Here is a 129999-nt window from a genome sequence, read left to right as displayed (position 1 = left end):
GGGGAAGGGAGGGGAGGAAAGGGAACGGTGGGCGCCAGAAAGTGGGCAAGAGACGGGGTATAAAAAGCTGTTGGTAACGAGGGAAAAAGGACGCCGGGGGTCAGGGCCTAAACATAGATCGAGTACTAATGGAGAGGTAGAGCCTTAGGTGGCGACGCAGGTGAGGGACGGAAAGGCCGTGTTGGGTCAGGTCTCTCTTTTCCAATCCCAAAGACAACTTTTCGCTGACTGAGCGCGTGGGTACAAGCCCAAATTGATAAGTTTAGAGCAAAGCAGAGTCGGAAGAAGAGCGAAGAGGTTGAGATGAGGAATATGCGTGCATGCGTGCGGCAGGATGCGCTATGCTACCTACGCATGCATTCAGTGGCATGGATTTGTTTGGGTAGGTTCTGAATTGAATTTTTTTTTCCCTCCTCTCTGTTGTCATCTGTTTCTGCACTGGCTGCTGAGGCTTATGCCGGGGTCAAGTGGTGAAGGAGCTTCTGCAGTCACATTGACGTTGATTGAATGAAGCCCGCAATTCACGCTGGCAAGTTTGAAAGTCAAGCACTTTGCTTTGTCGACCTTGAAAAAGCGCTGAGCACAAAGTGATGGATAGCCAGGCGTGTACTTGGTGCTAGGGGAGTGCGGGCATGGAGGCTGGCGCAAGGCGGGTCGGGGCGGGGTGTTGGCTAGATGGAACACACTCGTGACAGCCCGTTGACAGAATGCAGCCAGAGGTCTAGGATAATGCGACGAAAAGCTGTTGCAAACCGAATGTTGAGGGACATAAGACAGCAAAAGGAAAGTGAATAGGTGCAAGGGGGAATAGAAGGCCAGTGATGTAGTTCACGTGAAAGAAATGTACTTACTGTAAGGTAGTCTGTAATGCAGTCGACACGGGCAGTGATGACGATGATGCGCAGTTGGGGCTCGTGGAGCTGGTGACCTCGAGATCTAGCTACGGCTGCTAGCACTGACCGATCGTGAGATGCGTCAGATTTTCGACTAATAAGGAACAAAGTGACAAGGGCCTCTGATGTTTGTTGGAGAAGGGAAAGACGTAATCAGATTGACTTGACACGAGGCAGGGTGGTTGCTTGTGTTCATGTGAGTGCAATCCGGTGCGGTGCAGTACTGTGCTTTTGGCGGCGTATGTGGTGGTGCAGCGGCTAGGTACTGTGGCAGGGCCAGGCAAGAAGCAAGTCAACTTGAAATGCGGCGAACAATGGTATCGGGCAGTGTAGACCCGATGAGGCTCTTGTTTCTGGATTTTCGAGTTTGACGAAGGTTTGCAGAAAGCGTCGACGAACGGATGAGTGCACTGCAGCAACAGAAGGCAACGGCGGGAGCGAAGAGTTACCAGTAGATTGAGAAGCGGCTCGAGCGGACAGACGTAACGCGGATGCGGCTTGCGATGTGGCCTAGAACGGAAATTGTCAAGCCAATATGAAGTCTGAAAGCCCCCAAAGCATGCCAAGGGCGATAATTGAGAATAATGGAATATGATGGCAGAGGAGGAATGCTTGACGTCCTGTGAAATGAGCTGAGCTGGGCTGGACTGAGCTTTGCTGCGATGGTGCTGAGCTCTGCTGGGCTGAGGAGCTGTTCTGAATGGGGCTTGGGCGCGAGGACCTAGTCTAATGTTGCGGAACCTGACTGGAAGAGCTTGGGTGGATCCAACCTAGGCGAACGACGGGTAGGAACCTAAGATGGCACCCAAAAATCAGTGTCTCGGATGGTATCTGTCCTCGACTTAGGCACTTGTAGGTACTGCTGCAGCTTGAGGTGGTGCTTGAAAGAGTAACTCGCTGGGACTTGCGGGGCGTTTTCTGCTTAATCGATACAGAGTGACGGCATGGGCATGGGCATGGGTAAGGGTAGAGGCAAAAGTCAACAAGAACCTCTAGAGTTAAAGATTAAGGTCAATCGTTAGCCTAAGACGGTTGTTTGTGTTGAGCAAGACGTGCAATGAAGTAGTGGTTTGGGAAAGAGGGGGAACGCTGTTGGTGTGGTGAGGGGTCTACCGACAAAGCTTGAGCAGAGAGCGACAGCAACATGGATAGGTTCTACCATTCGTCTCATTGCCAGGCAGACATGGATGTCTCTTGATACACTGCAGTTTCCAGACACGAGAAGCGAAAGATGCAAGCTATTCAGGACATGGGGCCTTGAGTCGTGAGGAATACGGATGTTATGTGGTATTGCATGTAGGTACCTTAGGTTGGGAGCGAAATGGCGGGGATAGGGAGTATCACCAGTTGGAATCCGTAACTGCAGGTTTATTTTAACTGAGTACCTAGTAGGTAGGGTAGGTCTAGGCCTGGTGAGTTTTCAATATGGGAAGCTACTAATAGTATTAGCTTTTTGGGGAAAGTAGTCGCCAGCGAATGGCTCCAGCAGCACAAAGGATTGGGCAAAGTACAGGTACAGTTGTGCTGAATTAAGATAGCCATCCTGGATTACGAATTTGATGTTATTTGGGAACCAATACCACCTGCTACCTAGGCGTCGAGCCGGTTTCAATTGGCATGAAGAAAAAACATGAACGTCTTGTGAGCAACTTGACGCCCATTCAAGGAAGACCCGCAGTGTTGGGCTTGCTCATGTGCCCATCTTGAGACTGGTCTGGAGGCATAATTGGGAGCAAGGCCAGGTACCCAGGCGCTAAAGTCCGGCAGGCGAGAGTCTCCCTTGTCTTGCATCAATGAACCTGGCGGGGCTCTAGCTCACTGAGCACCACACTGTGCCTGTACCTAAGGTACCTAAGGTAGAGTTGGGTAAGGTCGATGAGGTGCCGCAGGGTAAGGTACCTACGCAGTAATCTGTACCAATCAGACAGGGATTCAATGGCGCTGATGTAAAGGTGTACAAGCAGAACACCTCCACGTTGGGGCCATGATATTCAGTGAATGTCGTTGTATTTTTATTATATGTTTTTCACTCCTTTCTATTCTGACAGCCAGATGCAGCTGATGTTCGATACATCTGCCATATACCTTGACATTGGAGCAAGGTACAGACAGGTACGCATTGTACTGAACAACATGTTCGGTTTTCTTTTCATGCCAAAGGGGATATGTGCATTCCTCACGAAGAACAGGACAAGCTGAAATCATTGTGAGAATGCCACGAACCATAATATTATATTGTTAGCAGTCATATTGGACGTAGTATACCTCAAGAAAGAAGAAAAATAACCTCAGTCTAAATTGAAGTACCTACGTATGTCGATTCTTACCCTAGCTATTGGCATCACAACGTAGCGAAGGTTAGCAGGTCCTCTGGTGGGCTCAGCAATGTAATAAAGCATTGATCATTAGCTGGCACCTGACGTCCTGAACATACATGGAGGGGTGTTGCCTTCACGATGCAGTGATCGATACGGAGTATACTATAAGCTAATACATACATAGGGAGTGATAGGATTAGAAATGGTCGATGAACCCCGTGTGAAACCGAGAAGTCAAATTCGAATTGACATACATACAATAGGTAGGCATTCGAATGTCCTTGGATATGATATCCACCAAGCTCAAGTAGAACCTATATCCCAGCGAGCATTTTAGTTCACATGATTTCCAAAGTGGTCTGGCCCAACTGAAGTTCAATTCGCCAACAACCCGCATATGTCATGTTACCTCGCCTCACTCTACGCAGTTACAGCAAATTACCTCTTCTGTCCCGCCTCATCTCAAACTTCCTTGACTCGAGATCTTTTATCCATACACGACGAAGCTAACAAGACAGCCCAGCAAGCGTGTTGATATATCTGCTCACCAAGGCATGTATTGTTGTTGAGCCAGTAGCGCAAGTACAACTACATTCCCATGTTCCGTACCTGGCAACAATTATCCAGGGGTTATCATCGCTAGATCTTTAGATGCCCCAAATGTTACCAGTGTTCAATCTATCGATCAAAAAGCAACGTTAGCGACAAGGGGGTTGTCGGACAGAGCAGACAGACAGCTAACAGCCCCTGCAACTCCCCTGGCATTGGCCCGAATCCACCGGGTTTTCCTTCATGGTTGGTTCCCACCTGATGTACTGTAGAAAGTCGAGATGACGATGGACGCTTTCTTACACTGAGCACATGCGCCTGCGGGGCCGTGGCACGGTGAGGCTGGGTGGATCCCTGACGTCTAAAACTTTGGAACATCGATAGATATCCAATGAAGCAGTGGTTAAAGGTTGCTGTTGTTGTGCCCTAATGGTTCGTCCACAGGAGCCACCCTAATCCTGATGGATATTGGGCTTTCGAAGGAGCTGAGGCCTGACTTGGATACCTTGGGGGCATACCCTCGAATGGACGCACAGCATGAATATCAGCTTGCCTTTGGAGCTGTTCATCCTAATGCAACCGCAACAGACAATTCCCGTCTCTCATGAGCCATGAAGTCGTCAGCGCCAGTGGTTGGATGGTAGGATGGCTGGGCGGCGATTGGTGGTGTCGAGGCTTGATTTTAATGGTGGTCAATGTGGATACAGGGTTACTTAAGTGTCAACGCCAACGGTGATCTGCCTCAGGCCAATCAATGGCCCAGACGTCATGCTGAGGACGTCATTCTGAACAGACCAACCGTACGGATACAGTGCCGAAGTGCTTTATGCCCGTGGATTCAGTTTAAATATACAACAACCAAGCCATGCGGTGTCGAAACGGAATATAGATCTTGCACAGACGGACGGACGGGTGGATATACCGTTTTGGAATGACAGGCGAGGTCACGCCAAAAGCCGATGCGGCCACGGCACATGGAAGAAGGCTAGCACCTCACTCACCACGAGACCGTGATCTTGATGACGCTCATCAAATAGCCTCCAAAGGACTCGAACACTAACAAACGCCCTAGTCATCCATCAAAGCCCCTGGGCACGTCTCCACTTAGAGCATGCTGACCACTGAATCGATGGCGGCTCTGGGCCACTCAGAGGCTCGTGGCAGTCGCGGAACCTGGCGAGGGCATGCGAGCACCGTAGGAGGGGAGAGGGGAGTTTCCCAGGTGGTGGGCAATCATGCTAGGTGGGTGGAGGACTGCGGAATGCAGACGGTCATGAGACCCCTCATATACAACGCTAAGGCCATGGCCAAGTTTAGGTTTGTGAAAAGTGCAAGGTGCATCTGATCAACATGAAGGGAAGAAAAGGGGTCCCTGATCACTTTGGCCAATCATCAAAGTCATCAGAGCAAAGTTGAGGTCCTCACAAGCTGTTTTGACGACCTGGAATCAGCCATTTGGAGTCTGAAACTAATGAAGCGTCGTTACTTAGAATAGCTGCTCTTCCGAGCCACCAAATGGAGGTCAATAAACACGCTTGCGGCTCAATTGATATACTGGAACTCGGCAAATATTCTTAGAGGCCCGCCACGATTCACCTTGTCAAGGAAGGACTCCCATGTAACATCATAGGGGAATAAAACACATCGCCAAATTGGGCTGACCGCGGTGACGCCGGGAAACGAATCAATGACATGGATGAGGGGTTTATAAGCTCCAATTTCTTAATATATGCGGTTTCGCAGTCCGAAGAGACGGCAACGCCACTAAACATGTCAGCATGACTTTGGAGGCGCCTTTTGGTTCCAAACATTGGGTCCGTCTCGGAGTCGCGATATCTCCAATTCTATGTCACCTGACATGTGGATGAGTGGAGCTAAAGATTGGATAGGACGACTAGGATGGTTCCGTCCATTTCAACGTCGTAGATCGAGGCCGATTGGCAAAATCAACGATTAGACGGCTACGGACCGTGACGGCAAAGTACAAAGTTCAGTACTGAAACCAAGCCAGCTAGTGAATTGACAGCTAGAACTGAGATATGTCTTTCGCTGACTATGGCCAGCAGTGTCTCAAATTCCCATGAAGGTTGACGGTAAAAAATATAGGTATTCCAGACGACGGCAGCTAGGGGCTATCTTTACATACGTTGATTTTTCTAACTGCACAAAACACGCCCAACTCTGGGCATCGTCGTTGGATGCTCGGGAGCCATGGCAGCTGTCAGGCTGATATCGAACGTTTGTACGGAGTATGTACACGGCTTGTATGGGGTGTTGATATATCAGCCCAATTTTCAGCCTCACTGGTAGCGCTCATATTCGAACTCTTCCCTTTTTTCCCCCTGAATGTTTTGCTTGACTTGTCTAGCTTGTCAGTAGGACTGGCATTATCGAGTCTCTTACAACTTAATAACTGAAGTTTAAACCCTCTCCCCCCCCCCTTTAGCAGACTCGTCGATAATGATCTGGTATTAGCTGCGTGGTTCACGAGCTTGTTGATGTTAGTCGACATATTTCAGCACCTTATAGTACTCCGTACGTGCTCAGTTACTTGAGCCAGTTGTTATACCGAGTTCCCCAAACGCCCCCTCGCACAACTCAACAAGGGTTCACCGGCCGCTTTGGCGATCCATGGCACAAACCAAGTAGAGATCCGTGACACCCTACCCTCATGTAAACCTTGCAAGTAAGATGGCAATTGCCTACATATTTATTCACCTGAGCTGCTTTTCCGCCTTACTGGCAGTCGCCGTCTCGTCTGTGTGGTTCGTGTTGCACCTGTGCGTCGAAGTTATAGCACCATTACATGCCCAATCTCCATTGTTGTCCAAAGAACCCGCTTGATGTCGGTTGTATACTCGATGTATTTCTGGTTCTCGTCGGCCTTCCTGCCAATGTATAGCAGTAGACATATGGCCAAAATGATATTGTTTCACACAAAGCATACTCGGCATGGGACAAAACATGCTGGCTAAAAGCCGAGAAGTTATCAAAGCTTGAAAACAAACTTCGAGACTATAGTTCTGTTCCTCAGGGCTGGGACGTACTTTTCCACATTGACCTTGAGGCAATGGTATATGAACAGCATGATGAGGCTGGGTTACACGGTCACAACAATAGCAAATTGAGGACTATAATCTAACTTCCATCGGGGGATATCACCAACCTAGCTTTCCCCTTGCAGGAAGTGAAACACCTTGGAAGCTTGAACTGAGGAACGGAGATCTTACCCATCGTCTAGCCAGTGAGCATATCAACGTACTAGAAGATGGCACGCTGTACAAACTCTTTAGGGACTCTGTTGGTCTATGACAGTATCTGAAGAGACCAACACCTCCTCCAGTGCTCCTGGAGGAACGACTTCATGTTGTCCTGTTCAAAGCATTGTTGAGTCCTTGTCGGAGTGACATATCCTTTTCCTAAAGCCAGCATGGTTTCTAGCGTCAAAATACTACCTACAAAGCAGCCCCAATACTGGATTACAGATATATCGCGCCATATACGAACTCTTTCGTAACCCTACTGGATCATTAGCGCCAGTCTCACTCACTTATTGCTATATCGCCACCACGGCAAGTTGTAGAGCATGGCTCGAGTTGGCAAGCGTTATTTTATTTCACTGCCAGAGGCCCCCCTCGTCTGGCAATGCAAGGGTTGATATTGTGTGCAGTATGGTCCTAGTATGTTCTTATGCAGGTAGTGATGCTGCTTGTCATATATGACTGCAACCCGGGGCTTTACCCAGCTTCCCCGGTTCCAAAGTTTTTCTTGTACAGAGTATGTACCTATGATCTGACAAATATAACAGAGTAATCTCTCTTACATTCCCATATCTGCCAGGGCTTCTTTCTTCTATACTAGACAAATCATGTGGATATGATGACTCTGGTTGGAGATAAAAGTGCATATCCGCTGCTGTAATACATGCTCTATTGATTGACTGTCAGTCATGGAGGAATGCTAATCACATGGCCGTCCGTAAGCATATGTACCCCCCAAGAACCAAAACTCAGCCAGCCAAAGGACACACTCATCTCATCAGTCCTACGGTAACAGCTCACGGCCCCCCTAACCCCTGTGCACACGCTTCCCTATCCAGCGACGTGCATCTTCTTGATCCAAACCCTGGCCATTCTCCAGGTACAAGGCATCGGGAGGCCACAGCGTTGTATTTGCACGACCGTGATCCTTGAGATTTTATCCTTATTTGACTTGAATGTGTACGTATGTAACATAGCATGAGCATGTGCCCTAACCTAGACTGCTCTGAGGTGAGTCCTGCCAACGCAACATGTTTGGACGAAGTACATATCAAGCCTGGGATATCGAAGCACGCCCAAGTTAACACAGCATTTCTGTCATGTTCAGCTGGCGTACGAGGACCTCTATTAGCTTTTGGCTATCCAGGAGTGTGTGAAATATTAACACAATGCAATAGAGTCAGAACTTTTTCTTAAATTGGTTCATTTGGCTCCAAACCCATGGCAGTAAGGGTATTAGGACAAACTTTGGCTGGTACAAGCTGGCATCCTGTCGATGTGCTTAGGCTGTGAGGCAAAATTCCGACGAGAACAGGTCCGATCTGACAATAAAGTCCCGAAACTTGTCATGTCACATTGGTGAAATTGAGGCTACCCTATATGCTAAGATCTATGTATCCGTCTCTTATGATGATAAGCTCGTCTCACGTTATGTATCACTAGCTACATAGTATTCTACAGCAACAACCCATCACCACGATGAAGCAAAGAACTCATTGTGCCGATCGATGCTACATAGCTTTCTCAGAGCCTCACTTTGAGCCGGGATATGAAAGCATTATGAAGTTAAGGCCTCTTTCGTCGACTTGAGAGCTGGCAAACCGAGATGCATGTTGAAAGAAGCAAGCAAACACGCCCATCATTTACATGACTTGTCAAAACCAAGTGCCTGATCATGAAACACATCATGATCAGCATGTTAACCCCTGGGGCACCACACTGATAGTAGCGTGGTAATGTTACTTGCTGAGAAGACATCTCTTAAACAAACATGTGAACTCATCCGGGCGGCAAGATTTACAAGCCTAGTCTTCATCGTTGACTTTGTCAGCAACCATATCCTTGGCAGTGTTGATAACCTTCTCGGGGGGTCGCTCGACATGCTCAGCAGGAGTTCCAATGCCACTAGGGATAGGGGACAGTTGTGCGCTCACAACTCCGCTGCTAGGAACGGGAATTTTGATGTCTTGAGGTGACCCAGGGACGATCTGGGGATCCAGGCCAGGAATATGTATACGCTTGGCCTCATTTTGATATGCTGCTGGGATGATCTCGATGATCTCGTCGCGTGGAAAATTGATGACTGGGATGTCAGTGGTAGAGCAGTGCATTAAATAAGCGTAGAGAACTCGAAGCACAGATTCGTGGGCAATGATGAGAAGGTCGTGCTGTTCTCGCTCGAGTTCGAGAATGATGGGCTCCAGGCGGACAGCCAGATCATGGTATGACTATTGATAATTAGCATCGAGAAGATGACCGACTTCACCAATCCGTAATTGAAGCATACCTCTGCACGCGGATACCGGTGGTGGTAAGGGTCTAATTCGTGCTTTTCGACCTCATCGGGGTAGATCTGGCGAATCATACGCTCTGACATCTTCTCGCACACGCCTGGGTTGATTTGACTTAGTTGTGTTCGCTGACGGACCTTGTAGCCTTTCTCCTTCAGGACGTCAGAAGTTTGCACCGTACGCATACGAGTCGATGTCCAAACGGTGAGTGGCGGCAGAGGCACATCTGGACCCCCTTCCTCAATGGTTGTCAGGCGTTCCTGCTCTCGATGCTTCAAAAGAGCCTCGGACATTTTTTGGGCATAATCTCTCCCCTCTTGGGACAGAGGGGCATCGGCCTTATAAGAGTCTTCTTCTGCTGTGGTACCAGCCCGGGCAAAGAAGGTCTTCCGTGACTTGATATGCAGGTTGGTGAGGTAGAAGACGATTCGGTGGGCAAGATAATTGAAGCTGACGTTGTTGTAGAAGAACTTCTCCCCGGCGTTGATCATCTTGATGTAGTTCAGCTCCTTCTCATTCATGGTTTCAAATACGGGAATCTTCATCTCAATTCTCTGAAGGTATAGCTTAGCGGCTTCATCAGGTTCCATACCAGCGAACTGCAGTCAACATTCACCATTAGTTGTAGTTGGTTCAGTGAGATGGTATGTACTCACGTCTGGGGACGAGATCTTGACATTTCTCGCATTCTCACGAAGGATGCGTTCATCATCGACAAATGACTCGATGAAAAGAGTCTGCTGCGTCAGCGATTTCCGAGACCCGACAAGATGGGTGGTGACTTACTTGAACATCGTGCTTCGCAAATTCCTTGGCCAGCGAACGCCGTCCATTGGCAGTAGGGTTCACTGCATCGTAAATGGCGACTTGCCCATTGTCGTGATTCAGCCAGGAGTAAATGTCCTCACGGCATTTCTTCAGGATTTTCTGGCGCAGAATGACAGAGGCAGGCGACGCGTTGGGGAAGAAATAGTCATCGGGAATAGATCCATCAGGACCAACAGTTGCTCGACGGTAGTCGCCGAGGTGAAAGATACGAGACTTCACTCCAAGCCATCCTAAATAACGTGCCATGGAAACACATATGTGTCTGAAAGGCTGTTAACTCAGACCAGTCACAGAATCATAAAACCTACGTTTTCCCACGTGCAGGCGGTCCAACCATGACAATTGCAATGCGGCCAGAGTGAAACAATCGGCCAGACATGGTACTGTAGAGCTGAGCCGGGGCCAAGTCTTGACCATGAGGAATGTCATGAATGGCATCAATAAATGTAGAGCTCTTGCGACGGTACCGAGGGGCATTGGCCGCAATCTCGGCGGTTCTGTCAACATCAGCTTCATCGCTATGACAACTAAGATCAAAATATATCTGTATTTAGAGAAGGTTCGAAGAAAGACGGGGGTCGACATAAAGCTACGCTCCAAATCACAAGGTTCCGTGATTCTAGGAATGAAGATGGTACCGACTCAAAGTTGAAAGATAAGGAAATTATCTAGATACAGGGAGGGACGAGTGAAGGCAAGAGATGAGCAAGGATAGCAACGTACAGAAGAGTATCCATCTTGTCTCTCGTCGGCGATGCGTATGCAAGATGCTTGTATGGCAAAGATTTTTGAGAGGAAGGCCGTATTCGAGAAACTGAAGACTCCGAGGCTCAGCCAAAACTACGGTTGGCGGTAACTTGGGAGTATAGAGACTCTTCAGGCTATCGTTGGGTTCAGATAAACACAGTCCTACTGGCGGTAGAGCGAGAAAAAGAGGACTACCGCGCCCTATTTCTGGCGAAGCCCTCAACAGCCTCGATCGTTGAGTGCGATGGATCTTCAACAAGGGTGAGTGAGCCTCAAGAAACAGTTAGTGGCAGAAGCCGGTCTTTGCCGGCGGGGTCAATATTTCAAAGCGAACAGGCCGGTCGTCTGATATGCTACTATGATGGAGCCTTGGGCTGATCAAAAGGAAGTTTCGTATTTGGACTGAACAAGAGAGAGACAACTTAAGTGAACATTGGGAACGAGGAGCTGAGAGTAGTAATTGGTTGGTGTTGAAGAATAGTAGGTACAGTTATGCCACAGGAGGGGAGTTGGAGATCAGGTGCAGGTACTCTTCAAGGTATCTATACCCACAAGGAGGGGACATCATATCTCAGATATGCGTTGAAAGTTAGTGCAGGCGAACCCTAAATCCATGAGATAAAGCCGCCGGGAAGTATACAGTACCTTGCTCTACCAGAACACAGCCGCTTCCGGCGCAGCCTACCGGATTTACAGTAAACAGCTGGGACGGATTTGTACTTTCCACCCCCATCCCCAGCTGTAGGGTATCCTCGTGCCTCGGGCTGTACGAGCCACAATCTCTCGGGATGGACAGTTGGAAAGCGCCAGCGCCACAGCCGACTCGGCATCATAGGTGGCTCGTGCTCCCCACCCAAGAGCTGTCCAAGCCAGATGAAAATTATTCTCCATCTCCATCCAACTGCGCTCGTCATCACGATCCTGGCGTTCAGAGAGAGGCCTCGGCATTCAATCGCTTTCGAGGGTATTTTGATAAATCCTTCTATTTCACTAATTTCGCATCACCGAATTTCGTTCCGGCTGGTTGATCGTCCACCGTCGCTGTCCACTATCTCTTTGTTCGCACCTCTTCCGACCTCTTCCCGTCCTCGCTTCGGCGCACCTCAGTCACGATGGCCTCCGCAGCCGCATTGGATCCCGTTAAGACGGCACTGCTTTCCAATCCCATCGCTAGCGTTTTAGGAGATGCCCTCAACTCATTCAATGAGCGAAGGGCCAAATTAGGCCTCTCCAACCCAGGAACTATCGAGAGTCTGGCCAAGGAGGTTCAGCGCGATGTATTCCTCAACAATTATATGTTCACCGGAATGCGTGCCGATCTCACCAAGATCTTCAGCATGGCCCCTCTCTTCCAGGTTTCCCACCAATTCGCCATGGGAGAGCGCATTAACCCCTACACATTTGCTGCGATGTACGGAACAGGCAAGGTAGCTACCATGAGCCATGATGTTTTCGTATAGCAGGTTGCTGATCCATCGACAGGTCTTCTGCCAAGGCAATATGGATAACGAGGGTTCTCTCTCCGGTCGATTCAACTGGAGATGGTCCGACAAATTTGTTTCCAAGTCTCAGCTCTCCATTTCTCCTGGTGGTCAGGATATGGCGCAGTTCGAGCACGAGTATACTGGCAACGATTTCAGCGCATCCCTGAAGATGCTGAACCCTTCTTACCTTGAGGGTGGTGTGACTGGCATCTATATTGGAAGCTACCTCCAGTCTGTTACTCCTAAGCTTGCCCTGGGTCTTGAAACTCTCTGGCAGCGACCTGCTCTCGCCCAAGGCCCCGAGTGCGCTGTCTCCTATGCTGCCCGGTACAAGTCCGCAGACTGGATCGCTACCGCTCAGCTCCAAGCTGCTATGGGCACCCTCAGCACCTCTTACTGGCGACGACTCTCGGACAAGGTTCAGGCCGGTGTTGATTTGAGCCTCGGTCTCGTTCCCTCTGCCGGCGGCCTCATGGGCGGTGGCCTTCAGAAGGAGGGCGTCACCACCATTGGTGCCAAGTATGATTTCCGCATGTCTACGTTCCGAGCTCAGGTGGACTCCAAGGGCAAGCTTAGCTGCGTTCTGGAAAAGCGTGTCGCACCGCCCGTGATGATGACATTTGCTGCTGATATTGATCACTTCACGGTTTGTGCCCTCATCCCCATCTATTCGACGATGTACTGACAACTACTCCAGCATCAAGCTAAGATTGGGTTGGGTGTCTCCATTGAGGCAGCCCCTGAGGAGCTCCAAGAACAACAGGAGTCTCTTGGCTCCCAGCCTCCCCCTAACATTCCCTTTTAAGCCCCGAGCTTAAACTCCTCGAAAATCCGCGACGACGCGGCACTCCCCGCTCAAATGAGTGATATATCTTAATGATCGCTCAACTGTGAGCAGGCCAGGACGAAGTTTCGACCTCACCTCAAACCCTTCTCACCACACTCGATGTCTTATTAGTCGTCCGTTTCGTCTCTGGTGATATCATGACTTCTGAACCCGAGGGAGACCTCGTGCTTATGTGGCCTGGCCAGCATTAGGTCCCGGTCCAACTCCTATGTGCTTGGAAGTTAGGTATCTGTGTATATTATTGTCGTGGACTTGCATCGTCCTGGTCATGTGTATGAATTTCCTGTAACGCACATTACGGAGGGACGAAAAGTCGATCATCGCACTGTTATTGTTTTTAAATAGTTTTGAACGAACTCTTCATCTCGGCGCTCATGGCGGCTGCGGTTGTTTTAGTTCGACGTGTTGATGGGTCTGGATGAGCTGGTGAATATCAGGGCAAGCTACGAAGAGATGGCCTCCCTGCTCATGTATATGTGTACAAGGAAATAGACAAACTTGAAGCTACGTCTTTCGTCTTCTCATGGGGGTGTAAGCGAGAAATGGTCGCGAATTGGTTTGACTCATTTTCGCACAATGTCCTTCCGCACCGATGGTAGACGTTATCACGGAATATTTTGTCACATGAAAGCACTTTAAGGCTTTCTCGCCTCTGGCGTGCGGTATTGTCCTCAATTCTTCTGTCTCATTATCTCATACTCGCGTGTATCATGTTCAAAGTACCCCCGAAGCTTCGAAAGTTAGCCTTGTGACAAAAAATGCCACAACCGCCCAAAAACGCCTTGCTAATTACCAAAGTTCTGTTCACTTTTTCATTTGAGAGACCAATACGGGGGGGAAAAAGAGGTCCTCATAGGGTACCAATATCACAAGACCATCTCTGCGTAGCCTGCTGTCCAACGTCATACTAATAACAAAGTCGCTGTGTTACCCCATCCCTCTTCATCTGTTTAAACCCGTGCCAGTTCCTCCTTGTAAATCAAGACTCCCATAGCTATGCATGTCTAAACATCAGAACGGCCGTAAGTATGTGAAGTATAATCTAATTGCATTCTTTCTCTCGTAACGTGGTTATCGGAACGACGTAGCAGGATGACTGTTACATCACTGTGCATTCTCGTTCAGGTTGGTCGCCGCTCTTTTGCTTAACTTTGTCTTTGGACTTGACCCTCTTATGTCCATGTTTATGGCCATGGTGACGATGGTGGTGCTGTTCGGGTTCTGGTTCGGCCAGTTGCTCTGTCCCATCCACGGCATCCTTTGATTCCTTCGACTCTTTAGATATCTCTGCCGTCAAGACACCGGTGGAGTTGGCAGAAGACATGCCAATGCCATTGGGTTCATCTTTGGGCTCCGCCAAGGGCTCTTTGCTAGGCCGCATGAGACCGCCCAGTCGGCTCATCGAGAAACTAATGCGATTTTCTCCATTTTGGCTACTGGGCCGACTTCTGTTAACCAATGTGAATCTAGATGCTGCGCGTGACAACCTCGATGCTGTCGATTCTTCGTTAGGCGTAACAGCTGGAGAGTGGGAGTTGGGGGTATGTATGGTCGAATCCGTCCAAACAGCGCTGGGGCGCCGCGAGTCCCCAGCTAGAGATCCTGGGTTTCGGTCGATATCTTCGCTTCTTCTGGGCCTTTCGCCGTCCATAGATAGGCGAATACTTGGTGGTTTACTAGACAAAAGTTGTGAGTTCTCCAAGGTTGGTGTACTATCAAAATAGCCTCCCTCCAGACTACCCAATCGGTTGCTTTGTGAAGGAGTAGGAGGCAACTCAATGCTGATTTTCGAATCGTTGTAGGAAGGCGGTTCTGTCTCTGTCTCGTCCACAGATGGAGGCGAGACTTCGACCATCGGCATGATCTGATAGAACAGAAGATAAGGCATTTCCTCCTTCAATGCTGACCTGATATCTTCCACATAACTGACTCGATTTTCGATCTGGAGGTCATCGAATTTTACCCATTGTGCTTCCTCGTAATCCGGTGGTGGGTCGAAATTATGCCGTCTATTGTCTTTCAATAACTTAGGGGCCACTCGGGCGAACGAAACATAATGGCCACTTTGTAGTGAGTCGCCCCGGTGGCAGATGACGGACTGTAGGACGAGCTTATAGTCCGTGTTAAGAACGTTCATATCTTCCTCGGCCTTGGGTTCATCGGCTAGCATGAAATGGGGTAGTCTCAGACTATCGGGAATGTCGATAAAGGTATTGTGACGTTTCGGCTGCCCGGACTCAGTCATAGCGTAACGTTTGAGACAGATGCCAACAACAGGTCTTTGCTCAAAGTTCAATGCGACCTCCGTATTATTCCTGGGCTCACTGCTTGAAAGCGCATGCCAAGCTGAACTCGATATTAATATCCATATTGGACTCAATGAGGTGGCATAAACTTACGAATTAGACGGAAAAACTGCCAGGCAGGAATAGTAACTGCCTTCACAACTGTCGAGCCTTTCCTCATAGCCTTTTGAAGCATTGTGACATTGTCTGGGGTAGAGGGGCGACCGTCTTCATCCAATACTACGCGCTGGATGACGCTGGTAGACCTCGTTCGCATGCTTGGCTTGTTCTTCACTATTTCCACAGTCGTGACCTCTCCCTCTCCTTCATCATCAGGAGCATTTCCGTCCTTGACATTGGGATCTGCCAGCAGAAGAGAAACTCCCTTCTCCGAAGTTGGCGTTATCTCCAACGGTGTATTTACCAAGGGGGACGTTGGTGTTGATGCTTCGCCGCGTTCTTCAGTGATGATGCGAATTGTATCCCTATGCTTAAGTGTTGGTGTCTCACTTCGACTCTTCTCTTCTACCCCGAGCTTCTTCCCGTCTTCGCTATCTCGCTTAACGTCTACCTGGGCGTTGAAGTATTCCTCGAGGCAGTCTTCTAATTTCAGACCCTTCTCCTCAGGATCTGGAGGCACAGCCAGATTCAGAAGACGCTCATAAACAACCTTGTGGTCATCCTTGTCCTTCTTGCCTTGGTGGAAGAGATCGACTTGCAGTGAAAGTAGAGGGAGCTGTAAGGTTTCTGTTATGAAAGCAAAAGCCTCCGAGGTGTCTTGCTGCTCAAGCATCCGTGCATCCGACCATCCACAGTCAGCCAGAGCGTCCTGTATCAGCTTGGTCTGTTCAAATGTCAGTTTGAGCATCACTGAGATTGCATCTAAGCAACTCACCATATCCGTATGCACTAATTTCCCCGTCCTCAACATGTTAACCCACATCCGCAAAAGATTGACAAGTTTGTTGCGATTGTCTTCCTCTGGGAAATCATTTTTGAGCATACACTCGAAAGCATCGATTTTAGCAAACATTGAGAACAGAAGTGCATCGAGATAGCAAGTCACGTTGCCACGGTTTTCGGCACCCACCATATCCACGCTGGGATCGTATGGGGTTATGATGCCCGCTGCAGCCTTTTGCTCCATATCGATGAACTCGACTGTCTTCTTGGGGTCGTGGTCTGCAAACTTGGTTGCCATGATGTCGGTAACATGGTCGGCGGTGACATTGGTTATGTTGAGCTCGTCTAGGCGGCGTAAAATGTCCTCGATCTAATAGAAGGCAAAGTTAATGACACGATCCTTCATGCCGTGATTCGAATCGTACTTGTGCGGTATCCTTCTCTTTCTCTGCTTCTGCTTTCGCTCCTTGTTTTGCGCTGTCGTTTTTGAACAAGGCCATGAAAGCCCCAGCGGAGAGTGGTCGAGGCTGGACAGCTGCTCGTCAGAATATTCCATCTTGGACTATAACAAGCTCGCTGCTGGATGCAGTTCCATAGATCGCTCAACAAAGAATTCCAATTCAGGCAATAACGTACCTTGTTTTTGTTGCTAGTGCTGTCAACAACCGTTGGGACAACTGGCGTTGGTGTGGCCGACTTAGATCGCCGGCCATTCTTTTCGCGCTTGCTGAGAAACTTTCTTGGGAACTCCTTCATGGTGTTTGAATAGCAAGGAAGAGACGAGTATATCGATCGAAAGTAGGAGAGGGACTCGTCAGATTCAACGAGGGAGAAACAAGCCACAACTCTTCATTATCGGGGGCGCATCCGTTGTTTGGAAAGGGTCGGGAAGTGGCTCGAGTGCGACGCGCGCGAGGGGTGAGATGGAACTGTTTGGTTCACGGCTTTCAAGTGTTCGACGAGCGAGGAAATCGATGGAGGAATCAAACACGAAGCAAGTTTCTCAAGCTTTAAGAAGAGAGAGGAATTTTCAGATAGTAGGAGCAAAAGAAAAAGCGAGGAAGCTGAAAGGCATCCTTCAGTTGGAGGGACCTGTGTACTTGAAAAAAAAGGCCGAGACTGAGGGATCAGCAAGGCAAGTCGGGCGTCGGAGCGCAAGTCTCAATGGCCGAACAGCCCACGGGAGCGCTTGTTGAGGGGCTAGAGGGGGGTGACCTGGAGGTTATCGTACTAAAATAGAAGGATAGGCACCTAGGTTGATAGTGGCGGGGGTGGGACAGCCTCTGAGGTAAGGTTTAAGGTAACAACAGTTGCAGGACCCCTGTGCCCTGTCAATCCTGTCACTCCCGTCGGTAAGGTACTCACTCAGTAGTAACGACGTTTACTTTTTCTTCTTTGTCTTCCTTCCATGCCTTTTGTCTATGGAACAAAAAAGTGGGCAAAGGAGTTTGCAGCTATGTATTATTCAACTGCCTCGAACAAACTACCTATGCCTACAGGTACACGTCAACATCACACTTCATTGGCTAGTGTGACCGGTTCAACGGCGCTGATATCCTTTCTTTTATTCCATTCCAGGCCGGTAATCCATGGAGCCGATCCTAGCCAATTTCCGCGCAACAACAAGGACAAAATCGGCGGCCTTGCAGGGCGAGCTAAACCAACGAGGAAGTTGGACAAATGTTATGAAAAAGTCAAGTGATCTGTGAATTACTGAAGCCTGGTCAACTCAGCTCTAACATACACACGCGTTATCATGTGTGATGGAAGACTCGTCTTTGCATCAGCTCCCCTTCTCCTCATGGACCCTATTTTGGCCACGGCATCATTGTACATGTGGTAATAGCTCTGAAAAGGAGGCACTCTGTATTATTTAGTGGCTTTGCACTGCTCTCATCACGATCATCATCATCTTACTGCACTTCGTCACACCATCAGGGCTCTTCTGTAATCCGCCTGGCTCTTAGACTTGAGGCTGCTCACATCAGGGCTATAGGCACAACAGAACTGGTGACACGAGAAAAAGCGGACTATGCAGGCGTGTGAGTATGTCAGGCATAGCTAGTAAATAGGTAGACGCACTCGATCGATCGAAATGGGATCTGTAATTCGTACCTGAATACGTACGCAATTACCTAGGTTTGTGCCAAATAACCGTAAGTCCTTCTAAAACCGAAGGCTCTTCAGTCTGGTGTTGCATATTAATAGCCGCAACAAGACGAGTTCTGGCTTGGGGAGCCTGATCTAGGCATTGCCTGTGAATCTGTTGGATCATGACGTGTAGACCCTCAAAGATTGTTAGACCGCTCCTCTGGACAGCTACTACAGTAGTTAGATCGACCGCTGTGTCGGATGTCAACTACCCCATGTTTGTCCGACAACGTATGGTTGTTGATGTCTTCGGGCCGGCCGTTGAAAACCTGGTCCGTTGGGAAAGCCACTGGCTACCCTACCTCCTACATACCTGTATCTGAACTCGGTCGCCAGATTGGTCTTGCTCTAAAGAAGGATGGAGATAGACCGGGTCGACGGGCCCACGGACATCCCGCGTCCAGCTTTTCGGGTCCGCTCCATATTTTGAGGCATCTTGAGTCTTGTATGAAACATTGAAGTGCGTCGGACTGTTGCATAGTCCGAGACCGATAAACGTTGGTGGAAAAGGGAAAAAGACTCGGGCAAAGCGATATCGTCCATTTTCTCAAGAACAAGACTATTGGTGGCTTCGTAATTATGCTCTCTTGAACTACTGGGACGCAACCTGTTTTTTTAGATCTGAGTAATGGAGGGGCGATCGGAGTGCTTCGGAAGTGGTGAGATGCTTTTACTAAGTCATCAGACAATGAAAGCTAGCTCAAAGAGAGAAGGCTGAATTGTCAAATTTGCATAGTGTCCAGAGTAAGATACTTTAGATGGAAATGTCTTTTTATTCTTTTTCTTTAAAACACACTTGTGCGGGGAAATGGGAATTGATAGAGAAGATGTTGACAATGAAATCCATAAAATTGCAACTCTGGCCACAGATCTTTACTCAAGTAGTGACATGACGCTTTCGGTCAAGACAAGGGGAATCAAAAGGAATAAGTTTCGGTCCAGTAATGAGAGTTATCACAAGTCTTAAGCATGATTTTACTTACCTTACCCAGGTATTCTTCAAACGATATACCTACTATACCTAGGCACCATGTAAGAGCACAGCCACAATTTCAGATAGATGCAGCACGTGGCGCAGTCGGGCGCTAGCCGCTTAGATGGAAATTTCCAAATCCACGCGACAACCACACATCTTTTCGACGACGAGGAATTTCACCCACGAGCCCAGGATGACCACGGTACGAGAAGGAGCTCGCATGGCGAGCTCATTGGGACGGAGGCATCTGCCTTTGAGGACAGGTTCCGTTTGTGTGCAGCGCTTTGCCTCGACCGAGACAAAGAAGTCCTCCGCTCTCGCAGATCTCGACAATGCTTCGTCTTTTGCGACAGGTTCTCCTGACGCAGCGGCTATCCAGGCCTTCAATTCTAGAGAAAAAGCTGCAGAGACGGGGAAAAAACTTCCCGGCAATAGGTCCGTAGCCCAATTGCTCCCTTTCGACTAAGTTCGAGCTGATTGACTTGTGATAGATACCAATACCATCCTCCCAAGTACTACCGTGGTCCTCTACACCCCGTTCAGGTGCCCAAGTCCTCCGATCCGACAGCTCGAGACTTCGTCCCCGGTCCTTTCAGCTTTCCTCGATTAAAGCACACATACGAAAGCACGATTGCGCCAGATCTGATCGCTATGACATATCAGCATACCCCGCCAGGTTCAGAAGTTCCTGTTTCCAACAAGGGTAACTTGAGAGAATGGGACGAGTCTTCGCCTTACCACAAGAACCGACCTCGCCGAGGACCTCGAGGTGGCGGCTCTTCAAGGCTAGGCTTAGTCGAGCGCCCAATTGAATGGCACAACGTACCTGATATCGAGGCTATCACTATCAACTCATTCGCTCCCATGGGCGCCCAGAACAAGGAGTACTTGCACGTGTGCCGTGCTGTTATCCAAGCCATCTCTGGTGCCTTCCCTGAGGTCACACGAGTCAAGCATGGTGTCGTTCAGTGGGGTGTCAGAAAGGGTGACAAGACTGGCTGCAAAGTGACGCTTAAAGGTGCTCAAGCTTACGACTTTCTTGATAAGCTCATTACTCTGGTCCTGCCTAAGATCAAGGACTGGCCTGGTATTGATGCTACTACTGGCGATAGTGCAGGCAACCTGGCGTTCGGTATGAAGCCTGACTGGATGGCATACTTTCCTGAAATCGAGTTCAACTACGACGTGAGTCTGCTTATGCACTAATCAACACATGGCGAGCTAATTATGAGTAGATGTACCCTGCACGACTGATGCCTGGATGCGATATATTCATCAAGACGACTGGTACATCAGATAGGCAAGGTCGTCTTCTTTTGGAGGCACTCGGCCTTCCCTTCTATGGCAAAGCTAGGCACTAAATTACGATAGAAGGTGTCGTCGTAAGGCGTTGGAAACAAATGTCAACTCTAAGTAGCTGATATGTAGCATAGATTATGTACCAAGACGAATGTATCATAAATGAATATTTAAAATCCAGGGCGTATTGCCTATACCATTCTGTTTTAGTACCCTGGGTTCTCCATCTCTCTTGACCACAAGCTCTTTACTTCAGTCCAACGCCCCAACTCCGTCCCAATGCAGCCGTTCGTTATGAGTTGATGTTTGATCCCAAAAAAGTTTCTCAAGCCTTGCCGATTTTCTCGCGTAATCCGTTGACCACCTCGTCGACAGCCTCCATGCTTGTGGCATCGACCTTGTCAGTCTTGTGACCCCTCTTGGTCATTTCATCGGCAAAGAGGTCCATCGCTGGTTGATAGTTGCGCACCGCTGAGCTCAGCGCATATACGGCCTTGCGACGAACGTCGTTATGCTCATCCTCCTGGGTCGCTAGGTTTACAAGGAGTGGAAGCCCCCCCATAGCGAGCAGACGCTCCTGGGTGCGCTCGTTGTTCTGTACAGCGGTGCCCACACACCAGGCCGCCATCTTGCGCATCTCTCGCTCGTCATGCTTGAGCTGGTCGAGTAGTGGGGTCCACAGGCTGAGATTTGCGATATTGTTTGCATTGTCGAGACCCTCAATAAGCTGCTCAAAGTTGTCAAAGGCGATGAGTTTATCGTCAAGAGAGACCTGCTCAGCATCGTCCGATGTGATAATGTCCATAGAGGCCTTCATCAGGTCGGCGTCAGAAGGACCGCCCATGAGCGATGCCATGAGTTCTGGTGTGAGCTGTGTGGTGGGAGCTGGGGCATCAGGGTCATTTCTGGTAGCGTCTGATTGCTCGATACTCCATTTAAGGAGTTCGTTGAGTCGCTTGTCATCCATGTTTTCTTGTTTTTGAGTACCTTTCTTGATATGTTGTTTGAGCTGAGTGTGTTGAAAGAGTAAGAACAAAAAACGTTAATCTTTTGATATTGGCTTTCAATTTTCAACTTGACCAAGCATATCGATTAGAATTTGCCCAATTCTGGAATCTTCAAGAAGACTCTAGTCCCAAAGAGGTCTAGCTCAAGAGATGTTTACAGAATGCTGATTCTCTGTCAACCGGCCAATTGTTTTCTCGTAGTTCGATAAGGATACATTGCAGCCCAATGAGTGCCTTATGATGACCTGTACATGTTTTTGGGTCAAAGAGAATAGTAGTACTAAGCTTCTGCTGGGGATAGACACCGCAATTCAACTGACAGCAGTTCTACGTGGCAGAGAAATATTTCATCATAGCTCCCCTCCAGCTCAGCAAAGCTGCCCCACCTTGCAAGGTTGCCCCTCATCGCTGCTTTTGTGGCCGAGACGGGAGAACGAGCTTAAAGCGAGAGCGAAAAAGCCTAAGAAAGGATTTTGTACGATACCACGCCAAACAGCATGATTTACCAGAAGGCATTGTGGCTGGTTGAGACGACGCGCGTGTATTGCGTTGCATGACACTTGCAGAAGCCTGGCCGCAAGGCTACCATAACACTGAAGTCTAAAGTCGCATGTTCGAACTAATGGAGCCTAGTCAGTGGACGCATTTCGCATCTTCGAGAGGCGCCGGAGATCCCGCTGTTCATAGGTAAGTAAGCGAAGGCATTCATTCTCACAGCCTGGTTACTGGCAGACTGCTCCTGCTGGTGGGGTTCCCCGGCTGGGCTGGGCAGGGGCCAGATACAGGGGTCTCATTCAGAGTTTAGGAGATCTATCGACTGTGAAGCCAATATTTGACAGCCTCGTGGTTCAGGGGTGCTCATAGAGCGGTGTTGAAGTTAGGCTGCCAATATGAACGAACTACACTCACGACGGCGAACAAGATATACTCTATAGAGCACAAACTCGTCTCTCAAGACATAGTACACGCTCAGCACCACAACTTGGCTTGGCGAAGAAGTCTCTATAGTGAAGCAGGTGATACAGCTGCGTAATATCGAGGCGGTTCTCGCTCCCAACCACAAGTCCCTACTTGCCCAGTTCAGACCAGTCGGAATGAACGGGCGAGTGCTGTCTCTTCAGTAAACGAAACAGGCCCTAATGCGTATTTGGTATAGTTGGTCAGCGAGAGACTTCTTCATACAAAAGCTCTCTCCGCGTAACTCTGCCCTGAACGAGTATGTACCTGCTCGATTAGCCACTTGTGCTAATTATGGAGTGGAACTCGGGAGCTGGAAGCTGGGTACCGGTTCCAATCTGCGGAGCATCTGGAGATTTGGCATGAGATAACAACCCCTTTTCAGTCACTAAACCCAAGTGCTCGGAAGTGTTGTAATGGTTGTTGGTCGTTCTGAATGATGAGACCCTGCAGTGTAGGAAGCAAATAGACATTCCGCTTACGGATTAACCTCAGCCAGGAATGAAGATTGGACATCATCTTGTGGCTGGGGCTGACCTGAATAGGAGCTATTTGCGTACAGTAGAGTTTCTCGATGATCCAAAGATGCCTAGAGCTGGTATGTTGTTTACAAAGTCATTGATGTTTAGTAGAGTGCCACTCTGAAGAACGAGCCATCAGCTGAAACGCTCACATACTTTGCCAAGAGAAATAAAAGGAAGCCTCAGAGGCTGCAGCATTAGAAAGTTCCCTAGCTGACGTCTTCGCCAGCTCGCGTGGCGGTGGATGAAGTTCTGCTTACGACGTCACCTTGTGCAGAAAGGATAAAGTCAGGACGGTGAAGCGGCCCGTTTTACTGTGTCGGGACCTACTTGCAAATATCTAAGTTATAAGTTTGACAGAAAATCACTACCTGATCCGAAGGAATCCCTAGATTAGTATTCTGGCCTTGAATCACGATACTTGCCTCGTTATCAATTCTCCTAGGAATTGGCGATCACGAACAACTATTGGATTACTTTTGGAGCCCAGGTAAGCTCTCCACCTCAGCCACCGCTATAACCATTGTGCCATTCCACTGCGACCGCTGCTCTGCAACCACTGGGACAAAGTTGCTCTCAGGGCATCCTTCTCTGCACTACGACCACCACGAGCCAATCACTAAAGCGGCGAGCAGCTTGGAAAGACCTGTTTTTCTGGTTGCCCCGCCTCTATTTCCCCCCTAGCAGTCAACAGCAAGTGTGCAGCTCTCGCTCCTGCTCTAGACTGTGCCTCGTCTGCTCAGTTTCCCTACCCAGTTCTGGTAGGCGGTCTCTTCAGGTTGCCCCCCCTTGTCCCCAAAGTGTCCACCTCAGCAATTCGGGGCCCGCCCACAACTTTCTTGTGACAGCGTCGCCCGGCGATACTTGTCTCCTTTCCCCCTCCCCCATTCTCCCGCCTCCGTCTCTTTCCCTCTCCCATTCCATTCCAAACTACTTCTCTTCAACTCTTCTGACCCCCGACCTCCGTCTCCTTCTCCATTCAACGTCTCTTTTCCTGTAAGCTTGCTCTTCCACCTCCTGATTACTACATCTTTCGTCTCTCTTCTTCAATAGCTCTTCGTCTTTTCTTCTTTGATTCTTGGCCGCTAATCCCGTTTCTGGACAGCTTTCTCATACACACACCGTAATCCACAGCCATGGAGGGTACGTCGCATCATACCGCGTCGCTGCATTGTCGGATCCAAACAATCCGTTTTGAGCATCGCGAAGATCATCTCCAGACTCATGCTGATTTGCATTTCGCTTTATAGAAGAAGTTGCTGCTCTCGTTATCGACAATGGGTAAGCTCCCCCGCCTGTCTCACCGACCTCTGGACTATCTCTCCCCGCCTCTCTGCTCCTGGACCAGATCTGCCACCGCATCGTCCGATGCCCGACACCGGCTTCGACATTGATGCTTGGGAGTGTTTGGTCTCTGAATTGGTGCAGAGCGATCTCAGCATGTTCATGATAGCTAACTCGATATCAGTTCGGGTATGTGCAAGGCCGGTTTCGCCGGTGATGATGCTCCCCGAGCTGTTTTCCGTGAGTACCCCACTTTCTAGCCTCTGCGCCCAAAGAATTGATATCGCATGTCCTGGGCGCAGGTTAATCAAAAACCCAATTCTAACGTGATAACCAGCTTCCATTGTCGGTCGCCCCCGTCATCATGGGTAAGTTGTAGCTACAGCGGCAATTCTGCCGCCCCCTTGGTGGCTGGCCACTGACGAGTTCTCAGTATCATGATTGGTATGGGTCAGAAGGACTCGTATGTTGGTGATGAGGCTCAGTCCAAGCGTGGTATCCTCACCCTGCGATACCCCATTGAGCACGGTGTTGTCACCAACTGGGACGACATGGAGAAGATTTGGCACCACACCTTCTACAACGAGCTGCGTGTCGCCCCCGAGGAGCACCCCGTCCTGCTCACCGAGGCTCCCATCAACCCCAAGTCCAACCGTGAGAAGATGACCCAGATTGTCTTCGAGACATTTAACGCCCCAGCTTTCTACGTCTCTATCCAGGCCGTTCTGTCTCTGTACGCCTCCGGTCGTACCACTGGTATCGTTCTGGACTCTGGTGATGGTGTCACTCACGTTGTCCCCATTTACGAGGGTTTCGCCCTTCCCCACGCCATTGCCCGTGTCGACATGGCTGGTCGTGATCTTACCGACTACCTCATGAAGATTCTTGCTGAGCGCGGTTACACTTTCTCCACCACCGCCGAGCGAGAAATCGTCCGTGACATCAAGGAGAAGCTTTGCTACGTCGCCCTCGACTTCGAGCAGGAGATCCAGACTGCCGCCCAGAGCTCCAGCCTGGAGAAGTCCTACGAGCTTCCCGATGGACAGGTCATTACTATTGGTAACGAGCGATTCCGTGCTCCTGAGGCTCTCTTCCAGCCTTCCGTCCTTGGTCTTGAGAGCGGTGGTATCCACGTCACCACCTTCAACTCCATCATGAAGTGTGATGTCGATGTCCGAAAGGATCTCTACGGCAACATTGTCATGGTAAGTTTCGTAAGAATGAGATGTCCGAATTTTTCTAACTTTAATTCAGTCTGGTGGTACCACCATGTACCCTGGTCTCTCCGACCGTATGCAGAAGGAGATCACTGCCCTTGCTCCTTCTTCCATGAAGGTCAAGATCATTGCTCCTCCCGAGCGAAAGTACTCCGTCTGGATCGGTGGTTCCATTCTTGCTTCCCTGTCCACCTTCCAGCAAATGTGGATCTCCAAGCAGGAGTACGACGAGAGCGGTCCCTCAATCGTTCACCGCAAGTGCTTCTAAGGTATGTCAAGCTCCCGGTGATCAGGGAGGCTTCTCGCTAACTTTAATAAGCTACCCGACCGACAAACCAAATCCTCCCACTCGCGCAACGACGACAGGATCATGGAGGTGGCGACAGACGCTAAGCTTTGGGTGGTTGGCAAACGTCAAAGTCGACTCTCATATTTACGAAAAGTTTTTGACATGGTCAGAAGGGTGGGCGTTGCGCTTACGAAGAGATGTGATAGCCCCTTTGTTGTAGTTGCGCGTGTAATGCGTGCCTAGGGGTAGAAGCCGAGGTTGACATACAAATACTTTTTTACTTTCCGCTTAGAATTTTTTGAAATGAAACGAGGTGATGACACGATGTCTGGTCCCTTGCGTACATTAAGTATATCCACATACATGATATCGTAATTGATTCCTCACCATTTCTTCCATAGAGTATTGATCACGGCGCTTTACTTGTGGTGTCTAGGGGTTGAGAAGTCTGGAAATTGTTTGCGTCGTCCATGGTTGGGTCACTTCCCTCTGCTGAAGCAGGAGCTGTGTCTGACTGCGCCCCAACTTGAGCAGCCGTGGCGGTCTTCTCTTCCTCAAGTTTCTTGTACTTCCTACGACTCTTTTTCGAAGCGCTTGCAGCTTTCTTTTGCTTTACCTTGCCGACAATAGCCGATCGACTCTGATCTCCATTGCGAAGCTCATCAACACGTTGCGCGAGTAATTCACGGGCGTGCTTCCGGTTCTGGTCTCTCGAACGGGTTGCCTGAGACTTGACGACGATGCCAGTGGGTATGTGCTTCAGCTGAACTGCGGAATTGGTTTTATTCTAGTGTAACAACTACGTAAGTTGAAAGAACTTCCGAGGATTGAGCAATAGCTGGGGTGCTAGAAAAGGGACATGCGTACAATCTTTTGTCCACCAGGACCGCTGCCTTTTACATAGGACTCTTCGATCTCAGACTCAGGTGGGGGCTTCGGTCGAGGAGGGAGAGCTTTCACCAAGGAGTTAGATGTATTGTGAAAGGTCCGTATTGGAAGTGGTGCGGGAGTGCTGCAGCGGATTGTTCGGAGGAGTTTGAACGGCGTCATCACGATGCCATTTAATGCAGAAATTCAACAAGAAATATCAGAGGCTTTGTGCCAAGGCCGTGAATTAGAGTCGTAATTCAGGTTATGAGATGAAGATTAAGCACTGGGGACAAGGCTGATTTGGGCTTCCTGTGCCACGAGGACGCCACAGTTACAACCACAAGCCACGAGCCAGTCGCATGTCAGCAGATGGTGATCCAGTAAATTAGAGACCCGCACCCCCTGTAAGTTTCAATACATTGAAGCCTTAGCACTTCCCTGTGGTGCCTCCGGTACCCAATTTTCGGGAGCGTCGGTACGATAAAGGCACAAGGAGCCCAGATAAAGGAGGGCCGGCCTTTCCCTGATCCTTATCCTGATCCTCAATTATCCATTGCCTCAACCTTTTCCCCTGAACCTACCACTTCAAGTCATTCATTTCAGCACACGGCAATTCTACGACGACGGCTACCGGTATCTCCGCTTCAACCACATATTTTGACCCTTTATTTCGACACAATGGCCGTTCTTGGATCGTTTCGCAAGTGGTTGAGCCTCAAGCAATACCAGCTGGAGGTCACTTTCAGTGTGTACATGTTCACGCCCTGGGAGAAGTTCTTTTTCAGTATGTTATCCGCAATCCCATACATTTTAGGTTGTCGTCTTTAGAAGACTAATTCACCGCCCTAGGCTCCATCGTTTTTCTGCTCTTCAGCTTGACTTTCATCGCCGCCTGTCTTTACCTCCCGCATCACATCTCTTTCCTCGTCGGTCGCGCCTGGTACTATATCAACGGAGAGCATATTGACGTTGCCGAAGTGGTGCAGGAAGCTGTTAAAGATATGTCTGCGAGCGCGCTATCCGGGACAACTGCAAGCGTCGTAGATGTTACCAAGGAGACTGTCGAGACGGTTGTGAGAGAGCTATAAAACCCAGCACTGGATCGCTCACGCAAAAATTTCTGGAAATGCATACATGCTGGACATTGACACAGAAATGGCCTCGTAGCGAAGAGGCTCTGCATAAATGAGTCGTAAGAGCCGGTCTTCGAACAAAGGTCCGTGAGAGATGGCTCGAGTTTCATCCGGTATACGATATAATGGATATGGATTTACAAAACTTTGGCCAATAGATGGCTGTAATGATAATACACTCTTACTCAGGAATCCCTATGTTATGTTAATCCCACTGCTCAGTTTGTGCAAAGATAAGCCAGTTGCTAGTCTCGAGGCGAAGGAAATTTCTGGTAACGTCGTGATCATAACTTTTGGTTCTATTGATCTGCGGTCACCTGAAGATACGCCTGGCTGAAGGCATACACTCTAAGTGAACTATCCTCTCCTGCAACTGCCAACTCAAATGGCCGCTCGGCCCCGTCTCGTACGATAGGACGCCATGCAAGCTGGTGAACAGCCTTGGGCAAACAGTAACTAGAGGCAAGGTTAGCAGTTGGTTCTTTTGCATCGCTGATTTATGAGCACTTACTCCTCATATGCGGGCTTCTCAGTAACATCAGTACCATCCTCCTTGATCAAGCAAAGGCTGAGTCGGCCAAGTTCTGTGCCAACTGCCAAGACAAATCTATCATCAATAACCTGAGGGACAAAATCGACGGATGTTACAGGGGATGCAGTCGGGATGGAGGCTGTCTGAGAGAACTGAAGTTTTCCATCTTTGTTAGGCTTGGCGGCCCAGATGCGAACTTGCTTGTCACGGCCAGCAGTTGCGAATACTGGCGCCGTAGATGACGCAGGCGCCCATGCTGCGTCAAGTACCATACGTGTGTGACCCTTGGGGTTGATCTGCAGGAGCTTGTACGCAGCCTCATCCTCAGGCGCGCGCTCAAAGACAGCCCATTGGCGATCGCGCCCTACACTCAGGAGGAACTGGTCGTCAGAAGAAAATCGAAGGCGGGTGGCTGTCAGAGAGTGTGCCGTCAGAGGCGGCCTGAGCTCCGTCCAACGATTTGTTTCGAATAGACGAATTACGGCGTGGTTGGTCGAGCTGGCTTTGCATGCACTGGCGACGAGAGTGCCATCGTGGCTAGCTGCGAGACAAGAAATCTCGTAACCATGTCCATACAGCTTCTCGGTTTCCGGCCACAAGGTATGTCTTGAGAGTGTCTCCTCGAAAGGAGGGTGATCGATCTCCAAGTGCGACTTTTTGACTATCGAGGCTGGATCCATGGCTTCACGATCCCGGTCATCAATGGGCTGAATTTCTTGGTCGTCTTCCACGGCATCAATTGCCTTGTTAGATAGTCCCAGGACGGGCATGTTGGCGGCATCGGGCATGTTCTGAACGTCCATACCACCGCCAATGCCTGCAAGACGGTTGAGCATCGAGGCAACAGCTTTGGGTTCGCTAAAGACACGCATGAGTTTCTCATCGGCCCCTGATACGAACTGAGAAGCTCCCACAGAGTCAATACAGTTGAGATCATAGCCGTGAATCTGAGGCCGGGACATTTCATGCCATGTCTCATTTCCTGGTCTGTCCCAGCGTGTATGCAGTCGTGTGGTTTGGTCAGAGCTTGTTGACAAGAGATACTCACCATTCTTGGCCCACGTTATACCTGTAACAGCTCTGGTATGCCCCGAGATAGCAACACATGGCTTCCAAAAGTCTTCCGCGGGGACATATTCCCATCGTCTCCAGCTGCCAGTGCGGCCGAGGCAGGCTACTGATTTACCATCAGGAGACCACAAGCCAGTCCAAAATCCGCCGGTGCTTCCAGTTGCTGTTGTCGCACCTTTCTCCCTGCTAATCTCACCAAGTCTCGCCATGCTGACCCAGATTCCAGAGCTAGAGTCAGCTTCCCAGATGGCGAGCGAGTTGTCGGCTGATGTCGAGAGCAGCTGTAGCTTGTCGTCGTCCTGTCGTTGCCAGCGTGCACTGTATATCCAGTCCTCGTGGCCCAAAAGAAGTGCTTCGAAAGTAACAGAGAAGTCCTTACCGGCGGACTTCAGACGATGTGCTTTGTTGGAGGGCGACTTTCCGGGAAGGTATGCGTCGCTGGAAGGGTCTGAACCACTGGCAGCAGCAGCGGGCAGCTCTCTCCCCTGATGGAATCTCCAGATACGGACGTATTTATCCTGGCTCGCTGAGGCGAGTAACAGATCACTGTCAGGGGCACATGTCTCTTTGGCGAAGCTCAAGCTCCGTATCCAACCCTCATGCCCTGTCAAAGTGGTTTGCACATTGAACTGGGCATTTTCTGACTTAGCCTCAGCTGTGAAAATCTGCACTATATCTCTTGTGCCAGCGGATGCTAGCACCAAAACATCGTCTTCATCTCCAGCGTAGCTGAGTGATAGGCACATGGGGAAGTATTTGGGTGTCGTCTTGACGCTTTGGAGTAGAGTGAGCTGATCATTCTCGAAGTTCCATATCTTTATGGAGGCGTCTGCGCTTCCGGTTGCGATAACCCATTTCTGTGCTCCCCTGATCCTTAAGGCAGCGATACAGTTGATAGCAGCAGTGTGCTCCGTTGAGGTGTGGATGGGCTTGAATTCATCACTGTTGCGAGGCGCTTTCCAGATAATCGCGGTCTTGTCGTCTGAGCCAGAAACGAGAAATGAGTTTTCGTCCTGGTCTCCTTCGGGGAGAAACGTTAAGGCCTTGACAGTGCTCTTATGCCCATTGAGTAGCTTTGTGACTCCCTTGGGAGATTCCAACTTCACATATGTTAGTATCAAAACACCTGGATAATTCGACAGAAAGAAGCGCAAGTCAGGGTATATTGACATTAAAGCAGCAAGGTGACTCAAATACTAACCAAAGGTCGCCACAACGCAATGTTAATATCGGCACCAAAAGCCAAAATCCCACATTGGCTCCAGTCCGCAACAGCGGTCTGTCGGTTGGCCCCCGAGGAGAGGTATTCGATGGAGACGGGTCCTGAGCCCATTTTGTCCCTATCTTGCCTTTGTCCGTCTCTGACGTGAAGCCGTTAGTTTTAGAGGTTGTAAGGATGAGTCTGAAAAGTGTGTGCTTCTTGACTTCTGATTGGCTGTAGAGACGTCTTGCTGAGATTTTTGGGCTGGTTGGCTTATGTCATCCGATTTACACTTGCAAGTGGCTTCAAACACCAACACAATTATAGGAAAAGCAATTAATGTCAACTGCTTCTGCCAAAGGTCACGGGTTTATTGTTACAGAGACACCAGCGAAAACATTCTCAGTCGCTATACAAACCTCTTTGTTTATTCAGTCATCTTCCTCGCGCTGCCAAACACAAAATCTGGCGTTTCCATGGTCAGAGGGTAATAATCAGCCTCTTAGACCACATCTCTTTGATAGCTTAGACACAGTTTCACTACTGCCAACCACTACCTCGGGATCACCTTTTATCCACTACTGCAAAAGCAAAGCCACGATCAGTTGACGGCAGTAGCATCAGGATCACGCTCCCAGATCGTCACTTGACCTCAACTTGCACATCTCTGTCACAATGGCTGAATCGACATCGGCCCCCAAGCTCAATATCGACGTCGAGTTCTCGTGAGTCACTTCTCTGGGATTTTCATCTTGCATGTATTATATGATCTATCAGCTCCCGCTTGCACGGTCTTGACTCAGAATCAGACTCAGACTCGAGTCCACCCCCTTCTGCGCTATCAAATTTTCTCCTGGCGGGAGTGTCCACCTGAACCACGCTTGTGCCTGGATCCTCGCTTCCAGCGAGTCTCTTCTCTGCACTCTCTTCGGTCTCTTTGCTTTTTCTTGGTCATCCTGTTCACTGAGCTAACATTGTGGCACTGCAGTGGCGGCCTGGAGATGCTCTTCTCCAACAAGAGGCAGCATGCTCTGACCATTCCCGCGGCAGACCAGGACGGGAAACCCGTTGACATTGCGTATCTGATCGATCATCTATGTCAGAATGTCATGGATGATTCTCGCAGAGATCTTTTTGTTCTAGACAACCACCTGTACGTATTGGCCACTGATTTCTCTCTACCTCCGGTCATGTCTTCGTATCGCTATTCACACTCCCTTTGACCATGGCCACGGCCGTGTTGGTTTGAACAACACTTCAATTCATCTCCTACCTCATTTGCGTGTCTTTGTTGCTAATAAGGGTGGCAATCAGTCGACCGGGTATCCTGGTTCTGATCAATGATGCAGACTGGGAGCTCGAAGGTGAGGAGGCCTATGAGATCCAGAGCGGTGACAACATCTTGTTTGTCTCAACGCTGCATGGAGGTTAGATTGATGCACTCTCCGTCCGCTTTAGGCCTCAAAACATCACCGCAAGTCGGTCAGAGGAGTACCAGTACGGCTTTTATTGAAGAATTTCTACATGCATGCACATATACATACAAATCTACGCCTTCCTACGTATGCGCACAGAAAACACAACTCCCTTGCATATCGAATTGTTGAGAAATAGGCAAGGACATGGACATGGTATGCATCGAGTGCACGCGCAGCCAAGTCCACAACAGGCCAGTCTCGGGCTGACTTCAGGTTTCGACACAGCGGGACTGATACGCGAATGTTAGTTACTTGCTCCTTTGGGTCTCACTGTCTTACCTTTGTTGTCTCCCGCCTCGTCTTGCCTGTGTATCTTGCCACTCCGATGAAACAACCGTCTTATGTGGACAATGAATGGATCATACTCGTCGCTTGCGCGTGTATCTGCGCCTACACTCCCCGTCTCAGCCAGCCCTGCAACGGCCTCTAGAACCAACGTCTCCAGTCTCTGGTCTAGGCGCATCGATCTTAGTCCCAGCAGAAACTCATCTTGCATCTAAAAGCACATACACACTACAAGGAACGTGCATTGTGTGCACAAGCAGCATCAACGGCTTTGTGGAGGCGAAAAAGGAAAACCCACTTTGAGTTGCATGCCTTGCATCTACAGTCCTCGAGATCAGGAAAGCCTCATTTCTTCGAAACTTGGAGGGAAAATGGAATGGCGGACAATGGCGACGGGCCGTGCCATTGCGACGTTATCTACGGCGGTGAAGGGAAGATCCCACCCAAAGTGCTCTGCCACATGGTTGAGATGCAGAGGTACGAAATGAGGCTTTATGTGCGTATGGACGAGAGTAGATCCATTCCCATGTGCGTTTGCTGGGCTCTTCGGAAGAGGCTGCCCTGGCTGCCCATCCAGGGGAGAGTGAGAGAAGAGAGTAGAGGCGGGGCGGTGAATTTTAGGAGGGGGGCTTGTCGATCAAAGCCAGAAAGAGAGGTATGCAGCCCTAATCTACATCAGTCTGCATTTTGTACGCATACTATACAGAGCGAGCGTTACTGTAAGTGTGAGCTATGGATGAGCCAGCTATTACTCTTTGCGATATTCGAAGTCCTTTGGATTTTGGCAGTCAGTCTGAAGAAACCGAGAAATTTCAGGTCATGACTTGTAACTGGTTCCAATAGCAAACGGCATATACATCACCATCACATGAAATCACATGGCATCTTCACCTTTCATGTCAACCCCTATAATATCGCTTGCATGCTTCCCATATTCATAGTCATTCGTTGCCTCACTTAGGTATGTATGTCCTGTTCCTGATGGACGTTTCCCCCCATCATGAGCAGTGCCTCTCTTCATATGGACAACCGTCAACTGTAAGCGAGACAACATTAGCCAGACCGTACCTGGACACTCATCACTCATCTCCAGCTGAGCCCCTGACAACTCGATCTCGGCACCAGGATCATCATCCTCCATCGAGGCCTTACAGCTCAGCTCATCTTTGTCAATTTCTCTCGGTGACTTGGGCAGCATTACGGATACAACCCCCAAGATTCCTGAGTTGGGGCATCCGTGTCTTGGTTTTACTTGTAATCCCCCGCCTTCTGGATCAGCATTCAGTGACTTAGACAATTAGACTAGAGGGTCCTTTTGAAGAATTCTGCTATCATGTGCCCCTACAATGCTTGGGTGACAGATTTACAGAACAATCGTCTTTGCCATGTACTCTTTTCCTTACTCCTTCGTGGCTGGCATGGGGGTAGTTATGGACAGAACAGTTCAGATCTATTATTCTGTTCAGGGCTGGAAAGGTCCAGAAAGACGTCGTCATCATTTGAGCCTACGATGCTAGATGCCAGCAGACATCCCCATCTCCACGGTGTTGTCTCGTACTGGTTTTTATGTTGGTTTTTCCTGTCAGTCGATATGTCTTTGATCACAGTGAAAGGCTCTCGAAATTTCTTTTAGAGATATGTTGGTTAAATTCGAATTATCTACTATCTTAACGCCAATGTCTCGATTTCGCCCCCCTGTGGCTACTTTCGACCTTTTTTTGCTCCCCTTTCATTATTTCAGATGCTGCCATCTAATTGTGAGTCTAATAACTCGAAAATCAGTGTACCAACCCTCGTAAAATGGTTTAATAACCCAGGGTATATCCATTCATACAACTCCAAAAAGCAATTGAAGCCAGTGCGTACACTCGCGTATCAAAAACCACAAAGCAAAAATGAAGAACTGATGAGGCGAAACAAACAAGAAAAGGACAAGACCTCTCTGGCGGATGAAACCGCCTTTTCCAAGACCGCCGTAAATCATGAACCAAGCCACCCGCTCCCGTACATCCTCTTACAAAGACCGCCAATTAATAAAATGATAAGCCAAGCTGTCCTTAAATGAAGGAAACCGGAGAGGCTTCTGCAGGGCTTGATGTAATTGGTATCAAAATAGCAAAAAGAGAAAAGGGCGAACCCCCTGCAACATTGTGTTCAGACAACCACCCAAAGAAAATCAACCGCTTCGTTATGGCCTCTAAAAGAGTCCGATTTTTCAACTCCTTTTAAAACACCCGCTTCTGCAAATTCTGCTTTTTTTCTCTCGAAAATGAAACCGCTGTTATGCCTCCCGTATGGTAGTACTGTTGTAAATTTTGTGAAATGAGATGCGTGACGCTGCCAAGTCAAATCCAAGTTGTGCGGGCATGATGCGAACGATGACTTCTCAGTACATGCGCCCATGGTAGCCCATCTCGCGCGTGCCACCGGTCTCATATAGCATGCCGTTGTTGTTCGGTGGCTGAAGGTGGTGATGACCGTGCATGTCATAAACTTCATAGCCACCATTGTGAGTCTGGCGAGACATGTGGTTGATAGGAGCAGGCTGACCTCGAGTCACACTGTAGGAAGCGAGGCTGCCCGATACAGGGAGTCCGTGAGGAGTCACTGGTGTTGAGGCAATTTGAGGAAGAGGATATTGGGGCACAGCTGTCATAGTGTTGGCAGGAGGAGACTGGGATGCCTTGGACTTGCGGTCAGCAACCGTGCGGGCTTTTCCTCTTCCCTTGATGCCCTTATTGCTGTTCTTGTAGTGTGTGGCGAAGTATTCGAAAAGCTCGCGATCGGCTTCGGTGACTTCCTCACCCGAGGCAATGATTTTGGCGAACTTCATTGTAAGCTTCTTGAGTGTCTTCTTGTGGAAGTTGTTTTGGTGTGTCTAACAACTAGTTAGAAAATCATGTATTTCATCAGGGATCATCAACACATACCTTCATGTTTCCGAGTTGTGAGAATGTCTTGTTACAATCGTCGAGAATGCAAACAAAGGGCTTGAGGCCTTGGTGAGTCTGTAGGTGGGCACGAAGATTGCCGCGTTGAGCAAAGTGGCGATCACACTTGTCGCAAGCAAAGGGGCGTTCGCCAGTGTGACGACGTCTGTGAGTCTTGAGGTTGCCAAGTTGAGAGAAGGTCAGGTCGCAGCCAGGAAAGTCACAGTTCTAAAGGAGTTAGTTAAAAATCATGGGCCATGGAAGTTCTCACTCACATATGGCTTAATGCCAGTGTGTGTCCTGCGATGAATGTCGAGATGGGTCTTTTGGGTGAAACTCTTCTGGCAGTTGGGGCCATCACAGCGATATCTCTTTCGAGCTGTCTTGTTGTCCACGGGACCTGGAGTTCCTTGACTTTCAAAGCTTGCTTCGGAGACAGGAGACATTCCAGGAGTGAGGGGCTGCTGCACTGTATTGACTTGCAGGTCTGCCTTGCGTTGTATGGCTTTCATCAGCTCATCAACTTCAGTTTCGAAGTTGATCTGGTCACCAGGGTTGAGAGTTTCGTTGGAGGTGATGGTCTTTGAGCACATAGATGGGTTGGTGCCCGAGGATCTGACAGTCGAGGCTTGCGAATCGCTCCGTGCCGGGGAAGGTGCTTGTTCGGCATATGTGTACTTCAGCTCCCGTGAATAAGAGGGAATTCGGCCGTGGTCGTTATCATGTCCCATAGGTCGGCGATCATTGTATTCTATTTTGAAAGGCGTTGAGTGGTGGGGAGGCGTAGGCGGGCCTTGATATCCTCCAAATTGGTAAGGATTGGGAGCCTGGTAGTGAGGTGCCGTGAGACTGTTCACTGGACCTGAACTGTACGGTGGCTGAACCATATAAGGTGCCATGACAGGTCGCTGGAGAGGACCAGTAGTGGTGGCTCGAGAGTCAAAGGGAATCATGTGTGGAGATTCCATCATGGTGTAGTCACCAGGAAGTTGTTGCGACCAGCGCCCCCAGTTGGGAGCGTCTGAAGATTGTGCTGCAAGGGCCATTTGCCAGTTCAGATCAGTCCTGCTCTCAAAGCAAGACTGATAGTTTATGTTGTTTGGACTGATTCAAACGGAGCAAGTCGAGAAAGACTTGGTGTTGGTTGAGATGATCAAGAAGGGCCGGAGCAGAGTGTATGAAGACGACAAGAGGGACCTGAACTATAATAGAAGGATAGATATGATGTAGAAAGAAGCGATTGTATAAAGATATCAGGTCCCAGGTATAGTTCTTTGTGAGACAGACTTGACTAGATGGCAGAGAAATTCAGAGGAAAAGACCCAAGTATATATCCTCTGGCTTCAGAAGATAAGTTGATGTGCGACAAGGGTCAAAATATGTTGGAGCCAATAGAACGGTAAAGGTCGGAGATCCTCTTCAAGGCGGGTCTACCAGTCTAGCACTCTATGTGACCAGGCCCTGGGATTGTAACAGAAGGTAGCCCGGGTCTCGTCATAAGCTGGCCTGCGTCGTAGAGCGAGAACTTCAAACCCCTCCCCACGCGCGGGCATGGGCATGGGCTGGGGGTGGGTGGTCGATCTAGTCAGGGCGCCGCAAAGCCTGAGTGAGGATGGGGTTTCTGGGTCGAAAAGATGATCAAACGGAGGGGTGAGGAACAAGAGCTTGCTTTTGGGAGATGGACAAAACGAATCCATGTCTAGCCCCTCTATCTAGACTGGACCCCAAGCAGTTGTCTCTATCATTTTGATATCTGAACCAGCCAGGTTCAAAGCCACAGTTGAGACATTAGTAGTGAGTAACAGCAAGGGGAAACAGACCCCCGGGAATTTCCATGGGAGAGAGCTGAGTTGATCTCTCTCTTTTCTCAATGCTAAATCGATCTCACTTGGCTCCATCGATTTGGGCGGCCGCCAGGTCGATGAAAGTAGAATAGGGATTGACCCTGAGCGTTTGATGTTCTCCCTTCAGAGTCTTTACTTGAGGATGAGCTCAAGTTGTCCTCCAAGCCTGAAGCCACGATTGATGTTCAACTCAGCCAACTTGAAGCCTGTATAATACAGTCGTCTTCTTCATCTTGAAGACTTGATGTCAAGTTTAAAGACGTCGTGGGTGTGGCATTGGGATGCGGGATCTTGACAAGGGTCTTTTTGCGCTAAAAAGGACGCCGCTCCTGGGGGAGGGCTTGGAGTTTGGACAAGGGGTGGAGGGGTGTTCATGGGCGTGTGTTGAGGAACAACCATGACTGAATTACTCCAAGGGATATCCCTGAACCCCGGGACATAATCTCGAATTTTTCATCCTCTCCATCAAGGCCTCGCCCAGCCGGACGCCGCCGGTGTAGTGTTTGAGCTTCAGCGCGATACCCGGCTGCTGGAGCCGGTTGCTAGCATCGGCAGACATCAGTTACTGTTGCTGATGGATTCTAGGATCTGTTTAGAGCTGTGACTGAGCTTGTGAGATTCTTCAGTCTAACAATTCTGGCGATGTTGACTCTGACGTTCAGCAGCTGCAATGATTTGCTTCCGAGTTGAGCTACGATGCAGTTAAATCTGGTCAACCTCTCGAATACAACGTTCAGGAAACTGCTCAGAGTCTCGAGTTGCATCCACTCCAAGTTCATATTACAGGATCCGCAAGGCGGCTCCGTGTCTTCGAGCTGTGTTCTTCTTTCAGCGGCACAATGTGACGGCGGCTCCCGCTGCCAACAGGGCCTGCTGATTTGAATTGGTAATGCGGGCCCATTAATTCTGTTGCCCATCGTGAAGCGGTAAATTGAGGTTTTACTCGGGACCGTTTTGCAATCTCTCGGCCGTTGAGCTCTGCCCTACGTCCTAGAGACTCCAGTCAGGTGAGGTGTGCAATTTTGTGCTATGCGGAGTTGTTCCGGGCGTGGAAAGAGACATCAACGAGTGCTGCTGCAGCTGTTTATGGTAAGGCTGGCCAACATCGAGTCCCTTGCGTATATCATACATGCCTACGTCGCACTATCACCTGTCGATGATGATGATGATGATGAATTACCATTCGGTAGATTCCATCATCGTCATGAGGCGTCGTCTCCTCTACTCTTTAGAGAGTATCAAGGCGGGACGGCATGTGAAGCGCCTCTTCTGAGCACGTACAGTAGTGGCGCTGGATCAGTTGGCATAGATGGTTCCTGGAGACAAATGCGAACACAACGGTCAAACGTTCGGAGCAGCTTTGGCTCCGCCAGACTAACGTTAGCACTTCAGAGGCGTGATGCTAGGGTAGCCGTTGTAAGACAATTGGGTCGAAACAGGACACAGTTGTTGACTGTTGATATGAGCTTGAGTTGTGGGACCTGGATACTTACAACTACCTAGGTAGTTCGTTACCAGAGATAGTGTTCTCTCTCTCCTTACCCTGATAAGTTGTACATTGACGCTTCTGTTCATTCCTGCTCTTATGGTGAAGGCTACGTGTTTGCCGCTTCTTCCAGGGCATTGCACTACCCTAGATACATTTTGCTATGAATATGAGATGAAAGAAAGTTGTTAACGACCAATGGTAGAGGAAGTTGTCGTTTGTTGTCACTAACGTCTGTTCTCATCACTCGTTCTCTAATAAGCCAGGTCAGGTGCCGGCAATCAAACAGAGGCCCCAAATCCCGGGACAGCCGCTGTTAATCCCTTCATGGGGTTTGATGATCCAGTTCAGCATCACAAATATATGCAAAAAAAAAAAGGCCGGTGCCTATGGTGCAACGCAGGAATACATTGTTTTTCCCCAATCCTCTACTCTGGGGTTATTGGGTCTGTCTTCCGTACTGCGCACTCTACCAACCCACAATAAGAGGTATGCTTTATTTGAAGCGCCCTTCAAGCCAGGAACTGCATGCACGGCAGTTATTCTCCTATTTCATGTCCGGGCAATACCCGGCAGCGGTGCACCCTTTTCCATAAAATACAGGGAACAGCACAGGCCAACTGTAATCTGGATGATTATGTGTCCGTACCTTTCTTTGTTTGTATCTTATTATTCAACGTCTAGCCACGAAATACAAGCGGCATTCAGCACAGGAGATTTCTCACTCAAGGAACAGACAAATTGTGTGAATGCTTCTCTCTAGTTTACCAGGGTGCAATATGCTCGCTTGATTCCTGTGATTTCAGGACCAGTAGCGAATCTAGAGCTAAAAGGCCGTGCGTCCAGGGTTGTTGTGTTGCGTTTGCACACATTCATTGCGTACAAGCCAGGATGATGCTTCTTTCTTTTGTTCAATCACAACTCCGGAAGGTCGTTTCTCACTCACCATGATGCGAGCCAATCGAAAGAACACCTCGAAACATTCAGCATGTTGCCCACCAGTTCACTTGTTAATGTGCTACGTAATGCCTCAGTCGCGGGGGTTTCTCATTATCAATGAGCACGTGCACACGGAAAGATTGTACAGTGCCCTTTCGCATTGACCTTCACCCTAGACAGTTTTGAAATGCCATCGCGTAGCCCAAACTTGGGTTGGCACCGGCCCGTTGTCCATCTCATCTTGTTGGTAAGAAAACACAGTATCACCAACAATCACAGGCTTAGGACAAACCAAGGACCCCACATGTTGTGCTACGGAGTACAGTTCTACTTGATCACGATGATCTGAGTTTCACAGCAGCGATCGTGTAGGTACTCCAACCTTAATTCTCTCCCTCCTGGCCTTGGGTTAGTACTGTGAAGCCCAACGAGAGTCTCAGAGTCACGAAACAGCATCTAACACTAAACTCCAACATGCTGGTAATGCCTGGTCAAAGCGTCTCAGCCTTTCAGCATTATCGAAATCACGAGACACAATCATGACAGTTATGAATGGTCATCCATATTAGCTCATAACGGTGTCCCTTAACGGAACGGTGTTGTTTTCTCGGCCGATGAGAAAACAGGGACATCAAGTCTAAGCGGACACCCCTGTCCTTCTCGCAAGGCCATTGGAGGGGGGTGTATGGCCTGAATCTATTTCGAGATAAAGCCACCCTCTGAGGTCACGGAATAGAATATGATATATCATTTCACCACGACTCCTGAATGGACCATTGATGGACTTGGATCTCGCTGCATCAAAATCTCGATTTTCCGGCCTTGGACTCTGGAAGGGCTGAAGAATCTCGCAAAGCAACAGTAGAAGGGGAAAAAGTAGCGCAGAACTGAGCCATCGGGTTATCATGGCCTCCCCAATATGGACATTAGAATCCTAGTGAACTGCGCTTGAGTGAGGCACGGCACCCAGGTCAATCGTGGGGGTTGTTACATTCACCTTGGTTAGCGATCGTTGCTTTCACAACAAGACAAAAGTTGGTAGCTCCAACATCGTGAGCCATTTCGTTTGCCATGACGGCGGGGCAGCACAACAGGTCATGTGCAGTCGCTATCTCATCGAGTTGGTAGCCTTCCTGTAGGCCAATCCGATCTGGTTTGTGGTTTTTGAAAAGACAATTGATAGTGAGCTGTAATAGGCACAACTCACACACTCGATTCCTCTGTACTTAACGCCTGGTAATACACTATGTAGACCTTAGTTAGCTATTTGGCTGTCGGATTTGTCTTGTTTGATACCTGCCATAAGGGAGTCGAGTGGTGATGATACCCAGTGAGTTACTATTGCCATATCTGGGGAAGCTTGAGAGGAAGAGCCTGTGAAAGTTGAAAGCAACCAGGGTCCAAGCAAGGATGTTGTACGAAGGGATGGTCAGGAGTCAGGAACAGTTACAACACAGCAGGGGCAATAACACTGCGCTACGCAGGCGCCGTCCATCTCTGACTACCGCGAGCCCTTCAACAAGTTCCTAATAGTTAGTCGATTGACATATCACATCGGTACCGTCAATATTGCCTCAGATGCGCTAACTAGACTTATTGCTGCCCAGGCATAAGTTGTAACGCAATTCGAGACCAATGTTCGCTGGCAACTCCCGGCACCCGGTCCTTGCACTAAGGTACCTGTAAATTCTTACCTTCTTATCCTGGCCCTTGAGGTTCTAACATTAGATGTTTGCTCAAAACAAGAGCGCGGCTGTGCGGCGACAAGCCGCACCGCCCTTGTTCATGCTTATTGAGGCTTGCCATTGGGCGCATCATGATCCTAGCCAATGGCTTTGGGGAGCTCCCAGAGCTCTGGGAACATCGGAGATCCTTTCGCTGATTGGCTGTTTCATGTGGACTGAACACGGCAGATCGTCTTAGATCAACGTCTGACGATGATGGTTCTCTCAACTTTCACGATCAAGACTGAGCCGGACCAAAAAGAGAAAGTGCGGTTTTCGAGATTTTCCCTTCTCGCTAAAGGCTGTTCAAGTGCGGAACTGCATTTGAAAGCCCATAAGGCAGACAGCGAGAGGAAGAATGAGGACACGCTGGGTGCCAGACAGGGGTTATCATTGCCAGGGGTCTATGGACTCCAGTTCAGGGCAGTTCTGGGGACCTGGGGCCGGCAATACACGGCGGGGGCCGTCCTCCGCACCAGAGACCGGCCGGTGAACCCACCCCGAACCGACTTTTCTCACTTTCTTACTCTGCAGACGCCGTGTTATCCCCGTTATCGTTACAGTGGATGTCAAAATCTACAAATCATTCGATCTACAGGTTCTAGACGACTCATCGGGTTCTCTTGATGGTATACGGATACTCTTGTTGGCTTCATGGAGTGAATCCTTGTCAGGAAAGGCATGAATTTGACGAAATTTAGCGAAGCCACCGTGGTTTGTTTTTAGAACTGTAGCCATATTATAAACAACGGATGAACTTTTGCTTCATAATTCTCATATGGCCATGCTTCTTGTTTTTTGGTGAAGCATGAGGGCTGTCATCCACTTAATCATGATGGAAATGACCGGTCATGGAGCATGTGAGCATGAAGGAGGGATAAGGAGAAGACCGAAAATACTTCAGCCCTAACAATCCAGGACTGACGAAGCGGGACGATGAATTTCATCTCAGATGACAAGACGGGGCAGCACTGTCCAGAATGCGGGTATCCGTCTTGCTCAAGGACAGGCAGCTCAGCGAGCAGATTGACGAAGTCCTACTTCATCCTCGATACGTTCCCGTCGTTTGCGAAATCATCATCGAAGCCGCCTCGGACTGTGAAGAGGACGGTCTGGCCAATAGAAGCCCTTTGCCCGCAACTCAACGTTTCCTTGCGGGATCACGCCCCATGAAAAGACCCTTGCTGCCAAGATCTAGGGACACCCACACCCGCCATGTTTGCATGAAACTCAATAGCATGCAATAAATACACCTGCAGCTGACTGCGAGAAACAGGTCAAGTCTGCATGTAATTCTTGCAGCGTTGTACCCTTGCTCTTTCCAACGACCGAGCCTCACGCAGCTCTTGAAGTACATATGCACATTCGGGATGTGCATAATGAACAGGATCGTCTCATCGAGCTTCATCAGTTATCAGGTTCCAGCTTTTCGAAAACGCTCATCTCAGCCCAGTTTAGAATCTTCTATTCCCTTTCTTTCTCTTACAATCCTAAGCCCTGTTTTCTCTTCAAGTCATGGTGCGTCTATGCATGCAGGAGTGATGCTAATCCGATACCGTCGAAGCCCCGGCCCTGCGGTCCTCGAGATCTGGCACTAATATTCAGCCATCTCCTCGAATGCAGGAACGTAACACATACAGAGTATGAATAGATACTACTGCAGAAACTTTACCTAGTGGCAAGCTGCTCATGTCAATATGTTCTGCTCAAGGCTCGAAGTCTTTCCACAGGCTGTTGTATACTTTGAATCTGGTGATTGTATTATCAGGCTTGCCAAGTGGAATCGTACGTAGGCAGTCAAAGATCCAGAATAGCCTCAGAAGCGACCAGGCTGAAATGCTGATGTTTACGATTCGACGACTTGTGCTGGCCATGGTGTGGAAGTAAACCAAAGTCTTGACAAGGGACCGACCCACCACATCGGAACGTTTGAGGGTGCAGTCGCAGTCAAACCCATAACTCGTGTGTGACTTGAACAGTAAGTGTCAGGCCAGAAACACGGCGAAGGTCACCAAGGATGACTCCAGTAACTTTTGCGAGCTAACAAAGATAGGAGTGGGTTAATTGGGGATTGTGTTGTACCATAATCCTTGTTCACTGTTTCTGTTTCGTTCTCCCTCTTCTTCCATCTTCTCTTTTGGCGCATAGCTCTTCTAGCTCTGTGTCAACTAAGGTTAGTGTGGATTGTTCAAAAAATGACAGCGCGAAAACTTCTGTAGCTGACTTTCATTTCCGTAATCAAAACCAGTTAACAGATCAGGGCAATGCTCTTCAACGCAGACTTCAAACAGCGCCCAAGATGTTTGCATGAGCATGCACAAACGTCTAAGAACCAGCCCGCAGATGCTCCGTGCTTTATTCCCTGACCTTGATGTTTATTTCTCGGTAAGCACAATACTACATTACGACAAATCCTACGTGAGCATTCAAAAATAAGAAATGAACAACTGATAGCAGAAGCTTGGCCTGAAGTTGATGGGGAGCGTGAGTCCGGGAAGTTTTCGGTTTCGGGACCGTACTGGGAGACCGGAGGATCGGAGCACAGGCGGAAGCTTGATACGGCAGATCGGGGGAGATATTCAAGGCTCAGAATTGGTGCATCGCCGCTTGCGGTTGCTCCCGGAACAGAGGGAGCCGTAGCTACTAAGGTAATTCCTCGCAGGGCTTTATGCGCTTGGTGCGCAGTGCGCTACGATTGTGTTGCTGTTTTGGTCGCTGCGAGACTGTTGTGGTGGTCCTCTCTGTGTACGAGCAGGGTGCGTTGTTTGCCCACAGCGTTGTTCTTAGCTCTCTTTGCTCGCAAGCCTTGACAGCGGGACGGCGGCTCGGCCTTTAGCTGCTACCAGCTGTCGGGGACTGCCGCTGGCTGGCCAGCTGTCTCCACGATAGGGGTATATTTAGTAGGATCTCTCATTGAGTCCAGAGGAGGTCATTGCGCAACACATCCCACCATGGTGCCGGGTCCCGCTAACAGGGCCTCGGGGGGGAAAATTAAACGAGACTGGCTTACACCAAAATCCACCGATCTACCACCAAATCCAGTCTCGTTTTTTATTTCCCCCCTAGCAGGGGTCCCTGGCTAAGCGGCGTCTAGCCATGGCGATCTTCAACATGGCTCTGAGCAACTCAACTTCAGACTCAAACCAATGCTTTTGAGTGCCTCACCGGGATCACCAGCCAAAGTCAGATAGGTAGTGGAGTTTGTCACTGACAGGCTCATTGAGCTGCAGAGAAGATTAAAAGCGCTTCCAGCTGAGATAATGAATCTGAAGGTCAGAATCTGGCACCGGCGAGTAATAGTTGCTGCCCAGTTCCTGTTAACGTTGCTGTTCCTCAAGCTAATAAAAAATCGGGTTTTAGTATGATTATTAGACTGAAGCTACGGATTACCGAGAAGGGCAAATTTGGAAAACGGCGTGCCAAAGAAGCGCGGGGGAAACGGGAGAGTCACACGGACTCAGCCTAAGGGGAGCTCAATTAATTAGGGCACCTGCTAAGGCTGCAGTGGCTGTCCAACATCCTGGACGTTGCAGCTGTTGGTTTGGCACACCAACGTCAGTGCACATTGTCAGTCGAGAAAGCAAAGCAATAAGGCGCATCGGCTACACTAGATGCCGAGTATTATTAAGACAGCAGGCAAATCCCCAGTGACGATCCTGAACCACGCAATTCCCCTCACTTTCGTCATTGTCCAGCTAACAAATATGCAAATTGCCTTACTCTTTCGCCCTGCTGTGACCTTATAACAAGAGTTACGCAATGATCCTGCATCAGCCCCTGCTTGGTTCAGTCCAAGCAGCTGGATTCTTGCGACCTGTCACTTCTGGCGAATCTCAGATCCTCGGTCAGCAATTCCAAGATAGGCACCGCGCCAATGTAACCCCGCGCCAATTGGCCAGGTTGGCGATGGAGCGGGCTCCCAGGTGATCGATTTGAGCTTGGGCCGGGATGACAATCGGGTCGCTCACCCAGCTTCTCAAGGGCCAAGGTCGCAGCGGTACCTTGCAGGACGTACTGTATGTAACAGAAATGCTGGGCATCCCCACCATGACGCTTGCCATGAAAACCTGTTGTAGGGTATGAATACCACAGTCTGTATTATCACAATCAGGTAAGGGAGATGGTTACTCTGTATCCGTACTGAGGGTTGCGATCTTTGTAACGGCGCAGGATCTGGTTTCGAGAGATTCTGCAAGGGAGATTGACGTGGGAGTTTCAGACCAAGGGAGCCGGCTTGATTACCGCTTGGCCCGTAGTCAGTAGTGCATACTACGCGAGAGTGTATTTGATAGTCATAATGAAAGCTCTATAGTCCGCCATGAACCTTATTTGCGACAGCGCAAAGACGTATTGATTGTTGCCCCCTGCTGGCCCATCATATACGCCATAGGCATTGCATTGTGATCTCCATGAACCCCTATCATCGCCTTACCGCAGAGCATGCTCTGACTCCTTATTCCTAGTCTTAAGTCAGGGTATGTACCCAAACCGATACCGCAATCCATGCTGTGACTGGTATCAGCCCTAGTTGATCTATCACTTGTTATCCACAGATGATTTAGACCAACTACCCGCCTCATTTACCAACAATCCCTTACAGCCCTCGAAATGGCTTTAGTCCTTTCAAGACACCTGGACACCGCCTGCTCCTGATACGAGCTGTCCTCACCGTAAAGAGACTCTGGGTAGCGACCCACAGGACTGGGTCCAGAGATTAGCCTTGATGAGATCCTCGGGCAAAGTAAATCAATACCACGTCGTATCTGCCCAAAGAGACGCGTTGTAACGCTGGTTCCTCGAAGAGTATCAGCTTGCGAGCTGGACACCCGCGCGTTGTAACAGTAGCAACGATATCTTCGGGGCCCTGCATTATCTGATCCTGTCTTCACATCTGGCAGATCTTTGTTTCCCTCCCCTGCCCTGGAGCCTGGAGTTTAGGTTGTCATGTTTGATCGCCAAAATTCGCAAGCATCACCCCTAATAAGTATGACGCCGCCGGTGAGGCCGGCTCGATCTGGCACTTAAACCTTTTCTTTTGTAAAAGATGAAGCTCGAAATCGACCCTTTTTTGGCGCTCGCGGGAAGAGCCTTTATTAGGGAAACGGGCGGCTAAAGCTGGGGCCGTTCCCGCGCGTGCTTTTGCTTTTTATCAGGCATGAATCAGAAATGGCCAAAGTAGCGAGAACAACTGACTACGAACCTACCGTTGAATGATGGATATGATGCATAAAATAGTTGCTCGCCTACACGGTGACCAGATAGGACGAGCTGAAATTTGTCGGTCAACGTTTTTAGCACGAATGTATGGATCACTGCCACTTATGCTTGTCACAGAATCTGTATTGAAACGGCACAGCGTGGGATGAATTCAATTGGGCTGTGGCGGGCGCGCACGGTTTTGCGCCTCGCTCATACACATGGCCAACAAGTTGCCTGTGCAGTAGAAACAAAGACAAGGGCAAGGCCTGCTGCAATAGAATGGCTGAAGTGTCGTCTGTAGCTGAAAATGACATCCCAGGGCGTCTCGATAGATTGGATAAGCTGCCTTTTGGTGTTGCGCACCTGTCCTAAGTCCTTGGCAGAAGGAAAATCCCCAAAACACCAACGTCATTTGTGAGTCGGTATTCCGACTGGATGATTTTTCAATAGACCATCTCCCTGAATAGGTTGAACTCTATCCTGCGGCACAGTAAAAGTGTAAGCTATCGATTGGATCATAGGGACAGATGATTCGCATCTATTACTCGGATCGTGATCCGCGGCCTTGGTTCTTGCAATGGGCCTCTTGTCTCAGGAGAGACTCATTCCTAGTGATTAGCACCTCAATATATGGTTCTTCATCATTCGCGGAATAAGATCCCTCATGTATTACTAGCATGAACATGGAGGGATAGACACTGTTATTCTGGTTCGAGCCGCACGATCAAATTGTGTTGCAGATTTAAGACACGGGACTATCGAAGATATGGAATGTATTAGGATAAAAAAGCAAGCAAGATCATGATCGTTCGGCAGATGTCTTTCCAGCCAGACGGATTCTCTGAGTCTGAGCGCGCAACAACTCAAGTCAAAACCCGCGCCTTCTGGGCCGGGACGGGATTTACGTTTTTGGTACTCTCTTTTGGGCGATATTTTGACACACAGACATTGATTGACAACAGGGCATGCATGGGTCTTACACGAATTCAATGGAGGGCCTATGGGATATCTTCCCCTGCTGCCCTGTAAAGGGGACCCATTAAGAGGAGTCTGAAGGCGTCTCAGTAATGAGCACTGAGCCATGAGCTACGGACAACGGTTCGTCCCTTCCGGAGTGTGCACGGCGCACATTGAGAAAGAGACTCAGTGATCCCCACCTGCTGTTTTGTCTCTGCTCCAACATGATCTGAGGTGAGGACGAAAAAACAGGTCGGTGCTTTGCTGTAAGGCAGTTGCCACAAACCAGACTGTCGGGAGAAGAAGCAAGATCGATCGCATCAGAAGCTCAGACTGCCAAGCTACCTAAGTAAGGTAAGGTAAGGTACGACTGCAACAACCAACAGCAGGCACATCGCGGCCCGTGGATTTGGTTGTCACGCACCACAAAGATTAAAATGCGCGAGATATGATGAATTACATCTACCGGACCTCACATTTTCCCTAATGCGCAAAGTATTACGTCTGCATTATCTCTTCATCTCATCAGCCGGCCATCGAGCCCCCCTTTGAGCGGAGAATCAGAGTCAGCCGCAGCGCAACAGAGAGGGCGCCACAGGCCACCTACTGTAGGTGAGAGATGATATATCTGATTTTGTTAAGGGCACAGTTGCAGATGACGACTCCATCTGGTACCTTGCTAAGCCATCTAGGGTATTCCTTAACGAGCTGAGGGGCCGGATTCGTGAACGATCCTGGTCATCTTATGCTCTCGTCGTGCCGCAGCCTCAGTTTGAACTGAACGCGTCTGAATTCAATAGACATTCCTGGAAGCTAGGGTAACCACCCAAGGATCGATGCCATGGATCTCTCCAGCCCCCCGTCACTGTTGCTGCAAGATCTCATCTCTTCCCCTGTTGAGCAGCATACAAAGCAACATCGCAAACAATCAGCGCAACTCCAAGTGCCCCGCAGAGGATCAGTCGACGATCATAGGCCACTGCCCACCACAAAATCGCAAGCAATGCCACAAACAATCATGACGAGATGACGAGTCGACATTTCAATTTACAGCCACTGTAACTGAATCGCCAAAAGAAACCCCTAGCCAAACGCTTGTGATGGTGGTGAGGTGTAGCCACTACACGTGCTCATCACGCAAGCAATCAATCAATCGATCAATCAATCGATCAATTCAACGGCAGTCAACGCCAGACATGTCTTTCGATTGACGCACAGCATATCCCGTCAAACGGAAGAAACCCTAACCTTGCGTTTTTTCCTAACCTACACCACCATACGTACATATACATACAAATGCAAGATTCTGAGTCGAATCGCGATGCAGCGAACTCATAACCCTAGTGCTGGTTAAAGTGCCCCTAAGGATTTCCAGAGACCAATGGCATCAATGCATTCTCTTCTCGTCTCTTTTCTCTTCAGCTCTCCAATCCTGTTAGAGGAAGCCCAACTCCAACTAGGGGAGGGGACCCGGTTCGTCAACCCAACCCCTCCTCGCGACTAAAGCCGCTGGTAGATTACTCAACCCTACCTGCTCCGACCTGCTGAGGTCGATCATTTATCACATTTCAGCGATGAATTCTTTTGGGTTCTTGGGAGGGGGTGTCAATGCCAAATCAAGATCAACCAGGTCAGGGACTTCAACTGACGCCACAGGTGAGTGGAAAAAAGCATCTGGGTTCTAACATACTGAGATCGTGGCTTAATGCGCCTCTTTGCCCTTTCCCGATCCCGACGGTTTCCCCAGCGCCTCGGTATCGATAACACCAGAGCCAATTGTTTCAAGACAACATCGTAAAGTAGTCTCAAGCCTTACTTCGCCATTGTAAACTTCATGATGTTCAGCAGGGCGAATGCTAAAAGCAGGGCGACGAGGCGAAAGTTTAGCCTCACATACAGTGGCGATATTCTTACATGACCCAGTGGTCTGGGATACTGCCAGGAGAAAGATGTCTGAACACAACATCGAGCATGTACGACAGCGACGTGCAGTATGTCTTGCCCTCTGATGAGTACTCACTTTCCACTTCCACGGATCTTGTGCTATCCGGGCGAACCAGAACACAAGGCCGCCGTTTGCCAGAGCCCTAGATCCCTCCAAGATCCATCCCGGGCGGGTGTCGCTATGATTTGTGATATACGACGAGAAAAGCCCAGGCGAAGGCACCTCGAGTCGTTATTCGTGTATGAATCTCCGAAGGGAGTGCCCGAAATCTATCGGTGCCCTCTTGTTTGAGTCCGACGTTCTCCTCCTGTTTCGGGGTTCAGCTTAATCTGCATCGAAATGATGCAAGATAGGAGGTTCCAATAGTCATTTGTTGTGGCTAGAACTCCCCGACGCAAGGGACAGAACGCCATTGGGTCCGAAAATGGCTTTGTGCAGGCTGTATAACTTGCTTTCAGAGACAACAAAGAATGTCGTACAGGAAACGTCGTTGTTTTCCCCTTCTCGAGGTGATCACGCATGTACGATCTTTCCTCGCGGTCATCGTTTTGCGCCAAGGTTATTGCAAACTCGCCTGTGATTACTTTTTTCTTCGGTCCCGAGGGTGCGTGGTCGACATTCGTGGCTAAACGCCAAAAGGATAGGGATGTCATGACTCCTATCGTGACGTTTCATGAGTAAACATTTTCAGCTGGCTGTAATTAACCTGCATGCAAGATTCGATCTTGGAGGCTCTGGTTGGAGCTTGTGGGAGACGTCGTGCGGAGCCAACCAGGGTCTGAACAGGTGTCGAGGTGACATCGCGTTTACCAAGAAGAGGGTCCTCCCCACGAAACTTGAGTTCCAGCCTTCGCCTCTACAACACTTTTGCAGCTGGACAAGCCTTCGCAAAGCTCACGACTCGATATGCCTGTGTCATTATTCACATGGTCCCGGGGCCCGATCTCCAAGCGCCCTGGTCGCGATCACCATCTTGTTGAATCAGAGATCCTAGTCTTGGCACGATGCCTTCAACCAACAAACTGTCCTATGCACTACCTCGGGGGACTGATGGTCGCCAGGTGATGACATTTTGGATCACTTCAAAACGCATAAGCAAATAAGGCCGCGTCAGATCTCGGACAGACCGGGAAATAATAGGGGACAAGAGCAAGCGTTCTGTCAACCCAAGCATTCGGGATCGGGGGGTCAAGCGATCAACCGAGGAGGGCCTGTCGACGAGCACTTCGGCTCGTCCCGTACTGAATTCGCAAGTTCTGCCGTTTATGGAACGGTATCACTTCCTGTTTTAGTCCCAGACTCCGATGACAGTTGTGTTATGGAATTTGGCAGTTATTCTCGGACATGGAGAATTCTCGAGATGCAACTTCACCCTCCTCTTCTAATAAACGAGGACACGATACGACGCAATCCTGAAAATCTTACTATATGGAGTGTCTCGATAATGGAGGACCCCTTGATTCATTACCTGTCACAATCGGCTATGGCATCACGCGGCCAGTATATGTCTGCTTTTATGCCTCTTGGGGTAAGAACTGCGAAACTACCATGCGATCAGAGGCATTTCTTGACCGTTTCAGCGCCTATCGTCGCATTTGCCGAGGGTTATTCGTGACAGGAAACTGACAGAGTCAAGATAAATCGGCAGTAAACTACATGGCCGTTGGTTTACCTTGAACTGCGCAGTGAACTCCGATTTGCGCGTTTTTTACGCACACCGTATTGTCATATTTTGAACAAAAATACTGTCATGATATGGGGCCGCATCAGATCCTGAGACTCATGTACTTACTGTCCGCATGGAAGATCGCAAGAAAGTTCTTGCCATGTGAATCGACTGCCGCCCGATCACTCACATGTCATATCAGAGCTACGCCTGTTCAAACGCAGGCGTCTCACGCCCACAAGAGTCACCCCGGCTGCAGAACATGATAATCACGCTTCTGTGCTTCACCAAAACAATATTGAATGGGCTACTGGAGCGGGCATGGCTTATGAGGATGGCCAGGCATCGAAGAAACGAGTTGGATAATCTCTCATATCACTTTGTCATATCTGCATCTTTAATTTGCGACTGATGACTCGCGGTGGTTGTCAGCTGTCAAGTTCGACGTTGCACTCTCACTTGTGGCCATGTATTCTCAGCAGTGAATGGAAGGACGATGTATCTCATCTGTGCGCCTGTACGAATCGACTGATTTTGCGGTCTCAGGGGCCAGGTTTGAAAGGATGCGCTTCCCCGTGCGAAAGGTTTTCAACAAACCATGGAGAGGGGTTTTGAAATGGAAATTTGTCTTGTTTCTTTGGCCCAAAAAATTTCGTTTCCATGGTTGGCGTGATGTGATGTCTTTGCAGCTGATGGCGGCTGCGGAGAAGCTCGGGAAGGCTCAGGCAATCTGTGGTGTGACTGTGACTGGATATCGGGATTTCGAGGGTTCAATCGACTTTCGGCCAGATCTTGACACTGAATCCATATACGCAAGTTTCAGGGACCGGAACAGAGTCTGTTTGATTGGATGTGATATCCGGGGTATCTGGAATGAGTTCCAGTAGATGTTTGTGATATGCGTGTGGTTTTGATGATTACGGGTGGATGTATCGTATCAGTCCATGAGCTGATGGTCAGGACATGACATAGAGGTAGCTCAGCAGGATGGCAGACAAAGTTACTTGTATGCAGTGGGCTAATTTGTTACCTTTTTTCATGTTATAAACATCTTGTTGCCGTGGCTCATGAGGTATGTATCATCGCACTCAAAGTTCGTCACTTCGCGGTATAGGGTATGCTTGACTCAACTGATGCGCAACACTCGGACATTGTATTGTAACAGTGATGATTGTTGTACATATGATAGGCTAAATGTAAGGTTGTTCGTGGTATTTCTGGTTTTCTGGGCTGACTTATATCGTAGTTGTGATGTTTTGTGAGTATGAATCATGTTCGCCAACAGCGCCAACTCTTGCCTCTGGTTACAAATGGAGGCTTGTACGAACCCAAAGCAAGATGATCGATTGATGAAACAAGTTTACCTCGCGCTGAAGCTGCCAACTATGACAACCCTATTGCTGCAAGTGTTTCACTGCGCCATATCTCGAGCTCACGAGGTAAATTAAAGAGAAAGAACTCAGCCAACATGTGGGAGTATTGTGTCTGAATCACGGCCAGTAATTAGTATAAAAGCTGTTGCTCTCACAGGTGAGGGAACTCAACCTGGAAAGAAAGAAAAAACAAAGCTCGGAGATACTGTCAGGGACAAGCTGAAAATCAACATCTTCAAGTTGCCGACCTCTTATGATAATGTGTATCCTGAAGTGCACCAAGTACGACTGTATATAATGCCAGCGAGCTATAAGTGGCACTGAGCAACTCCAGGAATGTCTTGAGTATAGCCTGGGTATCAAATGCGAGACCACTAATGAGTATTTCACCGAGTATGTCTCAGCCGATCAGTGCGAAGTGTGTGAGATGCGCAGGATCGAGGCCGAGGCGGCAGCTGCGGCAGAGGAGGAGGCAAAGAAGGCAAATGCGACTAAAGCAGCGATAGTAATGTGCGTGGGTTAAATCAACGGGTTTCCGCCATATACTGTGCAATGAAGTGACGAGTATCCTGGACTGTATACCTCTTGAAATGTGCTCTTCACTCCTCATATTTCCTAGATGCCATCTATATCTAAACTGTAACCGTGATAACGTGAACCCCCAACGCCATGCTACCTTAGTAGTCAGATTACACCTCAAGCCCACTGGGGAAGATAGTACTTGACATTTTCATACACCAAGAACGTCACCCATGTTGCGGGCATCACCCTAATAACGCCCGGTACCATACCACGATAGAACCCTCTGAGTCCATCCTCAGTCCATATTCTTACAACAACACCCCTGATACCCCGACCGAATCGCTCGTCGGCTTGGTAGTTCTGGAGTCTACTCCGGAGTACTTGGTACGGATATGTGACAGCACCAGCGACGAATTTGGACAGACTCGACAACCCAACTGTAGCCTCAGTGGTCATATGCTCCCTTTCGATGCCATGCTTCTCTCGACGCCGCGCGTGGTACCACTTCTTTGCGGGCTCGTATACTGCAAACTGCACAGCGCCGTGTGATACACCTATTAGGGAGATACCTAAGCCACGGTAGAAGCCCCGGATGCCCTCAGTCTGCAGTATGGACCGGGCGCCCGCCAACATAGAAGGATATGCACCATGAGAGCCTCGATCAGAGGATACCATGCGTACTTTGAGGACCCATATAGGGTTGGTCAACGTAGTCGTTGCTGCGCCTGCCAAAGCGCTAGCGATGAAGTAATCGCCTCCAGAGGGACGTCCTCCAAGCCGACCCTGCCACGTAGCGAGAGCGCGCTCGAAGCGTGACTTGAAAAAGAAGAAAGAGGCCCAACTAGAGGCATTTCCGACAAGATTAGGCGTGAGACCGCGGTAGAGAGAGGCGACAGGGTGAGGACTGGCTGTCAAGGCACGAAGAATGGACATGGTTGTTGGACGCACAGCATCGGGGGCTGCGCTACGATAGACTAAATTACATTGTCAGACACTGAGATTGTGCGATAGAGGGGTAAAATTCAATCAGCCATACTCTGCATGCGAGTCTTGACGACATCGAGAGGATGAACAGTCAAAGTTGCGACTGTACCAGCACTGAGACCAGCGATGGACTCGATGGTCGCGGGAGAGAGTCCCGCATGGTCTGAATCGGGCATAAAGGAAGATTAGATAATTCTATAAGCCGGATATCATGTTTCACGAGGGTAAAGAGAATAGAAGAGCGCCATGAGGTACCTAGAGTGGTTGTTGAAAAAAGTTCAAGGGCGCTGAAAGAATGATTTCGATATAATATTTCTGCGGATCTCAAAGCTACGGAAGCTCGGCCGAGGCTTCGACGTCACCAGAACAATTATTGCGTCTTCTGCCGCATTAAACCGAAACTCACACAATCAAATATCATGGAACGGGTATTTTTGTGACAAGATTTAATTATGAGTGGTATACCCTTATTCTGGGCGTCATAGCGTTGCAAGATGATACATGGTGATTTTTCACACTCATTCGTACAGTCGACCCCTCCTCCCAAGCATATCTGCGGTCGTCGTCAAATTCTACCACGCCGTGTCCTAACGCCATGAATGCTGGTGGTAGTTGTCCCTTTCTCCCTTGAAAAACATCTCCACATGATAATGTACACTGTTATGTTTTGTATAGTCGTAACACTGCTCCCTGTTTAGGAGAGGGGAGAGAGAAGGCTAGATGAAGTCAATTAGCATTGCGTACGTATGCGGTTCGTAGGGATCAATGCATACCGGATGACTGAAGGTCGGGGCTCGCTTCGGGTGTAGCCTGAGATATATAATTAGTATTGTCGTTTCGATCGCACATCGCTATTCGAGCTTGTTCGTACCGAGATAGAGAATCAGAGGAAGATAGCCACTGTAGCACGAATCAGTTAACGCCCAGCTATAAAACCAAATGTTGATGACATACTAGTGGATGGCGACGCGCGAAACGTCAATGAGCTTGGCAATGCGCTCCTGTGCTAATCGTTAGCGAAGCTGTGATAGATAGATACATCTCCAAGCTATGTCATACCTTGGATTCCTCGGAAAGGGCAAACATCTTGATTGGATTCAAGGAAGTGTAGTTGAGGGACTTGAGAAAGTTACACAACAAAACGATGCGGCTCAACCGGATGTTTCAAGGCTCGAGACTGAGAATCTATAAACCGCAGTCGTTTCTGGCGTTGGCGTTGACGTTGACGTCTTCCCAAAAAATTCGGAGAGGTCCTGCCGGGAGCTGGAAATTCCACCTCCGAGTCGCCGACATGTGGGCGGAAGAACCTCGGTCGACGCCACACTTCCACCTGCACCTTGTGTGGCTTACGCGACAAGGCTACCTTATACATCCCAACCATCAGCCAAAATTTCTAGAAGCTCCATGTAAAGTTGATAACTTAAGGCAGTTGTTCACCTTATCATCACGGTAGCACAATTTCTGGTCAATTCTTCGCCCTCTTACCTTGTCAAGGTATTCGTACTGTTAGAGACCAAGGTCTCTTCAAAATCTGTCATCATGGCGCAAAATAGGCATTGGTACAGCTCTTTCATCTTATGGCAACGCGACAGCAAAGCTAACTATCTTCTCAGGGAACAAGACAAGGAGGCGACGGTCTACATCGGCAACATCGACGAGCGCGCAACATCCGCGATGGTATACGAGATCATGCTTCAGATGGGCCCCATCCACAACATCCACATGCCTCGCGATCGTGTTACCCAGACACATCAGGGCTTCGGCTTCGTCGAGTTTCGCACACCCACAGACGCTGAATATGCCGCCAATGTCATGAACGGCATCAAACTGTATGGAAAGAGCTTGCGCGTCAACAAGGCTAGCGCAGACAAGCAGCGTGCCGCCGAGGTTGGCGCCGAGCTATTCATCGGAAACCTCGATCCCATGGTTGACGAGAAGATCCTCTACGACACCTTCAGTCGCTTCGGTCCACTACTCAGTGCGCCAAAGGTCGCAAGGGAGGAGTCTGGCGCGAGCAAGGGCTTTGGTTTTATCAGTTTTGCCGACTTTGAGAGCAGCGATGCTGCGATCGCGAACCTGCATGGACAGTACATCTTAAGTAAGGAGGTTTCGGTCCAGTATGCTTTCAAGAAGGACGGAAAGGGAGAGCGACACGGTGACGAGGCTGAACGTGAGCTTGCTGCTCAAGCAAAGAAACGGAACATCGTCCCAGAAGCACAGCCTGTGCCCCAGGCGTTTCTACAACCACCGCCTGTTGCAGCTGCGCCTCCAGCAGGTTTCGATCCTTCACTTATGGGAAGAATGCCCCCCGTCGGCGCACCTCCACAGGGTATCCCCGGTGGGTTTGCACCTCCCGGCCGAGGTCCGTCGCCATATAATGCTGGAGTTCCACCCCCCGGAGCTCCTCCAAGAGGCTCCGTTCCTTTACCACCAGCTCCCTCAGGGTTGCCTGCGCGGCCTCCACAATCACAGGCTGGATACACCAACCCAGCCGATTTCCACCCAGGCAGTTTCAGACCACCCTCCGGGTCTCCGGCGCAGGGCTTTCCAGTTGCTCCTCCGCCCGGATTCCCTGCTCCTCAAGGAGCCCCCGGTGCTGCTGGTGCTCCTCCCCCTGGGTTTATGCCCCCTCCAGGCTTCCAACCACCCCCTGGATTCCGTCGGTGATCTACTGTCTTGGCAAAAGTCACAATGCATCTGCTGAATGGAGGTGCTTCTAATAAGCTCAGGACTCAATCGAGTTCAGAATGCCGTTATCACGGCCAAAAGCACGACTTTATGTCGCATCTAATTACCACTTTCTGCCCACAAACAGCTAAGACCAATGACATGTATGGTCAGGTATCGTACAGATCTCCACAACCCCCGAGTCTGATATACAATCATGAAATAATTTCTCTTCTTAAAACCTGCGGGAGAACTCCTTGCCATAAACGCCAGTCCTGTGAGCTCTACTTAACCAGGTTATGCTCTCATTCAGAAACTTCCTGCAAATGCATCTTGGGCTTCCCTCGTCGCCCTCGTCCATTCTTGCGCTGCTTCTTCTTCCTTGCCTTGTACTTCATAAGAGTGAGCAAGCATACCGTCTGCGACGCTCTGCCACAAGACATTGCCACTGCGATGAGCCTGCTTGGCTGCCGCTAGGGCACTTTTCAGGGCTTGATCGCCAACGACGTTCTCGAATAAGCGGCTGCGCATGATAGCAAGTGTGACGGCTGCGCCCAGTAAATTCTTAGTGGATTTGGAACCGGCCATCGCAGACTGTATGTGCTGCTTTTGTTGATTGAGCTGCTGAGGTGGTTCGGTGCTGATAGCTGCCATAACGTTATGCCAAGCAGTCCGTAGGTCGACATTGTGGTGGCTCAGGCACAACGGCCTTAGTTCTTCGATCAGATCAAGTGTAGCTCGATCGTCCCGGTGTGAAGGATGCTGCATAATCCAAAGCCTGTTCAAACCAGCTAGCATGGCTAACTCGCGATGTGCGGCTTTGACACCAGTTCCGCGCTGGTTTAGGTCAAAGTCAGGCTTTTGGAAAGTGTTCATAGCAGCATCCAGTTCTCCTGTGCCTTGGTCAAACACTCCCGATAGGTAGATAGCCAGCAAACGCAGGATGCCCTGTGTAGACGGAGTCATAATATCCTGAAGCTTCACGATGTACTGCTTTACCAGGTCCCATCGACATTGACTAGCTGCGTATAGGCCAAGTAAGATAGTAAGGTAGCAGTGAGCTTCCAGCCGCCACTCACGCTGCGCAATGGCATCTTGTAACGAGATGGACGGCCCATATCTATACCCGGCTGTCACTTTGTCCCCTAGTACATATCAGTAAAATATCTGGGCGATAAGCAATGCAACTCACAAGTATCCAGGACGTGCGCGCCTTCTTTTAAGAAATCGACTGTCTGTCGACTTTGTCGACCTTGGGGACCATTTGTGCTGGGCTTGTGCATATTCACGAGGCCTGTCAAAGTGAGCCTGACGACATGTTAGCGAGTTTGGTAAAATGTGTGAAGGGTGGTGGTAACTCACACAAGGGAATTCAACTCGACTTTGGTCATGAATGACATGACTAGAAAATCTTGTTGAACACCCTCACCGCTTCGAATGATGCCCGCTGTGTCACTACTAATAGTATGACCAGTAGAAGGTTGCTTCTTGACCGGAATGAGAAAGTCGGACTTGGTGTTATGCCAGTCGGTGCAGGCATCCATGCGATCTTGAAGCATTTTCAGCTTATCATGCATCAATTCCATGCCAGAGTGATTGATAGTGCAGACAAGATCCAGAAGTAGCGTCAGGATATCGAGTTGCATGATATGAATAGATGGTTCACACTGATACTTCGCTACTTGAGCAATACAAGCCTGGACTTTTTCAAAGTTGCCATCTTTGGAAGCCTTGAGAAGTGCCAGACCTTCAAGAATGAAGGCAAACACACTCAGGGCATCGTCGCCGCGAGAACTAGCTGTAACTTGAATAGAGCGAATGTTCTCCAGTGCACTGGCGTCAGCTGTTTGACCAAGCTCCATGTAAAATGAAGCCTTCAATAGTCTGAAAGCATAAACCCATTGGATGTGTTTGTAGCTGTGAAACAAGTCAATAGATGCCGGACTCGAGTTGCTACGGAACTTACGTTTCACAGTCAGCGATTTGACGATCAGCCGCATTCAAAGCTGCTTTGTGATTTCGCTGGAACAGGAGCTTCAACCTGATATAATCCATGCAATATTTGAGATCGGCCAGGCCATTCTACCAAAGTCAATCAGCTATGCAGTACGAGGGTAAGTCTACCGTCGCTTACCTTTCCGCAAAGAGAGATGCCTTTTGTGACGGCCGTCTCAGCTTCCATAGGGTTCTCTGTCTCTTCTAATACTACTGTGGCGTATCTCAACCGCATCTTTGCTTCTTGGCGCGGAGACAGTCTATTACTTTGCAAACACGCCTCTAGACACGCCAGGCCTGTCGAGATCAATTTCTGATACTCGTCTATCCGCGTGGCATTCAGTGACATCGCAACATCATGTACAGAACCACGGGCCTTATCGAAGCACTCTTCGGCCACTGCCACCATGAGATGAACAGTGTCAAGGGGCCTACTTTTTGGCGTGCTTGCGGGTGATTTCTTGGTAATACTCGGAGAGCGAGCATTGATCGCTGGTGAGTTGACCACGGATGAGAGAGGGCTCGGTTTTGCCCGGGGAGTGGCGATTTGAGGTTGTGTCTGCGCGTGTTGGTGATGAGATGCCTGCACTTTTGGCTGAGGAGGCGGAAGAGGCTGAGTTTGTGGGCTGCTCAGCATAATGTCCATAGGCTTGACAGTGCCTGATTCGTACTGCGCGTCCCAGTTCGCTGTCTTCCCCGTGTGAGATGTAGGAACGCCTTGTGTCTGATCCATGGTTACTGATGGAAGCGATGGCATTTTTTGGATGTCTTGCAGATTCACATAGACCATCTGCTCCGGTTCTTGCTGCGCAACTGGCTGTTGCTGAGTTGGTTCCGGGACAGGCTGTGCAACTATCTCCGATGCGGGCTCATCTACATCTATTATTATAGCTTCCTGCGCAGGTTGTCGATTTGTCTGTTGCTGGTGTTTGGACGGGTCCTGGCGTGGCTGCTGGTTCTGTTTTACTTGTCGAGCCTGTGGCTGAGCCGGCGAGGCTACCTGCTTTGGTGCAGGTTGCGGTGATGGCTGAGGAGCCGTCACCTGAGGTTGCTGCTGATAGTGCGCGTGCTGCTGTTGCTGCTGGTATTGTTGCTGTGGCGTATGCTGCTGCGAATACTGCTGGTGTTGAGACCGTTGTTGCGGCGTCTGGGGGAGTGAATATCCTTGATTTTGGGGTATCGAAGAAGGTATTTGCTGCGGTGAAGGGACGTGGCTAGACTGCCTTCTCGGTTGAACGTGTTGTTGAGGCGACGCGACGTGCTGCTGGTACATATGCTGCTGTTGCTGTTGCTGTTGCTGTTGCTGTTGCTGTTGATGATGATGCGGTTGCTGATATTGCTGCTGGTACAGCATGTTCTGCCCACCCGGAGATTGCTGCTGCTGCTGCCAAACATTCGCTGGAGGCGTATATTGCGCGGCAGCTGGTTGCATCTGGTGTCCCCCATACGCTTGTCCGGTTGTATCGTATCCCTGGAAAGTCGTTTGCATGCCCCCGAACTGCGCCATCTGCTGCTGCTGAAGGTACGTTTGTTGTTGCTGTTGCTGCTGCTGGCCTTGCTGTTGAGGCATCGAATAGAACTGCTGCTGTTGAGGGTTCGTATACTGCTGGTAACCACCAGGCATATAAGATGAAGGCGGATTCATGCCGGGCACTGGCAGCGGTTGCTGTGAGCCTTGTTGGCTCTGGCCCTGGCCCTGGCCATGGAAAGGCCTGTAGTTCATGGCCTCTCCTTAATCGCTGTATTCCTCTTTCTCGGTATCGATTTCAGCATTCGATCTGTCGTTTCGTCGCGGTGCGCAGACCAACGCGATTGCGCTTCATGGTCCGTCTTGGTCCGTGGGTGCGTTTGCCATTCACGGACGGGGTTCGTATCGACTCGCTTGTCAAACACAACAATCTATAGCGCAATCTATCGAGGATCGTTCGTCCTGCTCGTTATTATCTTGTTTGCTGTGTCTGCGGATTCGATCGTGCTAGGTCTAAACCATAAAACAATGGAAAGGCACGAGTGCGACGGGATCCTATCGTCGAGTCGCAGAGCAATGTGATTGGCCGAGACCGTATGGAAATTGCGGAACTACAAGTCAAACTAACGACTATTCGATGGAACCAACAAAACTTCCTCTGAGAGCTTAATCTTAGTGGAATTATTAGTTATTCTCTTCATTTTCACTTATCGTCAAAGGATATTAATGAAAGAATCATAAGTTAAGTTATTCATCATGTGCTGCGATCGTTGCTCGTGACATGCTATTATCTTACACCTTGTGATAACTTTCCGACATGTCTGCTACTTTTGAACAAACCCCAATGCAATAATAGATCATCCCTACCAAAACAGAAGAAAATCCAAGGCCCATGCGCACTTCTATAACCATACCGCTGTGCGCCAGGGCATGCAAGATCCTCCTCCTTGGGTATTAGAAGACGAAACAACCAAATATCAGAGGAAACTCCAACGAAGTCTGCCCACAGCTAATCCTCCGTTACACATGTAATGATCAACCCATGCAAACCCATTCAGCAAAGACACACCATCGAGCCGTGCGATCTGCGAGTACAAGGCCTCGCCATACGCCCTTCTCTGAACATTTGATTATTGTCTCCCAGGTTCCACCATCACTAGCAGTTTCGCTACCTGAGAGACTTCGGCCTCCAACGTGAATACCCTTACGATCCTCCTTCCTCATAAGACGGAGGATCTTGCCCCCTGGAGTCTGGATCGCCAACTTGGCAGGCTTCTTCCCAGCCACAGTGCCCGTAGCAGAGCTTGGGGTCGAGCCGCTAACACTAGACGCATTCATGCTCAACGCTGAACTGGGGCGGGCGAACGGTATGGGGCTGGTGCCGCCTGGATTAGATGACGGTGTAAGTGCCGATCCACCCAGCGAACTTGGGTGCTGTCTGATGGCAAAGACAAAAGTATTGTTAAGTGCAAGCCTTTGGCACTGCGGCTGAACCACATAGATATCATGCCGCTGTGCGTGAGGAGTGGGATGCCTTGTGACAAACTCATAAGGTGGGTTTTCACCTGTGTGGACGATAGGCAATGCAAAGGCGAGGGGATGTGGAATATCCTTGATGCTGTGCATAAGGCCTCGCTTGCCAGCATAGATCTTCAAGGTACCCTGTCCTTCATCTCCAGGCAGTAGTGCTTTGACAGTGTATCGTTTGATGCCATTGAACCATTCAGCTTGCGCAAGTGCCCTCTTCTTGACAATTTCGCCGCTTTCAAACACATCTCCATCTGAATCTCTCGAATAACCTCGAACTTCGACCTCGGCGGCAATCTCCACGTCACATGGAACACTAAATTTGATATGAACCATTTCCAGATCTTCGATTCGAGTTAATGCAGTATTGTAGTCCACCATCTCGAAACCATTGCGGAAGAAGGGCGCACAAGCGCATGGCAGATTGAGCAGTGTTTCGTGTGCCACAGGTGGTACGATGTGCTGCTGACTGTGATGCTCTGGGATATGTGTCCAGCAAATCTCCAGTGGCCTGGTCAAGAACCACCACGGATCGGCTGTGTTATTGGCATTGGAGTATAAACCTCGCCGAGGATACGAGGGGCTGGCAAGACAGCAGTCAATCATGCGCCACTCATTGTCAACGACAACGGCATTCCACCAATGGTTGGGTCGGGGCATGATGTTGATTTCGGAAACTTCCCCTGGAGACTTGAGGTAGCCTCGAACGATCTCACAGTGGATACCGATAGCAGAACACATCTCCATCACTAGGACAGCATACTCCTCAGCGCACGCTCTTTTCGCCTGGATCACCCGTGTTGTGTCGATTTCACCCTCAAAGTCCTCTTCCCAGCAGATCTTCTCGGAGACCCACGTAAAGATAGCTCGCAGCCGCTGGACCTCGCTCCTGTAGGGTCGGCATACGTATGTAGTGGCAAGTTGGATAGCTGTTATGGCAGGAGGAAGACCGCTGATGAACCGGGAGTTCTTATCGACTTGAGACAAGTTGATCGCTTGGTAGTTTGTGGGTTCCTGGACTGGCTCTCCGTCAGCCCCCTCATCTCCTTCAACGCCCTCATAGAGCTCGTCGACAGGGTTAAGGGCAGGGTGATCCATCATCTGACATCGCTCGCGGCGCTCAGTCAACTCTATTGTACTGAGCGAATTGGAACGATTCACATCACGTCGGACCTGAACCCAATCAACACCGCCACTCAAGCCCATTTCTGTCGCAACGTCTCTGTTGATAGGCGTGCTACCCATACCTGGCATAGGCGAAGCTCCAGCTGGCATTGAACGAGCAAAGGGTGATTTTGGCGAGTCCATGCCAAGACCACCAGCAACAAGACCGCCACGGCTGCTCGCAACACCTGTTTTAGCAGTATCAAATATCTTGCGGAAGATGTTCCTCTTGGGCGGTTTCGGTTGCACTAAGCCTCCCAATTCCAGAGAAGGATCATCGTGGAAGCCGACTTGGGTCTGGGGACGCTGTTGCGCTGGAGAGTCACTTGCATGGCTGCTGTGATAGGTGACTCCTGTGAAAGGAGAGTCCGGTCTATCAATCTCCAAGTCTCGTGCTCCCAAAGCGCTTTGTGCACGTTGACGCTTGCCTGAGCGCGCGAGGCTTCCCGCACTAGTAGTACTGAAAGCGCCGGCTGATGTCCCGCTCCACAAGGTCCTTGAAGTGCTCTGTGTTGAAGAGCTGGTGTTGCTCTGATTGCCCGATGATGAATTGGTCGAGTTGGTTTTTGTTGTTAATGTGCGGGCAACTCCTCTTCCGATCTCATATGCCGACTTGCGAGCTCTCAGCTTTCGTTCAGGCTCAATGGACCGGCCCATGGACGATTTTGGCCGCTCGTATGGCACATTCTTAGGGGGCGGAGGAGGTGGCTGGTCGTCATCAGGCTCGCTAGTCCTTGAATTCTGACGATGCATTTGCTGAAAACGCTTTTCCATGCGATCAACATAACTGCTAAGCTTGTCTTCTCTGCCTCTACTCTGATAAGACACCTCTTGAGACGATTCACCGCTATATGTTTCATACCCCTCATCTTGCGCGATTCCCATCGAGGTTTTAGGCCTGCTCCGCTCCTGGTCCCTTCTAGTTGAACGATGAGACAGCATATCAAAGGATTCCGGAGACCAAGGATCGGCAGGTGGCTCAGGTGAAGGAGCTTGGCCAGGTCTTCCAAGGCCACCGCCTAGTACGTCCAATTGCTCCATGACCCCATCCATGGCCTCTCTCAATGGAGAAGGGGTCATACCTCCGGCGGGTGATGGCGGAACGGGGGAGTTCCTGCCAGGGGTATATGGCATATATGACCTATCATCGAAAGATCCTCGAGAGCCATGTCTAATTGTTGGTTGTGGTGGCTGTGGCGGCCGGTAGGAATTATTTGAATTTTGCCTCGAGGGTGAGAAGGGTTGGAAAGAGGCATTGGATCCATGACGAGAGATATCAATAGATCTCCTATGCAGGTCGTTGGATCCTCCTCTCGTCATTTGCCGGTGAGGAGGTGGTGGTGGGGGAGGCGGTGAGTTACCTCTATCCTGTCCTCCTCGATAAGGGACTATTTGACGATGGAAAGATGGCGCAGGAGATGGACCTCTTGAAGAATAGCCATAGCTTTGGTGCATCGGAGGAGCAGGAGAAGGCCCCCTTGCATCGTAAGCATGAGGAGGAGCTGGCGATGAAGCTCTTGAATGGTGGTAACTTTGCATGGGCGCAGGTGAAGGAGCCCTCGAGTGGTAATTGTGCATGGGAGCTGGAGATGGAGCCCGTGAGCCATAGTGGTGAGAAGGCGCCGGTGAAGGTGCTGGCGAAGGAGCCCGGAAATCGTGCGCTTGAGGTGGTGCAGGTGAAGGTCCTCGTTGGTTATATGACTGAGGAGGTGCAGGCGATGGGCCTCGTTCCGTTTCATGAGTACTAGGAGCGAATGAAGCGCCAGAGTTTTGTCGTTCCTTGGGTTTCGGGGTCTCTTTGAAGATCTCGGGTTGTTTCGCACTGGTGTAGTGAGGAGCCTTGGCGTATGCTTCGAATGGCTTTCGAAACGTCCTGGATTTTGTCGGTGCAGTACTTGGCGGTGCGTTTGGTACAGGAGCCGGAACAGATTTGGTTGTTGGACGGAATTGAGAAGGGAGAAGCTCGACAAAGTTGGAAGGGAATGATCCCACGGTCCGTCGATCTCGGTATAGTCTGCCTACCCACCACGAACCATCACCAGCATTCAAACATTCTATCAGATCTCCCTCGATGAATCCCAGATCTCGTTTCGACTGTTTTCAAGTTAGCTTAATTTGAGACTTTAGAATAATGGTAACAAACCTCTCCTCCCCAGGAGTATACAGCTCTACACCAACATGGGAACCTTGTGGGCAGAGGTGGTGCAGCGGGTGCCATATTGGTGCGAATGATTTCCAGCAGAGACTAAACAAGGCCCAAAGTAGGTATTTTGGACTCGAACAATTCGAGACGGGGCGTAATGAGGATTTATCGGACTCTAGATACAGGCATATCAAACACGATTTTGTCGGACAGGGCTTAACGACCAAAAACACGATATGCGAGGGCCCAAAACGAACAAGTCTCAGGATGGCGGATACGGTTGTGCAAAGGTAATGAATGAGGAATAAGAAATAAATTACCACAGATCGTGGGATATACAACAAGGCAATACAGAGGCCTCGAGAGTAAGGCTCTTGTAAAACTAAAAGAGCGCAAGAAGCGTGTTGAAAAGAAACGACGGTTTGAAGCTACGCCTGTCAAAAAAGCGGTAGGACAGCCGCGGTGCTCGAGCGTCTGGCGTCACAGCTGAGAGAGGTCGAGGTTGCCAGGGCAACCCGAGATCGGCGGGGGTTGGCGGTTCAGTTGTCCCACGGTAGCTTTGGCCATTTGCATGCAAGGGGAGCCTTGGACTCAACTGAGACAACAGAAACAATGTTGGATTGAGAAAATCGACCTGCCTAGGCGAGTCACAAAGAAGTTAGCATGCCAGAGGGAGAAAATCATCAGATAGTCAGAAAACTTTTCTTCGGAATCTTCACTTCTTTCTTGACAAAGGCTGGATCTTGGCTTTGTGGTTTTCTTCTTAAAGTTCTTTTCATGTTACATACATGTTCACTACTAGGGAAGATAAGGCTGATCTGTGATACCCACCTGGTACACACGGAGCTCATGCATATTTCTTCTCGATCGTATTTTCATCTGAACATTATCGTCAGTCGGAAAAATAGGCAATGTGCAGCTGTCGTGTCACTCTTCAGTCAATGGTTCAAGCTGCCCTACATGAGGGTGGCCTCATTTTTCGCAAAGGTAGGCAGTATTTAGATCCAGGTACCAAGGCAAACATTTAGAGGGTGGTCCATTTCTACCCTGCGGTCTAGATGCTAAAGTCAACGACTCAACGTTGCTAGGGGTCGTAAACGTGCATTGGCCATCCTCCAAACTTGGAGCTGGGTGTCAGGCTTTGGGTGCCCGCATTTCCCCATCTAACTTACTAACTGGGGCCCTGTTCTGTCTGGTTGCAGTGTTGCATATCATGAAGATCCTGGGAGCTTATAACAAACAAGACTATGATGAGAGACGGGGATATAGCATGAAGATAGGGAATCCCCCATCAAGCTAACACACTTTTTCGCTCATGTCATGATAATTTGCATTTGACATTTAGATATTGCCCATCTTACGGAATCCCATCACCCCAGATACGGAGCTCTCCATACATATGGAGCAATCAATGGATATAAGAAGAATTCATAAATGGATGCGACAGTTGTTCTAATTGATAATGGATTCTACTCTCGTGACCATGTCTCTCTACCCCATACTTCTTCTGAGACCATTTTCCTCATCCAGAATTCATTGACATCAGCAGTCTCAGTCGTTAAGAGCAACATGCACTAAAATGCCTACTACTCTCGTGTCCAAAGTTCCAGAGTCTCTTGTGCTTGTGCCTGGAGACAGATGAGCCGTTGTGTTGCAACCTCCACAACCGGTACCTTACCTTAGTGCGTTGGAGAGTGTGCAAGAAAACAATAGACATGATAGAAGCAGCCATAAACAAGTGAACATCTGTCATATCCAGTAAAGTGATGAACAGGCCCGCGAATTTATGTCATGTAACAGTTTTCTGTCGTAACAAAGAACCCAGCCATAGAAACAAGCAATCTGGGTGGGCGCTAAGCATTGTGCCAGGGAAGCCCGAAGCCGTACAGGGCATGACAAGCTAAAAGCGACCGGGGGATGGGATAGCTCCCCACCGAGTGTGGCACGGCCTGCAACGTACCTCAGTGAGAAGTCATGAGAGACAGAGCAGCTGGTATGTGACTCTCTGGCAGAGACTCCACGAACCTGCATTTGCTATATAAGCGCGGAAGGAATATTTTGAACCAGAAATTCACCGAGTCCAGTCTTTTAAATCTTTGATTTCAGAAGCTTTCGACAACATTTAATTCTCGATCTATTGCTTACACCAGTGTCGGACCGTCCACTCGATTAGCTGCCCCTCTAAGCTCCCGTCTCAAAGTAAACAAAGGGCCCAGGGGTTCCATCTGGCTATAGCTTTCGACAGGGTCCGCTTCCCAGACAACCATCCGCCAACCTTGACATCCATCCGCATGACTTTTAATAAACGACGACTCCAACTGATCGCACACGCTTTTGTATCTTGTTAATATTATTCGATTCACTCAGCACACGGTCTTTGCGCATTGCTTTAATCCCAGGTCTTAGCATCACCTTTGTTTATTCCGTTGTCTCCTCTGCCCGAGCAGCGTGAATCCAAACAACGTCGAGACAGTGCATGACGTCAACTCACAATGGCGGACGAAGGCGTTGCTGAGCATTATCAGGTCCTCGAAGAACTTGGCCGTAAGTATCAGGAATGGGGTATCTCTCCACATTAGCTGACGGTATCCTAGGTGGCAGTTTTGGCATTGTCTACAAAGGCATTGAGAAAGCAACTGGCGAAACGGTCGCTATCAAACATGTAAGTCCGAGTCCGATCATCTCAGTTGCCTGGTACACGAGCTAACACACAACGTCAACAGATCGACCTTGAATCCAACGACGATGATATCCAAGATATCCAAGCTGAAATCGCTGTTCTGAGCACTTGCGCCAGTTCTTACGTTACTCAGTACAAAGGCTCTTTTTTGCGAGGCCATAAGTTATGGATTGTCATGGAATATCTCGGCGGCGGATCCTGTTTGGACCTGGTATGTCTCTCCATAAAATACTCCGATACGAGGTCTCAACTGCTAACCGGGAATAGCTGAAACCCGCCAACTTCAGCGAAACGCACATTGCCATTGTTTGTCGCGAGCTGCTACTCGGCATCCAATACCTTCACAATGAAGGCAAGATTCACAGAGATATCAAGGCCGCCAATGTTCTCTTATCCGAGACCGGCAAAGTCAAGCTTGCCGACTTTGGAGTTGCAGCCCAATTGACCAACATCAAATCGCAGCGAAACACCTTTGTCGGAACACCTTTCTGGATGGCCCCGGAGGTGATTCAGCAAGATGGCTACAGCTTCAAGGCCGACATTTGGTCGCTAGGTATCACAGCTATGGAGATGGCCAACGGCGAGCCCCCCTTGTGTCACATCCACCCCATGAAGGTCCTCTTTCACATCCCAAAAAACCCGGCTCCTCGTCTTGAGGGCAACTTTAGCAAAGATTTCAAGGACTTCATTGCACAGTGCCTCACCAAGGACTATGACCGTCGGCCATCCGCAAAAGACCTACTACGCCACCGTTTCATCCGTAATGCGGGAAAGGTGGAGGCTCTGCAGGAACTTATTGCCCGTCGACAGATGTGGGACGCCAACCAAAACAGACAGAAGCATCCCATTTACTATCAAGAGACCCTTCAGACCATGACCCCTAAGGACGAGCAGCAGGAATGGGTCTTTGACACAGTAAAGTCTGTCGCACCACCTCCCAAGAGGCCGACGATCAAGCAGCACCGAAAGCCCTCATCTATCTGGAATGCCGAAGAGGCAATGAAGAAGCTGGATGTCAAGGATGGACCTCTTGGAGGAACTTCTCCCGCTCCGGGTACTGTCAGAAAGTCAACGGTCCGACGAGCCCCGTCTGTCGCTCAAGAAACATCAATGCGGCCTGGTTCTCCCCGTGGTTCCATCGCTCCTAAGAGACCTCTCCAACCAGACATGTCGTTTGGCAATTCTGGATCGACTATGCGTCTTTTCAGAAGAGTCCCTTCAGATGGTTCAAACGGGAGTCAAGGGAACCGACCAGTCTCCCCCGACGATGTCTTCTGTGACGAGAACCTTCCCCGTCCTACCACAACCCCCGTTGAACCGTATGGCAAAGAGGCTGTACTGGGGAGACGCTTGTACAACAAAGCTGTGGAGCCATCTCTGGCCGAGCTACACGCTCAAACTTCTGCGATGCAGAAGCGTGAAGCGCTGGCTAAGTTATCTGATGCTTTCGCAGCCTTGGACGCAGTTGATCCTGAGGGGGCCTATCACCTTGTGACGAGCATGGTATCATCAATTTCTCAAGATAACAAGCTCAGCGCTACGATACTCCGACAGCCTGCGCAGAAGATTCCTGGTGACGGCACCCCACAGGGTACTGTGATTGTCAAGAACACCACCCCTGCGTCGAGTCCTACTAAACTTGTCATGGCTTCAAACAATCCTCATTTGCGCAGCCATCGACGCCGTCATGCTGATACTCCCACAATGTACGAGAAGAACTTTGATCCTGAGAAGTTGGCCACTGAGAACAAATACCCTGGCCAAGAGGCCAGATCTGGCATGGAGCATTGCAAACAGTTATCCGACGTGCTCTACTCACGTTGGGTAGACGGTCTTCGAATCCGTTGGCCTGCTGTCTGATTATCAGCCGTGCTTGGCAGAAATGAATGATTTAACATGACGGCACTACGCCTTATATGTTGTACGATTCGTATGCAGTTTCTTTTGCTACTCATTTTGCATTGTTTGCCTTCCGGATGGAAGATAAAAGCGAGTCTTGGAGGAGCTTATTGGCAGTCGTATTTTCATCAGCATTTGACGACCCCGGTCTAGCATGACGCTCACGGTATAACGATATGTTGCGGATGATCTCATTGACCTGGTCTACTAGTTTGGTTTTCCTGTTTTCCTGCGAGGTGCGTGGGGCGTTGTAAGGATTGCATTTAAGATCATGGATGGTACGGAGGCAACTCTTGTTTTAATTTTTCATTGCATTGCAGCTGTTTCGATATTGGCAGGTAGACAATTAGATGCAGGCACAGCCCAGACTTGTTAATTGAGTACAGTAAGCATCTGAGTATAGTGCAGCCAAGAACTGTATCCAATAATCTAAGTGACCATGACGACCTTTCCTCAATGACTGTATCGTGCACACGCCAGCTGAACATTTATCAGGAAGCATCGCTGGGCCCAAGAGCCAACTTGATTCTCCAATTCTTGAACTCGTCAGACAAGATATCGCCGTGACCTGTCTCCTCCACCTTGAATAGCTCGATTGTTGGTGACTGAGGCTCGCGTCTTATTCTCCATACGCCCTCATCGTTTATGCTTTCTGTTAGCCCTTTTGACGAAGCAGATTAGCGATTGGCCCATTCATAACTGTTAGCAATACTTACACTCTAAGAAAGTGGCGGCAAAGTTGACACACATATCAGCGTTCCATTTGGGATTAGGGTCGGCATTGACCATATCGGGAATACGATGCGTTTCCATCTCCCTTGCCTCGACCAGAATGCCGTCCTGCGTGCGAAAACCGACAACAATGCGCGGCACACCAAGAAGGAATGACTGTATCCAGTACTTCATGAGCTTTCGTTTGAAGTTCTCCATACCGCCGGCATTGCGAATCTCGGCTGATGTCTTGAGCTCAACCCAGTTGATGGGACTGCCCTTTTCTTCAGGTTTGGAATCCCAGACTGTGAAATGTGAGTTGAGAAAAGGAGAACTGAGAGAGTTACCCACTGGCATCAACTTCGCCACCGAGACATAGGACAGATTTTCCGATACCAGTCCGGACAACAGAACAGTATTGGGCTTTATTGTTGACGACTTCGTTCTCTCGATTCTCGATGAAGTCGCGGGACGTTTCTGCCCAAGGCGCTGGCAGAGTCGACAACGTTTCAAACTTGTATCCTAGATTACGATGTGAGCAATCGTAACATACATTTGAAACAGAGATACACACCCCAAAATTGCATTACTTCTAATGGTGGTCCTCTTCTTCGTTTGTTGTTTCCCTCGTTGGATCTGGAAGCGATCTTGTAGGCGTTGTTCTCTTCGATGAAGCTTTATAAGTCAATTTCCAATATCAACATCTTTGGGACTTCTTGCACTTACATGCAATCCTGCGTGGTCAAATTGTCAGTGGTTTTGACTCTAAGGACGGGTATATCATCTTGGACCTACTTGATACAAAGTAGCATTCATCTCAAAGCTATACGTCCATAAGCCAACGGATGAAAGACAGCAGACCACTGATAAAGACCTACCCGTCCATCTGGTCAAAAGGCGCTGCCATGATCTATGCCTGTAGATTAGCTACTGAGGTCAAAACATCCATGGGCAAGAAAAGCCGAACCTTTGTCATCATACCTCTCCATGTGACAACGTTAGCATCAATCTTCTTGCCTGTTTCTTGCTCGTGTGCAGCGATAGTCTTGAGGAGACTGTCAAGGTGATCATCTCCGGTATCGTCCAACTTCTGAAATGTATCAAAGCCATTGGAGAGGTCAGCCCCAAGCTGTGGTGTGTAATAGTACTTGAGAGAGGAGTCGTCTAGGTGAAACTCATGGTTGTCGTCGTATGAAAAGCAGGCAAACTCCTGTGAAAGGTTTAGTATAAGCCAGACGGATAGCTATAGAATGGCTCTGGGTATTGGATTGCACCTTTGGTCTTTTGACAGGCTGACTTGCACCAGCAAAGCGGCCTATGGGTTGAACTGAAAACCGCGCCGACATGATTCTCAATAGAGAAGACACCTGTCTCATTCGACGACAATGATATGGCGATGTCCAGGTTCGGCTAGTACATGTAGCGTTTCTGAACAAGATGAGGACTAGAATTCGCGTGAAGGGCAGTATCTACTGACTGTAGCACTTTTGTCTTAATGTATGTTGATGGAAGTCTGAACAAGGTGTGACGCTACTGCTCAGGTGTCCCGATCAAGTTCATGGGGATGGGGGTTTTAGTGGAGGCTTGCAGTGACCTTGTTGTGCCTTGCTTTAGCGCTTACACGAGCTCCAGGCTAGCCAGGTTCAAGAGCCGCAACTTGACCACTAATACAAGTGCTTCATAAATACCAACCTACGAACCTACCAACTTGAATCTGCTTTGAGACATTAAGGCTGCAAACAAGATATAGTAGTTTTCTAGTGTACTAGAATACTAGATCACAGAGTCACTGGTTGCTTCGGTTAAAGGCCTAAGATAGATGCCTGCTTGCTTGTGTTGAGACCAAACGACATGACACCAAGGGTAAGCTGCGTTGTTTGGGATGAGCTAATGTAGAAACTACTATAATGTGAGGAATATGAAAAAACAGGCTCCTTGTTTCCTATAATTGACGTAGAAAAGCCACATAATCGTTCGGACAGCGTCTCGGACTCTCATTGCGTTTGATCTGCCTTCTTGCTTGGCCTGTGGCCCCCATGCCCAGTCCAATATTTGATTCTTCGTCTCGTTTGCTGCCTTAGGACTGGAGAATCACAAGTGAGGAATCACTTTGGGGCGTGTGCAACACGCTCATCAAACTGAATGACATTTACCTGCCTGTCCAGGGGAGGAAATAAAACTCGGGACCTTGGACCTAACTGAAAGAAAGACTTAGGTACCTAACTTAGTATAAATTTAGGATGAGTTTAGGAGGCATTCACGGTTTGGGCTAAGGTACCTACCTACTAGAGGTACCTTGAATCAATTGCCCGAGGGGATTCTAAGCCTTGGAGATGGAAGCTTCACAACCAAAAATTGCAAGAAGGAAGGCACCTTCCACTCTCACTTTACACCTTCATCTACGGTATCTCGCCCCATTTTCTCTATCACAAAAAGCTTCATTTTAACTCTGAGCTCCGAACTCTTTTCGATTTCTGATTCTTGCCTCAACTCAACACCTGCACCTCGTGTGACTACACTCATCCACTGAAGCGCGCCCTGCCTTTCACCTGGGTCCCCTGTCCCTTCTTTCACTATTCTTGCGCCTCACGCCCCCAAGATCCACTAGCTTGCCTCAGGACCCTGATCTCTCACCCTGAACGCACACTATCCTTGGCCTGACCATCACGTGCATTCTAGCGGGAATTGATCGACGACGTTCCCCAAAGCATTCCCCAAGCTGCTTCCGTTTAGCAGCTTTGCTCATAACCGCGGCGCGCAATCATCGACTTATTTCAAGCGTTGACCGCTGAAGCCGGTCGCCGCAGGTCATCGTCGCTGGATAGATCTTATCGCAGCTTCGTTATTGCGCTGCATTATTTGCCACGCCCGTGTGCTGCACTCCTGTGGCCTTTCGGGTTCGGCTCTCTAGCTATCATCCCACGCACGTTATACCAGCGTACCCATGGTGAGAACGCGCAAAGAAGTGAATCAATCCACAACAAACACACCCAGAACCTCATCAGTGCGCAAATCGAAAAGAAAAAGAAAAGGACTATCCCAAGACAGTGAACCTGAACTTGTCCAACCGCCGCCGCCTGCCAGAAAGCGCAGGAAGTTGAACAAGAAGAAAGTGTGGTGGACCATTCGCCGGGTCATTGCTGAAGAAAACCACGAAAGTGGTGAGACTGATCACCGGTGTTTGGTAGAGTGGGCAACTGACTCTGACGGTGAGACTTATGAGAACGAGTGGATTCCGGTTTGTGCCCTGTCAAGTTAATAAGACGAGATCACATACGCTAACATATGCCTTAGTACAAGGATCTCAATCCTGGAGCAATAGAGGATTGGGAGAAAGAGAAAAAGAAGAAAGAACGTGAAAGCACAGAGCTTGAAGCTCAACGTCGTGAGACAAGAAATCGACGAGGACTTCCAGATCTCACACCTCGTCAGGGTAAATCCGAGACGCCTGTGGATTGCAACAAACAACAACAGCCGAAACTTGATGTATCGGCTCATGACATATCTCGATTCGATTCTCACGAGCAAGACGTACAGCCAAACCGCAGTTTCAGAATTAAATCTGAGGAGCCTGTGCCTTCATTCATCTCTGCTTCATCTGTTGACGCCGAATCTGTGAGCTCCTACGAATTCTCGAGGGCACCTACTCAAGGTGTTGTGGTTGTGTTGAGTAAGCCTGACAACTTCGACCCATCTGAGTATCAGAGTGTCACCACTCAAAACAGTTCTCAAAGGATTGCGGATCTTGAGGATGATGATCAGCGAGTCACATTTGCATCGCAACTAAGTCAAGACACCATCCCAGATTCCCAAGATTTATCCGGAAATTGGGACTATCAAGATCGCGAGAGCCAACCTGCTGCTAGACCTGACTTTAATCCAACAAGTCCTGAAACACCCGAAGATCCATCATCATCTTTGGCCGAGGACAGTCCTGGAAGCAATCGCCAAGTTCGAGAGGTTGTATGCCAGAAAGGGGTACACAATCGCGAATCTATCGCCAGTTCCCCGGAGAAGGAGGCCTATCAATCCGACAACGCTCCTGAGGGTCTGAAGACGGAGTATCCTGATTCCGAAAACCCTGAAGACAACCTATCACCCACTGATTTTGGAGGGTTCACTGGCGCGGTTCATCAGGACGACCAGACTGAGGACATTGACAGTCTCAAAGAGATCAACGATTTAGAAGGTGAAAATACTGAGAACCGTACCACTGCCAACAATCAGATATTCGACGAAGATAATCTCGGCTCGACCAGGGGTATTCGAGATACCTTATCGCCGGAAAACGAGAGTTTTGAAACCGCCAATTCTCAAGCTAGCCATTCCTCGAACAACCGAGACTTGCCTGTGAATCAGGACCCATACGGCCAAGATAGCGTCTCGGTTGACCAAGGTTCTGGGGACGGGCAGCGAGTGGTTCACGATCACGTCCTTGATTCTTTAAGCCGCCTTCCATTCGAAGACCAGACTCTACGTAGTCAGCAACCGGGTGTGGAGCAGGGTGCGCCAAGTCATCATCACCCTGCAGGGGATCGAAACGAAAGACGTGAACTGCAAATCGAAAAGGGTGACGCTAACCCCCGGCGCCCTGATAACCCAACTGGTGTGAGTGGCGGAGAAGGTCTCTCACAGTCACAGGCACTATCCTCCCCAAGCAAGCGGATTGATATCATCGTTCCAGATTCACAGGGCGACTCGAGCCTATCCACCGACCTGAACATCATCACGGGCAGGACTTCAACGCTTGTATCAAAGACCCAGGTTAACCCCCTTGCTTCACAGACCGAAATTGTTTCGGATTCCGCTGCGACTGACTCAGAAATCATACCGTCTCGTCAACCAGGCCACTCTCACACTGCAACATCCGAGAGAGGGATCCTTCTTGATAGTGCTTTGCCCAGTGACCAAAGCATCCGGGACGTCCTAGAGGACACAGCTGCATCTCTACGAAGTTCTCCGGGTTTGCAAAGGACACAGAAGCCCCAAATATACTATTCTCAACCCCAAGGGTCGTACGGCTCCTTAGACATATCTGGTTCTCTCTCTTCCGCTGCTGGGACTCTCAACAAGACTGCTCACCCAAGAGCCACAATCGAAACTCAAGCGAGTCAGGAGAGGACTTTTGAAGCGTCGCGGCTTTCTCAACCCCAACCCGAGGAAAACAGTGTTTCCGGACAAAGAATAGGCTCCAACCAGAGATCGCCTTCTCTTTCAACCATTGCACAGACCAGTAGCGACTCTCAAGGGCTTGAAAAGCCTCGATTGACTTCCAAACAAAAAATGGAGCGCCCGGGTTCACAACCACGGGATTCAGCTGTCGATGAGCTAAAGAGCTACATCGATTTCGACCGGGACTCGGCGTTGACACATGTTGGCGACTCTCTCGAAGAGAATCTCGATGGCACACCTTACGAAGCAATCGCCGATGAAGAACCGGTTCCTGATGTCAGCGCAAGTAGCCATGCTGCTGTCCTTCAATCTCAGCCAGTTTACTCTATGGGTCCCTGGAAAGCACAAGCTCTAGGGACCAACTCCGAAACTCCTGTGTCTTCAATAGCGCCGGCAGCCATTATGGCGGACCCTTCCACCTCTGCAGTTGCCAGGATGCGAGAAGAGCTCAGTAGAAGATTTGCAGAATCAGACGTATCCCTGACCCATTCTATCATTAGCCAAGAAGAGGAAGATAGCCTGCTCCCTGCAACGATTTCCCCCACAGTCATCAGTATAGTAAATGAACCAGTTGCGTCAACCCATACCCTGAACTTTCCCAACCATGGTTCAGTGCCCACTGAAGTTGAAAGTTCAGGACCCTCTATTACTATGGGTCAAGTTCCAGTCGACCAAGTTTCTCTCCTGTCAGAATCTTCAGAACAGAACGGCTTTTACGTGCCAAGGACAGTCACTCTCCCAATGCAGGCGAGCAGGCGTTCTTACTATGGAGAGGTAATAGAGGACCACAAAGACGAAATCCAAGCCTTTAGCCGTTGCTTCACTGGCGAGACTCAAGAGGAGCCCAGTGAAGAGCTCACTAAAAAGATCAAGAATCTTTTCGAGAGGCTCTTCGAGATTTGCGACTATCCTGAGGGTGTCATTGGTAGTGTTCTTGAGACGCTCCCCAGCTCTGATCTCGCCCGATACTGTTGTGATGCCAATCCCAAATTCAGTTTCTTATTTGAACTGATGGCCGCACTAGACGGGAAGGAAAAGGAGATCTTGATTGTGGTTGGGACCAAGGAACTGGTGCGACTACTTTTTAAACTTGCTGAAGCGGTAAACGTTGAATGCTCGGCAGAAAGCATTAACAAGCATGCCAAATTTGCTTCATTTGCAAGAATCAGTATTGCTTTGACCAGCGAGGACTTCGATCCTTTTAGCTTCGACGTCATTATCGGCTATGACTATCGTTATCCAAGTTCGTTGATCGCCAGGCAATTGTACGACCATCCTTCTCAGAAGCCGCCGCTAGTACTACGACTCGTGACAACGTATTCGATTGAGCATGTATATAATACTCTGCAGGGCGCAACGTTACTCGAGACCCAGAACGCAATTCTCGCATCTACTGTAAGTGCAAGCCGGTATCTCGAAGAACCAGAACGAGGTTACTGCGAACCCCACGAAGTCGCAGAGATATTTGCGAATTATTTCAATGGAAATTCCGACACATTGAATTGGGAGCCTCAAGGTATCCCAGATGACGTTCTTGATATCTTCGAGAATCCGGGGACACAGACCCACCTGCCTTTTACAGGGGACGCCTTATATGGAAATGACTTGAAGCGGAAGCATGTAAGTATCGACTTGTATCTTGAAGCTCCCATTGCTGATCACCCTCAGATTAACGATGAAGGGGATGGTGATGCTAAACGAATGCGCACTCTCCCACTTCGCGATCTGCCGACTGGCAGCACCAATCCTCCTATGCCCATTGCAGTCCGCCAAATGCTCGAAAGTGCTACCGTCCGAAGCGAGACCAGGGACAGAAAAGCAATGATCTCAGTGCCTTTGGTAACTCTGGAGACAATCCAGGAGCAGGTAAGCACCATGGAAATGAGAGATGTGACAGTATCTAAATTGTTCTAGATCGACGAATACAAGCGACAAACTGCGCAAGCAGGCGAAGTCGAAGTAGAACTCAAAAGCTACATCAGCAGACTCGACAAAGAATTGAAGGATCATCGGAAGACCTTGAGTAAGATTGAGTCTTCTAATCGTGCTGCTCTTCAGGATCGAACCGTGGCTGAAAGGGAGAGGATCCGAATCGAGGGTGTTGCAGCAGCTGCCGCCAAGGTTGCTCAAAAGGAGAAAGAGAAGCAACAACAGCGAATTGATGAACTCGAATCAGTCACTGCGCGCCTCAAGCAAAATCCCGAGACGGCCAAGAGGGAAGAAGCATTGAGCGAGGTGAAAGGGCAGCTGCAGCTCTCAGAAAGCAGGCGAACGAGCGCCTTGAACGACGTGGATTTCATGAAGAGTCGGTACCAGGATGTCGACGCTCAAGCTTTGAAATTGGCAAATGAGAACAAAGCGTTAAAGATCCAAAACGAAGAGTTGGAGCAAAAGGCATCAGAGAACTTGCGTGCCATTCACGCACAGAATGTTGCTATGGAACGTCAAGAACTCTTGGAACAAATTGCCAGCCTCCAAGCACAGCTCCAGCAACGAGACGCTGAGCTATATAATGCCAACCAGAGACTGGCCAGTGTTTCAAATGGCCGAAACACTCGGGGCGGCAGCATGCCTCGCAGTCCTCGTGTCCCAAGTGGAATGAGCCCACGACCCCGGGCAGCATTCTCTGCTAGTCGAGGGACGAGCCCTATCGGCCCTGGTCAACCATTCGTGGGACACGTGGGACAACAGGCAGGAAATGGAAGATGGAATCACTTACAATGAGAACTATAGAAGGCATATGTATGAGAGTATGATGATACCAATCCTTTACATGTTAGGGCTATCATGGATTTTGGCGTATGGGACTGGCAATTGGGAATGCATAGCCTCCACCCTAGTATACAATGAGCATCTATTTGAGAGGTGTAGAATTTTGACCTGTGCTTCTCGTGAATGTCGAAGACAGTAACTGACATGCCAAAATTTTGTTCTAGCAGGGATTTTGTATATCAAGTCTTCTTGGACGTAAAACGTCAAGTAGTGTGACTTCAGTGAAGATGGAAGACAAGTCACTCAAGCGGATGAACAACAAACTTCAGATATACAAAAAAAACTCTCCACATTGGAGGAGATTAGCAAAGAGCAAGCGTCGCCAAGTCGCACTTAAGGCTATAACACAATCGATTTGGGGCTGCCACAACCAAACTCCCCCGTCTACCTCTTGGGTCTGAAATTCTCTTCCGTTTCGGCCAACATCCAGTATACACGGGGCTCAGAACACTGAGACCGGGGGACAATCTACTTTTCCTCAGGGTACAGCTCCTCCTTGAGCAACACACCAAGCTCTTCTCGAAGGGGCTTGAGCTCCTCAAGGTACTGTTCGTACTGGCCCTTGTTCTCAACCTTGGTCTTGATACCTAAAGAACAACAGTTAGCAATGTGGCTAGTTTAGGGAATTCCCTTGCAAGTCGTCAATGGTTTTCAGCAAGCGCAGTCCGTATCGAGTTGGAGTCACTGCGCTGACAGAACTCGAGTAGGGTAGTTGAGACGCTGCAGATCCATCGGTTGAGTGGACGACAACAAGGTGGAATTGATTGACAAAATTTCGTACCTTCGAAGATGCGGACGGCAGTGCCGAAGTCGTTAACCCTTCGGGCGGCTTTAAGGGCGGCAGCGATCACCGAGGGGGCAGGGACGAGATCGTAAGCGAAGGCGTTGTTGAGGTTGCGCTGTGGTTTGGTGATAAGCCAAAGTCATACGACATTTTCGGGAGCCAGCCGGAGAGCAGCGAGCTCTACCCCGTGGGGCAAACATACCTGAAGCTCGAAAACGTCTTGAACACCATCAAACTCCTTCTCGAACCTGCAGAGAGGAATGGCTTAGCAATTGAGTTCCGCAAGAAACCTGTGCGGCTGCATTGGAGAGTATTCGGGCGAAATCGCGTGGGGACAGAGCTCTAGGCGGGCTTTGCGGCATCTTTTTCCCACAGCCGCAAGACAACCACGCAAAGGCCCCAAACCTCCCAGTCGATTTGCCACACCTTTCCACAGCACAGAAAACCGACGTTCCAAGCAACCGGCAGGCCATTGAGTATTAGGTGTGATCCTACCTGGCAGAGAACTCCTCAAAGGTCTCCTCGGCGTGCTCGCTTCGTCGGGGAATCGAGGTGGTGAAGTGGGCAACGGCCGAGCGGGCAACCAGGGGCTGGACAGCAGGTCGAATGGGAGCAGCGCGAACGCTACGGGCGACACGAATGAAGGCGGACATGTTGGAGAGGAGAGGCGTCTGTTGTCAGAGACTGATATGTCTGTTGTCGGAGGCAAATCGTGTATTGGTAGAGGTAGTGGGCTGGCTTTTTCCGGCTCGGGTGATGACTGCAGAGTTGTTTGGGCGAGAGGATGGGCTGAGGATTGATGACTAAGGCGAGGCTAGACCAGATTGCGTAGTTGTGGGCTATAGTGCGAATTGTGCTGCAAGTTCACAGTAAGTGCGACTTTTGATGGAAGTGACAGTGTATGTACTGTACTTCAACGAGCTTACTTCCAGTTAGCTTCCATTCGTCATTGCGGCAGGGACCTGGCACGGTAGTTCAATTGATCGCGGTAGCTGAATAAAGTAGAAACTGACGATAGCTTCATGCTACACGTGTTGAGACTATAGAGCTTGGTATTCTGGAGCTAGAGTCTTCCAAAAACAGCTTGAACTTGACTCAATCCAGTCAACTGTAACGTCCTGCGCTCTGTCGGCAAGGCTGTCCTCGGTGACGGGGAATTGGAATGTGAAGACCGCCAATAGCTGGACTGGCATTGAAATTATTACGGCACCCACCATTTGACTGACAGCTGCGAGGTAGCCACACCTTGACACATTAGCACCGCCACATGGCAGCCACAAGTGACACGAACTTCTGAGTTTGAGATGATGGAAGGTGATGTGAATTGAGCAATCAGTTAAGCGAAACCTTTATCAAGGTTCTCACATAGGCTTTGAGTTTAGCTCAGATGAGCCGTGCTGAGATTCGTTGAAGTATTGATCGATCCAGACATGGGGGAATCTCCGATATTTGCATGGAACCTTGGTTCGAAATTACGATGACGAAGGATTTGCAAGTCAACTAACTACCTCCCGTATCTTTACTCGGGTGCTGGAGTGACCATTGGACATCGCGAAGATCAAGTTGCGCAATCTCTCCAGCCTCGTGCTTTCGGGTACGTAGTTGTTATTTTCCGGTCTCACTATGGGCGAATCAAGCTTGCAAATGCCATCCTGACAACCTGACATTATGTCGTCGTGATACGATGTACGGATATTAATGCCATTGTCTAACGGGCTTTTATCCCGGAGTTTGACGTGGCCAATGATTTTCGATCGGGCTACACCATTCGGTCATCACCGCAGTCTTGGCATCCAGTAAGCCTCGGGACACGATCTCACAGGCACAGGCACAGCAGCAGAGTCAGACAAGTGTAATAAGCAACGTTTGGGCACAAGCCTCAGGGGCCCTCATTAGCATATTGTGTCGTTATGGCATTTCATAAATCACGTGTAACTTCTAAACATCCTCGTTTCATTGGTGCATCCGGAGAACCCGGCATATTCACATGTAATTGCAGTGTGGAGTGAAGCCTCATCTCGGGCATATGTAGGTAGTATGCATGCTTGTTGTGAGGATGAGCGAGCGCGTGCCATGGTTTTTCGAAAGGAATTAGTAGAATACAGTTAACTACTACTACCTAACGTTAGTAGCTAAAAAGCGCACGAGCCTGGCCAATTCTTGGTACCCGGGGCGGGCCTGTTGGTGAAATAAGATATACGCATGGCAATTGGGTGAATTCTCGAGATGCCCCCTACAAAGATGTACTAGTGGCACCTCGATGGAAGGAAAGCGCGGTGCCAGGTGCCACTTTCACTTTTACTGCTACAGTGTCCGCGGCAGCCGGAGATCCAATCTGCCCGGTAAAAGTGCGATTGAGGGAAGGTAGCGGTGCGGATTGAAATTTCCCCTTTTTGATGCGACGTCCTCCTCTGGCTCTCCCTCAATTAAAACTCTACTCTCCTTCTCCCCTTTTATCTCCTTTTTAATTCTACGCATTCCCACAATCGCCGTTTACCTGGCACCTTCTTTAACCATTTCATCTCTCCGGAGAACCTTCTTCTTCTTCTTGTCATTCCTTGTCAGTCTCTACTTGTTCGTCTTACACGTGTCCTCTCCCCCGCGCCATCGGCTCTATCGCGTCTTCGAGAAAAAAAGCCACGCCGAATACGTAACTCGGCTACTCCAAATCCCCTACTTAATAAACGATCCCGCGGTCAACAATTGTGTCGGTTTGAACGTACAATTCGCCCATCATGTCTGCGTCTCCCGCTACTTTCTACGAGCAGCTTCCGCTGCCAACCATCGACAGGCCTTTTGGCGTTCACCTGTGGCCCATCTTTGACAAGGCATTCACTGCTGTTGTCGGCTACTCCGCCAATGACTTCAAGTTTGTGCCTTTCGAGACCCCCATGTCCACTCTGAAGTCGACATCGATCTTTATCGTTATTTACTATGCCATCATCTTCGGTGGCCGTGAATGGATGCGTAACCGTGAACCCTTCAAGCTCAAGGGTCTCTTCCTCATCCACAACCTCTACTTGACCCTGATCAGCGGTACTCTCTTGGCTCTCTTCGTTGAGCAGCTTCTTCCTACCGTTGTCCGTGGTGGCATCTTCCATGCTATCTGCGATGCCGAGGGCGGCTGGACCCAGCCCCTTGTGGTCCTGTACTACGTAAGTTTCCAACGAAATTTTACATGCACTCCCAGCTAACATCTGCGACAGCTCAACTACCTCACCAAGTACCTTGAGCTCCTTGATACCGTCTTCCTTTTCCTCAAGAAGAAGCCTCTGAGTATGTTTTTGCTCCCAGTGCGACGTTGACAAGCTAACATTCAACAGCCTTCCTTCACTGCTATCACCATGGTGCCACCGCCTTCCTCTGCTACACTCAGCTCATCGGTTCCACCTCCGTCTCTTGGGTCCCTATCGTCTTGAACCTGCTCGTTCACGTCGTCATGTACTGGTACTACTTCCAGAGCGCTCGTGGTGTCCGTGTTTGGTGGAAGGAGTGGGTTACCCGTCTCCAGATCATCCAGTTCGTCATTGATCTCGGCTTCATCTACTTCGCCTCCTACACCTACTTCACCTCGACCTACTTCCCCTGGATGCCTAACGCTGGAAAGTGCTCTGGCGAGGAGTTTGCTGCCTTCTCTGGTATCATCACCATCAGCTCTTACCTCGTTCTGTTCATCTCCTTCTACTTCGCCACCTACAAGAAGCAGGGCAAGGCTCCTACCGGCCGACAGAGTCTCCGACGCATGTCCCAGGCTCCTCTCCCCGACCCTCACCTGGTCCAGACTACTCCTGTCAAGAAGTCCAATGGTGCCACCGCCACTGGCTCCAAGACCAACGGCTCAGTTCGATCCCGCAAGGCCTAAATGTCTTGCTAAGACCATATCGAATCGGCAAAAAGGTATTTGGATGAGTACATCAGCCTATGTTGGTATATTCTCACTTTGGTAACGACTGCATAATGCTACGCGAGCATTCGAGCCATTCTCGCGTTGGAGTTCGATCTGGATTGATCTCAGCGACTTCATTACGTATATAAACAATTTGGAGATGCGCTTTTTTGTGAAAAAATGGGCGGCTCGGTTGGTTTTGAAGCTGAGGCCTGCTATGAATAATAGTCTTTATGTGGGTAGCGGTAATGATGGAGAGTGTTGACGATGCTTCTCACGGTTTTGAGTTTACAGGGCGAACACGGGGCATTTGAAAGGACGGGCATGGTTATTGGGACACAAGTCTCGGCCGACGTTGAGCGGCCCCAGGCTACGACGATCTATCTAGAACCCTTGTAATCAATTTCTGAGCTATGTATGATAGAATTATTAATTCTCTCAGTTGTTGAGCCTGAGAGATGAATGAGCCAATTGATGGATCACTCACTTCATTATTGTCCCTCTTGGAGAATCTCAAGCCGAGGTGTGATTTGTTATACATGCTACTGGATGAAGCGGGTAGCGGTATTCGATACGAGTATTAAGTAACAAGTCATTGGTAGCTTGTCATACATTCCATCTGGCAGGGTCAAGAGGCAAGCTGTTAGCTTACACTACTAATAAGGTAACAAATGTACTTCAAAGGTACAGTACGTAGAGTACATAAGACATCGACACATCGAGAACAAATAAGCTTAATGTTTAGTACGTTCCTTTTAGTGTCTTTCTCCCTTTCGACCTTATCGTAACTCAAACCATTGTCCTTGAGATCGTAAGCTTGGAATTGTGTTCTCAGTCTTCACGTCCACAGCATATGCTGGCCCTACAAATGTGTAGCGATCCGTTGCATCTGGCCTCAGGATGACTGGCTCCTTGTATCCCCGGAGAATACAAAGCCTATCTCCTTCAAGAACGTCAAAGTCAACTGCGCCTAAGTATCCCTGACTTGTCTCGAAGAATCTGTAGTTGTAGAGTACTGGCATGATTCCTGACACAGCTTTTCTTCGTCTTTCAAGACTCCAGGAGCTGATTTCTTCAAGTACATTAAGTCTGACTTTCATGGAAGCCAGCTCTGATGGAGAAAAAGCCATGTTGAGAAGATCATGATCCCAATTTGAGCTCCAGGTTTTTGTGACAGTCTGGGACTTGGACATATTGAAATAGGTGATCAGCATGGCCAGATTTAAAGAATTATCGACAAGGTCCTGAGAGACCTTTCTGGTTTTGTCCATGGACAGTAGTCTGATAATAGCCTGGGCAGCCGAGATCCCTGTAACATACTTCGAGTTCCGCGTAGTGAAAGAGTTTGCGAAATACATGAAGGATGCCAAGATCTGTGGATCAGAATCGTGACAGCAGGTCGTGGACAAAGTGATACGTCCCATACCTTTACCCCAACTGAACAGACTTTTTGTTTCTTCAACCACATAAGGGTAGCATGCACGATGAGCGGGAGATGAAGTCGGGTCACCTTCATCGGTGGGGCGAAAATTGCTAGCACTATAACACCAGGGTGATGAAGCTTCCCTCTTCTTTCTGTAGTTGGGAACCCAGCTTGGCAGATCAGAGTGGCTATATTTCCCCGTGCCCGCGAGGGACAAAAACGCAAGAGGACTGTGGACATGCATAGTTTGTTGTGTGCGTGCAGCTTTCAACCAGCCTGCAATGTACTTGGTATAGACTTGCGAGGTCGTGTTCTTGGGGCTATAGTCAGGAGTGATCGGTATCCCAGACACTCCGAGAAGACCATAGATATAATCTCGATCATCGGTGGCCTGTAGATTAGCTGCAAAAGTTGACACAGCCCACCCTTTGAAGCCATCTGGATCCGGGATCTTGGAACGTGCTTGCGCAAGGAATAGCCATGAGAGCTTCCCCCATGAAATCGGGTCACTGAGAAGGTTCCATGCTGTGTCTGGTAGGAAATCGGGCTTCTTGTCTCTGGCAACAGAAATTATACTTTGGGGAGTATCACGAAGCATAGACCAAGAAAGATTAGCTTCCCCTGAACTGATGAAGACAAGTTGTTTTGCAAGAACAATCTCTTGGAATATCCAAACTCGTTGCCAATATTGGTGTTGTAAGAAATCGGCTACAGCAGACCAAGGATCGTTCAAGTGGTTGTTTGGTAAATCGGATCCTCTGTCGATACAAAGCATAGGATGCCGCCGCAGCCATTCGAGATCGAATTTTGTCTTATATGGAGCATTTTTCCTGGGCGTATTCTCATAGATCTCCTTCGTGATTGTTTTGATAGTTTCAAAGGCAAGAGAATAATCTTTTGGTCCGACCCAAGCAAACGTGACATGTGCGCGTTGGAAGATACGACGCATAAGTTGAACTTGTTGAGATCTCTCATCAAGATCGTTCTGGTTGATGCAAATCGCATCAGCCCAAAGGTATCTGACATGTGACTGTGATCGGAAAGAGTCATCGCTTAAAACGCAGAGAAAGGCTGAAGCCAAGTTGTCCGGGATTTTGACGGTGTTTCCTTTGATCGTGACCTGGCCATATTTTTCGGGATCGCCCCAGAGATAGGACAGTGCCGCATACTTGGGTTCATCGTCGAGAGATACAGTGACAAGTTCGAATTCTGAGGAGGGGTTCGGTGGTATTTTGAGGAGTCTAATCTCTGATGTCCCGGGGTTGAGAGGTTTGTATAAGCGTGAAGATGCTTGGCTTATGGATTGTGAGAATAATCGACGGGTGAGAGAGCGGGTAGGGATTTGTAAAAAGCGCTTCATGATTGAAACAAAAACGGGTAATGAAACGATGTCATGGTTGTATTATGAACATTCCCACGAGACTTTGGGTAAGATTATGACCTTTGATTGATTCAATGCCTTGCCCAAGGCTACCTCGACACAGCCCCCCAGTGGAGGGAGCCTAAGGTGCCTTGAAGATATCGATGTTGGCCAGCAAGTACACATTCTCAATTTGGTGGTCTGCGTCAAAATACGAATGCTAAAAACGTTTCGAACAAGCCGGGTTGTTAGTAGTGATCGTGTCTATTTAGTCTAGTCGAGTTGTGTCAGTTCATTAGCCAAGACCTGCCAGCATCTTCAGTTCTTCAACGCACCATCACCAGATGAAACGCGACCAATTGACGTCATGCTCGGGGTCCAAATTAAGCAAAAGCAAAGCAAAAGCAAACACGAACAGTCAGCGATCCAATTTAATTCATGACTGCCGACCAAATGCGTTGGTTTGCCCAGTTAAAGACATGGGTTGTGAGCCCATGTTTGCTGTAAAAGGAACCCATTGGCTGCACATGCGAGGAGTCCTACAGCTATCACAGACAGAGAAAAGAGACACGCAGGGCAACACCAACGCAACGCAGTCAGGCATTTGATTCGGACTGAAGGATCCTGCCCTCATTTAGTTTCTCACCTAGAGACAGAGGCGCTTACGCCCGTGGCACTTGTAGATCCAACCCCTTTTCCGCTGACTGCATATCAGAGCAAAAGGGGGTAAGGTTTAAGCCATCCAGTGCGTTGCAATGTAATGTTTGCCGGCCTGTGATACGCAGGACAAGTTTGATATTGACGAGGTCTCTTTATTCCATTCCTGGCAGCCAAGACTTTTTTCTGTGCTCTGTTTCTGTTTCTGTCCCTCGTCCCTCTCTCTGACCCCCTGCTGATCGATGATCTGCCAGTGAGCAAGGAGGTGCTGATCAGCTACCTTACAGCATCAAAGCGCAGAGGCCACGCGCTTAGAGACAAACGCCACCCTCTGAAAGTGCAGAGGAATGCGGGCTGGCGGGGTAAGGCTGCAGGCCGTTTGGATACAGCGTTTATCCCCTGAAACATCAGCCTTGAAGAAAGATGCATAATAAGAATATTTGATTCTTGCCCTTTTGGTTGGGTTAGCTTAGCTCAAGCTACCGCATCGCTTGGTCTTTGTTCTTTCCCATCCTCAATGCCGGATATAGAGTCTCATTCATTGGCACGCACGTGCTGCCATCCACATCCGAAAAGGCAGGTACCCTGGTGGTACCCCCCTGTAATTACCTATTCAGTTCCCCAGAATTCAACTGGAGTTGGGGTTCGATCTTAATAAAGTCCCCTCGTTCACTTTCTCCTCTTCCTCTCGCCTCTCGCTCGCTGACCTGGTCTCCATTCAGTTCAGCCTCTCAAAAGAGCCTGAGCCTCTATTGTTCTTCGATTTCTGTTGCGTGTTCTTACTCCTTCTTCCTTTCATTCTTTCTCTTCTATATCACCATTTTTCTCTCTTTCTTTTTTGTGAGCCCTTCCAATCTTCCCTGTCTCTATCCACTCGCGATCTGTCCCTACAGCCAGACGACCGCACGCCAAGATGCGAAACCCCTTCCGACGTCGGAACAAGAAGGACAAGGCCGGTAGTGGCGGCCAGAGCTCAGACTTCATTGTTCCTATAGAGTTCCGTCCTCCTGGTGCTGGACGCCCACCGTTATATCCTCCAACTCGACACTCAGCGTATCTCCTTTCGCATCTGCCATCAAAGGTGCTCGAGCGCATCTTTACTTTTGTTTGCCCGCACGCCCTTGACGAGACTTATGATACTTGTGAGGGCAGCGCAAGCTCGAGTGACAGCCGGTGCATGCTATGCGACCTTCGTGATTTAGCTCATTGTGTTCAAGTTTGTCGCGCATGGCGGCCCAGCGCGGTCAAGATCTTGTAAGTCGTGTCATGGTGGTTCGGTCATGTTCAACAGCTAACTGTTTCCTAGATACCATAGCGTTCGTATCGATCCAGTCCACTACTGCCGTTTAGAAGAATGGCTTGCCGAAAAACGTAAAAAGACCTCCCGCTTCGATCGCAATGGCGTCCCTGAGGATCCTGCTCAAGCTCGTCTCCGTCTCCTCCGACGTACTGTCCGTGATGATCCTACACGTATTGGAAAGTCCGTACAATATTTGAAGCTTCCATACATGTTGCGCGAATCCTCCCAGGTTGAGCTTGCCCAGACCATCGCGGTTCTTCCAAACCTACGATATGTCGACTTGCCTGAGGGGATGTTTTGCGATGACCCTCATTACGCGACCCTCCGCCTCGAAGTCCAAGCTCGATGTCCTAATCTTCGAAAAATGACATATATGGGAGGTTCCGAGCGAAGCCTGGCCATGCTCGCCTCGGGTCAAGTCTGGCCGAATCTTGAGGTGCTAGAATTGAATGACCTCGCGATTGATGCCATGACACTTCGGGCTGTTCTTGGTAGTCTCACCAACTTACAGGCGCTCAAGGTATCAAACACGCCAGGTCTCTCGGATGAGGTCCTGTCCTCATCAGATGGTCTTCCTACGCTACCACCTATGAAGGAATTAGTGCTGAAGGATACACCGGGAGTGACATTAAAGGGCCTTATTGAGTATCTTGCCTGGCAAGAGACACAGCAAGCTCTGACAGTCCTGACGCTTAAGGATACAGGCGTCCACCCTGCCAGCTTGCAGGAAATTTTCACAATGGCCTCGTCTCTCAAGACATTTGCCATTCAATCCAACGTTTCTGAACAATTTCCAACCTCAGCCAATTCACGCCCACTGGCGTCACGAACGCTAGAAACCTTGCGGTTTGAGGTTTCTTCATGTTCAGCGGGTGCCTTCTCCAGTGTAACGATGGGCTATTACTCGTATCTTGCGAGCTCCATCCTTGGCGGCGGCTTTCCTAGACTAAGGCGACTCTACGTTCACGATGAAAGTTTCCCTGACCAGTTACAAGGACTTCCACCTCCCAATGCTGCATTCGCAGGAGGGCATGTACGCAATGGGTCCAATTCATCTGCGAAATCCACTCCAGGGTTTGCCTTCCCATCATCAAATCTATCACCAAAGTCAGCGAATCTTCCTGTGCCTAGGCGGCCCATGTCGAATATCCAACCACCAAGCAAACGCTTCAGCTCTAATAATCCATTCGCTCCTCGCAATCCCTCCTCGGCAGCTCCCACGCACACACTCGAAGTTTTTACCAAGAGCGACGAGTTTGGCAAATGGAACTTTGTATCAGTTGATCCAATGATCAGATCTGCTGCGGCACCGTCTCGCCGACCGGTTAGCAGCTACGGGCTGGCGGCTGATGTCACAGGGTCTGGGTGGGACCGAGGAGATGCTCGACGCAGTGTCATGGTTGGCAATGGAGCTGGCGTGTTTCTGGCCGTGCCTGGCCAAGGGGGCGACGAAGGTGCGTTCAATGGAAGCTCTGATCCATGGCGACCTCAGAGCAGTGGGGGAACCCCTCGACGCAGTCGAGAACTGTGGTAGTGGAATGCCTCTTAACAGGTTACGGTTAATCCCTGTGGGCCCTAGAGGTCTATTCCGTAAACTTATACTATTAATGTCTCCTTTGTCACTTGGGCTCTTGGCAGAGGATTGAAGTGACGGATGATGGAGCATCATGAGGTTATGGTGGATGAAGGGAATGGAAGTTGAGATTGATTAATTCTTGGGATCGGTTGTTATGCAAAATACCCTAGCAGTTAGTTGTAAAGGAGAAGTTGCTTGTAATCGCTGGTAGATTGAGGCAGCCCTAGGTTGACTGAAAGATCTATGTTTCTGTAGATCTCGAAGAATAGACTTTTGCAAATAATGTGTGGTTGACATTCCAATGTGTTTCAGCTTTGGCTAGGGATTCAGTGATGGACGGCAATTCATTCCAGAATTAAAGTTCGATGCCTTAATTATCATACCTTTGTCTGGAAACCATAATGTTTTCAGAAATAACATATCGCCACGTCCTTGCTATACAAGGGACTACTACATCATCCTACGATGTACATGCAGGTCAACTTGAGAATTGAGGAATACTGTGCAAAGTACTGCCCTTCTGCGGTTGCATCACTTACAGCACATGCTATGAAGATCCAAGGGTAGAAGCAAGATTTGTGACGCTCTGGTCAATTTATTTGCTACCGGGTACGTCAATCGTGCTTCGATACTCAGGTTTCATAAACCGCATGCAGATTTATGACGTTATTGTGCATGGTGATGTATGCTTAACATCCCTGTCATTCTGTCACTGACACTCATGTCAAAGTCCACACACCAGTTGAGGAACAGTCGACTACTATCATCTATCTGAGGTATACAAAAATTTCCCCCAAGACAGGGCAAGATAGTTATCTGTTCTTTGATACTGTATCAGTAGGCGTTACCGAAACACTCTTTGCCATTGTGGCCCACCACTCAGTTGACAGTGTTGTTGCATACGGAGTAAGTTTTGTGTAATCGTACCCTGTAGCATTGCAACTTGACGTGATATCCTGAAACTCGTATGCATCTTCATCCTTGTAACTTATACCTGCCTCCAACTCTATCTTGATTGGCGCCAACAAACAGTCCTCGCACTCGAGTGGTTTGTCTGATTCACGATGAACTCGCCATTCCATCATTTGAACATCGCACAATTTCCCAGTAGCTCTGCCTGGCTTTTAGTGATGAGAAGCATTGGATATATCGGGCTACTTACCTATCTCGGTAGCAATATATATTGTATGAAAGGAGCAGTAAATCGACCATGTATGTTGCTAAGTAATATGTTAACTGTATTATACGTCTTTGCGTTGGGCGGGCTTACTTACGTGGGAAAATTGTGTCCTTATAGAGGAATGCCACAGCATCCATATCCGTATTGCACGCGGCCTGGATCTTTGGTCGAAGCTCCATCAAGCTGTCGTAACGATTCTGGTGACATATCTCAACCAGTTCTTCTTTCACAAGTACTTTAAATATCAGGTCACGGCAGGGAAAGTCAGCAATATATTTGCATTTGTGAGAGTCGAAGCTCACGGAATAGGGGCGTGGTAAAACAGCTCGGGCGAACATTCTGTCACGTTTGTGTTCAAAATGCGTAGGCAGCTGTCGCTTAAAGTCATAGTTTCGTACGGGTACCTGAAACCTAGCTGTTGTCCCCAAGCGATTGAGAATAGATACGCCGCCGCTTCAGCTTGCCTGACGGCAAAGAGATGCCTCATCGTGTTTGGATAATGCCACAACATGGCCGTGGTAGAAATTATAGAACAAGTGAGAATGGGTGTGCGTTTATCATCAACCCACAGAACTCTATCTGTCGTTGACTTGTGGAAATATTGAGAGATGCCAAAACTCAGCCTCTTATCGAGTTTATTAAGATGGTGTCTTTTCTGGACGGTGAGTTGGTGTAAATGTTTCCCTATCCACTCCTCAGAGGGCATTAAAACCTCTGATTCGAAGATGAGTGTCAATTATATTCCATATAAGTTCTAATAAATATAGATTAAGTTAGGTTAAACTTATATCAATCTTTTTGCTACCTAGGACAGAGGTCCCAAGATAACCCCCGTACGTAGGTAATGATTTATGGAGTTATATATATATGATCAATTAAAAGTTAATGTTAAGGCATCTGTGTATTTATCAATTTCCGCAGTGTGATTGCTAAGTTTGGTTGCTTGACAGCTTGGCTTGGTACTGATATCGCCTAGCAGTTATAGCCAACAGTGCCCCCAGGAGATGCCGGCTTCCTGAGAAACAAAGAAAAGGTCTCAAAAGATAACATGCACCATGGAGATGATTTGTTCCTAAGCATGTTATTGTTGTTGCCATCGAAGTTTTCACGTTAGCTCTCGCCGACTCTTACAAAAGTCTGTGTTGCTCGTACCACCTGGGAGATATTTGTTTGTTATGGTATCTGTGGCGCCAGTATTGATGACTTCAGTAACTTCTAATCAATGGGCATTAAGTCTCTGCTGAGCATTACCCCAGGGGGTCTTGGGGCATCCTGTTGTTTCAGCTCTTGATGAAACAGATTGTCGTAGAGCCCGGGAATGCCTTGTAGGCCGGTGTAAATCCAGCCTGTATACTCCTTGGTACATCCTTCGATAGAAGGAAATCCGTTTCTGCCTCGTCCTCCGGGCTTGCATTTTGCGTCTAACATGACACAAACGACAGCTCTCTTATGACCTTCAGCGCCTGCCTCGACCCAGGCGGCGTATTGGTCAACGGTGTCGAGACATTTCTGGTCAACATAGATGCAATATCGGTATCTTGGGAGAAGTACCGCTAATGGATCCTCTGCTCCGGCACCATCTCTTCCAACGGATCGCTTAGAGGCCCACTGAGAAAACTGATCGCGTACCTGGTCCTTCGACGCATTATTGAGAGTTTCGCAATCTTCCATGATGATCCATTCAAGGTGTGGTTCGAGGAGTGTCCAAAGTTCCAAATGCTTGAGTTTATCCTCAACTGTTGCCTTGAAGAACTCGATGTAGCTCTCCCACTGAGTCTGAGATTTTTCAGTATAAACAGAGCGAAATATGACGAAACCCCAGCGCTTGAACTCGGTTTCTTGCATGTCGCGAATAAGAGTGGAAAAGGGGGAAAACGGCTCGGTCGCCTTCAAGGATTCATCGATTTGCGGGATGCTCTCAAGAGTTGGTGCCACTCCTTCAGGGTGATTTCGGATACTGGCGATGATACTAGGCACTTTCCTGCGATAGTTGCGCATCCAAGGAGGCTGAGGGAGAGGACGCATAGCTGGTAATCAAGCAAGTTGTTGATCAGAGAAGTACTAGGAATGGAAGTCAGACTCTGTTACTGAGATGGGAAAGAGGCAGCTATACATACTTGTCTCGAGGTGTTTCGGGTCCTCACCAACAAAATTCTATGAAACTCCGCGAGCTTAACCATCATGACATGAAGCAAGAGTGTGGGTATTCTCAGCCCTATCATTTTTAACCTTACATGCGATTAGAGTTAAGGCACCCTCTCATTATCAGGTAGAACTTAAATAAATTTGGAGAATATTATTAGGTGAACTTATTGAATTTAGACTACAAACGACAGGTCGTTCCCGCCAGATAAGTCATGTATATGTGGTTTAGCAAGTATAAACATCATGGTGTACATCAATTACCTATGATACATCATTTCTTCGAACCAAAATGATATAGGATCGAGAGGAACATAACCTTCAGGCCAATGGTATCAGGGCAGTGTACCTACCTACCACATACCTAATTTGCTGGAATCGGCAGTGGATGCTAGAATTATTGGGTTTAAGTGACGATACTCCTGACAAAGCGACTTGAAGATCGCTTTCTCTCGTATCATATCAAAGAAAGACCAGAAGCCATGCAAGGCAATGTTCAACAGCATATCACTGGTAACTTTGATATAAACCCTGAGGCAGAGAAGGAAATGATGAAGGGGTTTACTTCCTTCTGGTATTGTTAAGAACCTTCTAAGATCTTCCAGCATTTGGTTACGTTTATTGAAGAATCAGAACGCACAACAGAAAGCGTATGCAGGACGCGATCCCTGATACCCATCATAGCAATCTCAGTGACAATGATTATTCATCTCCAAGACTACCCTTGTTCACAGGTACGATTCCATCAACACCCCCCAATTCTTTTTTTACTCATTCAATTTTCATTCAGGCTTATATCACCTTGTATCTATTAATAAACGATGCGATATTTTAAAAAATGACATTGCACCGATTCTAAAATGTATTTCACGGATACAGACAGCCCCGGTTCTCGGCGGTCATCATCCGGGTCTCCGTCCTCCAACGGGTACAGTAAACTACTCGGAAACGCGAACATCCTTTAGATCCTTGACGAGATGCGTGTCAGTCAATGCCTCATCCTTCCGTACCTACACAGTGAAATGTTTCTACTCCAGAGAGTATTGCTTCTGTACCGAAATCGTGGGGTAAGAGAAGAAAACAATATGTGAGGGATGCTATCAACGTGGGGTCCGCCCCATGAAACGAGGTCAAGAATGCACGAGGCAAGGGTGAAACTATGCGAGAAACAGATTTATAGTGTGGGTGAACTTGAGACATGTTGCCGATAGACCGTAATAGTTGGGTCGGTCGTGGCAAGGGAGCGACAGAAACACTTGGTATTTCATTAGTGTTGCGGAGGGAGGAATTTATTTGGCACGTCTAGTTTCATAGGCATTCTCTTGCCTTCGGCCCGGGCAAGCTGGAACGTGGGTGAAAAATGTTTCGATTATTGATTGTAGATCACCCACTCGCCTGTTGATACTGTTTGCCATGACCGAGTACGTGGACTCTCAAGGGTGAAGCAATACGACAGCCAACTCAGCCATCATGTCTAAGCTTTAGATAGTAACGTGAGTTGGCTGGTTGCTTGTCAGCTCCTCAAGGGAGCGGAGATCATCATCATGAGACCCATAGTTGCATCCTCTTCACGGCTGTGCCGACTTGTACTCACAGTACAGACTAATTTTGCACTCTAAATAGTTTACACCCAAAAGTCTAGACAGACACATAAAGTTCACACTTCGGATCTAAAAAAGGACATGGCTGCTTAGAGCAGACCCAAATTTAGACTCTGGACGGGTAGCTAGATGACACTAACCTGATCTGAGTTAGCTAGATCTCACATCGAAGTGGCTGGTGACACTCCACTGTGACGTTACAGAAGACAACTGTGGCGCTAGGTTTGTGGCGCACTTAGTTATGTGGACCTGGGGAAAGCTCTCTTCGCTTCTGCAAGTTCAAACCATGGCGTCATCCAGTTTGAGCCAATCCATGTTCATAACGAAAATCTTCAACAATGAAATAAGGGTTCACGGGTAGATCATTGTCAATAACAAAGGCAATCATCATTAATATGACGCTGGAATTTATCAATGGTACAAAGCCTCTCAATTGGCCTGGATCTGGACTACTCTAACAAATACATTCCAACGAGACGCCTTGACCGAGAATGGACGCTTTCAGTGACTACTAACTCAGCTATTGTACCCCCAACATCCATAGCCAGCAAAGATAGTCATCCTCTGTCAGTCTGTAGACAGAAAACTCGTAAAGCCGACCCTTGGCGACTCAGGACCGCGCTCATACAATGATATGAGGCTATCAAGAGCGGAGCAAATTGACCTCATCTCGGACGGAAATGTCATTGTTTTACATACACATCGCTTCCGGCCGTACCAGTACGATTTCGTCAATGTAGCTCAGAATATCTTTCACTGTGTTCATCCTCGCGGGCTAGAATGTCCTTTGGCCTTATCAAATCGACATGGTCGAATGCTCAGGTGCAGAATTTGATACTGGAATAAGATTCTCCGTGTCCATCATCATCTAGCATCAGACCAACCTGCGACAGCGGTTCTAGCGTATCAGCGTCGAGTATTTGGACCCTTGGATCGGACCCTTGTTTCCTTGGCGCTTTGCCGACTAACCTGAGACTCAGATGTCAAGGGGTTATCCGAATCGAGGGGTTCGAGACCTAACGGTTGAAAGCTACAAAGGGCGAAGCGTAAAGGGAATAGAATGACGGCTGTATCCTATAGATTCCCATGTCAAGGGATGGACAAGGGAGCTTTAAGGTTGATAGAGTGAATATCTTCAAATGAGGTCTCAACAAGATGAGCACATTTGTCGTCCGAGTTGAGACTTTACCCGGCAGGGATAAGTCTAATGGGAATACGTCCGAGAACAAGGTCACCACTAATTGATACTTAGATTGATTTTTGAGTCAAGACTTTTTCTTCTGCCGGAGAAAAAAAAAACGGTAGTGGTTCATCGTATCTCGCTGTCGAACCCGACGCAAATGTCGGTCTGGCGATACAAAAAAGGCGAACAAAGTGGGTGTATGGAAGTATTCGGAACTGTATGATATGATTGGTCAGAATGCGTCCTCCTGGTACGATACCATGGCGGATCACCGATGTTAGCGGGACCAGTTGGAGCAAGAGACTCGCCATGAGCTGGAGAATGGGCGCTTCATGAAGGAACAAGGTTGCCCAATCTTGATCGTGTGTTGTCAAGTTCCTGCATCACAACTAATGCGCGGCACGACAAACAGTGTGTCACTCAAGAAATACATTTTGGTAGTCTATGCCTCAGATTCCTCAGTGCCTGCGTTAACACTTCACACTACACACTCCAATGTTGCATGCTGTTGCATCGTCTCCGCTTGGTGAGTTGGCAGGTTAGGTACGGACGGATACACTCAAAGACATCGCCTCGTCTTGGTATGCAGCATCATGTCTTCTAATGCAGTCTAATGGATACAGCCATGCCGTGAATGGGTTGAGATCACACTAGACGATGCCTTGAGCAGGCTGGCGCGGTAGAGACCCCATTCAGGCGTGATTACTCAAGATTGACCAGATCAGACCAACAATAGAAGTCAACTACACTGTCTGCTACATTGTGTGAGTTGTAAGTGAGTTGTCTCGAGATGTATTCCTCTGTGGGTGTGGAGCTTTCGGATGTGGTTTGACGCTGAGCTGGTGATACGCGAAAACGAGGTCGCAGAGACAAGACCAGCTGAGCAAACACCACGGATTTTTAATCAGTTATCATCACCACCCACCGCAATGGCCTGGCGACCCAAATGCAACCAGTCTCTAAAATACGGGCGGTAACAAATCTGATACAAAAATATTCAAGGGCCCTGGACTGTCATCTCTTGATAGCCCAGGGCCTTTCTTTTCACCCGAGATTTGAGTCTCTTGTGGCAAAGGGTTGCAGTCAGAGCCTCGACAGGGAATGCATTCAAGGTTTTTACCTGTGCAGATCATGAATGACTATGACTCTGACTCTGTCGAAAGAAAGCGGTGTCGAGGAATTTTCGGGATTACTTTTTATCAATCATTCTGTGCCTCGCCTACAGTAGCATCTGCAGCGACCAAAAGATGCCCAATCATGCATTTGGGTGCAGATGCACGTTTGCAAGTCCGTCTTTAACTAGAACTGCAAGCCTCGAAGCAGGGATAAAAAGGGCATCAAGTCAGAATGCTATGGCTCACTGTAGAAGCTCGACATACAGTGACTCGAATCGATGCTAGTCAGTATGGATTTATGTGAGTGATTGACCTGAAATGACGAACTAGAAGAGGCTGGTTATTCATGTCCACGTTGTCTGGTGACGACGCCATACTGATAAACCAGTCAGAGGTAAAGACCACGAGTGAACCCACGAGGTTGGTGAAGATCGCATGCAAAACACATCAACACAGTAACTGCATACTGGAAACATGAAATGTTTGTACTCGAAGGTATTTACGTCAATCTCGACGTCTCTGACATTCGGAGTTTGTCATCCGGTAGATCATATTCATACAGCAAACGCAAGAGACTTTAAACATGTTAATCGGGATCTGAAGCTGCCGATGTCTCTGATAGCGATTCGTAGCGAACGAACAGGTCTCCCAAGAGTCCTGGCGTTTAATGCCTCGATATCACAATCACTATTCATCCTTTTTGGTGTAGCGTGGGGGATTTGAAACGGCTCGTGGACGGCACAAGACTCACTCAATACAAGACAGAGGTCAGTGCCAAGGCTCACTCAGGTGGCTCCAGACTCATCTCGAGACTCGTGGTGGAGGTTACAGTGGCTGTAGAGTCTCGTGGTCTTTAAGGGTTCTGTTTTACTGAAATAAAGACTATCGATGTTTGTCAACTCTGTAACCAGGCTGATGATGAGGCTGGCTAACTTATTACCTACTCCCAAATTCTATCGCCTCTTTTTCAACGACTTTTCTGGGCGGACCTAATTCTGAGGAGGCTCCATACGTAGAAAATGGGATCCATCCTTTAATGGAGACCCTGCCACATGCCCTGCCATGCTCTGCGCTATGCCCCATACCCCTGCCACCATAAGCGCCCCTGCCTCTCCCAAGTATACAGTGTGACGAGATGACCCTCTTCACACGGTCATTCTCGTACCAGAATGTGGCTCAAGTGGATCTGGAAGGGACCTGGGACCTTGGCTTGGGCTGAACCTTGTGCTGCTGCCCATTTGGCTTGCAATGGAAAGAGTCTCTCAGGGACTTGTCTTCATATTAATGGATGCTACTCCCCCAACCTCACGGAACTATTCTCCCTCTGTAATATCCATTCAACTCAACTATCGATTTCCAAGGAATCCCTCCAATATACCAATACTAGACAAAGACATTCTTTCTGTTTTCGTCTCTTTTGTCTGGTTTTGTCTTGTTCTGTCTTGGATCCATTGTCTCACTTTCGCTACCGGCCACTCTCAAGACCGTCGTCGAACACCACCTGACTACGAAAGACCTGACGACATTTGTTCACGACTTCTTGCTTCCGCTCCCTTTCCTCTATACCCCGCCCTCTTTACAAAGGGCCTGCTAAGGGGAATTCAATAATTATAACATATATCGACAATGTCTCTAGCAGTGACGCACCAACCACAAAGGGAGCTTGACGCACCTAAACTTGATACTGCTCTCGCCCAACGGGTACAAACACAGTCACAGCCCCGATCTCAAATACAGTCTTTATCCGTCGAGCCTCCTATTTATTCTCCTTCCGCCGATGCCGACTCGTCTCCCGAAAGCACACCTACAACAATGATTCCTTCACAACGACAACTTTCTGCAGCCCCTGCGCTGCCAGCCAAGAGCTCACTCCGAGCTTCAAGATGCCTCGATGGTCTCTTGACACACAAGCTTACCCCCGAGGGTCAAGCTCCCTTCTCTACTCCCCATGATGTCTACCTCTCTTCAGAAGAGGATGCGTCTTCTTCCGCCGATGACTTTTCCGATTTCGAATTCGACTCTGGTAGCGATGAATCCCAGTCAACTCGAAGGAGAAGTCATGAGGACACTGCCAAGGTCGTCTCAGTTGTCTTCTCTGGAAAACCTTCAGTGATTGATCTCCCTCGACGATCAGTCTCTCCCAGCATCATCAGTGAAGCTTCTTCCCGGCCTTCATCAAGAATGTCAATTTCATCTCGACCTCCTAGCCGCCTCCGCAGAACCACCACCCTCCCAGTTACTCTTCCCGTTCTCGACCGACGAATGTCTTTCTGCACTACTTCTTCCGGATCAGTCATGCACCCACCCCGAACAAGCAGCATGGGAACTCGTCTTGAGAAGCAACGACCCGATTTTCTCAGCATTGACCCCTTCGCCAAAGTTGAGCCCGAGGTCAAGGAAGAGGCCACTGAGAGGCCCAAGACACCAAAGTCACCCGGTGTTTTCAAGCGTACACTAAGCTTGGTCAAGAAGCGAAGTCGACCTTCGCTCAACACCCATTTCGCCAGTCAATCCAAGGATAACCTTTCCCTCTTCACGCCCACTTTCCCCATGGAGCAGGTTCGCGAAGAACCAGGCACAGATTCCGAAGAGAGAGCCCCCAAACCCATTCTTCAAAAGGCGCCAACCTATCACGAGTTCGCCCAAAGGAGGATGTCTTCAGCACCAATGTCTCCTATGTCTCCTATGTCTGAACCCGGATCTCCAATGACACCTAATGGCACACGTAGCCGTTTAAGGCAAGGATTGGCAGCAGCCGCGAGAAGGCGAAGCGTCAAGGTTTGAAGACCTGACCTGTACTTTTACGAATTATGACTGGGCAAAACGGATGCGGGTGCTAGACGCCTCTAATATTTCTCCTTTGTTACTACTATCTTCTGTATCGACCCAAAAAAAAGGTCCTAGGGCAAAGGAAGCAGGCGTTCTAGGGACATATTCTGCTGGACAAGAAAAACCGGCGTTGTATTGTATTAACTCACCACTCGAACTGAGAATGGCGTTTTGGGATATATCAAACATGCTTTGCAAGCATTACGACCTTGGACAGGTCTCTTGGATGGATTTTTGTCAGCTAAATTGTTAATGAAGAACCGCAAAAAGACGGTCAAGCATAACACGAATGGAGTTTTAGCTTTGTTCTGATGAATAACAATATCACGATTGCTGCTACACATTTTGACAGACCCTCTGATGTCTTGTGATATGTTTGTACTTTTTGAGTCTGAGACTATTGATTGTGGTGAAGTGGTTACCTTAGTTCGGCGCGGCCGCTACAAGTACCTGAGTCTGGGGTTAAACTTAACAGCCACCGACAGCATCGTCTCGTCGACAGACCGGGAAAGGCTGGCAACATTTGGTAGGGCATTAATAAGAACGATTCTAGAACTGTTTTGACCGCCTTCGGAATTCAAAAGTGTTTGTGTTGTGTTGGTGCTGCCTCTGTCTGATACTGATTCCGGAAATGGAATGCCATATGCAATGCAATGCATCGATGACTCTATCGTCTGTACAGTATCTCGTCATGAACTGTTGATCATGTCCCCTGTTACTTTTTTGCTTCTGTTGTTGCGGTGATGAGGAACATCAGATCAAAGACAGGGTGTAAGTGAGAGATACTGTGGGGTACTTGAGGGAACGCTCACAAATGGCGGTGGACGAGGTACATAGAAGTACTTGCCGCATTCGGTAGGTGGGAAATGAATCGACTCGGTGAGGCACGTCAAGGCAATTTAATATGCCGTAGCGTTATGATTTACTGTTAATTTCGGGATGTCACCAGAGATGAAATGAAAATTCTAGAAGATGAAGAGAAGGCATAGACGATGATGTAGTTATGGTCCGTCTATCTCGAAATAATTCATGCCCTTTTCAAGATTGAACAGTGAGTGTAATGGTGAATCTAGGTCGAGTAGGTACCTGCAGATCTCCCCTGAGCGGTCAACCCCTGTCAGTCTAGCTCATCCTCATCGCTGCAATCATCTTTGATTGAGATCTGCCCCTTGAATCCAATCCCATCCCCAGCAGTAAAAAGTAAGAAGACGGCACGGGAGGACTGAACGATTGGGGTCACTCACACCTAAGTTTACTGTACTGTATGTACATGCGATTCTGCCCTGTCAATCTGACTAGTTCATCGCTAATTATATTTCACCGTTCTTGAGTCAAGGTCTATGCTCGAGCACAGTCAGCAAATCCTTAGAGCTAGCCAGTCAGGGGAAGCTCGAATTGCAGTGGAGATGGTGACCTTTGAATTACTTGTGGGTTTGGAAATGCGAGAATGTCTTGTCTTGTCTTTGCTCAATGGGGTTTACGTTGCATTTGCCCGTTTCTCATGCTACTGTATGATGTCTTTGCTTTCTTTTCATGAGACGTTGACCCACGTGGGAAAAGCAATGAGGCGGGAGACATGCATGCATGGGTGTTGTGTGATTCGTCTCGTATGTTTCTCTGTGTCTCATGGGCCAATTGAATTGCTCAATTCATCGTATTTCAGGTGGGTTCTTCATAAATTCATCTCAATTGATTCAAGAGCTTCAATTGTTAGTCACCTCCACTTTGTCTCTCTCTTTGTCACTGTCTCTGTCTCTCTCACGACTCCAAGCTTCTTCCCTTCAACTTTGCGACAGACAAAGCTGTATCAAACAGCGTCAGTGTCTCAGACAACACTTTCCTCAGCCATCAAGCGATCGTAGCGGCTTCAACACGAAAAAAAAGACGGAACCTCTTGCGTGCTCCGTGTCCGTGGGGGCCTCTAGCACTAAAAGAGGCGCTCGTTCATTTCCTTTTGATGCTTGGACCACTCGAAGGATGTTGCGCTGTGTCTTGCATGAGAACGCGGTGCTGTAGAGAATGGGGCTGGGTCACCATCAGGGGAAACCGTTACGGCGCTTGACTTTGTTCGAATTGTGGCTCCAGAAGCGCAAATAAACGCCAGAGAAGGGCGGTCAGAGTTGACGATGGAGCTTGAGATTTGAACGATGTCACTGAGACTTTAAGAGAGTTGCATTCTGGAATAGAGATTGGCATGAGTGCTCGCAGATCTAGCGCTTTGGCGTCACCAGTCACTTGACGTATCTGGAGGACCCTGAAACATATGGTGGACGATCATGCACTACACTGCACTGTGAAATACTGGTGATCCTCGTCTGGGGGAGATTGGACTTTTGCTGAATAGCGATCGGCGATCAAAACTTCTCTGTAGATATCTAGTCTGCACTAAAACTTCGACGGTCCGATCTCAGAGCTGGCATCTGCGGTGGTTTTCTGATGACAGGTGGAGAAGCAGATACTCGAGTATATGAAGACCTACGACAAGTATAATGATGGGCACTAGGATCTGGGGTTCTTCAGCGTCTTATTTTGAGCAGCTTGTCTGTCTGGAGATGCTCCACAAGACCTGACTCAATAGTGAAGCTATCTCGAGAACCCCATCCTGGTACGTGCTCGAGTCCCAAGATGATGGACAGCGACACAGTAGAGATGAAGAACGAGTACAAGACTATTGTAACTGCGATATCCCGACTTGAATTGAGTTTCATGATTCGGATCTCGTTACAAGGTCTGAGCGGAGTTGGAACTGAAACAGAAGCTTGGACAGATCGGTGTTGGAGTTTAAAAGCTTAGTGCTAGAAATAGCATTGACGATGCCGAATTGGTGGATTTGTCACTTTGAGTTGGGGTTTCAGGTGTGCTTACCTGATGGAAGCTGAAGCTCTGGCTTTTCTAGAAGAGGCAAGGAACACGAACCGATGGAGCTGAAGAATCTTCAAGTGAAGACTGGACTAATAAGTGTCAACCGTTGACCAAGACCCCATCGCCTCAGGTATGTCAACCTCGGCCAGCTAGCCAGTGCTGAGGCGCAGTTGAGAATGAAACGGGCTGCTACACTTGATGGTTGTTTACCGTCTTGATGAGAAGGACAGCTATGTTTTTGAGGCTGAGTCAAAACGAATGACTTCATGTAGATTCATGGAGTAATAGTAACCCTTAGGGAGAATACAAGACCTAAGTTTAGGGTAATAAAATAAACTTTATAAAAGGTATCCTAAACTTATCCTGAATTTATACTAAGTTACCTAAATCTTTCTAGTGGTTAGGCTTAAGGTCTGGAGTTTTATTTCCTCCCTTAGGTAACATAAATTTTGGTTACCAGCATTCGGAAGATGGGACTTTTTCGTAAGAGATGCGCCTCCTCGACGAACAGTAGGATGAACTTACAAAGAGCCTTGACTTTACTACGAGACTTAGAAACCTTCCTCCTCGGCGCTAGGTGTTGCTTCCTTGTAGATGAGTGTTGAAAGGAGTTTTGCAATAGCTATCATGATTCTGCGCCCAACTTAACGGATGACAAACTTGGCACTGCGAGGAGTCAAGTCAAAGCCACGAAATCAAGATGACCTAGGCGTAAGTTGGGCAGTTGAGTGTTATTATGGTTTGTCAAGGTCAATAGCAATAGCCTTACCATAAACTTCATCGTCAGGGGTTGCCCAGCTCGAACCTCGAATATGACTTCCTTGCTTTTAATCTGGAAAGGCTAAGTAGATGCCAGAGGTTAGTCTCATAACCTGATGTCTTGTAATACACCCTAACTGTATGGTAGAGCAGTACCCTAATCAATGAGTACCAAAGAGAAGGCATGGCCTTGGGTGTAATGTGTGTTAATTCCCAGTATCAAGACCACCGTAGATCGTGTCAATTTAGTTATCATCCGAATGGAGAACAATCGAGTGATCATAGCCCAGATATCTAAGGACAGTAAGGAACTACTCGAATAGTCTCTCACGTTTCTGACTCCAATCAATATCACGTTGTATCCTATAGCTATCCTTTTCCGTGGATAATCGATGTCTCATGATATACAACTCACAATGCCACATGCAAACAAGCCTCAATTACATCCGATAGCTATACTCATCGGAAGCTTCATCTACCAGTCTCATGCAACGCCAATCTGTCAGATTGCTGGGAAAGTCTCAGTCAGCAATGCGACCACTTCGCTATGTACTTCCGATCAGAGAAACACCGAAATATACCAAATACTCGGCACTCAAGGCTGTGGCTGTGGCTGCAGCGTCTTCGCAGACACCAGAGCTCGGCACTATCGCCATTTGCTTTGAATCTTAGACCGTCATGTGTCTGTGTCAATGCAATACCCGACTGTCTCTTGCGGCGAGGCTTCACCATCTTCAGATTACTGCTGACGATGGCAAAGGTATCTGGACCAAGCACAGCACACTGTGATGAAGTCTTACTCAATGATAGTACTGGAAGTGCATAACTCGATAATCTCGCGATACTTTGCCTCTCTAACTTGGAAGTCTAAAGGGAATCTATTGTTATCAAGGCGTCGACGCCACCTGAATTATATTATACCGCCATTAGACTAATAAAAAGTTATGCCCTCTACTTATAAAGGCATGAAATGATAGTGAACTGTGGCTGAACTTAATATTGTTTATATATTGCTATTATTATCTATAAAATAAAGTCGCTTGCTTTAATACTTACTTAAGTAATATTATATTATTAAAAAAGAATATAAAGTATAAAATATATTTATTATTAATAAGTTTATATTTCTTAGTTTTACTATTAAATTAAAGCTCTTAAGGATATAGAGAGGATCTTAAGTCCTTACTTTAGTAAGTTAAATAACTTATATTAAAGGAAGTATAATAAGTTTTATATTATAATCCTCTACCCTTTCCCTCTTGTTTCAGTTCTAAGTAGTGATGGCGCCAAGTTATCTGGCCTCATATTAGTGATGATTTAAGGTAGTATTTATTTGTTAAAGTAAAAATTGCATGCGTATTGCTAACGTCCTTGTCTGGGTTAAAATCAAGAAAACATAAAGAATGAAACAAGTAGCAAAGCGCAATAATAAAATAGCCCCCGCCTGACCTGCATCTATGCCATCCCGCCGCCCAAACTATCCCACATCTACATCATGTGGCTGGGGGCGCCGACCTGGCTGTTTGCAAGGCCTTCATACACCTCCTTCATCACGTTAAAATACTCCGCAAACTCATCACTGATGAGTTTGCATGGCATAATCCTGCCGTTGACACGAAGGTGCTCAGGGATATAGGGGGGTTCGTCAGTCCCCGTCTCAGCGAATCTGACGATCCGCATGCGAGCAAGTGCGATGATGAGTTTGGTGTTGTATTCTTCAACCCTGTTTCTTAAGTCTCGATCCTATGCTTCGATTGCGCTCTGGATTGCTTGTGCCTTGGTGACATCTTCCCTGTATTCGATATAGTCAACAGGGACCCTCGTGCCTTTCTCATCTCGCCAGACAAAGCGCAATTCCTTGCCCTCAGATTCCGAACTGAACTCAACAGTCAGGTAGGCAGGCTGTAGGGCCATTCGCTTCGGGTTGTCCTGGACAGTGACTCCCCGCTTGCGTTTCTGTGGGGTGATGGGCAGATTGTCCTTCAGATATCCAGCGTGGAAGGACGATTTCTGCAGAGTCCTTGGGGCCATTGAGGGAAGGGGAACGCAGGACTCATCAGAGTCCCAGTTGGTGAAGACCTTGGGGAAGAAGCCCTTTCGGAGCTCCTCTGTCAGCACCTGGGTATGGCCGATGGTCGCGGGCCGGGCGTCACACCATTCTTGGAGAAGGTCTTGGAAGCTGATTTTTTCGACGACAGTGAGATTACTTCCTTCAGGAACTCTGTTTCCTCGGACTCGAGTAGCCACGACCTCGGCGTCATTCAACATCGCCTGTGGGGTCATGGCGACGTCGGCAGGAGGAGAATTGGCTGCGGGAACGTCCGATGACATTGCGATAGTGTTTCGTTTTTGAAAGGTAGGTAGATATTGTGGTGCTAGTTAAACATGAGTTTGGCGGTCAGATGACTTCGTGAAAGTTATGAACTCACAAGGAAATAATTTTTATATGCGATCTGAATGCGCTCGATTTTATGTGCTGTTGATGCTATCACTATACTGTCAAGGTATGTGCGTATATCACAAGATGATGCTTATGATTGAGAGTGATGGACTGAAGGTCAGAAGATATTTCGATTCTATCTATCACAATAATTTGTGCCTTTGTGATATTTGACATATGCAATTGCTATTGTCTCAGTAGTTTGTATTGTTGTAGATGTTCCTAATAGTAACAATAGAGTAATTGTGGGGCTGCGGGTAGCCCATGGGATTTCCTTAGGTGTGTTGACCTTGGTTTATTTAACTCAGCATTGGAAGCCACGACTATATATGCCTAGAAATTCCAATTCTAGTTCAACTGTTTTCTTTCTTTCTTTTTTCTTTAGAAATTCTATCACTTCATGCCCCAGGTGGTCCCTTGGGTGATGAAATTACTACAATAGCCTCACTCTCTCGACTCGCTTTTGGTGGATTTTTTCTTAATGTATTCTTTCACCGAGATGATTTATGTTTAGCGCGGCCTTAGGGAGCAAGAAAATATAAGAGTTTAGAAGAGGTTACTAGGATAAATCTAGTAAAGACTCCTCTAAACTTAGACTAAATTGCCTAAGTCTTGTCATCACCAAGGATCAAGGTCTAGTTTTCTTGCCCCCCGCGCGCTCTTTACGGCCGCGCGAGCCTCCTTATTCCATAAGGCTGAAGAGCGAGGCCTATCACCATTGTCCGGCGGTGATGAAACCTGGGGATAGTCGGAATACTATCTCATAAATAGGGCAGTTTGAGGTCCTACCCAGGACCATGGAGGACTTGAGGTGAATGAAGAGGTGTTTGGCCTGGACGAAGCATAACCAGAGACCTCGGTCCTTGATGATCGGCGGCCTTCGATAAAAATGAAACTGGAGTCGTTTATTTCGTATGCAGTTGCAATGCTGAGGTGCTGACGAGCACAGAGCTTTGCAGGCCTTCTGCCTCGGCATATGATTGCAGCATTATCGCTGAGTGTTGCGCGTGATGCCGGGACGTTTGCGTTCAACGTGGTTAACCTTGTTGTTCAGGAGCTTTTCTGTTCCATATTAGCCTTTATAATCGCTCCGGACAAGCAATAAATACCTCATAGAGTATTTCACGAGTAATATTGGAGGTCCGACATCACTGCTGCATGGCATGTTGACTGTCTATGCGAAGGCTGTTCAACCAGAGCAGCTCAGGAACGTCTCGTCTACAATCATCGTGACTGTAAGGTCAGGCCTGAACGCGAGGAACAATGGCCTGATATAAGAGTATGGCACTTTGAGGAATTAAGCAATCGTGCTCACCATATGGTCATGGTGGGGAACAATGAGTGAGGAAGATGAGGATGGAGAAGAGTGTATTTGGACGAGGTGAGGGTGTGTACATAAATAGAACCAGCTTCGAGAAACGAGAAGAGAAATGCCCAAGTAGAACTCAAGTCTTGAGATGCGCGAAAATGAACGACATAAAGCAGTTCGAAGCCTTCGATCCCGTCGCAAAGATCATGAAGAGATCCATTCGTAGACTTGTGTTTAGTAGTCTGAGAGAATCACTTGACGAGAAGCTGGGGTTCTTGAGAGGGGTGAGAGTAACGAGAAAGCTGAAGCTGCGTTGCGCACGGGCCAGATCCACAATTCAGCTGCCGCTTCAGGGTCCAAGTGCCTGCTGCTACCTTAACTTACCTAACTTAAAGAGAGGCCGGTGGATATATCTTCCGAGCATCAACTTCAACGTCGTCTAACTGCGTGCTACCTACTAATCCAGTCAAGTTCGCACAGGGATCCATTACAGGTAGCTTGCTTGCTATGTCAGAATTGCATATTTCCTCAAGTTACAATGCATGGACTGGCAACAATATGGAAGAGGCTAGGTTCTTCCAAGCTTCTTCAACCTGCTCCTCCAGTTTCCTCCAGGTCCGAATAATGAGTAATCCTACAAGTGTTGAGATACGAGTCTATTGTATTCGTATGCTAACGATCGTTCTAGAACTCATGACCTTCCGAGAGGTCTACCACTATGCATCTTATCGGACAATCACTGTCTCGAGCGGTGGAACATTCCCATTATGGCTTGTCCTTAGGCAAGTTTCCAAATTCTTAAAGGGCAACAAAGTTTATATTGTCACTCTGTTGATGAGTAAGTATGAGAAGGAAAATCAACCTCAGGGCAGCTAGCTACATTGGATTGTGGTCACAGCTTGAACCCCTGGCAATTGGCTGCAGCGGGGTTAGCCAAGTCAAGCTATTGTCCATTGTCCATTGTCCTGGATATTTAGGAGTCATTTTCGCTATCCATTTGCAAAACTCCTCCCTCAGCCTTTTTTCGCTTCTTCTCCGAATCACTTTCGCATCCTCACCTTTACCGCAAAACACCACATTACGGCCAACCACCCTTTGAAGCACATACAGCTATCCTGGCTTGTTTCTTCCCTGAGAAGATACTTCGCGGCATCCTATCACGCTATCGTCAAGTCAAGTAGATACTACTATAGTGTCTCAGCATGGCTGCTGAACAAGCGAGCCCAGTTCTGGTGCTGGGCATTGACTTTGGCACTACGTAAGCAACCAACCCTTCCTCATATACTCTCTCTGACGTCTTCTTTATAGATACTCGGGCATCGCGTGGTGTCGAGTCGGTGAAAACAACGAAATCAAGTTCACCACCAACTGGAAGAAGCCAAGATTCGCACAGGGGGACAAGCAGAAGGTCCCCTCGGCAATCTATTATCACCACCTGAATGATGAAAACCCTGAATGGGGTGCGACCACTCCGCAGGACGATACTACACTTCGCTGGTTCAAGCTCCTTCTCGTCGATGAGAAAGACCTCCCGGATCATATCCGATACTCCGTTCAGCTGAAGGCAGCTCGGGCTCTGATGTTGAAGGCTAACAAGACCCCGGTTCAGATCTTGGGCGACTACCTGCGACAGCTTTGGCGTCATTGTCGTCAGAACATTGTCAGGGCCGAGGGTCGCCGAATGATGACAGTCTCGACAGTTCACCTTGTCGTCACTCTCCCGGCTATATGGCCATACTACACCCGCTCCAGAATGACGGAGGCTCTGGGACACGCCGGTCTTCTCAACATCACCAAAGCTGGTCATACAACTTTGGATTTCATCTCTGAGCCCGAGGCGGCTGCTTTGACCTGTCTCAAGGAGAACGCCGATCGCTTCAATGTCAGAGTGAGTTCAAAATGACCCTTTTTATCACTGGCCTGTAGTTAACCATATTTAGGTCGGTGACCATTTCGTCATCTGTGATGCAGGAGGAGGGACTGTTGTAAGTTTCAGCTTTGCCCTCCTTGCGAAACGTTTCTTACAAAACAGGATCTCATCACCTACAAAATCGAGAAGCTTGATCCTCTCATTATGAGTGAGAGCGTCAAAGGCGATGGTAAGCCATCTGGGCCACTGTATGATGTACATTTGACTGACCTCGACCAAGGTGGCTTGTGTGGTGCAATGTTCCTCGACGAGAAGTTTCTCAACCTCCTCAAGGAAACTATCCCTTTTGAGGCTCAGAGGAGTCTTGATAAGCAGACATTCCACAGGATCATGGAGTCTGATTGGGAAGGCGGCTTGAAGTCCTCCTTCTGTGAGACCAGCGGAGACTTGCCCTTACAACTCTCGTACGATGGCCTCATTAGCACCAACTTCTTCCCCTCAAAGTTCATCATCGATGTGTAAGTGCCATAAATGACCCCATCACATTACTCTGGGAATATCCATAATTCTCTATGAAGGCCTTGACGGGCGTCTTCGTAATACCTACCTCGTCCCAGCTAACTTAGTCCTAGTTCCGAAATCCGCGAGAAAGTATTTGATCCTGTGGTTGAAGATGTTAAACAGCTCGTTCAGAAGCAGGTCAATGCAGTCAAGCACAAGTACAAGAAGAAGCCAAAGGTAAGTCTGTTCGTCATTTCGTTCAATGGCAGACTGCCTAACATCGTTTAGTTCGTCATCCTAGTTGGTGGCTTTGGAAGGTCTGTATATCTGCATCAACGCCTTCAGGACGCTGTTGGCAACAGAGTAGACGTTCTTCAGCAGGATGGTGAAAAGCCGTATGTGATCTCGACGCCTCGAAATTCCGTTTGTTGACAATAATTTGTAGCTGGACCGCTGTGCTTCGAGGAGCTGTCCTACATGGACTGGCGAGAACCAATCATACCAGTTCAATCAAAGTTACGGTCGCCTCACGTGTGTCCCGTCACAGTTACGGGACCCTCGTGAACATTTCGCCCTTTGACCCCAAAGAGCATGACTCCAAGGATCGCGCTTGGGATGGTGGCCTGCAGGAGTTCCTTGCTGTCGAGCAGACACGATGGTTTGTTCAGATCGTAAGTCACATGGGCCCGTTTATGTTAATCTCTAACTTCTCTAGGGTTCCTCTGTCTCTGCATATGACCCCGTTTGTGAATCCTTCTGGCAGGACCTCACGAGTCCCGACGATGATCTCCAAATCGACATCGTTACCTCGGACGCCTCTACTCCCCCGACCCGCAAGGATGATTCAGTTAAGCCTATGTGTATCGTCAAAGCGTCCGAACTTCCCAGATGGGATACCATACCGGTGTGGACCAACGAAGACGGTCAGGTATTCCACCGAATCACTTACGAACTGCGCATGATCAGTGACGGGTCCTCTTTGGATTTTCAAGTGTTCTACAAGAACAAGAGCATTGCTTCTGGAAGTGTCGCCTTCGACTCTACCAGTCAGAACGATACAGATGACGAGGATGACGTGCAGATGGGCTCTCCTCAAAACAACGGCAATGGTGACAATATCATTGACATGACCGACACCGATAGCGACAGCGACTACGTTGAGGCTGAGGAATGAATAGGGGATGGGGTCATGGTTGCTGTGTTAATGCGATCCAAAGAGCCCAAAGTGGCTCCAATGGGGTCAAACGGTGTCAAAGGGGCTCAAGAGGGGCTCAAAGCGAGCCTCATTTCAGAGTGAAATTCTTGGTTGGGGGCATTATGAAAGCTCATGGGCATTGCTAAGGGATCAAGCGTATAGTTGCTTTATGTCATATTGGGGCACATATGTCTAGCATATACCGGTGCTACATCGGTAAGACGACATGCTAGTTACGTCTTTTATTTCAATTCAAGTGGCTCTTTTATCGCGTTGCGTACGTTTTCGGTTGGTTCATACAGCTTTACGCCTGATGACTGAGATCGCTTTTCGCGTTGTAAGTTGATGAGCCCTTTCAGGATCTGACTGAAGGCTTATGAGTCTGCGTGCTTTCATTTTTAGAATGAGTATCTGAGAAGGACTCAACAACTTTGAGCACGTTTTCAGCATTAGGCAAAGACTTAATTACGTCTACAGACCTGAGACACATCTCCCTCGAGTTTTGTGTTGGTGACTCCTTATTCCAGAGTAGAGCTTGACCTCAGAACATTCTATAAGTATGGTGACTCGCGTTTTGGGTTACAAATGCTTCGATAGCAATATTGCATGATATGATTCGAATTGCATGAGATGAAAGAATATTCCGATGTCGGCCACGCTCATTGTGGGAGGCTGATGAGAACGTTAGTTTGGATTCCAGGCCAAACTGGCATCCAACTCTGCGCCCTGAGTATCAATGTTACTGTGCATTTTGGATTAAAAATATCTGTTTCTTTGACTCTCGATTCAACTCTTTGACACCTCTCTAGGGCCTCGATCCTCCAGTACTGCGATGTTACTGGTGACTCCGAGAGCAGTGGGGGGCTCAGTGAGTCACACTTGGGTGGAGGTATATGTACAAATAAGCCCACACTCTTTCACCAAGAAAGCAATTTGGCGCAGTGGAAGCGCGGTATGTCTATCTCACAGTCTGCATCACACAACTTGTACTAACAGACCCAGCCGGGCTCATAACCCGGAGGTCGCACGATCGAAACGTGCAATTGCTAGGTTTCATATTTTTTTACAATTTTTCCTATTTTGATTTTGGTACTTTGAGTTGTTCTCACTTTATGGTTTCTTTTTGGCGGTGGTTTTGCACTAGTTTCTGATGGGCGTGATTTGGTGGAAACACGTGACTGGTAACTTACACGCGATCTCTGGTTATTAACTATTGCAATACATTGAATGCCTCTTTCTTTTTCTATAGATAATTAGCAATGGATAGAAGTAGTCGATGAACAGAAAGTGGCTTTTGATTCAGATCTAATCATGTATACGTGCTTAATAAGATACAAGTCCGCTGGTCAACTATCCCTATGCATGAGCTCACCAACTTGTACTGACTTAAGCCAGGAGAAGACAGTGTTGGCTAGGAGTTACGACACACGATTGCAGATGCTCACGAATCGCGGTTCTTCATGTCAATTAGGCCTAAATGTATAGAAGTCCGCCCATGGCCGCGTGATACCCAATAGAACTACCCGGATACGTATGCATGCCTCAGCTAAAAGATGACCATGACCACGTCTAGGCAACAGCATCTCTTTCTTGCTCCTCTTGAACCTCATTTTCATCTTTGTGCTTTAGCTTTATCAATAAATTCATGGAGCAACTAGCACAGCAATACATCGACTCAACGAACGTGACGGCTTGCTGGTTACCAGGCGGCAATGCATTTTGGTATAAGCAGAATACTTCACCAAAAAAATGTCAGTTTCTGCTTGTTGATGTCCAGAGAAAGAGTTGCGAGTTGCCATTTGATCACAAGCAACTCGCTGAGGCTCTGCACGAGAAAACAAACGAAGAGGTTGACCAAAACTCTCTTCCTTTCAACTGGATTGAACCAGTCCCAGACGAATCATGTGTTCGATTCTGCTTTGACAAACGAAAGTGGCAGTTTGGGCCAAACAATCTGCTTCAAGAATGGGAGGGACAGTTCACCACTGAGCCAGATCATCTGCTCCAAAAAGAAGTCATTTCTGCACACAGTGACACTAAAGTCACCGTCGACTTTGTGAACCGTACAGGCAAAACCCTCAGGGTGTTTTGGATCGATTGGAAAGCAAAAGCCATTCCATATTTTTCGATCAAGAACGGCGAATCAAAACGACAGATTACATACGTGGGCCATGTTTGGCGATTGGTAGATGTGTCCAACGAAAAATACAGGGCAGTCTATTCGGCACCTGACGAGGGAAACCATGTCGCTATAATCGAGCATCTCAGCGATTCTATCCCTGAAGCATCTCCACCCAGCGACGATGAAGACTCTGGTATAGATGAAGAACGAACGGTACCCGAAAACGGGCCATGTCTATATGTCAGAGGTTTTAACGTATGGTTCAAAAATGAGAGCAATGAGGCCTTTCAACTGTCGGAGAACGGAAACGAAAAGAGCCCTTACGACAAAAGACACTTGTACATATCGCCAGACAAGCAGCACGCAATCGCATGGCAGTACACCCCCGCGCAAGACCACAAGATCAATTTGGTGGAATCATCTCCAGAAGACCAGATTGAGCCAAAACTCCACACAAAGACATATCTTAAACCAGGCGATCGTGTTAGGGTTGACAGACCTCGGCTCTTTGACCTCAAGGCTCATAGCGAAGTTGCAACTGACGATTCGCTGTTCACAAAGCCCTACCAAGTAAGCAATCTGGAATGGAACCGAAACAGTCAGGAATATCGCTTTTATTTCAACGAGCGTGGCCATCAACATACCAGAGTCATTGGTATCAGAGTTGACGGAAGTGTCAGGACGCTCGTGGAAGAGGAGAGCCGCACATTTGTAGACTACACGAAGGCATACTACAAGCTCCTCAGAGACTCTGACGAGCTTATCTGGGCCAGTGAACGCGACGGATATAACCATCTGTATCTGGTGGACCTCGTTACTGGCTCAGTCAAGAACCAGATCACAAAGGGGTCGTGGATGGTCAACTTTGTAGAGTTTGTGGACAAGGAGCGTCGCCGAATTTGGGTACGTGGCTATGGGCTCAGGGACGATGAAGACCCCTATCACGCACATCTAGCAAGTGTCAACCTCGATGGGTCAGATTTCAAGGTTCTCACAGATGGAGATGGAACTCACTCTTGGTCCTTTTCCCCAGACAAACGTTACTTGATAGACACTTGGTCAAGGGTAGACTGCCCACCTACAACGGTCCTCCGTGACAGCGAGTCCGGACAAGAAATAATGACACTCGAGAAGGTGGATTCAAAAGAGCCGGAAGTCAAAGGGTGGTCTTCTCCTGAGAGGTTCGCTTCCCCTGGTCGGGATGGCAAGACACTTATATACGGAATCATCATTCGGCCCGCCGACTTTGACAACACCAAGAAATATCCCGTGTTTGATGAGATCTATGCCGGGCCTCATAACTTTCGGGTCCCCAAAGCGTTTTCAACTCTCTCAGATCGACGACGATGGGCAGATGAAGGGTACATCGTCGTTATCATTGACGGAATGGGCACAAACTGGCGCAACAAAGATTTCCATGATGTCTGCTATAAGAATCTTCATGATTCAGGACTTCCAGACCATATCACTTGGTTGAAAGCTGCAGCATCTTCACGACCATGGATGGACCTCTCTCGAGTGGGAATCATGGGCGTTTCAGCAGGTGGACAAAACGCCGTAGCGGCCATGCTTCACCACAGTGATTTCTTCAAGGCCGGTATAGCAGATTCGGGCTGTCATGATAACCGAATGGATAAGTTATGGTGGAACGAATTGTGGATGGGACACCCAGTTGATGAGGCGTATGAGAAGGCGTCTAACATAACTCACGCCAAGAAACTCAAGGAGCCCTTGATGTTGATTGTTGGAGATTTGGACGATAACGTCGATCCATCTTCAACGTTTCAGATGGTGAATGCCTTGAATAAGGCGGGTAAGAATTATGAGTTTCTATTCATTCCTGGTGGTGGACATGGCTGTGGGGGAGGAAAGTATGGTCTTGCTCGTCAAAGGGAGTTCTTCAAGCGTCATTTGCAGCAAGAGGCCGAGTATCGAGTCGACATGTATGACACCGGCAGTTGATATTGTGGCTTTGGATAGGGATCGATAGGTAATTGAAAAAAGGCCCATCGTATCCGAAGGGGTAGTAGACATTGGATGCTTGAACCCCTGTTATACAAACCCAAATAGTGCAACATAAAGGGTCTTGTTGCCTCCAAAAGCCACAATCAGAAGGTGGTTACAGCAACAATTGATTTATTTGCAATACGTTATCACGGCCTACTCACCTGTGTTTGGCCAAACTCCTCAATTGAGGCGCTTTCCTTTGCGTTTGTATTGGGTGAGTTTGACCAGTGCAGTCAAGTCCTATGTATAGGACAGCTGGCCTTCTGCAATAGGTTCCCCCCCTCCACTAAAAAAAGTACGGTAGAGGTAGGGATGAAGATCTAAGCTACTCTCTAGCCCAGGAACCGTTACAGCCCCCTGCCCTCTCTCATCTCTTCTCTTCCTCTCTGTCTTCTTTTTTTTTCCCTTCCCTTTTTGCTGTACCGCTTCTTCCTCTCTTCATCATCGCATCGACGGTTGAAGATGAAGATCTCGTACTTGTCTGTTGGGCTTCTCGCCCTCTTCAGCCCCTTGGCAGCCGCCTGGAGCAAAGAAGGTATGTTTTACTGTCTGCTCTGGTTCATGTCTTAACTAATTCCCATCCTCCCAGATCGCGAAATCTTTCGCATTCGAGATGAGATCGCAAAGTATGAGACCGATCCTGCTGCCAACTTCTACGACATCCTCGGCGTCCCTCCCTCTGCTTCGCTCGATGATATTACCAAGGCCTATCGCAAGCAGACCCGAAATCTGCACCCGGACAAGGTCAGACAGGGAATGCGATCCAAGGCTGCAAAGGACAAGAAGGCTGGCGCAAAGACTAAGCCTCCTACCAATGCTGAGATCAAGGCTGCTGTGAAGAAGGCCGGCGAGGCTCAGGCTCGCCTCTCCCTGATCGCCAACATCCTCCGTGGCCCCGAGCGCGACCGCTACGACCATTTCCTCTCCAATGGCTTCCCTCTCTGGAAGGGCACCGATTACTACTACAACCGATACCGCCCCGGCCTGGGCACGGTTATCGTTGGTCTTTTCCTCGTTGTGGGTGGTGGTTTTCACTACCTCACTCTGTACATGAGCTGGAAGCGACAGAAGGAGTTTGTCGAGCGCTACATCAAGTTCGCCCGCGACACCGCCTGGGGTGGTGGTCTTAACATCCCTGGCGTCGACGCAGCTCCTGCTCCAGCCCCTGCTGCATCTCCCGCGCCCGCTAGCGACGAGGAAGAGGCTCCCCCTCTGCCCCAGAACCGACGAGAGCGCCGTATGCAGGAGAAGGCGGCCAAGCGTGATGGTGCTCGTCCTGCTAAGAAGACGCGCCGTGCTCCTCAGGCTGCCTCTGGAACTGCTACTCCTGTCCCTGCTGCTGGACCTACCGGTGCTCGCAAGCGAGTTGTTGCTGAGAATGGAAAGATCCTTGTTGTTGACTCCCTTGGTGATGTTTACCTCGAGGGAGAGGATGAGGATGGTGAGGTTCACGAGTTCCTCCTTGACGTAAGTTATCGCGATATCATCGAAATGACTAAACTAACATGTGACAGCCCAACGAGCTTGCCAAGCCCACCATCAAGGACACCGCAGTCTTCCGTGCACCCATCTTCCTGTTCAACATCACTGCTGGCCGCTTCCTTTCCAAGAAGCCCACCGACCTCGAGATCGAGATCCCTGCTGAGGATGAGGACTCTGATGTTCCCCAGCCCACCCCCAGCACCGACTCCGCCGGCGAGGACTTTGAGCTTCTTGACAAGAGCACTGATTCTCTCGCCAAGGCCAAGGCATCTGGCGCTTCGCAGGGCAAGGCTAACAAGCGCAAGGGCAAGAAGAGGTAAACTTTGGGAATGCTTTCTAATAAAAGTTGACTGGAGCTAGGAGTGGATGGAGTTGGTGTGAAATGGGGAGGATGTATTTTGTCAAAAAGGACGATTAAATCTTAACTGCTTGCCATGTTATAGTAGATGCCATTCATGAAAAGGACTAGATTTGGGATATGCCTTGTATCCAGACTCTGTGCTTTGTGCCTTCATGCGCCGACTATCAGTGATGTTTGGGATGGTCTTAGTCAACTGGAGCAAAGACGACTGAGTTAACTAGTTAGTAAACAAGAAACCTCGTATAATACCAATTCCAGCTCTAGTTTTCTTGGCATCTGGCATTATAGCTGTATTTCAACCTTTAGACTACAACGATCCCCAAACTTCTAATAACCTGGCCATAATATATGACAATAGCTTATATGGCAGCTATAGCTAAACTTGTTCTTCTTCATTCTTCGGCTGAAGTCTATGATGATAAGACCCTTCATCACAACTCATCTGAGCTTAATTAAATCCGGGCTAATTAGTCTTCAATGGCTGCATACGGAACCCGAACTGTATTACACGTCTACTATGTAGGGTTGCAATGAAGTTGCTGACAGTCTTAGAGGCGGATATTACGGACATTTATATCCGGTCAACCTCTCCAAGCAGCAGCACAACATTAGTTGACCCCCATTTCCATGGGCAAAAGGAGGAAAAAGAAGCAGAATGTCGTAACCCCCGTCCATTGTCTTGCGTGCTTTCTGATTAGATAGCTAGCCAACTCCGTGCTTGCGATTCCGCAACTCCATTGGGGATATGTAGTTAGACAATAATCCACTTTGACGACTATTGATCATGCTAATTTTTTGCCATTGTTGATCATTTCTTATATAACTCCCACAAAGCTACACCTTTTTCGAGTTCTTAGCATGTTGACTATTTGTTGATCACCGTTTGTTTCTGTTTAGCTCTCAACAACGTGTCTGTTGAGCAACGATGACGTCCTCGAATCAACAAGAGAGGCCAAATGTCTCTGGTGATAGCATCACGGAGACATTTCCGAGTGAAGATCCAGCCGAGGACCCCAAGGTTCGCAATTTAGTCGAGTCAACTGAAGAAACGGGCTCCAGCAACGTCGTGTTGCAGTCCTCAAAATATGAAACGAGTTTACTTCGCAGGATATTGACACCAAAGAACTGTCGATGGAACGATGAGTCGCCACCAGCTTTGTCTATGAGCCATTGCTGTCTATACGCCTTGGCAAGTAAATTACCTCTACGATTGAAGCTCATGCTAATTGACAGAAATAGGCATCGGGTATCACAGTTGCAAACCTCTACTACAACCAGCCAATTCTCAACAAGATAGCCGCCACTTTCAATGTCTCATACGAAGAATCATCTCAGGTTGCAACGTTGTTGCAGTCAGGCTACGCAGCAGGTCTCATTTTTGTTCTACCGCTCGGGGATATTCTCGAGAGACGCCCGTTCATTATCGCTCTTGTTCTGGCCACTGCAACAATGGTAAGCGCTGTGTAGCATATTACTATATTCAGCAGCTGACATGATGTAGTGGATAGGACTCTGTGTGACAAATGACTTTACCGTCTTCCGTGCCTTATCTTTTGTATGCGGTGCTACCACAGTGACACCACAGCTGATGGTTCCCCTAGTTGGTGACTTTGCGCCAGCGCATCGAAAGGCCTCTCTTCTCGCTATCGTCACATCAGGACTTATGCTGGGTCTGTTGATGGCGAGGTTGCTCTCAGGAGTGGTAGCGAATTTCACAGCTTGGCGCAACATTTACTGGTTGGCATGTGGTCTGCAGTACCTCATGGGTGTTGTGCTCTTCTGCTTCATGCCTGACTATCCATCTACCAATCCGGACGGGCTGAACTATCTCTATGCTCTCTGGTCTATTCCTCGTATGATGGTCACTGAGCCTGTTCTGATACAGGCTTGTCTGATTGCCTTTTCGCTGTCAGCTGTGTTCACGTCGTTTTGGACAACGTTGACATTTCAACTCTCTTCTGCGCCCTTCGACTATACGTCTCTACAGATTGGTCTCTTTTCTCTGACTTCGCTGGCGACTATCTTGTCGATCCCCTTGATTGGGAGGTTGATTGATCATTATATACCTCTACTCCTGACGATAGGCGGTCAGATCCTGGCGTTGACTGGAGTTATCGTCGGAACTTTCACTGGAAACTTTACCGTTGCCGGTCTTGTGATTCAGGCTATCGGTATCGATGTCGGTATGCAGACAGCGGCAGTGTCGAACCGCGCAGCCATCTTCGGCATCAATCCCAAGGCGCGTAATAGAGTTAACACGGCTTACATGGCCCTGGTGTTTGCTGGACAGTTGACTGGCACGGCAGTGGGAAACAGACTGTATGCTAGTGGAGGCTGGAGGAGAAGCGGTGGATGCAGCAGTAAGTCAACTCAAGAGTGTCTTCTTTCGCAAACGAACTGCTAATGTGAACATCAACAGTTGCATTCGTTGGATTGTCCATCTTGATTGCTATCGCAAGAGGGCCTAGGGAAAAGGGATGGATCGGCTGGACAGGAGGATGGCATCCTCGACGAGAAAAGGCCGTGATAACACAAACACAGACAGAAGATGAAGAGCAAGGCGAGGAGCAGAATAGGAAGGAGGAAAAGTAAAAGAAACAGCATGTATCGGATTTAAAATAGAGATGTTTTTTTGATACTCCGTACTCCGTAGGTAAAACGGACAACGGGCCGACAGTTCCACTAGTCACTGCCGCAATATCCTGTCAATCACTTGGAGTCAGCCTCAAAATGCAACATCGCCAAGAGACAATAGGCATAGTTATGAACCTTGACAGGGGATTGCCTTGTCAGTCCAGTTTGACTACTAAATGAGAGTCTCGGAAGCTGAGCCTCCATGAGCCCCTCATTCGGCGTAGCACGGGTACGCGGGTAACTAAACAGGGGTCCTCTGGCTCTAGACATATATCCATCTTCCTTCAGGATTCGTTTCAACATTATGCTTTGAAGCGGTAAGCATTGAAAGATGACGGCTCTTCTCTTTCTTCCTCTTATGTAATCTCGTCTGGTTCCATCAATTTTCTTCTTTCCTTTTCTTGGCATCTTTGTTGATCGAGTAAAGTCGTGTTAGTTACAGGATGGCTATTCCACTTACAATGGCTGGACCACAGTATCATGACGACTTCGACTCTACTCCTAAACAAGCCTCAACACCAACACAAGATCAACCTTTAGATCGCCCTCAAGAACAGTTACAACCGTTGTCAGCACACCATACATCATCCTTTCCCGCCAAAGACCATATATGGAAGGCCAGACTTAACCTTCGTCTCTTCTCCATCTGTGTTGACGCTCTTCTTCTCGTCATTGTCTCTTTGTTGGCCTCTAATTCTAGCGATGAAACAACATCCATCATCGTCTTTGGGATTTTCGTATGTACCTATCTATTCTCATGACTCTGCCACCTACTAACGAAGAAACAACTTAGACTACCCTTGCTCTGATATGGAACTTTGCGGACTCTATCCACCTCTGGACCAGAAGATACCACAGCTTTAGCCCCTCCATACAAATCTGTATCGATCTTCCATTAGCTGTTCTCTTTGCAATCCTATCACTCGTCTGTGGATATTTCGGTCCGTCGGATCACGCAGTTTCCGGCTCGGCCCCAAGCACAGACGAGTCACATCTTGGGAGACGAGCCCTTGGATGTTTTGGCATCACCAAAGCGTAAGTCTAATTCCATTGCATGCCTAGGGGAAGAAAGAAAACTCAGCACTTTAACCCTTAACCCTAAGCGATGAAGATGTTTAGGTAAATCTAGCCTAAGCTTAGGGGACCCTTAGCTAAGTTTATCTGGAGACCCTGTTTTGTAGTCTGATGTTTTCTCCCTGAGGCATGCTCAATTCTTATAATTTAGCCTTTCTGACTTACAATTGTTTCCTTAGTATCGTTCAAATGATTCTAGTTTTCGTGGCTTACTACGAGAGAGCACAAGCAAAGTCGTCCACATCACGAAGCAACTATGCGAGGAATGAGGAGGTTATACCCAGAGATGAGGAAGAAGGATTATTATTTAGCGAAGATACTGTCTTAAACAGATAGTTGTGCTGGTTGACAGCTAACAACTTGCGTTTTGTTTCCCTCGCATTCTACCATTTAGATACCACCTACCAAAAGACACAAGCATAGCAGATACCTTACCACCTCTACATCCATTTTTACCCTGTTCCTAGTTTCCAGTATCAATAGCGTTCAGTGTCCAGTCTCTAACCCATCACTTCTAACTCACGTCTTCCACCCATCTTGGGGGACTCAGGGAGAGCCTGGTTGTCGTTGAGCTTGTTTATTCCATCAGTAATCTTAAGGCACTCATGACATAGCAAATCCCCGGGGCCGACGTTTTCCTGCTGCTCCAAAATGTCGCAGCCCTTTTTCCCTGCAGTGATAACGTTACCGCAAGGGAAGAATCGGCCAAAAGGTTCGAGTGTCGAATTACAGAGCCAGCACGAGGCAACGCGGGTGACTAGACGGCACATGTTGGATAGGGAGGGCCTGGTGGAATGTGATATATGTAGTCACGTAATGTTTATCAAATGCTACTGCGTACCTGAAGGGAAGTAGTGAAGCTTAGGACGAGAATTGGGTTTGGCTGTTGAGATGCGAAGTCTGGTGCTTAGGAAGCTGAGGTGAGTTGTGGACTTGAGGCTACATCGACGAAAGAGTGTGCTATTTTATAGTAGAGATGGCCACTGCAGCAATTCACTGTAATTAGTAAATTCAATGAACGTTGCCTCTTACACGCAATGATTCTATTGAGATTCTTTGTTCGGACTACACTCCTCGTGAACGATGCACCACAGCGTTGGACGGAGAGAACAATGTCATGGACATATTCACCGATACACAACTCCATCAAATACTTGAACACACTATTCTGCCCATCGATCATTGAATCACTTGCGTGCAATGCCCCTAGGAAATTCGAAGTTCGATCGAGCTTTTAGCTTTCGTGAATTAGACCAACATTTGACGGGTCTAATGATGAACATGGATTAAAGGAGAACGAAGGTATCAATCTTACGAAGCAAAACGATGGGCTGTAGACACAGTGACACAAGGTACATAGAAAATCTTCTTTTTAAGTCTCTTAACTTCTTTTGAACTACAAAATGTCGACAAATACACGTCCCTTGCCAAGTCTTCATCCTAAAGACCCAACAGAGACCATTCTCTCGCTGCTTCTTATCATGCCCGCCTCCTCTTCCCAAAGGATATATATACCGCACATCTTGTCACAAAGGAGACGCTGCCCTGCGTAGAATCATGCATGCCAAGTTTCCCAACAAGCTAACAAAAACTCCTTCCCAAGTACTTCCTCGTGTCCGGATTCGCAAACGCTTAGTACACACGCTTGAAGGGTGGCACGGGCTTGCACTCGGCCTCGTCCAGGGTGTTGGCGATGACCTTTCGGTAGGCCAGGTCGACCTTACCATGAGGCTCCTTCTGGAAAGAAAGAGTGTGCTTCATCCAGTTCTCGTCATCTCGCTCGGGAAAATCCTCGCGGGCGTGAGCACCACGAGACTCCTTTCGGTTGGCGGCAGAGGTGGCGGTTTGGATACTGTATACAGTGTCAGTTTTACTTCATAAAGTCACGAAAGAATCAAAACTTACGCGCAGGTGAGCAAGTTGCGGAGCTCAAGAGTCTCAACGAGATCAGAGTTCCAGATCATGCTGCGATCCTTCATGCCAACCTGGCTGTACATGGCATCAATCTCGGTCATCTTGCGAACACCCTCATCCAAACTCTCCTGTGTTCGGAAAACGCTGACATCAGTCTGCATAGCCTTCTGCATGGCAAGTCGGATCTCAGCAGTGCTCTTAGGACCATCAGCAGTTCGGACCTTGTCGAGGACCTCGATGTGGTCGGAAGCAGCATCAGCGGCAATGGGCTTCAGGGCGTCACCGGGGTTGAACTTGTCACGGATGGTGTGCGAAACGGCACGACCGAAGACAACAAGATCGAGAAGAGAGTTGGCACCCAGACGGTTAGCACCGTGGACAGACACACAAGCGGCTTCACCACAAGCGTACAGACCAGGGACAACCTTGTCCTCACCCTTCTCGTCAACGGTAAGAACCTCACCAGTGTATCGTGTAGGAATACCACCCATGTTGTAGTGGACGGTAGGAAGAACGGGAATGGGCTGCTTGCGGACATCAACACCAGCGAAGATACCGGCGGTCTCAGAGATACCGGGCAGGCGCTCAGCAAGGATCTCAGCGGGGAGATGGCTGAGCTGGAGGTAGATGTGATCCTTCTCAGCACCAACACCACGACCCTCACGGATCTCCAGGGTCATGGATCGAGAGACGACATCACGAGAAGCAAGATCCTTGGCGGTAGGAGCATATCGTTCCATGAATCGCTCACCCTCAGAGTTGAGGAGGTAACCACCCTCACCACGAGAACCCTCAGTGATCAGGCAACCAGCTCCGTAGATACCGGTAGGGTGGAACTGGACGAACTCGAGATCCTGGTTGGGGAGACCGGCACGGGCAACCATGGCCATACCGTCACCGGTACAGGTGTGGGCAGATGTGCAAGAGAAGTAGGCTCGTCCGTAACCACCAGTAGCGAGAACGGTGTGGTTGGCAAGGAATCGGTGCAGGGTGCCGTCCTCCTGGTTGTAGGCGAGGACACCGCGGCACTCGCCATCCTGCATAATCAGGTCGAGGGCGAAGTACTCGATGAAGTAGTTGGTCTTGTGTCGGAGGGACTGTCCGTAGAGAGTGTGAAGAAGGGCGTGGCCGGTTCGGTCAGCAGCAGCGCAGCATCGGTAAGCCTGTCCACCCTTTCCGTACTCCTTGGATTGACCACCGAAAGCTCGCTGGTAACTGGTGAAATTGTCAGTAGCCGTTGTGTGGGCGGATTTCAAAGTCCAGACTCACATCTTGCCATCGTCAGTTCGGGAGAAGGGGCAGCCGTAGTTCTCAAGCTCGATAATGGAGGCGGGAGCCTCTCGGGTCATGTAGTGAATAGCATCCTGGTCACCCAGCCAGTCGGAACCCTTGACGGTATCGTACATGTGCCATCGCCAGTCGTCCTCGTGCATGTTACCTAGAGCAGCGTTGATACCGCCCTGGGCGGCGACGGTGTGAGATCGAGTAGGGAAAAGCTTGGAGATACAGGCAGTGTTGAAGCCAGCCTCGGCAAGACCGAAAGCAGCTCGCAGACCGGCACCACCAGCACCAACGACGAGAGCATCATACTCGTGGTCCTGAAAAGTGTCAATTGACGAGATCTGTGATTCGCGGATGATCGGGTAAACGTACGATGACGGCGTATTTGTTGCTCACGAAAGGAGAGGCCTCCTTGGCTCGCAGAGGACCATTGCCTGTGATAACTCGGGCTGTGGACAGCTCGTCAGTATTTTAAAGCTGCGCATGGGATTCGAAGAACAGCGTACCAACAGGGCGAGTGGTGGAGAAAGCTCGAGAAGAAGGGAACCTAGCAGCCCGCGTGAACTATCAAGAGGTTAGCAAAGCGCATTGACGAGCTGGCGAAGCTCCTGCGGCGGACGATATGTTTCATGATGCCATCGCAGAGGCCAGACCGGGGACTACTCACAGCAGGGCCGACGGCCAATCTCCTCATTGCCATAGAAGAAGCCATCATCAACTAAAGTCACTGTGACCAAGACCAAACTGCATCCGCGGGGAGAATCGAAAGGGTGGTATTTGACGATATCTTCGGGTGGCGGAGGAGCAGGACTTTTGTTAGATGTGGTTTTGGAGGAGAGAGAGAATGGATTGAATTGACTGTCCAACCAATCGACAATTCCCCTTGATGTTTTTTTTGGGTCTCTCGTCCTTCGCGAGCCTCGATCGGACGGATTCTCTCGGCTCCTCGGTTGATCCAGCCAATCAGCGTTGGCTTATTAGCAGCGTCGATTATTCGCCGCCCACTGGACTGGACGCTGTAAGCCACTGAAGATATAGGGACTCGGAAGTCAATGACCTGTCCTGGACTCGCTGTGCTGTCAAATAGTAGAGCTCCTTGAGTCCGAGAGTGTGTCGTTGTGAAAGCCAATTGGATTTTTAATTTTCAACTGTTCTTCATGATACTACATCCAATGCTATCCTCCCTCGATCTTCATCCAACATCAAAGCCCAATGGATCGGGAAGATTCGCCTTTGCGAGTCTAACAAATCCATGACGTTCAAGACAATTGGATCTCATCACGTGTCCGCGGATGTACATTTTGCCCTTCGGCTCCCCGTCTCCCCCGCCTATTCCGATACCAACGGCATGTGCTGACGGCTCCACCTCCAGCTGCTGTCAGTCGTAACAACGCGACCCGGCCCGGGACCAATTTTCGGTGCCGGTCATCAAAGTCCGGTTTTCGTACTCCATGACACTCACAGGGTTCAAATAGAACGTGGAAAGAGTCCTCCTTTTCCTGTGATTGACTCAAACAATAAAAGACCACGCTTAACCTAAGCGTCATGATGGGAGCCGTGGAACTTATAATCATATATAGAAGCGTTCCTAATTACAGCTTCTAACGTTATCCTCCTTCTCAGTCTCAGATCCCTCAGACCACCATAAAATATGAGATACATCCCATTTAAACACCAGGACATTCAAAAAGGCAATTAAAGATAGAATTTTGACGTCTACTGGCTCTACCATTCTCCATCATTCCCTGACTTTATAATCATGTCGCTCTGTATCTTTATACTGCCAGAATAAATACAGCCAACTCCTCTTCCTCCTAACCCGTATGCAACCGCAACAAGGATATCTTACTAATTCTAATTCGATAATACTTCACGAAGCATGACCAAGAAATTGTCGGTCAGCTTGTGAACTTCTCCCACAGGTGGCTTAACGGGCTCTCCAGCGCTTCGTCGCAAGCGATCCTGTCGCTTGGCTCTGCGTCGCCTCTCAGCCTCGATGGGATCCAACTCATCTTCTGCTTCCGCCTCTGCCTCATCCTCTGAACCATCGTCATAAGCCATATCCTCGAGATCTTCGCTATCTAATCCAAAGTCTGATGAGTTGAAAGCCATTGCCGTTGGCATCATGTCACTCCCTGCATGGCCCTCAGCTGCCATCTTCTGTCTTGTTTTATCATTGTGCCACTTCTTTCGAGCCTCTTGCCATGCAATAAGAGAGTTGATCTCTGCAATTGCCTTGTCTTTATCCAGAATTCCAGCGCTGACACCGCCCTCGAACAAGGCGTTGACATTAAGGGTTCCGTTCTTGGGGCCCTTTCGCAAGAACTCGAGGATACCCTCGATCCAACCCATGAGCTGTGTGAAGAGGCCGTTATCGTGGGTATGCACTTCATGGACAAACTTGTAGAAGTTGTGCTCATGTCGCTGGCAAAGATCGATAAAAGCCTGGACAGTCTGATTTGGATCAGCTGAAGCATCTTGCTCTCTGCATTTGTCGACGACCTATTCACATGTTAGCATGTAGTTTCGTTTCGGAGATAGCTGCTTCTCTCACCTGGATCATGTCATCAATAAAGACGGCGAAGTCAGTAACACTATTGTACACGTTTGCGGACTTGTAGACTCGTACGAGGGGCTCGTAGAAGATGGTGAAGAGGTCTCGGAATAGCTGGAGGGTTACCGGCTCCTCGATCAACTGAAGCATCATCTCCTTGTCCCTCTGTCTTGTGCACAGCTTCAAGTACTGCTTCATGTACGAAAACAGTTGAGCGCCCTGGCGCAGCTCCTCGTCAATGTTCTCCACCGCATTATTGAAAGCGACATATGCGTTGTAGAGCCTCTGAATTTGCTCTCCTGTAAGCCCTGGTTCAATGAGATCAGATCTCATAATCGCCACAATCAAGTCCACGTCATCTGCCTCAGCCTCTTCACGAATGGCAACCTTGATATGCTCTTCGGCATGTGTGTACTTGTAGAGCTTGCCTGAGAAGACAGGATCGTCAATCTTGCTAGCGAGGATATCGATCGACTTTTGGAAGCTCTTGATACCATCGTTAAGCGTAAGTGAGAAAATCCTCTGCATCAATGACCGTGTACCGAACGGTTGAGCTAGGAAGATGTCCAGGACACCAGACATGACTGCTGCGGGGTTTGCAATTCGGATAACGTTCTTGATAACCGAGTATGGGATGAGAGAGTGAATACGTCTCGCTTGAGCAAAGAGCTCAGGGGAGTTGTCCTCAGCCAGGAAAAGGTGGTAGATGACGGCAGCAATCTCAATACGAAGCCACTCGGCAAACTTTCGATATTGGATACTGAGACCCTGGATCGTCTCCTTTTCCTTGATCTCCTTAAAGAGCATGGTAAGTCCGTTGTGTTCTACTATATCGCGACGGAACCTAGAATATGTCAGCTTAGGCTTTTGACTGGTGTGAGATGACACTCACTGTTCCATGTACTCATCGAGCTCGGCGGCTCGTTTCCTCGCGATTTCATAGAATTGCTTCTGCTCTTCCATGCGCTTCGCATCCACCTCCTTTCTTCGAAGAATATCTTCGACGTCCTCGTCTGTGGGAGTAATGGGCTCGCCACTCAGAAAGTCTTGCATAGCCTTGGTATTAGCAAATTGGGGGTTGTGGAGTACAGATCGCAAGAACGCCCTAAGTGAAATTCTTTGGTTTTCACGCCATAGAACAACAGTCTATTATCTTGTTAGTCGGCTGTGGAAGTCGTGTGCTATGTCACTCATACCTCTGACTTATCTGACTTATCCGAATCCTGGCGGACGGCGGGGCTAAGTCTTCCTCCCTCGGTAGACATGCGAGGAGATGGTATTCTAGGGGAATTGAGCCCCTTGGATCGATTCGATCTGAATGATGCCGCAGACCCAGCCCTACGGTGACCTTCAAAACGTTAGCATAGGTATTTCAACAAAGATGGGGTGGGTCGTACCAGGCGTCAACATAGATGAATAGCCATTAGGTCTTGTGGACACTGAAGAAATAGAAGAAGCATCTGATTCGTTTCCGTTGCTGAACATGGATGTAAAGGCGATCGTTGTAGTAGTATCTGACTTGTTCTTCTTAGGCATTTCTGGTACGACTCGACCAGGAAGCTCTTGTCGCAATCGGCTGTGAAGTTTGGCAAAGTCGCTATATCTTCGGCCAACATAGTGCTCCAATTCTCCCTTCTTCTTGATGCGCAGGATGAATTCGGCGTGTTTGTGCTTTCGGATCGTATGCTTGACTTGAGTGACTCGCACGCCTGCGACATTGACATCCCAGCCATTAATATAGTTGCCCTCAGGCAGAGTATGCATGACACCAGTGTCGATAGCATTGCTGTCAACAATCTCAATCTCTGAAAACCGAATGCGCTCCTCGAATCCTGAAGATGTTCCGATTCCAGAAACCATCATAAGCTCAACTAGTTTCCTGGCCTTGATGGCTAGTTTTCGTCGTTTCGTCTCCTCTAGGCGATCCTCGGACGATGAAATCTGCTTTCCTGCAAATGACTCGAGGAACTATAGTTCGTTAGCGTCAGATCGGCCATGGACAAATCGCATCATCATTACTCACCACTTGAAGCTTGTCCTGCCAGAACTCCTTCTCGCGCGCCTTGTCAAGGAAGGGAAAGTCGCGAACATGGTGGACGAAGATGTATCGCAGAATGGGCAGTTCGGACTCCTCAGGGGGAACTTCACCATGATCGGATCGAAATGGGGCGCCGAAGCGCTGGAGGGCGGTGGTAGAATTGAGTTCGTTTATTTCCCACTTTACCTGCTCCGAAATAAGCTCTCTCTTGAGGTCTAATGTGTAAAAGGATATATCAGCATCTATTAACGCGTTTGCTCGCAAATCAATGCGCATTGCAACACTTACAGTGTTCTTGCTTGCCGGTCAACGTCTGGCCTGGTGGCGGCGTAGCATCTTGCTTTGATCGCACTGGGAGGTCAACGGTAGATTGAGGATTCGCGGGAGCATCCTCAACAACTGCGGGCGTATCTCTGGCCTCAGCAGCCATGTCTCTTGCGCAACAGTCGATTACAGAGAGCTTTCCGTGTATTTCTTGCGAGGGGGAGAGAGGTGTTTCACGGTTCAAAAGGTCGGCCGCTATCAATGTATGTTATAATTCGATATCGATGTATGTAGAAGACTCGGCAAAGTTGGGGTAGGTAGATTTGCGTCAGAAGAACGTCCGGAATATTGTTGGTTTGGTTTAGTCTGGTCTGGACTGCTGCTTTCGTTTGGCGGGGCAAAGCTGCAGTAAGCTTCCATCGTTAGTACGCTAAAAAGTGCCTTATGGGGCGCAGCTACGTAATGTTGTCGGCTGTTGATAGGGACTCACATCGGCGTCTTCTTCAGGGTATCACGAACAGAACGATCAAGGAAACAGAACCTCAAATGATGGAACTTTTCTTCCTTTGGACTATAGACCTCAACCTTTTTAAGGTACTCCTCACGCTGGGCACTTGCGTGTAATAAGCGCCAAAGCGAGGGGCATGACGTGTGTCGCCAAGTACCAAGCCACTCGCCCAGACTCCCACAACCCTGCTTTTTCGGGTCCTTTTTGCCGTGTTATGGATGCCCGGCATGACAGTCAAACTTTTTGGATATCAAACTAATGTAACGGCTATTGAGCTTTTGGTATAGTCAATGGTTCCGGGCGCCTAATGTAAGGCTGAGCAGACATTTCAGTGATAAACTATTATCAATACGAAGGGGGCTTTCCTACGATCTATAGACTGATGCCAAGCAACTCCCAACGGGTCTTTGTTGTAAGGAGTTCTCTAGCTTCATAGACTCACAGTTGTTGGGACTATCCGCTGCCAAAAAATGTCAGCACTACAGTGACGACGACTCATCTCGTTTGCTCAGCCCGTTGTTCGGTATCTAGAACAAGTAGCCGATCCTTTGTTGACCCGAATATCAGTCTCATTTCAACCTTATAAATGGAACAAGCCACGCTACCCACGGGAATATCCTCCATTCCATCTGCGTAGACATTGTGGCTGCTGAGAACTTGGACCAAGCACGGGATTACGCCGTGGAATAATAAGAGATTGGGCATTTCTTACGAGTAAGCCAATCATCGAAATGTGTACCAGAATGGGGAATTAGAGGGAGATTCTTTTGCCCCGCCACGATAAGTTACGCAATGCCGAGTCTGTGCTTTATTGGCCAGCACCTTACATGAGTTGCTAAATGGGAACGTTCTGGGCATTATTTGCAATATGTCACTGCCCTAGAGGCTCTAATGGACGTCGCCTCTTCCACTTAACTTCCAACTGTTTCGTGTAGCCCTTGTCTTTAGTAAATAAAGTCAGAAAGAAGCTCAAAACGCTCTGTCTAGGTTCTGGGCTCAGCACGGTTTCACGGAGAACGTTCGGTCTTGGTCAACCGATTCGAGTCTCTAATCCTTGGCAATTTGGGTCAATGCAGAGCTGTACCAGGTAATTAGGGGACTGACCTTAGGGGGCAAGAAAACATAAGTCCTAAGTTTAGGGTGACAAAATAAACTCTACAAAGGTATCCTAAACTTATCCTAAATTTATACTAAGTTACCTAAATCTTTTTATTAGTTAGGCTTTAGGTCCTGAGTTTTATTTCCTCCCCTAGACTGACTCCGGGTCACGGCTCGGCGGTGGGGAGACGTGACACGGAGGCTCCGAAGTGTGGCGCCGGCAGCGGCTCGGCGCAGGAGTCGTTGG

The 129999-nt window shown here is 48.7% G+C and overlaps 32 protein-coding genes across 32 annotated transcripts; 15 read left to right on the top strand and 17 right to left on the bottom strand.

Moving 5' to 3' along the window:
- Positions 1-8825: 8825 nt before the first annotated feature.
- Positions 8826-10876, bottom strand: FTJAE_8966 (elongator complex 2; the record flags this gene model as incomplete). The annotated part of the gene is made up of 6 exons (XM_037355838.1): positions 8826-9248; positions 9308-9910; positions 9968-10051; positions 10098-10401; positions 10448-10666; positions 10863-10876. The coding sequence occupies 6 exons, from the start codon at positions 10874-10876 to the stop codon at positions 8826-8828; spliced, it is 1647 nt and encodes a 548-aa protein (XP_037204018.1).
- Positions 10877-11998: 1122 nt separating this feature from the next.
- Positions 11999-13175, top strand: FTJAE_8965 (mitochondrial import receptor subunit TOM40; the record flags this gene model as incomplete). The annotated part of the gene is made up of 3 exons (XM_037355837.1): positions 11999-12313; positions 12369-13016; positions 13068-13175. 3 exons carry the CDS (start codon positions 11999-12001, stop codon positions 13173-13175), a joined length of 1071 nt encoding a protein of 356 aa, XP_037204017.1.
- A 1141-nt stretch (positions 13176-14316) lies between these two features.
- On the bottom strand, positions 14317-17161 carry FTJAE_8964 (uncharacterized protein; the record flags this gene model as incomplete). Its single annotated transcript, XM_037355836.1, has 5 exons — positions 14317-15563; positions 15617-16346; positions 16398-16775; positions 16831-16932; positions 17042-17161. The coding sequence occupies 5 exons, from the start codon at positions 17159-17161 to the stop codon at positions 14317-14319; spliced, it is 2577 nt and encodes an 858-aa protein (XP_037204016.1).
- Positions 17162-19725: 2564 nt separating this feature from the next.
- FTJAE_8963 (ribosomal L5 precursor mitochondrial) lies at positions 19726-20893 on the top strand (the record flags this gene model as incomplete). The annotated part of the gene is made up of 3 exons (XM_037355835.1): positions 19726-19967; positions 20024-20717; positions 20768-20893. The coding sequence occupies 3 exons, from the start codon at positions 19726-19728 to the stop codon at positions 20891-20893; spliced, it is 1062 nt and encodes a 353-aa protein (XP_037204015.1).
- Positions 20894-21156: 263 nt separating this feature from the next.
- FTJAE_8962 (nucleotide exchange factor Fes1) lies at positions 21157-21798 on the bottom strand (the record flags this gene model as incomplete). Its single annotated transcript, XM_037355834.1, has 1 exon — positions 21157-21798. One exon carries the CDS (start codon positions 21796-21798, stop codon positions 21157-21159), a length of 642 nt encoding a protein of 213 aa, XP_037204014.1.
- Positions 21799-24452: 2654 nt separating this feature from the next.
- Positions 24453-26085, top strand: FTJAE_8961 (actin beta gamma 1; the record flags this gene model as incomplete). Its single annotated transcript, XM_037355833.1, has 6 exons — positions 24453-24459; positions 24567-24597; positions 24785-24840; positions 24938-24968; positions 25034-25805; positions 25855-26085. The coding sequence occupies 6 exons, from the start codon at positions 24453-24455 to the stop codon at positions 26083-26085; spliced, it is 1128 nt and encodes a 375-aa protein (XP_037204013.1).
- Positions 26086-26515: 430 nt separating this feature from the next.
- On the bottom strand, positions 26516-27156 carry FTJAE_8960 (polypeptide chain release factor; the record flags this gene model as incomplete). The annotated part of the gene is made up of 2 exons (XM_037355832.1): positions 26516-26893; positions 26974-27156. The coding sequence occupies 2 exons, from the start codon at positions 27154-27156 to the stop codon at positions 26516-26518; spliced, it is 561 nt and encodes a 186-aa protein (XP_037204012.1).
- A 498-nt stretch (positions 27157-27654) lies between these two features.
- On the top strand, positions 27655-28064 carry FTJAE_8959 (uncharacterized protein; the record flags this gene model as incomplete). The annotated part of the gene is made up of 2 exons (XM_037355830.1): positions 27655-27760; positions 27826-28064. The coding sequence occupies 2 exons, from the start codon at positions 27655-27657 to the stop codon at positions 28062-28064; spliced, it is 345 nt and encodes a 114-aa protein (XP_037204011.1).
- Positions 28065-28408: 344 nt separating this feature from the next.
- On the bottom strand, positions 28409-31045 carry FTJAE_8958 (elongator complex 2; the record flags this gene model as incomplete). Its single annotated transcript, XM_037355829.1, has 4 exons — positions 28409-28565; positions 28621-29623; positions 29690-30812; positions 30914-31045. 4 exons carry the CDS (start codon positions 31043-31045, stop codon positions 28409-28411), a joined length of 2415 nt encoding a protein of 804 aa, XP_037204010.1.
- Positions 31046-31588: 543 nt separating this feature from the next.
- FTJAE_8957 (ubiquitin-like modifier 1) lies at positions 31589-32426 on the top strand (the record flags this gene model as incomplete). The annotated part of the gene is made up of 4 exons (XM_037355828.1): positions 31589-31638; positions 31902-32066; positions 32216-32317; positions 32372-32426. 4 exons carry the CDS (start codon positions 31589-31591, stop codon positions 32424-32426), a joined length of 372 nt encoding a protein of 123 aa, XP_037204009.1.
- Positions 32427-35062: 2636 nt separating this feature from the next.
- On the bottom strand, positions 35063-36652 carry FTJAE_8956 (finger AZF1; the record flags this gene model as incomplete). The annotated part of the gene is made up of 3 exons (XM_037355827.1): positions 35063-35554; positions 35607-35834; positions 35882-36652. The coding sequence occupies 3 exons, from the start codon at positions 36650-36652 to the stop codon at positions 35063-35065; spliced, it is 1491 nt and encodes a 496-aa protein (XP_037204008.1).
- A 16783-nt stretch (positions 36653-53435) lies between these two features.
- On the bottom strand, positions 53436-55331 carry FTJAE_8955 (FAD carrier FLX1; the record flags this gene model as incomplete). Its single annotated transcript, XM_037355826.1, has 6 exons — positions 53436-54235; positions 54298-54408; positions 54990-55055; positions 55117-55145; positions 55200-55246; positions 55305-55331. The coding sequence occupies 6 exons, from the start codon at positions 55329-55331 to the stop codon at positions 53436-53438; spliced, it is 1080 nt and encodes a 359-aa protein (XP_037204007.1).
- Positions 55332-55784: 453 nt separating this feature from the next.
- FTJAE_8954 (spliceosome-associated 49) lies at positions 55785-56912 on the top strand (the record flags this gene model as incomplete). Its single annotated transcript, XM_037355825.1, has 1 exon — positions 55785-56912. The coding sequence occupies one exon, from the start codon at positions 55785-55787 to the stop codon at positions 56910-56912; it is 1128 nt and encodes a 375-aa protein (XP_037204006.1).
- Positions 56913-57221: 309 nt separating this feature from the next.
- FTJAE_8953 (CYC8-general repressor of transcription) lies at positions 57222-60630 on the bottom strand (the record flags this gene model as incomplete). The annotated part of the gene is made up of 5 exons (XM_037355824.1): positions 57222-58057; positions 58105-58220; positions 58275-58829; positions 58879-58994; positions 59047-60630. 5 exons carry the CDS (start codon positions 60628-60630, stop codon positions 57222-57224), a joined length of 3207 nt encoding a protein of 1068 aa, XP_037204005.1.
- Positions 60631-61410: 780 nt separating this feature from the next.
- Positions 61411-65284, bottom strand: FTJAE_8952 (SH3-domain protein; the record flags this gene model as incomplete). Its single annotated transcript, XM_037355823.1, has 2 exons — positions 61411-65160; positions 65210-65284. The coding sequence occupies 2 exons, from the start codon at positions 65282-65284 to the stop codon at positions 61411-61413; spliced, it is 3825 nt and encodes a 1274-aa protein (XP_037204004.1).
- Positions 65285-67701: 2417 nt separating this feature from the next.
- On the top strand, positions 67702-69749 carry FTJAE_8951 (STE STE20 YSK kinase; the record flags this gene model as incomplete). The annotated part of the gene is made up of 4 exons (XM_037355822.1): positions 67702-67753; positions 67804-67871; positions 67933-68100; positions 68157-69749. 4 exons carry the CDS (start codon positions 67702-67704, stop codon positions 69747-69749), a joined length of 1881 nt encoding a protein of 626 aa, XP_037204003.1.
- A 530-nt stretch (positions 69750-70279) lies between these two features.
- FTJAE_8950 (RAI1-like protein) lies at positions 70280-71845 on the bottom strand (the record flags this gene model as incomplete). Its single annotated transcript, XM_037355821.1, has 9 exons — positions 70280-70449; positions 70505-70804; positions 70851-71021; positions 71074-71174; positions 71226-71233; positions 71295-71322; positions 71378-71409; positions 71467-71709; positions 71774-71845. 9 exons carry the CDS (start codon positions 71843-71845, stop codon positions 70280-70282), a joined length of 1125 nt encoding a protein of 374 aa, XP_037204002.1.
- Positions 71846-73443: 1598 nt separating this feature from the next.
- On the top strand, positions 73444-78395 carry FTJAE_8949 (uncharacterized protein; the record flags this gene model as incomplete). The annotated part of the gene is made up of 4 exons (XM_037355819.1): positions 73444-73737; positions 73794-77291; positions 77340-77537; positions 77586-78395. 4 exons carry the CDS (start codon positions 73444-73446, stop codon positions 78393-78395), a joined length of 4800 nt encoding a protein of 1599 aa, XP_037204001.1.
- Positions 78396-78911: 516 nt separating this feature from the next.
- Positions 78912-79880, bottom strand: FTJAE_8948 (cytochrome c oxidase subunit 6 mitochondrial; the record flags this gene model as incomplete). The annotated part of the gene is made up of 4 exons (XM_037355818.1): positions 78912-79030; positions 79225-79342; positions 79430-79475; positions 79723-79880. 4 exons carry the CDS (start codon positions 79878-79880, stop codon positions 78912-78914), a joined length of 441 nt encoding a protein of 146 aa, XP_037204000.1.
- A 2082-nt stretch (positions 79881-81962) lies between these two features.
- FTJAE_8947 (fatty acid elongase (FEN1)) lies at positions 81963-83089 on the top strand (the record flags this gene model as incomplete). The annotated part of the gene is made up of 3 exons (XM_037355817.1): positions 81963-82382; positions 82434-82503; positions 82551-83089. The coding sequence occupies 3 exons, from the start codon at positions 81963-81965 to the stop codon at positions 83087-83089; spliced, it is 1029 nt and encodes a 342-aa protein (XP_037203999.1).
- Positions 83090-83892: 803 nt separating this feature from the next.
- On the bottom strand, positions 83893-85896 carry FTJAE_8946 (heterokaryon incompatibility (het-6OR allele); the record flags this gene model as incomplete). Its single annotated transcript, XM_037355816.1, has 1 exon — positions 83893-85896. The coding sequence occupies one exon, from the start codon at positions 85894-85896 to the stop codon at positions 83893-83895; it is 2004 nt and encodes a 667-aa protein (XP_037203998.1).
- A 1570-nt stretch (positions 85897-87466) lies between these two features.
- FTJAE_8945 (uncharacterized protein) lies at positions 87467-89387 on the top strand (the record flags this gene model as incomplete). The annotated part of the gene is made up of 2 exons (XM_037355815.1): positions 87467-87807; positions 87860-89387. The coding sequence occupies 2 exons, from the start codon at positions 87467-87469 to the stop codon at positions 89385-89387; spliced, it is 1869 nt and encodes a 622-aa protein (XP_037203997.1).
- Positions 89388-91824: 2437 nt separating this feature from the next.
- On the bottom strand, positions 91825-92634 carry FTJAE_8944 (uncharacterized protein; the record flags this gene model as incomplete). The annotated part of the gene is made up of 1 exon (XM_037355814.1): positions 91825-92634. One exon carries the CDS (start codon positions 92632-92634, stop codon positions 91825-91827), a length of 810 nt encoding a protein of 269 aa, XP_037203996.1.
- Positions 92635-98276: 5642 nt separating this feature from the next.
- FTJAE_8943 (uncharacterized protein) lies at positions 98277-99434 on the top strand (the record flags this gene model as incomplete). Its single annotated transcript, XM_037355813.1, has 1 exon — positions 98277-99434. The coding sequence occupies one exon, from the start codon at positions 98277-98279 to the stop codon at positions 99432-99434; it is 1158 nt and encodes a 385-aa protein (XP_037203995.1).
- Positions 99435-104843: 5409 nt separating this feature from the next.
- FTJAE_8942 (uncharacterized protein) lies at positions 104844-105431 on the bottom strand (the record flags this gene model as incomplete). Its single annotated transcript, XM_037355812.1, has 1 exon — positions 104844-105431. One exon carries the CDS (start codon positions 105429-105431, stop codon positions 104844-104846), a length of 588 nt encoding a protein of 195 aa, XP_037203994.1.
- A 2620-nt stretch (positions 105432-108051) lies between these two features.
- FTJAE_8941 (heat shock 70 kDa 12B) lies at positions 108052-110394 on the top strand (the record flags this gene model as incomplete). The annotated part of the gene is made up of 9 exons (XM_037355811.1): positions 108052-108107; positions 108158-108737; positions 108790-108834; positions 108882-108948; positions 109000-109237; positions 109352-109457; positions 109509-109615; positions 109666-109891; positions 109936-110394. The coding sequence occupies 9 exons, from the start codon at positions 108052-108054 to the stop codon at positions 110392-110394; spliced, it is 1884 nt and encodes a 627-aa protein (XP_037203993.1).
- Positions 110395-112060: 1666 nt separating this feature from the next.
- Positions 112061-114499, top strand: FTJAE_8940 (prolyl tripeptidyl peptidase; the record flags this gene model as incomplete). Its single annotated transcript, XM_037355810.1, has 1 exon — positions 112061-114499. One exon carries the CDS (start codon positions 112061-112063, stop codon positions 114497-114499), a length of 2439 nt encoding a protein of 812 aa, XP_037203992.1.
- A 507-nt stretch (positions 114500-115006) lies between these two features.
- On the top strand, positions 115007-116346 carry FTJAE_8939 (uncharacterized protein; the record flags this gene model as incomplete). Its single annotated transcript, XM_037355808.1, has 3 exons — positions 115007-115079; positions 115134-116011; positions 116059-116346. 3 exons carry the CDS (start codon positions 115007-115009, stop codon positions 116344-116346), a joined length of 1239 nt encoding a protein of 412 aa, XP_037203991.1.
- Positions 116347-117312: 966 nt separating this feature from the next.
- FTJAE_8938 (dityrosine transporter) lies at positions 117313-118979 on the top strand (the record flags this gene model as incomplete). The annotated part of the gene is made up of 4 exons (XM_037355807.1): positions 117313-117405; positions 117627-117839; positions 117889-118747; positions 118807-118979. The coding sequence occupies 4 exons, from the start codon at positions 117313-117315 to the stop codon at positions 118977-118979; spliced, it is 1338 nt and encodes a 445-aa protein (XP_037203990.1).
- Positions 118980-120547: 1568 nt separating this feature from the next.
- Positions 120548-120865, bottom strand: FTJAE_8937 (uncharacterized protein; the record flags this gene model as incomplete). The annotated part of the gene is made up of 2 exons (XM_037355806.1): positions 120548-120558; positions 120619-120865. The coding sequence occupies 2 exons, from the start codon at positions 120863-120865 to the stop codon at positions 120548-120550; spliced, it is 258 nt and encodes an 85-aa protein (XP_037203989.1).
- An 862-nt stretch (positions 120866-121727) lies between these two features.
- On the bottom strand, positions 121728-124002 carry FTJAE_8936 (succinate dehydrogenase (ubiquinone) flavo precursor mitochondrial; the record flags this gene model as incomplete). Its single annotated transcript, XM_037355805.1, has 6 exons — positions 121728-121947; positions 122001-123224; positions 123279-123607; positions 123663-123739; positions 123797-123854; positions 123958-124002. The coding sequence occupies 6 exons, from the start codon at positions 124000-124002 to the stop codon at positions 121728-121730; spliced, it is 1953 nt and encodes a 650-aa protein (XP_037203988.1).
- A 1142-nt stretch (positions 124003-125144) lies between these two features.
- Positions 125145-128312, bottom strand: FTJAE_8935 (uncharacterized protein; the record flags this gene model as incomplete). Its single annotated transcript, XM_037355804.1, has 7 exons — positions 125145-125792; positions 125845-126688; positions 126737-126990; positions 127041-127192; positions 127242-127812; positions 127868-128124; positions 128171-128312. The coding sequence occupies 7 exons, from the start codon at positions 128310-128312 to the stop codon at positions 125145-125147; spliced, it is 2868 nt and encodes a 955-aa protein (XP_037203987.1).
- Between the last annotated feature and the right edge of the window lie 1687 nt (positions 128313-129999).

The sequence above is a fragment of the Fusarium tjaetaba genome, assembly GCF_013396195.1.
Source record: "Fusarium tjaetaba strain NRRL 66243 chromosome Unknown NRRL66243_c0000198, whole genome shotgun sequence".
Classification (NCBI taxonomy): domain Eukaryota; kingdom Fungi; phylum Ascomycota; class Sordariomycetes; order Hypocreales; family Nectriaceae; genus Fusarium; species Fusarium tjaetaba.
The sequence above is the reverse complement of the archived record's forward strand: the minus strand, read 5'-3'. Positions and strand labels throughout refer to the sequence as shown.